At 43.0% G+C, this 144,179-nt stretch overlaps 7 protein-coding genes across 7 annotated transcripts in view; 5 read left to right on the top strand and 2 right to left on the bottom strand.

Moving 5' to 3' along the window:
• lmx1a (LIM homeobox transcription factor 1, alpha) overlaps nt 1-5,502 on the top strand; it is a gene marked incomplete at both ends in the record, with an annotated part of 10,178 nt that extends 4,676 nt beyond the window's left edge. The window contains 6 exons of the mRNA XM_079221216.1: nt 1,153-1,373; nt 2,213-2,391; nt 3,094-3,171; nt 3,610-3,694; nt 4,053-4,232; nt 5,360-5,502. Of these exons, the coding sequence (XP_079077342.1) occupies nt 1,153-1,373; nt 2,213-2,391; nt 3,094-3,171; nt 3,610-3,694; nt 4,053-4,232; nt 5,360-5,502 (886 nt within the window). The remainder of the gene's footprint in view (nt 1-1,152; nt 1,374-2,212; nt 2,392-3,093; nt 3,172-3,609; nt 3,695-4,052; nt 4,233-5,359) is intronic.
• Nucleotides 5,503-7,812: 2,310 nt separating this feature from the next.
• On the bottom strand, nt 7,813-23,031 carry selp (selectin P). Its single transcript, XM_079220791.1, has 24 exons — nt 22,936-23,031; nt 22,424-22,825; nt 22,212-22,316; nt 21,914-22,105; nt 21,578-21,769; nt 20,462-20,650; nt 20,200-20,356; nt 19,839-19,927; nt 19,510-19,692; nt 13,682-14,068; nt 13,478-13,585; nt 12,475-12,660; nt 12,194-12,385; nt 11,493-11,678; nt 11,219-11,404; nt 10,900-11,082; nt 10,592-10,777; nt 10,272-10,463; nt 9,971-10,156; nt 9,624-9,809; nt 9,190-9,378; nt 8,912-9,100; nt 8,099-8,212; nt 7,813-7,997 (listed from the first exon to the last, which is right to left on the bottom strand). Coding segments are annotated over exons 1-24 (4,251 nt in total). The 5' UTR covers nt 22,937-23,031; the 3' UTR covers nt 7,813-7,926.
• A 2,299-nt stretch (nt 23,032-25,330) lies between these two features.
• LOC306739014 (14 kDa phosphohistidine phosphatase) lies at nt 25,331-26,360 on the top strand. The gene is made up of 3 exons (XM_079220954.1): nt 25,331-25,531; nt 25,820-25,944; nt 26,060-26,360. Exons 1-3 carry the CDS (start codon nt 25,390-25,392, stop codon nt 26,150-26,152), a joined length of 360 nt encoding a protein of 119 aa, XP_079077080.1. The 5' UTR covers nt 25,331-25,389; the 3' UTR covers nt 26,153-26,360.
• A 3,861-nt stretch (nt 26,361-30,221) lies between these two features.
• On the top strand, nt 30,222-41,085 carry firrm (fignl1 interacting regulator of recombination and mitosis; the record flags this gene model as incomplete). The annotated part of the gene is made up of 24 exons (XM_079221436.1): nt 30,222-30,317; nt 30,706-30,745; nt 30,841-30,929; nt 31,175-31,279; nt 31,453-31,593; nt 32,187-32,349; nt 32,470-32,558; nt 32,667-32,801; nt 33,134-33,223; nt 33,367-33,431; nt 33,527-33,675; nt 34,274-34,412; nt 35,042-35,228; nt 36,257-36,339; nt 36,577-36,628; nt 37,146-37,235; nt 37,659-37,844; nt 38,739-38,858; nt 38,989-39,084; nt 39,236-39,349; nt 39,442-39,546; nt 39,623-39,703; nt 39,784-39,930; nt 40,841-41,085. The coding sequence occupies 24 exons, from the start codon at nt 30,222-30,224 to the stop codon at nt 41,048-41,050; spliced, it is 2,772 nt and encodes a 923-aa protein (XP_079077562.1). The 3' UTR covers nt 41,051-41,085.
• A 712-nt stretch (nt 41,086-41,797) lies between these two features.
• On the bottom strand, nt 41,798-48,215 carry scyl3 (SCY1-like, kinase-like 3; the record flags this gene model as incomplete). The annotated part of the gene is made up of 13 exons (XM_079221437.1): nt 41,798-41,937; nt 42,414-43,192; nt 43,290-43,460; nt 44,923-45,094; nt 45,345-45,538; nt 45,711-45,850; nt 46,273-46,350; nt 46,440-46,551; nt 46,640-46,742; nt 46,829-46,885; nt 47,022-47,135; nt 47,533-47,718; nt 48,051-48,215. 13 exons carry the CDS (start codon nt 48,213-48,215, stop codon nt 41,872-41,874), a joined length of 2,337 nt encoding a protein of 778 aa, XP_079077563.1. The 3' UTR covers nt 41,798-41,871.
• lpxn (leupaxin) lies at nt 48,214-56,285 on the top strand (the record flags this gene model as incomplete). Its single annotated transcript, XM_079220790.1, has 10 exons — nt 48,214-48,235; nt 50,002-50,073; nt 51,010-51,095; nt 51,244-51,311; nt 51,892-51,988; nt 52,289-52,543; nt 52,685-52,858; nt 53,302-53,383; nt 53,502-53,650; nt 55,767-56,285. The coding sequence occupies 10 exons, from the start codon at nt 48,214-48,216 to the stop codon at nt 56,031-56,033; spliced, it is 1,272 nt and encodes a 423-aa protein (XP_079076916.1). The 3' UTR covers nt 56,034-56,285.
• Nucleotides 56,286-73,263: 16,978 nt separating this feature from the next.
• On the top strand, nt 73,264-134,858 carry trabd2b (TraB domain containing 2B; the record flags this gene model as incomplete). Its single annotated transcript, XM_079220450.1, has 7 exons — nt 73,264-73,377; nt 75,922-76,491; nt 108,407-108,553; nt 113,695-113,869; nt 131,413-131,509; nt 133,696-133,974; nt 134,067-134,858. 7 exons carry the CDS (start codon nt 73,264-73,266, stop codon nt 134,284-134,286), a joined length of 1,602 nt encoding a protein of 533 aa, XP_079076576.1. The 3' UTR covers nt 134,287-134,858.
• Nucleotides 134,859-144,179: the final 9,321 nt, after the last annotated feature.

The following is a 144,179-nucleotide window of genomic DNA, read 5'->3' as shown; positions in this document are numbered from 1 at the left end:
AGCAGAAATATTAATAATAGGTGATTTAATTACATTTTCTGCCTGGTACAATTGCTTTGAAAGTGCGGGTGACGCAGTATAATTTCATTAAAAATCATAATCAGATCTGTCTGAAATAAAACACACAAATGAACAATTACATATTTTTTTAATATATATTTAATATTTCATTTAATAGAATAAAAAGTGAATCATCATTTTTGTATAATGAAACAGATATGATGCCTGTGGTTGTTCACAGGAGGCCGATAAATTAAATAAATATTAAGAGAAAAATATTTCAAATGTAAGTAAAAAGTAAAACAAAAAAAGTATTTCACTCTTCATTGGTAGCAAAGGAAAATATAAAATCTCATCTTGAATCAGTGACATAGAGGATCTCCTTTTGGGCCGCTTGAAGTATTTCCATGTGAAAACACAAACGTGGAAAAAAAAAAGCTGTCACTTTCTCATGCATCTGAGCTGCCTGGTCTGGTGACCCAGTCAGGTCTGCAGACAAACGGCAGCTCCAGAATGATGACGCATCATCCTGCGTGACAGACCCAAAATGCCGCGGTGCCAGCCAGCGGACAATGGTCCCGCTGCTTGGGGGCCGGCTCTGCCTTTGTCCCGCTCTGGTAAAGCAGACTTAGGGATAATTCCGCGGATAATTCATGGGACCGGCGGCTCAGCCTCTCCCACCGGGAGATCTGATTCCCCCCCTCCGCCTGGAGCCATGGCCTGCCGAGAGCTTTTCTCCGGCCTCCCCAGGAGCACGGCCTCGGACAAGGCAGCCGGAGCCACGGCAACAGTCTCTGAGGCTAAGCCCACCAGTCCTGGTTGCCGGGCGCTAAGATGCACACCCGCCACGCCGAGGGTATGTGTCTGAGTGGTCGGGGCGGGAGGAGGAGGAGGAGGAGAGGGGAGAAGTCAGGTTGGCAGTTGTTTTGAGTGACAGCTCGACTCAGCAACATTCCCAGAATCAACCAAGCATTTTCTTTTTTTTCACGGAGTCCCTTCTTACGGAGGTGTGAGGGGTCCTCGAGTGGCTCAGCTTATACTCCAGCTCTCGGCCTCCAAACAAAAGCATCGCTCTGTGTTATTTACTGAGCTCTCACAGTTTCATCTCTATTTTCCTCCCTCGCTACACCCCCTCCCACCCCCTTTCTCCAGTCTGTTTGCAGTGTGTTGCGGGGGCTGCGCGGAGGCCATCTCTCCCGCAGACCTGGTGATGCGTGCGGGGGCCGCTGTGTTCCACCTGCGCTGCTTCACCTGCAGCGTTTGTTCCTGCCGCCTGCAGACCGGAGACCGCTGCGTCCTCAAGGAGGGACAGCTCCTGTGTGCCAGAGAGGACTATCACCGGTGTGTGGCCAGCCCCACCTCCTCCGACACAGGTACAGGTTGGATTTGTGTGTGTGTGTGTGTGTGTGTGTGTGTGTGTGTGTGTGTGTGTGTGTGTGTGTGTGTGTTTGTACATGTATGCACCAATCACACAGTACAGCAATACTGGGTTCGAAAAGACAAATCCGTGGGTTGTTTTGACACAGTGATATGTTGGATTTTTTTAAATATGACATGGTTGCAAACTGTTGTGATCTACTCTTGTCACTTGTTACTGGTTGTTTGTCATTTGTGAGTCCTTTGCCATTTGGACTGTGATTCATTTTGTAGAACTAACAATACATGTGTGTGCAAACTTGAGGTTATTGTCTCGGCCATCCATTCATCCATTATCTTTTAAACCACTTATCCGTCTCCGGGTCGCGGGGGGTGTAACATCAGAAAATAACACCAACACGCGGTCAAAACAACCCACTGGTTTGGAGTTCAGTTTCCTGTAACTTAGCTATTAAAAAGATAATATGATTAAGTGTCAAATATTGATCAAATTTTCTTTTTTAGAAACGTTTATGACTAAAACTACCACTGGCTACCAGTTTTCCATCTATTCATTGAGAAATTCAAGGAGTCGAGGACCACTCCAGGTTTGCTAAAAAGCATTCTGGGAAATACAGGCAACGACAAACTGAAGCAGAGATCAGACAAGTTGAGGGAAAGTGGTTCGACTAAAACTTGTAATCAGAAAATAGCAGAATGCAAATATTGCGTTGAATGCCTCAGATTGATGGCATAGGTTTTCTCTTTGTTTTATCCGGCTCTTAACATGTGTCTTCCATATGTGAACACTTGGTTGTGAATAAACATGTGCTTTTCAATCACGTCTGCCCCCTAGGTAGAAGTGAGGATGAAGAAGAGGAGGAGGAGGAGGAATCTGGAAGGGATACAGGCCGACGAGTCAGATCAGACGACCTGGAGAGCAAACGTCCCAAAAGGCCGCGCACTATTCTGACGACTCAACAAAGACGGACCTTTAAAGCCTCCTTTGAGGTTTCATCTAAGCCCTGCCGAAAGGTAAAGAGTGTTCATTCTCTGTTAAGTAGTCTGGAGGTTCTGTAGTTCCTGCCCTGCGCCATAGCTTCAGTTCCAGATATAACAAAGGCTTTGTTGCACATGTGTTTTTGCATAGAGGGTGTCTTAAACTTGTCGTTTCTCTCAACATTCTTACTGTTATTCCTACAAAAAAACTGAGAATTGTAATTCATTTTAATGAGGATTTAACAGACTATGGTAGAAATGAGCAAGCAGCAGAATCATAATTCTACAGGGGATGTCGTTTTCAATCAACCAAATAATACTTTTTTAATTTATTTATTTAGTGTGTTGTATTTATTTATTTTATCAAATGTGGACATAAAACAATTAAATCATGTGTTGCTCTCATGGTGTTCAGAAAAGAAGAAATACAAATTTTTTTCAATACAGAAAAAATACATTGAATTATGCCAGACGTGTTCAGCTATCTGTACCTAGTGTGATCTGTTATAGCCATAGCTAGATTCCAAAGCAGACATCAAAATCCCAAAAGAGCAGATATTACGAAAGACGTAATTTTTAACTGCTTTATCCTTTCCTCCTTGTTTGATTGGTGAAGTAATATATATTTTTTAAAGTTTCAACCTTCAAGTGACCTCTTCTCTCTTTTTCCTATTTTCCAAATATGACCCTCCCATTCTAACTTTCTCCCCCTTTCCTCCCCCTGAATCTTAATCCAAGGTAAGGGAGACCTTGGCCGCAGAGACTGGTCTAAGCGTCCGGGTTGTGCAGGTCTGGTTCCAGAACCAAAGAGCCAAAGTAATACAAAGTGCACACACACACACACACACACACACACACACACACACACACACACACACACACACACACACACACACACACACACACACACACACACACACACACACACTCATATGCGCTACTAATAAAAGGACTCTTTCCGCACCATGTTTGTGTGCCAGTAGAAATCAGCCTGGTTATCTCTTCATACAGGAAACTGATGACATCTCATTGCGAGATCGCTGCAGATTAATCCTCATATTTCCTCACAAAGTGGGCTCATGTGTGGTTTCCCTCCTCCACTGAAAGATGTCCTTTACCTCACTGTTAATACTTTGCAATTGAGTGAACACAGTCGTACGCCTGGGTGGCAGAGGGACTGTGGAGTGATACAAATGTTGTACACTAAGGCCTGTATGTGAGGTTTACGCCTGCTGCGGGTGCTTGTCTTTTTAGATGAAGAAGCTGGCCAGGAGACAGCAGCAGCAGCAGGAGCAGCATCAAACTCAGGAGCAGCGAGAACATCCAACACATCACACAGGTAAATGGATAACGTCTTTATAAGAGCTTTACTCCCATGCCATATGATATACCAAAGATAAAAGTAAGATATATATATATACAATATATATATATATATTTAAATATCCTTTCAATAAAAAACTAATATACGAAGAAAAAAAATACTTCTATATTTTACAAAATATTTTGCCATGTAGCAGTGATTTTTTTCAGGTATCTTTTTGCAGACAAAACAAAAACATTACGAAGTTAGTTAAAGCTGAATTCCAGATTTAGGAGTTTTTAAAATCACCAAAGTCAGTTATAATGGAGCTCTAAAGATGCACTGTAACAGACAGGGGTAAACACAACTCATGTGTGTCTGCTGTGTCCCACAGCGCCCTCCTGTGGCGGTTTGACATCTGAGCTGGAGCACCTGGGGTCCTCCTTTCCCCACATTCAGCAGCAGCAGCAGCAGATGGGACTCACCACGCTGGAGCCACAGGACTATGACATGGACCCCTTCAGGCAGGGCCTGACCCCTCCTCAGATGCCAGGGGATCACATGCACCCCTACGGTAAAAACCTCAGAGCTATCAAACCATGATGAAGAATAACAGTTTATGTTTAAAGTAATGCTCGACAAAGAAAGAAAAAAAAAAGAAAACATATATATTTCATATGATTTGTTGGCATTATGTTGGCAGTGTGAGTTTGTTAATTTAGAATGCACAATAGTTTGTTTATTTTCTCAAATTTGGACCTCAGTTTCCTGCTCAGTGTCCTTGTGCTGTAGAAAAACTCTCATTTCCATTTTAGCATCAAAAGGTTTAAATTAAAAAAAAACATGACCGTCTCTTGGTGACTTTACATGCGATTCAATTTGTGGAGAAGCTCCACTTAAACACATTAAACGCTCGTGCAACTTTCTGTCAAGATGTCCAACATAATTTCACAATCTATGGATGGACAAAATAGTGGAAAATAATAATATAATGTAATTTAACACTGACCTGAATAAAAATCTCCCCAGCACAAAAACATTAACATTATATATTTGTTAAGGGATTTTGTATTAGATTTCATTATATTTCAGTTGCTCCAGTTATTTTATCCATCCCTTGTACTGTGCAGACCAGTGTGTTTAATTTATATTGGCAGAAATGGAAAATATTATTTGTAACTATGTTTTCATTCGTGTACAGTCACCTGAAACTAAGAATCGGTGTGTTGTCATTATATCTTAAAAAGAGCCCTTGATATCTTTAAAATGGAGCGGATCCCCTTTATCCACCTTGATGCACTGCTATATTCCTACGGTAGCCCAGAATAGACAAACCAAATGCCCTTTTGTACTTGAAAAGGTCCTTTTGTACTTGAAGGCCACTGTAGTTCACACAATGTAAAACCGTGGTAGTGCCAGCCGCTGTCTGACTTCTGTTCCTCCTAAAATAGTATAATCTTGGTAAGGATGGCCTCTGAGACGCGTTACCACAGTTTTGCACTTGGCTGTTCACGTTACCGCAGTCTTTCAACTCTTCCAAAATGTATTTTGTACTTCCATAAAGTTGGGTCAAAGATGGTCAACATTGATAACGCAGAGGCTGAGCAGAAGACAGACATTAAAGAACTGTTTTTACAGGCTGAATAATACTCCTTCATGTGTAAAATAGTTGAAGTGATCAATGACTTTTGTCTTCCTTAGGTTTTAAGGGTCTGTATGGCGACATGGACAGAGACCCTCTGTGTCACGTGGCCGACAGCGACTGCCTGTCCCTGGGTGACTCCTCTCTGCTCACCCCTATTGACCGCCTCTACTCCATGCAGGACTCTTACTTCACCTCCTGAGGTCGAAGGTCGGACTCAGTGAGCAGCGGCATGTCTCCCTCGCTCTGCATCGCTCTCCAGTCGCATCAGTTATCTGTCTGTACCGTGCACAAGGTAGTTGAAGAAGTGGCAAATCACCGCAGAGGGGACCTAGGTACTCGGTGATATTGTGCAATACACCACATGCACGTGCATATAAACATGTGACACTACTGCCTCTTATGCTTTACAATCCCACCGTTACGACACAGGCTCCTGTGAATGTACGATACTGTCGGACCTCTCTCACTATGTTTGAATGTTAGATTATGATATTATAACTGCATCTACTAATGTAAATAACTGTTTGGGTGTGTATTTGTATTTATTCTCACAATGTGTGTATGCTGTTCGTCTTGAATGAATCAACGAGGATCAATAAATAATGGTTATGAAACAGCGAATATTTAGTATAACATGTGTGGCATAGTGAGCACGGAGCTCCCGACTGATTTATGATGAGGGTGGGGTATTCATGCTGAGGGTTAGAGCCGGGTCAGTCCATCCTCGGTGCTTATCAGTCCAATCTAGGTGGCAGGTCAGCGAGACATCTTCGCTTGGCTGTCGGGTGGATCATCAGATTGTGAAATGCTGGGCTATGACAGCTGTATGGGTCAGTGGCGGGTAAGCATCACATCCACGCCGCCATCATCAACGCTCACATTGTGCTCCTCTCGGTCAAAGGCCCTCGCTGCATTTTTCTGCCTTTTCCTTCCTCCAGTCATGGAGGGCGGGAGGCGAGGGGAGGGGGGACCACCCAGGTGCTGTGCCCAGCTGGAATGCACCAATCCTGGGGAGGAAGGCTGAGAAAACCCAGAGTGGGGGCCCCAGACAACGGAGGGGCTGAAAGCTGTTTCAGGGGAGAATGCCCAGGGTGACACAGAGATATGAAGCCTCACTGTATGGAGTGCCTCCTTGCCCCAGCCATGAACCCTCTCCTGGACCCATCTCATATTTCCCACTATGAAATCAGACCTTGTAGAGCAGAGAGCGCAAGTCAATGGTCAGGAACAATCTAACTGTCTGTCACCATGGTATGCTCCTGCCAACCAGAGCTAAAGAAGTGTGCAGCAGAGTATACTAAGTGTGTGTTTCTTTGAGTCTGCCTTTGTATCTGTGTCTGTATCTGCTCTAAGTGTTTGGCATGTGTGTGTGTCTATGTGCTCATGTGTTAGGTGGAACAACACTCTTTGCTGTAGGGACTAAAGTATCATAATGTGGCTCCTTGTATCTTTAGAGGTAGATGAAGGGAGAGAAGCCAGACTTAAATATCAGGGAAGGAAGCCAAGGTGGTCACCTGCAGGGCTTTTTCCCCTTCTCGTGCGCGAGTCTGTGCACAGTTGGCACGCATATATGGTTGCCAGCAGCAGTGGGTGGGATGAGAAAAATAATCAAACCGTGATCATACGGTCACAGCAGGTAGCAATAACCTCATTATTATTCTGATGGTAGCCAAACAGTTTCCTGTCGACAGTGTGGTTATTTATTGCACCCTTCATGCCAACCACAGGCCACAAACCCTCTGTCTTTTAACCGCTATAATTGGCTTCACGCTGTTGCAGCGCCAAGACAGATGCACACGCTTTGCTGAAGATACTCCATTGGCCACTGCCAGCACAAGTCTGGGGGTCTACTATTGGCACAAACACACAGGGAAGATTCTATACATTAGATACAGCTATAGAATAGAAACTCCACGCTTAAACAGACAATGTACCTAAATTAGTAAGTATAAAACGTCTCAGCCCTAATGTGAATCATGTTTTTATCACCCTGTGAGTCACAGTTCAGGCAATTCAATTCAAAATACTGTAGTTAATGTGGATTTCCGCTAAATGTGGGATCAGTGCCCAGTGTGCCACATTGCACTGAGACGGATAATAGATCACCTCCTTGCCACTCAGTGACGGGAGCTTTCTGGTCACTAAATGTGCTAAACTGACACTTTGTGGCACTTCGGTAATCTCAGAGGTTTTCTGCAACTTCCCCAATTGACCCCAAAGTATTGGTTCTTATTGAGGAGGTCAAATGTGGGTATTGTGAGCTGCAAGGGAGGGCACCAGCAACACAGGGTCAACAAATTACACTGGACACGGACAACAAAGAATGCCAACCCTGATCACACGCCTAATGAACGGCTAACAAAATAAAATAGGTCTAATTCAGGACTTTTTTTTATTTATTTTTATTGAAAATCAAGCAATATAACAAGCAAACTTTACTTTCTGTCTTTAAAAATTAAAATGGGAAGATTTTCATGCAAAAATGTGAAATTGAAATCACAGTTACGCTGAAGCTCTAATCCTACTGTAATATTTTGGTACCGGTATCATACAATAACTACCAGGATTCATATTGTAACAGTCATAGGCTGCAGTATTTAAAAATTATTTGCTGGGAAAAATATCAAGTCTCAAAATCAAATGCTGGATTCTCTCTGTCTCCCCATGCAGGTGCATCAGACATGTTTGCGTTTCCTGCAAAGATCAGAAGTAAGGATCAGGGATACGCTCTGAGTGCTACAGCATGATGTGTGTGTATGCATGAAATTGCACAGCAGCAGCACTACTCTTCTCACCTTTCTTCTTCAATCGCATTATAATCAACAAAGCCAGTCCTATCAGGACAAGTGACACGGCAACGGATGCTCCTACACCTACAGACAGCAGCATGCTAGTCCCCACTGGCATGCCTTCCAAAGAACACATAAATATCACAGTCAATACAAGGTTTTCACAACTTTTTAAAATGATATCTTCACTGCATGTTTCTTGATCCACAGATTATTCATCACAATTCTACCACGTTGGTCCCGTCTGCAATATCTAAACAAGTATTAGATGGATTACCTTGAAAGTTTGCACAGACATTCATGGTTACCAGAGGATGGATTTTATTGATCTTGGTGACTCTAACGCCACCAGCAGGTCAAAGTTTTCATCATCTACCTGATGACTTCGGTGACCCCCTGGACTTCTCCTCTAGCGCCACACATTCATGTCAAATGTCCAATGCTTGGGTTTATAATCAAACTCATGCTAAACTAAAGACATTCCCATCAGCCTCAGCTGTATTTTTAATTTGATATCATTTTTGATTTAAAAACATAGCTTAATATCAGCATGTTACTGTTGTCATGTGTTCATGTGATCATGCAGACACATTTAATTTAATTATCCTAAATAAATGTCACCATTTGATGCACTGTACCAGATTATAGCTTCAGCTAATTTGCATCTGTAGTCCCTTGACAGGTCATAACAAACATAACACAATAGCAAACAGTACAGGATGAAAGACACACTACAACATTATATGTGGTGAGAAGAACACACAAGACACACAATACAAAGCTACAGAGCAGCACACTCAAAGTAAGACATCAATGTACCTGCGCAGTTAGGCCGGCTGTCGTTCCAAAACCCAGAGGAGGAGCACAACAGCAGCTCTGTGCCGTTCAGGGAGAATCCCTCTTCACAGGAGAAACGACACTGGGAGCTGAAGCTGAAGTTCCCCAGAGGATGGGAGCAGTTCATAGACAGGGATAAAGACAAGGCCCGAATGGCTTCACACTGTACAGCTGAGATGTGGAAAGGACGGAAATTATAGTGACTGACATTGGATCAGCCGTGCATGAAACAGGAAGTTTAAGGTATTGTGAGAACTCACGTGGGCATGTGGGTAGATCTTGACTCCAGTAACCTGAGTTGTTGCACGTCATAGTTGGTGTTCCTCTCCGCCGGAAACCCTCATTACATTCAAAGTCACAGTGGGAGTCATAGCTGAAAGGGGCGTATGGATGACTGCAATCCATCCTCCCATGTTGGGGAGCCTTGGCCAGTAGGGGGCATGGCTGAGCTGTAGATACCGAACAAATATGACAGCTTCAGATCAAATAATCCTCATCTTCTGGGTATTTCCTTCAAGATCTAATTATGCATTCAGGACGAGACAAGTTAATGACACAGCTGGTGCGGTGTGATATAAAGAATGTATGGACAGATGTAAACCCACATTCCAAATCACAAGTGTACAGTAATGTGCACACAGCAGGAGGGAATATATGCCAAGTGCATCCCCAATATTACATAATGATTTATTACCCAGACAGTGGGGTATTTCTCCGCTCCACATGCCCAAGGAGGTGCACTTTGTGTCAGCTGTGCCTTTCAGGACAAAGCCTTCCTCACAGGTTGATGTGCACCGAGAACCAAAGCTGAACTCTCCATGAGGACCAGAGCAGACTAAGGAGCCATGAGAGGGAGAGCTCACAGCAGGACAACTTTTAGCTGCATGGGGAACAAGGAGAAGGAGAACCACATAGTTTTAAACGCTTCACATGTTAAAGACGTACAGTCAAGCCATCTAAATTAAAATTAAATGAGGAGCTCGTCTGTTGTTTGTGAAAAACAGATAATTTTTTGCTGTCTTTTTGTTGTTATTTTTTTACCCAAGCAATGAGGGATGTGTGCGCTCCATGTGCCCAGAGAGGTGCACTCTGTGCCGGCCGTCCCATTGAGGAGAAAACCCTCCTCACAAGCCGACGTGCACCGTGAACCAAAGCTGAACTCTCCATGAGGATCAGAGCAGACTAAGGAGCCGTGAGATGAAGAGCTCAGGGTCGGACATCTTTTAGCTGCAGGGGAACAGAGAGAGAGAACAAGCTTTACTTGGTACAGAATTACAGTCAAAACATCGAACCCATTCAATTCAAAGCTCTTCTATGATCAATACATAGTTTTAAACTTTACCCAAGCAATGTGGGATGTTGGCGCTCCACTCGCCCAGAGAGGTGCACTCTGTTTCAGCTGTCCCATTCAGGAGAAAACCCTCCATACATGTTGACGTGCACCGAGAACCAAAACTGAACTCTTCATGGGGATCAGAGCAGACTAAGGAGCCATGAGCGGGAGTGGGAGAGCTCACAGCGGGACATCTTTTAGCTGCAAGGGAACAAGGAGAAGGAGAACCAAATATATTGAAGAACTTTGCATGGTAAAGACGTTCCTCTGTTTGTGAAAAACAGATCATTATAGAGGTTGATGCTGTCTTTCTGTTGTTATTTTTTTACCTAAGCAACGAGGGATGTCTGCGCTCCATGTGCCCAGAGAGGTGCACTCTGTGTCGGCCGTCCCATTGGGGAGAAAACCCTCCTCACAAGCTGACGTGCACCGTGAACCAAAGCTGAACTCTCCATTTGGATCAGAGCAGACTAAGGAGCCATGAGAGGGAGAGCTGACAGCGGGACATTTCCTAGCTGGAGAGGGAACAGAGAGAAGGGGAGGCAAAAACAAACAATATACATTTTCTGGTGTAAAGTGATGCCAGAATTAAAGATCATGAGACTGACGTTCTATTTAATTGTTTAATGTGTTTTACCCAGGCAATGTGGTAAGTCTGCGCTCCACATGCCCAGGGAGGTGCACTCAGTGCTGGATGTCCCATTCGGTAGAAAGCCCTCGTCACAGGCTGTCGTGCACACGGAGCCATAGCTGAAGGAACCATTCGGGTCAGAACAGGTAGGGGAGCCATGAGGAGGATCTATTGGGTTACATCTCTTAGCTGGAAGAAATCCAGAGACAGGGGAGAGAGGGGAGAGACTATTACACACACACACAGAAAGTAAAAAAAAAAAAAAATGAATACACAGATTACAAAAAGGAGCAATGATAAGAGACTTAATCATCTGTGGTCATACCCTGGCAAACAGGAAGTGCGTGACTCCAGTTGCCCTGTGAAGAACATTTCGTCACGTTTGTGCCAATCAGATCAAATCCTTGTTCACATTGCAAAGCGCATATTGAGCCATAGCTGTACTCTCCTAAAGGGTCCTGGCATTGCATGGAGGCATGGGGTGGAGCCTTTAAACTGCTGCACTGCATCACTGGAAAAGAAGAAGAAACACCATCACTCATCAGAGCAGGAAGCTTGTGTTGCTTTCAGGGAGCCCTGACATTATTCCTGTGACCCACCTGCGCATGTAGGTGAAGGGTTGCTCCATTGTCCCGAGGCCAGACACGCGAATGTGTCCTCTCTGGTCAGGTAGTGGCCTTCCTGGCAGGTGAAGTTACACCGCGAGCCAAAGGAGAAAGGCTCCAGGGCGTCCACACATGTCACGTTGCCCGTGGCAGGGAAGAAAATGGGGGAGCACTTTTTAACTGTGGTGGGATAGAGATATAAATCACACTTAGTCCACTCAATTGGAGTCAATGTTCCTATGAAATACGTCCGTTGCCATAAGCATGAGGTGGGGGATTTGAATAACCATGCTGACATAATTTACAGCCAAGGGAAACTGTATCTGGCTACTCACATTACATCACAATGTTTGTTTCAGAATGCAGACAAATGAGTGTGAAGTAAAGTGACGACAGGTGTGACCTGAACATAATCTGCTGTGCAGTCTGGACAGGAAGTGACTTCACATTGAGGCCATGTAAAGAATCAGAAAAAAAACTGTTCATTTATTAACCGGGGTCAAGTTGAACAAAAAAGGAAGTTACATGAAAAGTGTCAGTTGGAGAGAAATTCACCAAAAATATGATTAAAAGTAATACATTGCTGAGTCTAGAAGTCAACATTTCCCTCAGGGGACAATAAAGTATATTGTATCCTATCGCATCATAAAACATGATTGGGTTTAATTTGACATTCAAAGATAATGACACTTTACTTGTACATGCGTGGACACTGGCCGTCCACTGGCCGATGCGGTCACAACGTATCCGGTTGGGCCCGCTGTGCTCGTAGCCCTCATCACACCTGACCTCACAGGTGGAGTTGTAGCTGTAAGGGCCGATGGGGTGGCTGCAGTTCATACTACCTGCACTGATGCTGGTGTGGTTCAGAACTGGACACCGTTCGACTAAGATAGGCAGAGAGAAACATATTCCTTGCAACTTGACCAGGTGAAATAACAAATGTGTTGGCATTGTTGAGCTGCAGTTGACATACCTTGGCACAGAGGGACAGGGTGGCTCCACCGTCCGCTGGCTTGGCATTGCAGTTGTGGCACGCCGACCAACTGAAAGCCAAGTTCACAGTGGAAACGGCAGGAAGAGTTGAAACGATTAGTCCCATGGGGATGGAAACAGTAGTGAGAACTTCGTTCTGGATCCAGCAAGGGTGTGCATGCGATTGCTGAAGAACAAAAAAAGGAAACATAAATATATGTATTATTGCAGAAAGAGGTCATGGTTGGCTTGAGGGGAGACACCCCAGGTGAATAGGGCACATTTATACTAGTACATTCTTACTATATCACCATGAAACTTCCCCAGTTGATATCTTACATTAGGACAATTATTGTTTGTATTACAAGTTTTTTGAATATGCAAATGAGGCTTTATCTTAGCAAATGTGTGCCAATCTGCATACATTTCTAGAATATAAATCTGAACATTGGACGGAGCTTTGTAAAAATGTTGTCATAGTTTTAGGAATAAAAAGTGAAATAAATCAGACTATGAATAATACGTGAACAAAATCCTCTGTAAAAAAAATACAGAATATGAATGGGAATGAAACTGGGATGTTTGGTGAATGTATATGTGCTACTTCAGTGGAGATTTCCAGAAACAAAACTCACTTTGAGGAAACTGCCTTTAAATATATGTATTGTAAACCTTCATACATTTAGCAAGACATTACAGGATAATATAGTAAACATTGTTTAATAGATATCACCATAAAACTTCTCCAGTTGATTACTTTAATTACAACAATTATTTTTTTAATTATTATGATGCATTATCTAACGCTAACTTTTGGTGAATTTTGGAGAAATCTACAGACGCAAATAGACAAAGTGTAGTAAGATGAACCCCTTAATTTGTATTTTGGATGTTTTCATTCCACTAATATGAAAGAAGAAACATTCTGGAAGAAAAATTGTCCAAAATCTCAAAATTGACCAAAGCATGATAAAACAATACATTATGAAAAAAGGTTTGCTCACCGTCTTCGCACCGTGACCCCAGGAAACCAGGATGGCACCGGCAGGTATAGTTTCCTATGGTCTCCACACAGTCTGCATTGGCACTGCAAGAGTCCTTTGTACATGAGGCTAGAATACACACACACAGAGGGTGATCTCATGTACTATAATAAGTCTACAGGAGTCAGTAAATGTGTCCATCAAGTGTAATACGGGGTGTTTTACCAGAGTAGCAGATGGTTCCCTTCTTCTTTTGACAGCTCTCATTGTTCCACTTGGCCGTGTCTTTCCCCCTCTTAATGTAAATCTCCACACAGTCCTGAGCTGCTATGTTATCTGGCTCCTCTGACGCCCAATTCTGAGCATCTTTGGGCACCTTCTCATTGGTTTCTTTCCAGACCCACTCTTCGCCCTTTTTGCCGACACCTATCCAGTAATACCCTCGGTTAAACGGCAGCATATTGTTCAGGAAGTCGTTCTCCGCCTGGTTCCGGATGGGCACCATGTCTGTGAAGCGCTGGAGGCACCACTTGCGGGCCTCAAGCCATCCACGGTTTGGAGAGGTGCTGTAGTTGTAGGTCCATGCCTGTGCTCCTCCTCCGCTGCTCAGGTCTAATATTAGGTGTACACACGATAAGACAAAATTGATCCGCTAGAAAAAGAGGAGCCTGAAAGAGTTTGATTCCTTTAAGATTATGCAGACCTACCTTGGACTAATACAATGCATGTAACTATCAGCAACATGTGACGCAGGCTTTGTCTAGTATCAACTGGTTCTTGAACCATCTGAAATTTAAAGAGATTTATTTTTTTCATAATCGCATAAAAGTGGGAAACTTAAGTCACTCAATCTTGTAGTTGCATGTACTCACTTTGCTGGCAATCAATGGCAAAGTGATATTAATTGTCCTGCAGGGAATTAGTCAATGACCAATTTTGTAATATCCCGTTTTACTGTAACTTCCTTTTTGGAAGGACACCACCCATAAGTCAAACACACATCCACCACACACATACAGACACTCACACATGTTGTAAGATATATTTTATTTTATTGGACAAAGATACAACAGGAATTCCCCTCTAATGTTGTTAAAAACATTTACATCATGCATGATCTGATAATGAATAACATACACATGCTTTACATCCATGCAGTATATCTAAATAAAGCTTTATTTGACAATTTATTAGACAAAACGCTTAGCTAACATACAGCCTGTGCAGCCGGTGGCTGTTTAGGTTTATTTAATATCCATGTACTAAAATGAATAAGAGTAACTGCATTTGGGTCATTATAGATATATTTGGATAAAACATAAGCGAGTTGTCCGTCAGCCCTCCGTGGATGCACTTGTTGCTTCTTCAGCCTGCCTGTAAGAGACGAGCAGATCGACATTAAAGGAACAATTACGGAATAATTTACTGAGCTGGGTCGCAAGACAAATTTCAGCACCAGCTGACGAATAAAGTTCATATCATATCATAACTAAATCACAGTTTACGTTAAATATTTTAACATTTTTTTGGGGAACAGAAGCAGTAAACTGTAACATTTGAGTGTCTCAACTTTTCAAATATTGAACGTGTGTAAATGGGTGGAGCGGCTTTGGACAAGTACATTTCAACACTGACCTTACTTGGGCAACTTTCTTTCCTGTGAGAAATGAACAGACAAACAGATCACTATTGAGGCCTGTTGCAACAACATTCATCTGCATTTCTCTGGAGTGTGATTGAGAGACACTAACGTTTTCTGTGCCTCATCCAGCAAAAGCAGATGCAGAAGAAGGATGAGAAGGCTGCACACCCAACCACAGCCAACAGAGCCTGTTCATAGTCTGAGAAGATGAGAAAGCACCTTTTTATCCTGAATCATAGGAAACCTGACAATGTGATTTTGATTTTTTTTTTCAACTACTACTGCTTCTACCGCCCAGAATAATAATAATAACTCAACACAAGCAGAGAAACAGCAAAAGCAGTACAATGGTGGAAATGACTTCAAACAATTACTTGCACAATGAGGTCTCGGGCCGCTCCAGACCCCGGTGACCCCACAGGTAACATCCTGCGACCCTATCATCAGGAAGCCTGGGTAGCATTTAAATCGACAGGTTGAGTTGAATGTCAGCTTTTCCCCCGAGCAGTTAAGGTGTCCATCATCAGGCTGAGACAGAAGGGGGCATTCCACCGCTGGGGGCACAAACAGGTTAAAGTTTACTGGGGATGCAGTTTTGTAGCCTTCTACTGTCAAAACAATACACAGCACATACATGCTGATGCAAGTATTTTGATCAGTACTTTTAGTGTGAGCCTCAGGAAACAGAGGATACAGATGCTCGGCTTATGATGACATATTTTGTGCGAAAAGACATTTCACTTTCTGAAGAAGCACAGTCTGGGTCAGTGAACTATATAGTAGGTATTTTAAGAAAGCAGATAGTGAAGTCCATAACATCCGAATGTGAATTATTACTGCGATAAGACATATACAACAACTAAACATGTTGACAGAGGTAGTTTTCAGGTTGATAATTGTCATCACTTCTTAGCGTACATCAGCACATTGGATTTTGAATTATTGGAGAAAATAAGCTCTGCGGCAAACAAACATTTATGATACCCACACGTTTTGTTCAGCAAGATGATCTTCACAAATGAACATCAACTTGTATGATTTTTTTAAGCACAAATGCAATATACTGTATATATATATATATATATATATATATATATATATATTGTACATATAATAATGCATGAATGAACTACACCACGGTGGAATGACTTCACCACCATGAAGCTTAATGTGGACTCGTGTTCGACGTAATGTCTGAAGCTTGTGTCAACCAAACCTTATTTCAGGCATCTTAAAACCCTTAAAAAAAACAATGACTTTGAAATGAACCGGAGAAAAAGGCAACTCATTTCCCTTTTTTGGGACTCAATCCTGCAACGCTCTATTACGGTTGCATGTTATGTGCAGTTAGCTGGCACTGCTGAAAAAAGAAGAATTCATTGTCTTAAATTCACCTCTTTTATGCAGTTTACAGCATATGGACATTTACAACTACAGCGACTAAACACTTTCAGTGTAAAAATCGGCATGTAAGATATATTTTAAGATTAACTTTAAAAAAAAAGTGAACCTTTTCTTTAATTACACATCCAGAGAGCTAACTCCTCACCTGTTTGGCACCTGTTTCCCTTGAAGCCAGGTTCACAGAGGCAGGTTACGTTATCTATGATCTCCTGGCATCTTCCTCTGTCACATGATGTTGCCGTGCATTGGGCTGTTAAGGAAAAAAGTGCAACACTAAAACAACCACTTTTGAAACTGTAACAACCAACAAAATCAATCAGCTTTACATACCTTCATAACAAACAGCGAATTTTCGAGCGGCGCACTTCTCATCATTCCACTTCCCTCTGTTTTCTCCTGTTTTCACGTAGATTTCCACGCAAAACTCTTTGCTGTGGTTGTTGGGCTCGTTTGCTGCCCATGACTGTTCACCAATCCACGTGCTGTTATTCCCAATCCAGGTCCAAGTCTCATTCTTCTGTTTTTTAGTGATTCCAATCCAATAATATGGAGTCTTGTTTCTGGTTGGCAGAAAGGAGACCAGATAGTCGTTCTCTATCTGGCTTTGGATGACCACCATGTCTGTGTAATTGCTCTGGCACCACTGTCGGGCCTGGGTCCAGTTCATAGGTGTTCTTGAGTAATGATATGTCCAGCCCATGCTAGTCTCGGCCAAGATACCTAATGTGCATTTTGAAAAAAATGAAGTTAAGAACAACTCCAGAGTGATAATTCATCATTCAATTTTGCCTTAATGCTCAAACTAATACTCACCAAGGAGGACGATTAACATCCACTTCATTTTCATTTGGTGACCTACAAACACCAAAGAAACAATGATCAGAAAATAAATATTGATGAATTCCATCATAAAAATAGAACGGAATAAGCATACTTACCCAGCTAGTATTAGAATATAAACAATTTTTTTCTCTCTAAATTATAGAAATACGCTTGCTACTTAAGTTAAAATGCTTTCCTAATCGAATCGAATATAAAACCTCATCCCAAAGACTTTCAGTAAGTGAATGTTAGTTTCGTGCAAGCAGGGATCAATGTCGGGCTTTTATATTGCTCTTAGGTTATTCAGCCCAACATTATCATATAATGCCTGGATGTTTACTTTACAGAGTGAATGCATGTGATGAATGAATGACTGACATAATGACCTCTTTTACCTGGAAAGACCTTTTGGGAAATACCCCTTGTTTCCGGTTAACGTGGGGCAGATTCTTTTCAATAAAAGAGAACACATTAAAATTAAAGTAAAGCACAGTGAGGGTCACCATTGAATGTTGTAACCAACACATGTAAATAATTAAGATAATTTGAAAATGGGATAATTTAACCAGTTTTCTGCAATGAATGGCATAATCTTAGTTTTGTTTAGGCAATACATTCTTTTATTATCTTTACTTAGAGAATACATTTACTTTTTGAAATGATCTTCTCTTTTTATGTATTGACTAAAATCTGTTTCATGCTGTACATACTGGCACCATGGAATAAAGCTTTTCCCTTGTAAGTAGAATAAGCTTTGCTATAGCTGACCGTTTTTACTGATACTGCATTACTGCATCGACATGTTGTGAATTGAAGTTCATAACAGCAACAAATTACAGAGTGCCCATGCTGTCTTCAGCCTTCAATTGAAGACATCGGATCTATTTCTGGTTCTGCTGAAGCGCTGACATAAAAGAATCTGGTGAAACAAACAATGTAAAACAGATTACCTCAGCAATATGGCTCTTCCTGCAGCCTCTTACTGTTATTCATCTCTGTCCTGACCATTACGGAGGGGACAGAAACAGACAAGAGGTCTGTTTTGTATTTGGAAAAAGGTTCTTCCTGGACTTTTGATAAAACACATGAGGTCCTGCAACGTCAGGATAAATGTTCCTACTCTAAGTGTGGGAATATGTAGGTGTCGTGTGTGGAGTTGATGGCTGAACCGTTCTACAGTACCGGTGTATCAGCGGAGTGACACGACTGGTAATATTTCTATTTTCTAAACTGACAGTACAAATATACGTCATGATACTGGAAGATGCAGAGACCATACGCAAATTCAAGTTTTCACATTTTATTATGAAAACAAATCAGCAAGAATACAGAAATGTGAATGAGTATTTCAAATGAAATAACCATCGGTTACATAAATAGTACATAAATACAACACAATTTCACAGTTCTGCACGACATGGCATTCGTGGCGTTATATAATAGTTGCAATAACATGAATAGAGCCACCTTTCCAACATACTCGTAAAGCTTTAGAACAATGTGTTCAATATATAACTCCCCTTGGGAGGAAATACAGTACATGTCTGGACAAAATCACTGAGCAAATCATGAAATTCAACAAAACATAATACATCAATCAAATGCATTAGTCTAGAAAAACATAAGATAGCACTCACACGTTGAGTTTTCCTGTTAACAAGTTTCACACTAATGTAATGTATTCATATTGTTCACGTGACTATGACTGGTGACTTATATACAGTTATTAATAGAGATGAATTCAGTTGTTCTTAGTTATCTCTGAAGAATATGACGGTGCTCTATATGAGGCTGTCAATGCTGTTTTTGTAGACTTGTGGAGGGGCCTCTATGTCAGAGTTGCTGTAAGAAAAGACAAAAGAAAAAGATGAGCACTGTGATGGTTCTTTAAAAAAGAAAGACAGTATTATTTAAGCGAATTGAATGCTTCTCTAACCTGCTAAGCTCAAACTTGTTTGCCCTCTGTTTCAGTCGTTTCAGGATCCACACAGCCAGAGACAGACCAGACAGCAGAGCGCCCCCTGTTGCCACACCAGAAGCAATGGCAGTGACCGGAGACGGGGGAGCTGTCAAAACATGATCAAATGTTAGTTTTTTTACCTTTTTTTACTATCTATAAACATGTATTTTATTCAGGTTTTGTGTTCAAAAAAATATTTTAACATGTGTTCCTTTTCGGCTTTACCTTGGCAGGTGGGTTTCTGTCCAGTAGTCCAATTGCCGTGACGACCACAGGTCAGCAGGTCATGTCCATCTAATAAGTGATCTTGATCGCATGTGAAGGAGCACTGTGAGTTGAACACTGGCTCACTGTTGGAGCAGTTGATGTGACCGTTTATAGGAGCCTGCAGCAACGGGCATCTCACTGCTGTGGGAGAAGAGGGCAAGGATTTAGATGCTAACCATCACATGTTGATGAAGGGGATCTCCTTTTAGTGACACGACCCCTAACCCATGCATGCAAATAACATCGGTATTACTAATAATGAAGGTAAAGTGGCGGCATGTGTTTACCTGTGCAGTTTGGTGGTGCGGAGGTCCACTGGCCTGGATTTGCACACTCCGTGCTGAGAGCACCCTGCACCTCGTGGCCTTCATCACAGCTGAAAATGCAAACCGTACCAAGTGGATAGGGGGTCACAGTAGACGCAGGTGAAGACAGAGAAGGGCTGCAACTGATTTGGGCACTTGTTGGGATCTCAGGAGCAGGACATCCTATTGCTAAAGAATAAAGAAAATAAAGATGATGAGATGTCATGACGTAGCACAGAATCAGAGTAAGACTGTGAATGCAGTGAGCAAATAGAGTTGTAAGCACAGATTGATGTGAACATATGCTACTATACCTTTGCAGGTAGGTATGGCTTTACTCCACTGTCCGTCTTCAGAACACTGAGTGCTACGCGCTCCCTGCAGTTCAAAGCCTGCTTCACAGCCGAAGCTGCAGGTGGAGTTTGGCCGCAGTTTCGTCAAAGGTCGGCTGCACTGGGTGATGAGGTGAGCTCCAACTTCTGGATTCTGGCAAGTGATGGCTAGCAAATAAAAACAATTGTAAGTTTTCCACAAAGGCACAAAACAAGAGAGCTCTTCTTAATTGTATAGTGGGTGGCTGGATTCAACTTGAAGCGCACCCTCACCTTCACAGCGAGGCTTCCTGTCACTCCACACAGCTGCTGACGTGCATGTCACCTTGCTCGGCCCCACCAGGTGATGGCCGGGGGCACAGCTGAAGCTGCAGGTGTTTCCGTAGCTGAACATCACTTCTGCATCGTCCCCACAGCTGACAGAGCCATTGTCCAGCTGCTGGAGAGAGGGACACTGGATAGCTGCAAAATAGAAAAGGGGAGCAGAACAGGTCAGCAGTATTCTTAATTTTTTTTTTTTTAAACACGATGATCAGTGACTTAACATTCCTATTGTGATAACTTTCTGTTTTCATCTCTTTTGTTAACGGGTCAGTTTTGACCCATGTCTTCATCAGTTGTAAAATACACTAAAAACAATTATCTATCATCCAATTTGTTTCTCATCTCTTGGTTGCATTGTTAGGCTTCCTTATCCATGAAAATATTGTTGTTTTAATATTTTTGGTGTGGGCCTCTGGGCCTTTTCTTTGTCAGTATACCCCTCGATTTTAATTTAAAAAATGGTGAAATGAACCTCAAGAGAATCATTATTAATGAGGGGTATTATAATACATCTCTTGAATGCATGTGTTTTATTTATTTTTTCTTTTTAATATTATTAACTAAAGTAACATCTATGGTGTTACGGGTCAATTTCGACCCATGTATATTTACTACAAGAAAAAGGCTAAAAAGGCTTTTTTCCAGCAATAGAACTTTAATAGAAACACTAAATGAAAAGCAGAACAAGTCATAACGCAAAATATAGATTTGCAAGGTCAAACAAACAAGCAAATCTTGTTTTTATAACTGGGTCAAAACCGACCCTAACAACACAAAGGTCATAATTTCAAACAGAGCATTTACATTTTTTTTAAATAATACTATTGTTATTGTTAGGATAACCTCTATTTGTTATTGTTAGGAACCTCGATTTGTTGAAATAGAGGTTCCTAACAAAGTCAAAAAGCCTTAATGCAATAAACACATTTATGTGGTTCTTTTATGCATTTAAAAACTTAAAACGGGTCGGTGCCGACCCTAACACAAGAGGAAGGTTATAGATATAAAATAGCGTTGATATAACGGATGCAATAAAATCCTACGAGATAAAAATTGGCGGTGTACCGAGACAAAGTGGCTGGGAAGCGTTCCAAATCCCTGAGGCTCCACACTGCAGAGTGTTAGACGGGGAACCAGCGAGGACGTATCCTTCATCACAGGTAAACACACAGGTGGACTGGTAGCTGGAGCGGCCCAGAGGATCGGAGCACTTCATGGATCCTCCTACTGGACTTGACAGCACCTGACACTGGACCACTGGGGACGACAGAACCATCAAAAACACATTACAGCGGGCTCCATCATTGTAATATTACAATTCTGTTGCTCTGAATATGATGACTTCTAATCACTATTACTATACTTTAATTTTTTTTAGCTTTGCAATACACCTCAACTCACATTCACATGCAGGAGGCTGCTCGGACCACTGTTGGGAGGCAGTGCACTTCAGGGGTCTAGCCATACTCAGCTGGTATCCTTCCTCGCATGAATACTGGCACAAGGAGTCGTAAGAGAAGTTTCCATACTTATGAATACAATCTACACTTCCTTTATTCGGAACGGTCACCTCCTCTATGTTACACTGGACAACTGTCAACAAAGGAAACAAGACACAATTAGATATCAGGTCCTGGCTGTAAGTGGCTTAAAGTAATGCAAACTTTAAAACAAAGACATCATGATTGTATTTTCTTACCTTGCTCACACTTCTCTCCGTAAAAGCCGTCAAAGCAAGCGCACTTGTGGCTGTTGATGGTTTCTACACAGTCTCCATAGTGGCACGAGTCGTTCTTACAGGCCGCTGGAGAAAGAAGCAGTACATTCATAAGACTTGCATAACACCATCAAAAAGTAATTATAAACAAACAGCTTAAATTAGCAGCTCCTGAATCCCGGATTTTTGCTCACCTGTGTAGCAAAGAGCGGTCTTCAACTTTCTGCACGCCTCATCGTTCCATTTTCCTTCCTGCATATCCCTTTTGACGTACATCTCCACACAATCCTCGTTCACCCTCTTATTTTTCCCTCTGCCATTGTTTGGCTCGCCCCTTGCCCAGTTGGTTGCTTCTGCTGTCAGAGTCTTGTTGGTTCCTACCCAGGTCCAGACATTGTTGACTTTGCGTATGCCAATCCAGTAGTATTTGGTTTGTTTGGGCAGCCAGCTGTTGAGATGCCCGATCTCCTCCTGGTTCTGGATGGCCACCATGTCTGTGTAGTGCGTCTGGCACCAGGCTCGGGATTGCACCCAAGTCATGGTGGTGTTAGAGTAGTAGTAGGACCAGGACTCGACACTAGTCCATGTACACAGCACTGAGGATGGAGGACAGAGTTACAATTTAGATGTTAGAGTAATAATGATACAACATTTTAAAAAAGTTACAAAGAAGTTGAAAGATTCTGTTCACGTTAGAGTTGCATACTTGAGCAAAGAAAGATTAAGCTGATCCATGAGCTCTTAGGTCTGCGGGTCTGAAGTAATCCAAAGCAGAACTCCTGTAAGAATAAGTAAAAAAGATCAATGAAGACAATTTGAAACCATAAATGTATCACTGGCCACAAACAGCAATAAAAGGAATTAGCACTAAAGAAAACTGTATTCAAATGGATTGGTACACTTACCATTTTAAGTGGTATGTGTGAAATTTTAAAGAAGACTCTTAGTATTTCTGTAGTCTCTTCACGTCTGAGGATGAGGTGATTCTGACTTTTATGTGCGGAGGTGCCTGCTTTTATGCTCTTCATCGGCCTGGTCCACTTTTCCTGGAAGCGCTAATCAAAAGTGGGCTATTCAGTGGAAATTCCCACCTCCCACCACTACTGCCCCGTCCCACCAGGGTCCTTGGAAACTTCCTCTCTCTCGTATTCACTCTTACACAAAGACAATGCTTTGTTTTCATATTTGTACTTTTATTATTAGTATATCAATGGAAAGTATTTCCTCAAGTACTGCATTTAAGTACAAAGTTGTACTTGAGTATTTCCATTTTATGGTACCTTAATTCTACCCCACTGGAATTCAAAGGGACAAATTATACTTTTTACACTACATACGTTACATATGACTTCTACAGTTACTTGTTATTTTTAAGATTTGCTTTTCATCCAAAGCATATGCTAAACTTGTGTTTAAACAAAATGTGATGTAATATTTTAAATTAAACTACTCAGTTAGATAGAGCTCCAGCTCAACCAGCTCCATCATTACATTTCTGTTCACAATATTGTATCACTAATAATACTTCAACAATGTATATTTTACAACAATCGTGCACATTTTGTATACTTTTTGATATGTATTCAAGAGTACTTTAAATAGCTTTATTAGTGCTTTACTTACTTTAAATAAAGGATCTAAATGCATACCTAAAATTGTGCTGTATTGATAATATACTAACGTGCCAAGAAACTTGGCAAATTAGCGCACATGTAACAAAGACAAAATAAATAGCATGAAGAAAGCGATAAGTTTCCTGGCGGAAGCACAATAGCACTCAGCACACAGACTGAAGTGAGGGGTGGCTGAGAGGGAAATTCTTTTGGAAGCTGTGAAATCCTGTGAGCTGATAAGACAGAGTGTCTGAGAGAGATTTAGAGTATCAAGGATACGACCTCGCTATTTCTTATTTAAGTTTATACCTTATACATATTGGCCACCGAAAGAAAGTAAAGAAAGGTGCAAGCTTCCTGCATGTTGATTCATTCCTATGCTTATTACTAGCAGCACAAAATGTCCCAGACAACGATCCATAGACTTTTTCACAATTTCAAAGGATGTGCTCATCAAAAAAGGAAAGGGAAAAAACTAAACTAAACAATGAAATGGCAGTAAACACTTTACTACTTTTTTTTTTTAATGAGTGTTTAGAGACGGGAAGCGTGTGGTGCAGAAGCAGAGGCGTCTGCTGACTGCCTGTGTTTCCAGAAGTGACAGTTCATATCCTTCCTCTGACCCGAGGCCCTGGATAGTAGCCACTGTTGCTTGACACCTCTTAACCTCCACCCTTTCCCCTGAAAAATAATATAAACTACCGAATTGACTCAGTTTCCGCTTTGATTAGAGCATCTTAAACAGATGCTCAAATACATCATGGTGAGCTAATTAGGGGTCTTGCTACACATTTATTCTTTGAAATAATCATGCATTACAGAAGTGGGCGAGGGCAAATCGCTTTATGTGAGTATGACCACATTGCTATTACTGTTATAGACTACTTGAATGATAAAAAAAAGTACTGCCAGTAAATGTGCTAGTCACCATGAATCACAGAATTAAAAACATCTATTTATCGCCACTCTCATATTTGGCGTGATAAAACCAGAAAAGAGAGGTTGTGTGTAAAGGCCGCATGATGGATTACTGGTGTCAGAGACCATCTTGGCAGCCAGAGGTTCAAGTACCTGTGGCCGAAACATCCATCCTGCTGTCGGCTGAAGTGATCGTGAACCAAAATCGACATCCCTACGAGCTTTGACTCTGACCTCTGACCTTCCTGACAGACACTAGTGGAAAATCTCCTCTGGCTACAGGAAATAAGAAATCAAACAGAAAGATAAAAGAAAAGGGGAAAAAGTAGGCGTGCCAACATAAGACATATTGTGGATATTTTCCCTTTGCTATAAACGGGGTTGCATAACAATCTACAGTATATTGACGACATGATTTCTGGGTTTCGAGGGCTGTAAAACAGTTCCATCTTGTTGCCACATGGGGTCGCTCGCGGACATTGCCCTTAACGGTATTGGCGACAGGTTGCAAATTGATCTGTCCCTTTAAGACAGGAAATAGACGTCCCAAATAAAGGCACGCGCGAGGAGAGACCGCACCGTGTTGTCTGTCGTCGGTAAACCTCATAGTAACTAAAGCCACAGTCACTATGGCAGACGCTCTGGCGAAACTCCCCGTTGTTGAGATAGATCCAGAGGGAACCTTTAAGTACATTCTGCTTCGAGTGAAAGTGAAAGATGGCGATGTGCACAAAGACATAGTCCGGGGCACAAAAAGTGCAGAGTACCACAGTAAGTTGATAACTGTAGTTTTGCTGCAGAGGAGCGTCAAGTGGGTCAGGTTGTGCTCGAGACAACATGCGAACCAAGTCTGCTGTATGCTGCTGCAGATTAAAATGGGCTGCGACCTGAACCATGTTCCTTTTGGGTTGACGTGCAGTGTGCATGCTGCACCTTACGTGTTGCATATATTGGAGGCAGCAGCTTTGAAAGATCAAGTGTTACTTATTTGACTGTCCTATTTTGTAACTTAACCAGTTTGCATGTTTTGATTAATGGATTTATTTGAATTATTTACAGATCACATATTTGAGAAGGTCAATCCAGCTATGGAGGCCTTGGGGATGGAGTGTACATGCCTCGGAGGAGGGAAGATAGAGCACAACAGCCAAGAGAAAAAACTGAGGGTGTTTGGAGAATCAACTGTAAGTTACTTTGATTGGAAATGCGTTAAAAGCTGACATAAATACTATTAATACACTCAATAAATACTCAGTAAAGTTTAATTCTGATCATTTAAATGTTTTCATTCATTTTCAGGCGTTTGGTAAAGCAGACCATTCTGTGTCTGCAGAGAAGTTGAAGAGTGCCTTCAGCGACTATGAGATCACCTGGTCTGATGACAAAAAATGAACCTACATCTCATTTGAAATATCTGCTTTCATGCATTAGTTCCAAAACAACCGTTATTTGCAACCATTAATCTAATTGAAGTACGTCTGTTTGCTTCTGATTCTGTGAAGGCACAAAAACAGTTCATTTTTATTCACCAACAATATGAAGGATTTTGTATAAACTCTGCAAACATCATTTTTCTTATGAATAGAATGATTTATCTTTACTTTTGCTTGGTGTCTGATTGAATTCATCAGAATTGAAGGCCGTGTGCCAAGCGTAAAGTCCACAGGAAGGGGTGAGCCAGTTGTAATCACAAGCACATCCTGTGGCTCTGAGGGAAAGTTTGTTATTTAAAAAAAGGCAGAAACAGATAAGAGGGGCTTTCACTTGAATCATGGTTATACACTTTCATGTGCTTTACAGTAATATAAGATCGAACGATCTGAGACAAGAATAACAAAAACATGTTTACAAAAAGATACATTGGCTGAGCTGAATCATATCAATTTAAAAACAAAAAAGGCCAGTTCCTATTTTCTCTGACCTCCCAGCTCACATTGAGCAGCTTAAATCCCTCCAGTTATATTTATTCAACTTTTTTGAGATGCATTAGTCACAACGAAAAAAAGATCTAGTGTTTTCCGTATACCAATTCTAGGCAGGTTTTTAGTAAATTGTGTGATGCACACTATACAAATTACAAAATAAAGTATATTCAAAGCAAACATGCATACTAGATTGATACATGTTTTAGTGTGTCGTTCATGCACGCCCACAATGCAATGCACCAAGAAAATGGAGGTGCTATATTCACAGTTGGCAATAATTCAAATTAATCGTGAGTGGTGGTGGGGAAAACGGCTGGAAAAACCTCAAAATATAAGTATGTAGTATTAGAAAATATATATTTTGTATTTATATTTATTACTTTTTTCCTAAATCACAGTTTGATTGCCAACCAATGTTACACATTGTACAATTTCCTGTTTGTATTAATTTGTTAAGTAGGTTGATATTTGTAGAGCAACTGCTAAAAGAGTATGTTATAACACTATGTAGTATGGATTTGTCACACAGCTTAAGAGTATACAGCCACAACAAGTAGAATGATTACCATGTTCACCATTTGAGTTACCATTAAACACAAAGTACAGCTGAGGCCAATGTGATGACATTAGTTGTACAGGTATTTTAATCATAAACTAATGTATAAACAAATTGACCGGATGATGGCGCTAGAAAAAAGGTTACATTTTGCTGAATCAAATTTCATATCCATCCAACTGTTGTTGAGGCATTTAAGTGAAAACCACAAAAGAACTTTGTGGTGTTGCTCGAGTAAAATAATGGGTCATTTTTCATTTGGGAGGTGGTTGTAGAGATATTTTACAGGATACTTGAAACATTGAGGAAAGGTCAGGGGGTCACCAAAGGATAATCCTCTGCGGATCATGAATGTCAAACAAAATATAGCATCAAATAGTTGCTAAAGTATTTCAGTCTGTGGTGGACTGATTGAACCATTTGTGAAATGCAAATGTAACGCCAAAAAAGGAGAAAGAAATCACATTGGCTATTCCGAAAATATTTAATATTTTAGTATCTGTGAGGTTTTCTAAGGATGAACAGTACAAAGCCAAAGTTATCATATGTGTTGACAGCATGTGATGATACCTGGGCTGTTCAGGTGGCTTTAAATAGGAGACAGATTTGCTGTTGTTTCAAATATATGACATGTATTAGCCAAACAATGTTACTTTTATTCCCAGGAACATCGACTATCCACATTACAAGGGTCTACATCCTTTTCCTGTGGGGTTTTCCCACATAACTGGGTCTTTTAAGGTACATGCTATATTCGAGCAGCTAGGCACATTCTTGCCATTACTTTCTTTTTTTGCTTGTGACTCACCAGGTATCTGGTGAGCTATAAAGAAAACACTAAGAGGAAGACTGGCGCGTAACTCTGCTGACTATATCATTAGCCTCTGCCGACACAAGAGAGCTCCATTCACCTTTACCCTCATCAGCAGACTTAACCCAGACACCAACGCTGACTGCATTGTGACTGAGACTTCAAAAAAAGGGGGGGAAAAGGCATCTTCCTTCCGTTCTCCATTTCAAAGCCGGAGCAAGTTTCCTATTAAATAACCTTTTCATTATCTACAGGGAGGTCAGCACTGCAGGGAGAAGTTTTATTCTGTGTTAGACTCCACCCTCTTCTTGTAAACTGTTGGGATTAATGAGATTTCATATAAAACATTAGACTTGTCTATGACCCAACAGTCTGTTTAGTCATGGAATAGTTCAAAGGGTAAATTATGTAATCTAGTTGGAGGCCGTCATCTTAACCTTTACAATCTCACAGAATATAACCCACAGAATAACTTTTTATTCAATTTGTCCCAAGTTATCTTGTTTATGTAGTATGTTGAGTATTGCTTTTGAAGTACTTATATAATGTATACACTGTATACAATGGAAAATGGAAATGCTGAGACACTCACTGTAGATGCTGCATTTTGACCTCTTTAGGGACAAGTGAATATCATTTTCATTGGAGAGCAATAAAAACACGTTTTCTATTATCTTACAATAGCAAAATTACCGTACTCTACAGGAATGTTACTAATACTGTTGTTAATAATACTAAACATACGTTTAGTACGTAGTACGTACGTTGGGACTAAAGTAAGTCATGAACTTGTGAATCAGGTTGATCAAGTGGAGGAAAAAATACCATGTATTCTGATAATTTATTCCAAGTGTAAGTAGACGATACACAGCAAGCAGTATTGCAAATAACTGTATTTGAAAGAGATAAGAATCAATGTGTGGTCCTGTTTCCGAAACAAGAAATGAGTCCCTTCCTGCAGCAGCAGCCACTAACACCTCTGTCGGGAAACAAAGGTGCAGCAAAAGCTTGATGGTTTACTTCAATGCTCTAGATCTAGACACTGATTTTATGGAGTCAATAAGGTCCAAGAGAAATTCCAGACTCCTAAAGGATGAATATCATACTTCCCTTAACTGATTTAAATGCAATCAAAAAATTCATAAACATCTACGTCATTCATTTTCAGCCCAACCTGCATGTGTTTGTTAATTAGAAATATACAAATACACTTGCCACTTTACTTTACACTTGTCACCTTCACATACCACTTACATCCAACCTTAAAGTACTGTGCACTTTATTTTAACTTTCATTTTATATTCTACTGTAGATTTAATTGTAAATACTCATGCGCCCCGTTATTGCACTCTGTTTACTGTTAAATGTTTATTGTCAAAATGTTAAATGTATGCACCTTCTGCCAGGACAAATTCCTTATATGTGAAAGCATATACATGGCAATAAATGGTTCTGATTCTGATTTAAATGAATAAGTTAATTTCACGAGAGAAAATGTACATTACATATTTCTGAAAGATATTTAAGAATGTGTATTATTGTCAGATGTACAATAGTATTTGGCTACGCACGTAGAATGTATTTATATTGCACAGATTCATGATGATGTTGTTATTTTCAACGCTGTGCATTCACCGCGTCCTTCAATTGGTCGAATGTTTGGATTGTTAACATTTCAACCAATCAGAGTGAGGGCAGATGAGCAGCGTTGCACCCTACGTCACTTCCGATTCAAACAACGGCGCGCGGTATGTTTGTCCAAAGCGACGCAAAGAATGTAACGTCTACAGTCGCCTATCTTCTTTACTTTTCTACGTTTTAGCGAATAACCCCCCAAAAATAGTGACGCTGAGAGAAACAAACGCGTAGATGTGACTTTATGCTCCTGAACAGAAGATACAGTCAAATAATTTATGGTAAGAAGCTATACGTTACGTGTTGTCGAAACTATCATGAACTACTACGCTAACTTTAAACGTTACCGCTAGCAAAACATATCGTGGCAAGCTAACGTCAGTCTCGTATCTCTATTGCTTTAAACATTCTTAACAACCCTTTCGCCAGGAATGCTAATAATACGTTGGTACTAAATTGAGTCACTTTGACATCAAGTGTCCTGAAACGTTGTGTCGTTACAGTTGTCCTGACCCGCCGGTGCCTGCTGTCATCATGTCCCAGACCAACACTTCTCTCCTGGACGAGGTGGTGCAGTGGAGTCAGGAAACCTGCCGCCAGAAGCTCAAGTCCGTCCTGCCCAAACTCACCATATCCTCTCAGACATAACAGTTAACTGGGGTTCATTATTCAGGTTCATAACGTCATACACTGGTTTATTTAAGGGGTGATATGCAAGTATTGTAAAGGTTTGAAATGCACAAAAGATTGGGGGGTGGGGGAAGTATATAGTTTAAGTTTTTATATAGAATTTTTTTTTTTTTTTAATGAGGTGGTGGCAAAATGCCAGTTCTTGTAAACACCAAATACTTAAAACCTTCTCAAGATGACAGATGGTCTTGTTTGGTACATATTTGGTATTTTCTGGACGAAGCTCAGCACAAATTTGTGTTTTGCTGATGCTAACTTATCATCTATCAGGTTTATACAAAGGACATTAATTTGTTGTAATGTTGTGGTTTTCCTTGACTGTTTGCACTCTTTGCATAATAACTCAGAGAATTGGGATGATCATACACGTAAGTTCCTTCATTGCACAATTTGTAATTACAAACTGCTTAATTTTGTGTGTGATCTAAGTATAAACTGTCTTATAAATACAACATCCCTCCAGGTATACTGAAGGTCATTACGGACATGTTCCTCCCTCATATGGGTTTGTCTGAGCTGGAGGATGAGTGCTTCTCCAAGATCTTACCTAAGGTAAAAAAACATGATGAATGCATATTTTCATTAGAACAGATTATGTGAATATCTTTACGAGCATTTGTTAAATAACACAGCGTGAATGTAGGTCATAGGAAAAGCCCAAAGGATTTGTAGATATCATTATAGTTGTCTTGTGAATTACTATTCTACACTTACTCCACCTTCCCTTTTTAAACGTGTATTATAGTACTGCGGAATTGATTTGTCTTCGTGACTGTTTCTGTCACAAATGTTTGCAGGCGGTGACCATGTTTGAAAGCATGATCAAAGAACTCGTGGACCAAGTTGGAGGGCTGTCAAGTCAAAACACTGAACTGTGCGCCTTACTAAGAAACATTCTGCAGGTAAGATCATTGTTGCTGTCTTAGTTGTTACAAAGCAAAGCTGTGTATTTAAAAATGGGACAATTAGTACCATACAACTTAAGGGTATTTATGTATGATATTTATTTTTGAGAAACATTATTCTCACTTCTTTCATTACCAATATTTTGACAACATCCTGCTTTCTATTTCAGGCAATGGTGCAGATAATTGATGCCCTATCCACTTGTGTGCGTCACATTGGCACCTTTGAGGAAGTCCCTGACTTAGATGCCATCCGCTCGTTACTGACTTGTATCCTGAAAGTTCTGAAGGAAACCTTTCAGCACTGCAAGGTTGGCCTGTTTGGTTAATCAGAGGCTGTAATGAGTACATTTTAACTCATTACCAATCTGCTATAATTATGGCTGAATGCTTCTTATTTTTTATATTATTATTAATAAAAAAACATGCTATTATTCATCAGAATGAGTTATAAAGATGAATATCTTTATGTACACTGCAGATATGATACACTGCAAATTTCAGATCGAAGCTTAAGTGGTACAAAATTTAGTCATTTCAGTTTTTAATTTCAAACTAAAATTTAAGATTGTAACCTTGGTTATTTTGAGCTGCAAATACCATTTGCAGCTCAAAATAACCAGACATAACTCGAGGGACTCATTTGAGCCTGATCCTCAGTTTCCTCTTTCTTGTTATTGGAAATATTTTATTACTGGAAATATTATTTGAGCTCAAGATGACCTCATTAACTGGAAACTATGGTGATGAGCATGACACACAATCACTAAGGGATGCGAGGGAACTTAAAATCCATTCACAAATTCATTTAAATCCATCTTCTGAAAAATCTTTTTTTTTGTGTATGTGAAATCTATTAAAATGAAAATGATGAGTTTAAGCATACTCTGCGTGTTGTCCACAGGAGAGTGAGGTGGTTTACTGTGGCCGTCTGTCCCTGGTGGCTGACCTGCTGCAAGGACTCTTCAAGGAGGCTTACTCCCTCCAGAAGGGTCTGCTGGATCTGCTGGACAGGATTTCCCTGGACAGCAGTGCCGCTGAGGAAGAGGTCTCTGACATTGTAACAGGTATGCGTGTGTATTTGTGTATGCATCTGTTGGTTTTCCACAGCCACACCCTTTGTTATTAAGCCCTTCCCTTGTTGTACCTGTAGACCATCAATGCAATTTGTGTTTAATCTTCCTCAGTGATTCACAACATGCTGGACATCTGCTCTATTATCTCCAACCTGGACATAGCACTGCATGCAAACGCATGGAAATTCCTCATCAAGTCAGTACAGCAGACACTCATGTTAACAATTGGTGTTTTTGTTGATTTCATATTTACTGTCACTGGGCCAATCACTTTGTTTTGAGTTGGATGACCACTTCTGTTCAGACAGAGTCTGAAGTACCAGTCATTGGTGGAGGAACATCTACGTCACGGTGACATCAGCAACAGCCTGTGTGACAACCTGTTGGTCTCCTTCAACAACTGTGTGGAGCTGGCTGAACAGATTAAACATGCTGGTCTGCAGGTAGGAAAGCTCTGATTGGTAGTAAACAAATGTAATTGATAGGGGTGGGAATCACCAAAGGTACCACGATACGATTAAGTATGAACTTGTGTTTTTTAGCAGTTATTTTTGCTCACTAGAGAATTAGTGTAAGCTCAATATAAAACATTTAAACGAGCCCAAGTACAGAACAGTCCTGATACCAACTAGAGTCACCACAATGGTGGATATTTGTATATGGATGTTTCTTATATTTAAAAAAAATCTACTCTCTGTTTTATCAGAGTACATTTGATTTTTGTCACCTTTTTGTAATAATGCTCTTTTGTCTTTTTTTTTTTTTTTTTTTAAAGGAGGCAACACAAAGCCCAGAATACAAACTGTTCCAGAAAACTGCGAAGATGTGTCGATTCTTTGCCAACACTTTGGTTCATTACATAAAGGTACAAAGAGTTAGATCTGCTTGACTTCCTCTTGACTCTATAATAACATTATAACATCCATATGTCTGTTACATTTTTTATTCTCTACTTCACTATACAAAGCAGCTGAACTTGCATCGCATTATTCTTTATTTTTTGAACAGGAATTCAAGTTTTTTCTGACAAAGTATTGTAGCTGCTATCACCAACTCTACCTCCAGATAATTAGGTATGTGTGGTTTTAAGCAGCAGATACAGACTACACTTGTCTTTTGAGTTAACAATTCTTGACTAAAGCAAAGCGTATATGCTGATGTCTTTCAGTAAGTTCCCTCCCAGCTTGTGTGCTCCAACATTGCCCTCAGCTCTGTCCGAAGAGCTGAAGGCAGCAGCTCTGGTTCCCATGGATGCCCTCTTGCTCCAGCTGTTACCTTTAAGGCCCTTCGTCGAATTTGTCCTCCAGAATGATCTCCGTGAGTTTAATGCTTGTTGTCAGCTTGGTTTTTTCCAAGACACTATCGCACTGTTGATGGACACTTTTCTGTTTCCCTTTGCAGTGGACACATTGTTTTTTACACTTTTCAGTGATGAGCTGAGACATTCCTCATTCTAATGCCATAAAGTATACAATTTGTACTAGCAATGTGCACTATTTTTCTAATGTTAAAATAAATGATGTATCACATGCTGTAACTGAAACAGAAAAAATAGAGGTCTTCTGATGGTGGACATAAAACAAATTGTGGCTTTAGAACAGTACTGTTAATTTGAAAAACATCTTGAATTCACTTATGTAATGTATAGTATGCAGTTCGACGCGGGAATCTCATGCATTGACACACCCAATTCTGAAGGCTGCTGACTCACCAACATTTTACTTCCAAAACTTCATATACACTCTGAGGACTGACTGCTCCGGCAATTCGTTGATTTATTTCACTACGTCCTTGAAAAAAATGTCGACCGTATGTTCTTACTCAGAAGAAAGTGGCCATCGTGTTTCTGGCTGCCGCTGGACACAAAACATGCAACATGCTATCCTGGAATGACCTTTGACGTATTTATCTTCAGGGTTACCTCCCGACCACGAGCTTCCTCAGTGTCTGATGCTGGTGAGCGTCCTGGGTCAGCTCTCCTATCTCTCCTCGCAACCAGAGGAGGTGCTGCAGCTTTGGCACAGTGGCAGCCAGTTCTCAGAGGAAACACTCAGGTAATGAAGGAATAGTGCTTTTGTTGTTGTCATCAGCTGAATTGTTTTTAACATTTGGTGCTTTAATGCAGGGACAAGCAGTTCCTTTTTAGAACTGGTTTTCAGGCAACCAACTACAACCCTTTGGTTTACTTTTGGTTATTGATGTTAATGCATATTTTATTTTGTAAAAAAGAGTATCTATCGTGCTAATTTTAGTTTTATTATTTTACCGTAAATTCAGAGTAAATCATTTCAGCATCCAACATAATGGATGAATTCAGATTTTTAATCGAATTGCATTCCAAATTATATAACACAAGGACCAGCTGTGTATTGATGAATTGATACCAACAAATACATCAATATTTTACACTGTTCACTAATGTATATGATTAAGTATGCTAGTATTTGTGTATGTGAGTGTGTAATGATTGATTGTTGATACTGATATCCTATTCAGTATTAATAGAACCCACGGTCACTAGTAATTTAGGACTTTAATGGCTTTCAGATTGAAATATTGAATAAGACTTTAAAGATGATATAAACATGTATGCATCTTTCAGCAGTGTTGAAAGAGATTTTACTCTTCAATTATGTATTTAAACTAATGTTTGTAAAGTGTTTCCCATCCCCTCTGTCTCCAGGCTTCCTCTCTACCAGGCGTTGTTCACTAGTTTCAGGCGATGCTGTACTGAGCGTCGGGTACCTGTGCTGTTGCCAGGGGTGATGATGAAGGGACAGGCCCAGGACCTGGTCACGCTACACAACCACGTCTGTGTGCACATCTGTGCCAGTGTGGCGGCGCTTCCTCCTGTGTACTTTCCTGTGCTGGTGAGGTCTACACTCTTAACCACATGCATTGTATCATAAGCAGCATCAGGAGACGTGAACACTGTTTTGCTTATAATGTCCAGACGATGTTCCATCATGTACGTTTTGAGTCGAGCTTCATCCCACTTCTCCCCCCCACTGGACACACAAATCAAGCATTTGCCCTTTTTTTAATGGGAATTTTGTTTGACAAACTGAAAAGGAGTTAAGGAGTGATAGAGAAAGCGAAAGTTAACTAAACCTGAAACCAGATTTTTTTTTTTTTATCTTACGGCACTGTATGTCCTGCCATTGTGTTTTATCCTCAAACGTCTGAAGAAATTTTGATTGGCAAAGCGCCTTGCAAATAATCAAGACTGTTTGATACAAGCAGGATTTGTTTAATTTCGGGTGTGGTGCTTGATAACAGTCGGGGCCGAGCTTCTCACGGCAGGCTTACAATGGAACTTGCCAAGACGTGTCTTGAATCAACCTTTTCCTCTTGGACCTGTCCTCAAACCCATCTGTGAACGCCATGAGTTTGTCTTTATCACGTTGAGGTCCTTTACCAATGATAACTGAGGTTTCCTTTGTCATGGGTGTTTTTAAGTAGAGCCTTACCGATATGTTGGAAGGTATTATTGGCCTTTATTTGATTATTATAGACACTGTATATCCATACAGGCATACAGCTTTTTATCATTATTTGATCAAATTCAACTTTAATGTATTTTTGATGTATGGTTGTATTTACTATTACAGCCAACTTAAAACATAAATAGTAATTTATTTGAGTACATTTTGTGGATAGTTTTTGGGTGTTTTATTTATTTTGGAATTTGTTCATACTGTATTCTGGCCATAAGTTTTGTTTTGGTGCATGATTTCCCATCATTCATTACAAATTATTCTTTCACTTTCGTTTTTCTTGTTTCTGTTGAGTTTTGTGATGTCTTGTTTTTCCAGACTCATTTTTTTCAGTTTACTCCCACCGCCCCGCCTGTCCCCTCAGAACCTCTGACATTCCTTCTCCTCTATCTCTCTTCCAGGAGCGTTGCTTGGTCTCTACGGTACTGCAGACTGATACTCAGACAGCTCTCCTGGCAACAGATGTGTGGTGCTTTACAGCACGGTTAGTGTGTGTGTTCACATATATCATTTGTATTAAAAAAAGTGTATGCTGTGCAGCTATATTTTGATCAAGGCATACTTTAATGTCATGCTACATTATTTATAAAAAAAACAAACATTTCAGGTACATTTAGACTTATTTTTGTTACTCTTTCACCAAAGTCTTGTCAGCATTTTGTACACATACATGTCTGTACTTTATTGAATCCACTGCTGATTTGATCTTCTCTGCTCACAGGTATGGAACAGCAGAACTTTGTCTCCATCATGTCGTCCTCGTTGCTCAGCTGGTGGGTAGAGACCAGCACACTAAACAGTTGAGAGAGTCCATTTTGTGGTCTTGTTTTATTTGGATCAGGAAGAAAGGGAGTTCACAGCAAATTTCACTTTCCAACCCATTTTCAGACATGAATTACAAAGATGCCGAGTAGACCTTGATATTGCAGGATTTCTGAAATCTAGGCTCTTTGCCAACAAGGTCATGGATGATTCTCTGTGTCTGTGAACTCCTCCTGAGGACTTTCTAAAATAACTCTAAATCCCATTAATCCCCTCTCTGCAGGGTTAGAACAGGGTCCTCCGTATTTTCTGTGGCACCCCAACAGAGGTGACACTTGGTGTTGCTAGACCTCGGGGACACCTTTTTTAATTACCTGTGACATCATTACATCAACATATTAAGCTGGATCCCTTTCCATCAGTTTGTCACCTTTCTTCTGCCTTGATGCCCCTTGATTTGACCCCTGAGCCACACCTGAACTCACACTGATTCTCACCTCTTCTCTACTTCTCTCTCTTCTCCCCCAGGTGAAATCTTGCACCACTGAGTGTTACCAGTCGGCCCACCTGGGCCTGCTGCTCAAACGCATGGTGTTCCTCATGACGCCGGACCACCAAGTAAGAAACGCTGGAAACTGAAATTAAATTCTTTATGAAATCATAAATTACTGTCAACTTAATCTAATTTTCACAGTTTTTGTATTGAAGTACACACAGTTACTAGCATCACATGTGAAACTTTTACTGGATTGATGAACACCATTGTGCCACAAGATATTCCCTCATTTCATGTTTTGATGCAGGAGAGCTCTTTCTAAGACGGGAGTCCAAAGTCTTCCATATGTGTTTATTTGGGTTGAGATCTGCTGACTGGAAGGCAATAGCATATGATTCACATAATGTTTATGTATACAATGAGTTACATGTGTTGATGTTTGTTTATTGTGTCTATATATTAAAATTAAAATACATTAAACTGTGCAAGATCATGACCTTGCTATAAGGTGTTTTTTAATTTTCTGAATGATTTTGTTTGTCCAGATGGAGCTGGTAACGCGCTTCCCACCATCTGAGGTGGAAAACCTTCCAGTATGGCGACGTGTCCTTCTCCGAGCGCTTTCACAGGATGCTCGTCACAGTGTAGAGGCCGACGTCGTGGGCCTTACTCAAAAAGCTCTGACCGACTGGCAAAATGGAGGGTACAAACTAGGACAAGTGGACAAAGTGGTGAGGACAGCCTCAGATTCGTGTTGCAACAGGGTTGTGATCTTGTGAACCAGTCGGTGCTCTTTGTTAATGTCTCGATAGTGGATAGTTGTTTTTACCTTCTCCTACCATGAATGAGTAGTGTGTTAACGTCTGCTTTGTGCTCAAATGAAGACGCCATAACTGTGCAAAGACACTCGTGTATACGCTGCATTATTTCAAATTGTGAGATACGGGTAAATGGTGTATATTTGTGCCTCTAAAGACAAGGAAAATGTAGTGACTGATATGTAATTACATGGCGAGAAAAGGGGCGGTACAAACATCAAAGGCAAGGCTGCGGCCTTATTTCTGTCCTTGTGCACTCCAGAGAGTGGATAGATGAGAAATGACCACAAAGTTATTCAGGGTAAGATAAGCTTGCGCCTATTGTTGAGAATAGCATAATATAACACTTATTGCATTCAATCATATTTTTTTCACTGAATTCCCCCCCAAAAATAATCTCAATCTTATTTTGTATTTCTCCTCACCTTTTATGATACGTCACTGCATGGAGAGGGTTTGACAGAAGAATATAATTCATGCCATCAGATGTAGAGTAGTGAGAATTTAGCCTTCAGTGGTTAGACCATAACATATATTCATGTACACGTGGAAAAAGTGAGAATTTATTTTAGAATATGACGTTAACAAGGATGGACTCATGCATGACCTGTCCTTTCAGCCACCTTCAATAATCTTCTTCAGGGTGTAGCTCTATTTCAGAGTCGTAATGTCCAGCTGCTATCAGTTAAATTCTTGCCAAAATTATTAAATCCAACCAAGAAAACAATGCAAGGAAGCAGGGCGGGGAAATGTGAAACTGTAAACCTGTACGAGTGATGGATTCTATAAAGTTCCTTCTGTCTCCAGAACGTGGCGCTGTTATCCCTCCTAGAGGTGGTTCGGGTGCAATCATCTCCTGAAGAGCAGTGTGTGTTGTCTGCAATGAGGATAATCACACAGCTCTGGTTACGAATGAGTCCCGACCAGGTGAGATCCAAATACACACGCACACACAGACATGCACACACATACACACAGACATACACACACACACAGACATGCACACAGGCGCAGTGCGAATGCCTGACTGTTGTCCCTGGAACCCGTCATTCCCCAGGTGCAGACACACCCTGTGCTCCAGTGGACTCTGCAGCTGCTTCTGTCAATATCGGCCATTTTAGTGAAAAACATCGAACCACAAGTCATTTGTCGGGTATGCTCTTAGTTTTCCACAGTTCACATTAAGTAGATGAAGAATGCAGGAAACCTCTGTTGACGTGTGTGTGTGTGTGTGTGTGTGTGTGTGTGTGTGTGTGTGTGTGTGTGTGTGTGTGTGTGTGTGTGTGTGTGTGTGTGTGTGCCAGGCTCTGTTGTGTGTGGGTAATGTGGTGTCTCAGAAGTGTGCAGATCAGCTGCTACTGGCTGCTCTGGAGTTCCTCTCCTCCCTGGGGAAGATTTTTGTTCCTCTCGACAGCCAGGTAATCAGATCAGACTATTTCATGGGGCTCTTACCTTTTTAGTTTATTTATTGTCATTTTTTCTCTTTCACACCAACTTTTTTGTCCCGCAGAATCAAATTCTGCCGAGGCTGAGCAGCCTGTTTGGTGTCCTGCTGGCTGACGGCGCCTGGCTGCTTCAACAGCACGCCCTGGAGGCCTTTTCTCAGTTTGCAGAGGTAGGGCAGGAACTCAATAAGTGTAATCTTTTACATGGTTTGTGCGTAAACTTAATGTGTCCTTTTGTGATTCAAGATTACAAACCATGAGGAGGTTATTTCTCAAAGTTTGAGTGTAGAAGATACCAAGACGAAGGTGGTAAACTATCTTAGCAAGGTAAGGAGACGCTAACATATCGCAATGGAGATCGAATTTAGATAAAACGAATGAATGTAAATAAGCATGTCTTGTTGTAGACTGTTAATGGACAAGAAGATGGGGAGTCGAGGCTACAGAGGCTCAAGCTGGAGACGGCAGTTATTGAACAACACAATGAGAGGCTGGAAATGAACAACAAAAATGCTTCTAACAAACTGTCTGCTGAAGCTGTTGCAGATTCAGAGGTTAGTGACCATAAAGTTCAATCAAAACTTAATTCACAGGCTTCTGGAAATGCATAACTTTAACACAATTATACTGTCCAAGTCACTGAGTGGCAGCTGGCCCGTACGACACTACCTCCTAGTGTACAAAAGGAGGTAGTGAGTATAGTTCATATTATCTCACTACAAAAACTGACTTATTGAAAATTATGAAAGTAATTGTGTAGTATGAGTATTTAATGAAGTCACTAGAAATGATATTGAACAGTATGCCAATTTTCCCCCTAGTAAATGTTTTTGTATGGTTAAAAACTAAAACATTTCAGTATTGTAAGTCATACAATATCAGATGAAAATATCATCAAAAGTTTAAATATTAATGTTTATAGTATAGTCAAACTAGTCATAGTATAATTAAGTCGACAAATGTCATGAAAAACTGCAATCTATAGTAAGTCATACTATTATTTTTGAAGGGTTTTTTAATGTCATAAAAGTCATGTCCCCAAAAGTGTTGTAGTATAGGTGCTATACAAATAATTATAAATGTCATTGTATTGGATGTCATACATCATTATACATGTCAGTGCATAACGTATGTAATACAAGTCATACACTTTTTTTAAGCACGTCATCAAAAAGTCACATTAGAGTTGGTCATAGTATTGTAAGTGATTAAAAAGCCATTTAAAATTAGATTGATTCCAAACTTCCCTGAACAATAACAAGAGCACTGGAAATAGTAAATTTATTCAGCAAAATATTTCTCCGTAAAGTTTTACATAATGTCCTGCTCAGCAATTCAAAATGTCATATGTACAAGCAATGTTTCTATCATCATCATCTGATGTGAAACTAAATTGTGTTGTGCGAGTGAGAATACAACCATGAAAAGTAGTATAACGTCCCTGTAATTATCCCTCCCGCTCAGCCCTGCCCAAAGAGAGCTCGGCAGGAGACCAGTGCAGAGGAGGAGTACAGCCGCTACGTCCAGACAGCCGAGAGTGCTCTGAAAGCCCTTCAGGCTCTCGCCGAAGGCAAAGCCAACATCACAGCACCGCCTCCACCATGGCTGGAACCCAAACTACAGGAGCTCCAGACCCTCATAACCCACATCGGTACAGCCAGACACGCACCCTAGCGGTTTACCAGCCTCCTCCATTTCTAGACGAGGCCTGTGAAGGCTGTACACCCCGTTGCTGCTGCTGAGAAGTCACTGTTCACTTTTTAAACCTTTACATGGTCTTCTTTGATTGATATTGTTTATTAAATGTGTTTGAATACAAGCCATTGTTCATTTGTTTGTACTTAGCACTAAAGTCAAACAGGAGTCTTCACTGACTTTATCAAAATTGTGCCGTACAAAGTTCCTGTATTGAGACCCATATTGGCTCGAGGCTTGTTTTTTATAAAAGTCCAAGTACAGTACTTAAACAATTTCAATTACTTCGTAAGATCTAACAAATGTCTCTTCAAGTCATTTTATACAATAAAATCTTTACTTCACCACCAACCAAAAGCTAATAAATTACGTAATTTCACATTCATTAAAGTGCAAGCCTTCTGTAATTCTGACACAATTTTGGCAAGTTATGTCTTGCTTAAAAGTATATCTTGATTTTCATGCCAGTAGAGAAGTTGGCACATTAATATATATAGAAAGAAAAAGCAGATGATAACCTCATGAGTCGCCTCAGAGGAGATCCTATTATCACGAGGACCAGTTGGCAACCAGTTAAAAATGTCTTCATTTGTCCAAGTCCAGCAACACCCAGCAAGTTCTTAACGAAAAGACAAAACATGTCGAGGAACCACCAGGCTCATAAAAAAAATTCTGAGCCCACCATTATCGTTCTCACAGGCATCATGCTATTTTAAATGAATACTGGAGCAACTTAATGATTAATGTCTCTGTGGTGCATCTTGAGGATTTGAGTCCATGTGAAGCAGACGGATCAAACGTCACCAGGCGTTCTCATCCTCCTCCCAGTTCAGGTCGTCTCCATCACCCCAGCCATCTGTTTCAGTCTGAGAGAAAAGAAAAAAAAGGGATTTAAATAGAACAATCATCACTGAGGTAAGTTTGTAAATTGAGAGAAATTTTCCTTTGAAATCATTAACAAGTGACTTATTTTAACAGATTATAAAGTGGACTACAAACTTGTATCTCATGATAAGAATCAGCTTTTTTCAGCTAGTGGGCCACTAGACATTGTTTTTATTTTGTTTGCCCATCGGAGGAAAAAGTCCTCCCACAACTCAAACACACTCTTTGATAAGAGGCTGCAAGCAGACATTGCTTCACAAGAGAAAAAGGTTTCTGCTCTGCTTTGTGTCAAAAAGATTACAGTTGAAAGATTTTTTTGTTGTTGCTTTGGGTGAAGTCCTTGACTATTTAAAAAAAAAAAAAAAAAAAAATACCGCTTGAAAAAGTGAAAGTCTTTGAATTGCATATTTAAATGTCTATATGAAAATGTAAGGAAACCACCACCAGGCACACCCACCTCAGTCAGGTTGTCCACTGCGAACCTGGCGGTGAGCGTTACGGTATCGACGGACGAGTCAGCCTGCAGAGATTTAGAGTTTTCTGATAGTCCAGCATCACTCGCACTCTCGTCCAGCGGCAGCGGCGAGGACAGTTTGATGTCCGGCACCATGTCTGCAAACAAATCCAGCTCTGGGTCTGGCGCTTCCTTTCGCTTCACCTTAATGGTGAACTCCTCCCCCAGACCTCCTCTGCCACTAATCCGTCGTGACACTGTAGGTTTGGGCTTGGGGTTTAGGGAATTCTCAGAGTCTCTATCTTGAGCCCAGCCGTCGTCGCCCAATGAGCAAGCGGTGTCGCTCTGTGCAGATTGTCGCGGTGCTAAGGTCAATTTGAGGGGTTTGGAGGAACCAAATTTCAGTGCTTCAGGAGCATGATTAACAGGTCTGTTGGCGCCCCCTCTGGGTGGTGTGAGTATAACTGGGTCTGATAAAGGAGCCGTAGGGGAAAGATCTGAGGTGGGTTCGGTGTCCTCAAAGTCGTCCCACGGCTCCTCTTCAATGCTCGGGTGCGGTAGAGGCAGTCTGCCGCCGACTGGATCTTCCCTCTCCGAGGCCTGAATGTGGATCTGGACCGACTGTCCGTCTCTTTTCTCGTTCTCTTCAGGGTCGCTCCAGTCGGGCCAGTCTTCCACCGGACCGGCTCGTCTGTCGGTCTGCTCTGGGCTGTAAGACAGCGGCTCCGTCTCGCTGTCCTGACGAAAGCCATTTAACGGTAGAGACATCTGTCTACTAACATCTGAAACATGTACAAAAAAAATATAAAGAGATTCAGACAAACGAACATGAAACTGAATAAAAATGTTAAAATGATAGTATGGGAGGAGTGTTCATACCTGATTTTATTGGCAGCGGGTAACTTCGTGGAGTCTCCTTACTACATGCTAAGCTGCCCATGTGACCCAGCACCAGGCCTTCGGTCGCTGGCGGTCTGGGGAACAAATTCAAGACTTTTGAAGGTTGGGCCACGTGAGGGTGGGAGCCTCCAACTATATGGACAGGTGAAGCTAAAGAATAAAAGAAAGGTAAGATTAGTTGACCAAATGCACATTACAATATTCAATTATTAAAATCCAGATTTTCTAGTTTGAACTGGTCCACTCGCTACAAGACAAACAGGTTGACAGAATGCATTCCTTGTACTACTTAAAGCGTTCATCTTATCCAAACACTGCAAGTGTCAATCATTTGAGCTTGACCTTCCCTAAATCGTAAAACAGACATATTTCAAATTTCAGCCCGAGCTCAATATGAACACAACTCTTCAGCCTTTACAAACTCAAAAAGTAATAAAAAAGTCATAGTATGGCAAGTCATTAAAAAGTCTTATGCCGTGTTCACACCGGACGCGGCGCGACCAGATTACATGTAAAGTCAATCCACAGAATTGGCGATTTATTCGCGGGGCGGCGAGATAGACGCGTTTGAGGCGGCGCGAACAGAACATTTGACCTGGGGCGAACAGAGCGAAGGACGCGGCGCGAATTCGCGCGAGTGGAATTCTCCCAACTCCGGCGGAGAAATCGCGTGACCCAAAGTTGCGGCAGCCAATCAGCGTTGAGAATCAGCGTTGAGAATCACCGCCGTCGCTGAATCAAACTGTTGCTGCTCCGCCAGAACCAGCGCTGACAGCGGCTTCATTGAGACGCTGTTGTGGGACTACGGATAATATTATGAACCCAGACACCATGGAGTTTGAAGTTCCGACATATGTGGAATTTACACAAAAAGTATAAAGCAGAACTGGTGGTTATTTCCATGGTGGATGGCATAATCGGTATCGTTTTACGGAGATACGCGAGACGCAGTTCCTGGAGGAGTCGGTGAAATTCACCGAGCTGTGTGCGGCTACGGATGATGTTATGAACCCAAACACGAGGGTGTTTCATGTTCCGACATGTTTGGGACTTCCAAACATAAAGCAGAACTAGTGGTTATTTATTCCATGGTCGATAGCGGAAATGAAAGCTGCGTCGCTTGTCTCTCAGAGACAAGCGACGCAGCTAAGCCACGCCCCCTTTGCGACACGATTTTTCGCGTCTGGTGTGAACACCCTCGCTTCACTCACGCGAGTAAACTGCCGCGGTGGTGTGAACGCGGCATTAGTATGGTATAACCTGAAAATTGTCATATAAAGTCATTAAAAAAGTGATAGTATTGTTTGTCAGACTATACTATGACTATTTAATAAACATTTTGTCACAAAAAAGGTTATAGTATAGTTGTCGTCAAAAATAATGTAAAAGTCTCAAGATAGTATGTACTAAAAAAAAAGCTGTATTCTAGCATTTCATAAAATAGTCATAGTATAGTTTGTCATGAAAAGTAATTTAAAAAGTATGCCATAAATGCTATTTACTACTGACAACTGTTATTAATATCTTGAATGTCTAATTGCACATATAAACATAATTGATATACTTCAGCATCTTTCCTTGTTCTTGTCATGATTACGTCAGTGTTTCTTACTTTCAGGGGTGACCTCTGTCGACCTTGTGAAGTTGGGCGTAGTGCGTTTGAAGACCTTGGACCTATCGCCGCCGACCACTACTTGAGCCCCGAGTAAGGGCACCAACACCGACAGACTCTGCAGCGTCATGGCAACCAGCTGATCACTGGTGTCCCGCATTCCTAACAAAACCTGCAGCCAGGAACCACAACAAAAAAAAAAGTTAAATAAGACAAAACTGCATAAACTGGCAATACAGATATATACAGTCAAATACTGTATGTTAATTTACATCATGCTCAGACATGAGGAGTTATGCTCTTATTTGACTCAACATTCAAAAATGTGCTTTCCCAGAAAGCCAAATTATTTTTGTTTATTTAGCTCAGTGATCTTTGTTGATCTCAACGTGTAAAAGTCGGGTAACTTGTCGGCACTCCACCTGAGGTAGGATCTGGTTTTTGAGTTCATCGTGGGTGAAGAACTCCGCGTAGATGTGCATGTGAGCCAGCAAAACGACCCGGATGTGTGCCTCCTTGACTTTGAAGAGCTTGACAATCTGAGGAATCACATGCTTACGGTACAGGGACACAGACAGCAGGCATTCTTCATCGTTACTGCCACCACCACTGGAATCTGTACACATGGACAACAAATAATAATAAAAGAGACAATGAGCGACAACCCGATGCAGTTTCACACAACAATAAAGCACGACAGCTACAGAATGCTTCTTTGTCTTTAGACGGGAATTAATACAATCTGAGTTATTATCATTCACAGAGAGTTTAATAAAATGTCATTCTACCCTTCTTTGGCCTTAGAAGATGAGGCAGGAAGCTTTTCACAGCCATAGGCTCTGCAAAAACAAGAGAGTGGAGGAGTTTGGGCACAAGGCGTGAAGCTATCAGCTCTTCGGGGAGACTCTGGACCCGGTCGAGAAGAAACCTACACAACAAACACAGAATGAGCATATGATAAGATGTACTTAAATGATGCAATATTTAATTGAAGGAATGCATAAGAAACCCAATTCTAACTTCTTGATCTATACAATTATACAAAACCAATACAATTCTGAGTGTAATGTTTTTTTTTATATATATATATATATATATATATATATATATATATACATATATATATATATATATACATATATATATATATATATATATATATATATATATATATATATATATATATATATATATATATATATATATATATATATATATAAAAACTAAAGTTTGGACTGCCTTGTAAAACAATATATGACCCATATGATAATATGATACTGTTTTTCATGAACACACTGCACTGATTTCAAGAAAGTTCACTATATTTGTAGAAAAAGGCCATATTCTCACTTAAAGAATTCATTCTTTTCTTCTTCCATCTTCAAGGTCAGGCTCTTCAGAAAATCCCTCACTTCCAGAAAGTCATTCCTATTTAAACAGAAATATGTATTGTTTTAGAAAACACATAATGTTCACTAATTACTGATGACAGCAAAAGCAAACATAAACCCACTCACCTGAAAAAGTCATGAGTCAGCAGGGACCTGAGTGGGGGTCGAGACAAGGGGTCAGAGTTCAGCAGGCCCGCCTGCAGGGTCTTTGTCAGACTGTCAGACAGCTCCTGTGACACTGGAACAGAGGAAATAGTGGGATGAAGAAGTGGACGAGAAGCTCCCTGTATGTATTGATACACGGTTGTAGACGTTACTCCACTCACCACAGCTATTCAGGAGAGAGACGAGGGTCTCCACCATCTTTCCAAAAGCGTAACTGTCCCGATAGTGAGCATTTTTATCCGGAAGCATTTTAAAGCCCTCGACCTGTCGACAATATGTTTTATGAGAACTTGTGAACCAAAAAGAGGAAGTTCTTCCATTTTCCCCAACACGACTTTGAAGCTGATTACCTGTTCTTCTGGGGGAATGCAGCTGGCTTCTCTCACATTCTGAATGCTGGCGAGAAACTGAGGAGTTGAAGAAAATCAAAACATAAAACTGATATGCAAAGTCAGTCTTCAAAGATCTGACTCAGGTGCTTTTCATTTTTGGAAGAACCACAATTTTTTTTATTATACATTCAACCCATTATCGGTCTCTTACCTCAGGCGTAGCTTCAGAGAACTTGCAGACAGTATCCATCCCTCCCAGTTTCCAATGTCCATCTTCACTGACAAATACAGATGAAATGCAGACGTTGTTGTGGCTTGATTTGCCCTGGTGGTTAAGGAATACAATTCAGGAACTTAGCCATGCCTTATTTTAATGTATTCTCAGCGACACTGAACATTGATTGATCATCATGGTAAGCGATGTTTAGCCAAAAGGCTAATTTTATATTGTTGTCCTTTGGCCTGATGTTAAAATTGGCAATTCAAAATGACTAATAAAAAAAAGTGAACAGAGAAAGCAAGACATGCTGTCAAAAGCTGAACAAGCTTGGAGGAGCAAGACGGCGTCCTGCAAATTAGGACATTTCAAAAGCAGGCAATTAACACAAAAGCATACAAATCAGCAAAAACAGTTCAAACCTGATCACATTACTGTGTAAAGTCTCATTAGGACAATTTCTCAGAGGAGACTTTAATCTCCTCCACGGGTCTTTTTCGCTCACCCTCTCATGCAGGAACACAAGTGCTTGCAGGAGGTCGTAGATGCCGGCGCAGATTTCCTCTGGGGAGAGACTGTCCAGCAGCAGCTCCAGGGGCTGCACGCGCTCCGTCACCAGGTGGATGCCGCCGTCCTGCACCGAGCAGGACAGGAAGCGCAGCAGACATGGGTGCCTCAAAGTCTTCAGGTGCTGCAGGAAATGAAAAGAATGCATTTATTTCCTGTATATAAAAAAAAGTTAATGTTATAAGATTATGCAGCCTCAGTGCCAAAAGCCCCCATTTAGCTATTTATTACACAAGGCTGTCAATGGAGAGCATGAAGATATCTTCAGGTGGTATGTATAAGTATGCAAGTATTATGATGGTCGACTGCACAGATTATGCTGCAGTCCAATTGTCCAACATTTGCCTCTCAAAACTACGTCACTTGCATGTACAAAAACACTAAACAAGAACTCCTGAGCTAACGTAACACCTGCTAATGCAGCCAAGGTGTATCAACCGGCTTCGGCGTGACTACCTGAGCAGCTTTGTTGACTTTGTCCTCGTTGCCCCGCTGGTGAACAAACACGGATGCCGGCTTTCCATCCTGGAGCATCGCCGAGTGCATGGTGAGTCCGGAGGGCAGGGTCAGGAGCGGCTCCTCCAGGGTGCAGCTCCGCACCGCGCTGCTCTCCGCACCCATGGCCGCGCTTATTCCTGTTGGTGCGTGTAGAGAGGGGGGACAGAGGGAGAAAAGTCAGAAGTGAAATGTGGCAATGCTGTCGGTCGGTTGAGCACGCAGCCATGAACGCAGAGGACACACTCTTGACGTTACCTGCTTCACTGTGATGGATGTACCGCTGCTGTGTTGTTAGCTAGCTAACCTCGGCGCTACATTAGCCAGCTTGTCATTGCTCCGCGCGTCAGTAGCAATTCCGCCTTCATGCAATCATGCCAATCGCGGGGCGGTTAATCCCGTGCTTTAAAAAAAAATATATGCTCAAACTGCTAGTTAAAAACACGTAAGATAAATTCCTGTTCACTTCTTGGCGAATCAACGACGCTAACGTGGAGCGAAAGCTGCCCAGTAAACACGGACTCTTCCGGTATCAGACGGAACCACAGAGCAGGGGACACGGTAGTTTAGAAAATGTACGAAATGAATCTCCGGGGTTTGTTTGCTTATGTTTCGGGGGAAATTACTTTCATCGCGTATTCAATTCATATCACGTATGCATTATATTTAACAATACTTGGTTGTATTCAACATTTTTAAATCCTAAAAAAATGCCTCTACCCCTGCTTTAAAAGATAATGGTTGCAACCAAAGTGGTGTGAGAATACGCAAATATGTGCGCGTAGGGGGGACTAGCATATGGTGACTAAAAAGAAAGTAGGAATTGTCAGAATCTGTTTTAAATTATGCCCTTGGTCTTCGTAGATGAGATTATGTGGTCCAAGATATGTCTTTGTTGGGGTCCCCAGTATGACAAAGTTAGGAAGCTATTTAGGAACCCTGAAATAAAAGCTAAACCAGCTACAGATGACAATTACACCACAGGGTCATGAACTCCATGTGGCAGTTATTACAATTCTGCTTTAATAATCTTGCTGGTTGCAGTTATCCCAAACCAAAATAGTAAACACTATTGCAACATTACATTACATAAGTGAAGGGACAGCATTTGAAGCATTGTCCTGATTTTTTTCTGGCTTCACAAAATTAATAATGTCAACACCATGGAATGTATCTTCTTTATGTAAATGTTGTTGTTACTTTTAAACGTTATCACTATACTTAAGATCATATAATTGAGTAACTGTACTCATGTTGTACATTTACAAACTACCTGGAAATGATAGATCTCATTGCATTGCTCCATTATATATTTTACCTGTGCTTTATGTGTGTATTGATGAAGTTATCAATAAAGTGTTATTGTTATAGTTTTATTCTTAATTACGGATACTTTGATAATCAGTTGTGTGTAAAACAGTAGTGAAAAGACAGAACACTGAAATTGTATTGCATGTCTACGTTTGGTCTATTTTTTATGTAAATTGTGTTCATTTTTTGCTTCATTTTGCTTTTCAATGCATTTATTTGGCTTATTGCATTATTAATTGCCACTGTGTTTGAAAATATACCAATAAAAACCTTGACATTTAAACATTGACAAGGAGATCATGTTTCCAATACTGTGGCTTTATTAACATACAGTCATACATAAATATACATATTATTACATACATAAAAGCACAATCAGTTAATAATACATTAATACATCAGACTTAAACACATTTCACAACTATAAGCACAAAAGTCAGCTGTTATCTCAGTTTCAGAAATTGCTCTTGGTTTCCTCTTTACAAGGATATGGCAACATGACACACCAACTATAGGAAAGTTTTGCTTCAGTAACTAACGAAAACAAGCCTTTGTCAGAGGAAGTGATGATTTTGACCAAATGTGAATTTGGACCAGTTAGTCTCAGTAACCGGCAGCACACAAAAAAAGAAAACACACTCAGTGAAAGCAGGAGACAACATGGACGAGCTCGGTAAGACATGTTTTATGCTGCAGATCCTCCTCAAATTAATCAGCGGACAGCTTGTTAGATACAATCATTAGGAATTATAAAATATTTAGTTCAAGATGATTTACAGTTGATGTAGAAAAGAATGAAGAAACTAATTGATCGTAGAATAAGATGGCAGTGCTTTACAGTATATTCTGTTCCCCACACCAAGTACAGGGCACATGTATGCTTTACTTTCAATAGTTCAGGCTGTAATCATTTAAATAATTTCTTTTTACACTGTTTTGTTATTGTGTCTTGGTTTTGTACAGTAATTTCAATCATGCTGTTGGTTTGTTGTAAACTATTCTGCCTTTTTTTAGCCAGAACTCTCAAAAGTAGAATCATTGTGGAAAAAAAAGTTACAAAAAAGACAGAGATCATCAAACTCATGTCTTGGAATACAAATGCAACAACATTGATTTATTTGATTGATAACATTTTTCTGAAACGTGAAGACATAAAGTGATAACATGTCAAAGACAATATCGGTAAAACATTAATTATTTTTTTTCAAACAGCCGTGTTGTTTACTTCCCCGACAAAGACTTTATTCATACAAATATCACCCAATTTTCTTAGATTTGTGGGTTTATATTGTGTGAAGGAGAGTTGACTTTTTCACAGGTCTTGCATCATTATCACAAGTTTCACTTCTGCAACATGCAGCACCATCACTTCCTGAGGAAATGCATGCGGCAACCTCAAAGTAATCCACTTTTATCTACACACCGAGGTGCACGCATCTCACTGCACAGGAAATATTTCAAACTGAGCGAACTTTGCACGTCCTCCATTGAAACAGTGCACACCCAGAACGCACAATCGATGGATTGTGTGAACACTGCATGCTTGCATATGTATTTCTGTCTACGTGTGTGTGTGGTTAGAAGATTTATGGCCTGTATCCTGCCTCAGATTTGCTGTTGGAGGAGTTGGCCCTGAATTCAGCGCGTTCAGAAAGTGTCAATGAGAACCGGAGCAATGATCCAGCCGCTAAAGAGGTGAAGACAAAGCCACGGAAAATTAAATAAAAGTTACACTGTACCCCAACTTTCTTCATCATCACCTTTTTCTGTTAGTAGTCACACTACTAGACATTTATTCTCAACCAACTCTACTCGCTAAAATAATGTGTAATCGTGTCCACAGGTGTCAGGTGCAGTTCATGGGGGATTTACCAAAAAAGGAAAAGCCCCAGTCAGCTCCAATGTGTACAGGTGAAGCACAAGATCGTCGCTCTCGTTGACCCCTGATTCACATTATCATTGTGTAAACTGTGAATATAGGAAACAGGAGATTGCTTGAAATGAATTGCACACATGTTGTAATTCTAAGAATTTTAAGAAATAAGTCCTCCACTTTTAAAGCAATGGAATGAGCTGATGGTTGATCAGCTCATTCCATGAGTTTTTTTTATAGAGTTGAATCCAATTATATATGGAACTGAATCCAATTCCATATAGAACTGAATCCAATTATATATTGAGTGAAATGTAGTTCTATACGGAGTGAAATTATACTCGAAATGGAGTGAAATATATCTCTGAATTGTGACACGGCAGTAGAGTTGTTTTCATGTTATGCTACATATAAATTATCATCACAAGAGTTAAATATAAACACTGAATAGAGTACAAAATACTCTTAATTATTAACTCTGAGGCAAGAGTAGATTTTACTCTATTTAGACTGGGACCAAATGATACATTTTTTTCGAGTACATTTCTTTCAATTTGAGTAAAATTTACTCTGACAAATTTACTGTGAGGTTTTCTAACTTTCCCCTTTGGGCTTTAGTGCTCTGCCGGCTCCTGTGGCAGCTTCCCTGGCTCCTGACTCTCCCACTAAAGAGCTGGACGATATCTTGCAGGATATGCTGGGTCTGGGACAAGAGGTCAGTAAAGGGTCTGCAAGTGCATGTCTCATAATTATTCAAATGTACATATATTTTGGTTTGTTAAAGAATAATTCCAGTCCATATGAGGTGGTGATGAATATGGTAAGAGACAATGGTGGATGTGCAGTGAAGAAACTTTCCAAACATGAGTGAAGATAACCAGGTTTAACAACAGAGGGCAGCATTGTACTGATTCCAACACTGCACCGCCTCAAGTAGCAGTCAGTATTAAAACGTTGATATATTAATCAAATATACAGACAACAGATATTTGTATGCATTTGTTTCATCCTTTAGGACCCAGTGTCTTCAACAACCCCACCGCCTCTTACCCAAAAAAAGTCTGTGAAAAGGAATACAGAAGGTGGGCAACAGGATGCCAAGGAGAGCAGCAGCACGGCAGCGCCAGATGCAAACGCCTCGACCACGAGCAAGAAAGCGGATTCAATAGATGACCTGCTAGGAGGCTTGAGCTCTGACTTGGAGAAGATCGGTGTACACACCACGGCCAAGGGCCATTGTGCTTCTTGCAAGAAATGCATTGTGGGAAAGGTATAAAAAGCCACAATCTATGTACTGTCGCAGAGATGCAGATTCAGCCTTATACATATGAACACACAGGAAAATGTGGAAATTGAAACAAGTTGAATCACAAAAACTATTGCTTCTTGCACTACATTTCCTCTTCTGTAGATGATCACGGCGCTGGGGGAGGTGTGGCACCCTGAGCACTTTGTGTGTTTTGAGTGTAAGGGTGAGCTGAGCACCACAGGCTTCTTTGAGAGAGAGGGCCGGCCGTACTGTGACAAAGACTACCATCAGCTCTTCTCTCCTCGCTGTGCCTACTGCAAAGGCCCCATTGTGCAGGTGAGGAACCTAAAACTAGTGTGTGTTGACGATGTAACAACAGATCTTTTTAATTTTTTTAAACAAAATGAATTCTATCATATACTTAAATGCCACATTTGCCTTTTGTTTCTGATTCTAATTTGTTCCGTTATATACTACATACATTTATTTAAACAATAATCTTTCAAAGATTAGATGATGACATACGGTATGTAGTTCATTTTTCGAGACATATCCAACATGTCATCTTACTAAATAAAACGATTTTGCATTCTGGGCTCATGCTGCAGACCAATGTCTTTAATCAGCCACTTCTGCTACGATATAATTTACGTGGTTCAAAAATCCACATGTTTGTGTTCCCTCACATCTGAACATAGGAAATGAGACAAACTTTCATCCTAATCCATAAAGGAAGTAAAAGCATGAAGTAATGTTTCTATATCTGGCTGGTTTACCAGAACATCCTGACAGCTCTGGACCAGAACTGGCACCCGGACCACTTCTTCTGTACACACTGCGGAGGCCTGTTTGGACCTGACGGTGAGAGGCTCCTGCATTCATTTTTCTTCCCCGGAAACCACAACTACGGCAAAGAGTTGAAAACAATCTCATGTATTGTCACTCGGAATTAATCACATGTGTCTTCTACATGTCGCAGGTTTCCTAGAAAAGGATGGGAAGCCCTACTGTTGCAAGGACTTCTACCACCTCTTTGCTCCCAAGTGCTCTGGCTGTGGGGAGCCAGTGAGGGAGAACTACCTGACTGCAGCCAACGGCACCTGGCATCCAGAGTGCTTCGTCTGCGCAGTGAGCTTCTTTACCTCGGACCACACACGCGGTTCTGGCTCTCACACAAGCCTGGGAATAAATGAGAAAGATACCCACACATTTGCTTTATTTGCAACATTTCGACCGCAAGGCTGATGAAAACCTTATGCTTGATGAATAGGTTGCGGTTGAAATGATGCAAATAAATCAAGGAAACCATATTCCTCAGTGTGTGTATCTTTTACATTCTCTTGTGTTCTCCACTTCTGTAGCATCTGGACAAAAATGGTTCGGTGTGCAGCTTTACTTCTGCTTCACTCGGTTATGAGCAATTGTTAGACATAAAATGCTCTCAGAGGAGATGCTGACATGAGGTAGCAACTTTTCATATTTTATGGCCCAGAAAGAAAACCATTCTTTCTTAACTGTGCATAAACCTGCATATGAAATACATTGCACTTAAAATCTACTCTTAATAAAAATAACTTAAATACAAATCAGATTAACAACATCACATACAAATGGAATACATCCAACTATGACTGCCTAACTCAATCACTGCTGCAGTTTTATCATCACCATCACAACCCGCATCGCGCCATGAGCACAGAGCCTAAACATTGTTTTACATGGAGCACTTATTATTATTGTTTTTATTAAAAGAGCGAGGTCAGGATTTGACCTGGCCCGTAGTGACCTACATACAACTCCAGAGGTCAGGAGGTCAAACACTCCATTAAGAGGATGAAGTGGACACTCAAAAAGTAGCCGAGCCTTTTTAATCAACCTCCAGCTGAAAATAAATGAGGCAGTTCATAACATGTTGCACCTTTGATCTTTCTGGCCACTCAGACTATGCTGTGCTGCAGCCTGGTCTTGTCAACAGTAGAGAGATTTTCCTACCGTGAAATGTTTCGCCAAAACATACAACTACCAACTACAAAATGTTGTAAAATCATCATCTATAGTTTTAGCTGCAGAAATGTTTAAGAAACAGTTGTCTGCAACACTACCCGTTCTCACAGTGGACATTGTGGCTTGTTAAAAATAGGTGTCACCAAAGTCATTAATGGATTGTTCCATTCAGCCTTTTCATGTGCCAGGGCCCTGAAGTTGTGCTGTTATGACTTACTGGCTCATATAAATGAAACAGAGCCATTGCTAATGTTAAGAGTCACACCTGGGCTTTTACTGCTATGACAAGTCCAAATGCCCGCCAAGAGAAACCATACGCAGCATTCCTTCTGTCCAGACGCATTTAGTTTATGTTGAACGTGATACAACCGGACAAGTTGACTCTTCCATGATTGTAATGGTTGACAGAAAGTCTGCAAGCCAGCAGCTTTGAGCCATGTAACAGGCAAACTCATGGTATTCCCAGATGTACAACCTCAGGTGTACTGTGAGTGCTAAGTGCTACGTGCTAATGAGAAGCTAAACATAGTGACCATGGTACACATTATACCTGATGAACATCAACCTGCTAGCGTTATCATTGTTAGCATGTGAGCCATATATCACATTATATTGCACCATTGATCATTTTGCATACTATTATTATAAATACCTTCCAGGTACCCTTTGGCTTTTATTTTTTCAACAAATTATCAAATTACAGAAATGATCATGTGACATTATAATTGCATGGTAATACAATTGTGGACAGGGTCTAATTACTATGTATACATTCAAAGTTTCCCTTATTAATCAACCAAGAAAACTGGCATCGGGCACCAGCTACTGAATGCACAATGCTGTCAAACTCATCGTGATGACACGTTCTGCACGTCTTATGTGTTTGATTTAGCAGCAAGATAGCTTACGTTCAAATATCTCATCACGGCATGTCTTTAAACACACCCTGAGGGGGTCACGTTTTCGAAACAGGTCCTGCTTGCATCTAAGATGTCCATATTCTAATAATATAACCTGCTCCAAAAAGTGAAGCTGTGGGGTACTTTGGATAAGGATCAGCAGGGATATTATTATACTTGAGGATCAATCATGGTCCTTTAAAAGCAAACATTATCATCCAGATTTTACACCATTATCCTTCTTCCTCCATCTCTAATCTATTTTTATGTCCCTCTTTATCCTCTACTCCAACCTTTCCCATATCACTTTGCCCATATGTTTCTTGTGTTCTCTTCCCCAGGACTGTCTGAAGCCCTTCACTGATGGCTGTTTCATGGAGTTGGATGGTCGACCTTTCTGCTCACAGCACTTCCACTCTCGGCAGGGCACTCTGTGCGGCGGCTGCTGTGAGCCCATCACGGGCCGCTGCATCTCTGCTCTTGATCGCAAGTTTCACCCCGAGCACTTTGTGTGCGCCTTCTGTCTGCGGCAGCTCAGCCAAGGCATCTTCAAAGAGGGGAAAGGGAAGCCATACTGCTCGCCTTGCTTTGAGAAAGTCTTTGTGTGAGACACACGGTACATAAAGTACAAACAATGCATCCGAAACCAATCAGCATCGGTGTCATCGATGAGACTATAATTTACCATAGTATGAGGGATCCATTAATGAGGCGGCTGTTCTATTCTTACATTACAAGAGTGTATTTGCATTAGCAAATAAAAGTTTCTTTAATTTCAGCACTTCTTGGCCCACCGAGATACTTGACATTTAATGAATTGCAATCGAAAGTGTGCAACATGAAATGTGACATTAATGAAAAAGAATACCAAGGAAAAAATGCTCACGTTGTAACATAATAAACGAAGTGGTTGTAAATCCCGTGGTACATATTTATTTCTCGTGATAAAAAACACTGAAGCAACATTTCACATATGTGAACTTTGGATGGTTCTAAAAGGTGTGTTGCTGACACTAGGGCTAAATTATATAGGATTTCATATATCATGATCACATAAAATTCATAAATGGAGAAAGAAAAACACAGAAGTGCAGTTTTAATCCATGGTTTCCATGAAGCTATCCTCCGTTTGCCATAAGACTTGGCAGTGTGGAGATACTGCGGCAGTATGGAGGGCTTGTCCATGTGTCCTGATAGCTTGTGTTGGCAGCGACTGGCACGGAATCGGCGTGCCAACCTGAGTTTCCTCTTACTCTGACGTACCATTTGGCCCCTGGCATGCACTGGATTCAAACAACCTCTTCATTCTCCACACAGGCTCCTTTATAGACGCCTATAGAAGATTAATGACGGTGGTGATGTGAACAAAGGTGGTTTCAGGAGGAGCTCCTTCACATCGCTGCATCTGTTTAGCAAATCACTCACTGTTGAGGGATGAATCAGCCCCGAAGTGCTTCAGAGGACATTTATTTTTCGGGGATGCACCTTGCATGTCTGGCCCATTTCTTTTGTTCACTCCCACTGATAACTAATAGTTTTCATGATGTATTGATACATTTGCAGCACAGGTGGGATGTAGCAGAAATATACCACGACAACTATTAGTTATCAACTAATAGTTTTCATGATATATTGAGAAATGTGCTGCTCAGGTGGGATGAGCAGAACATGTTACATTTATTTAAATGGAAGAATGTGTTCAGTTCTGCAGAATCTCATCATAAAAAATCAATGTTTTCAATAATACAAACAGTAATTTCGAAATTCACTAATTACAATAAGGTCTTGATTTTGAGTCATCTGCTAAAGTAAATATTGAACTGTCGCAGAGGTTTATGAAAACAAATAACATTAAAGGGCACATAGTATGCTAATATTTATGTTCATACTTTTATTTTAGTTTTTTTTAAACTGATGTTCATATGCTAATGAGTCTGCATATGACATAGAAGGAGGAGCCAAATCTGAATGGCTTGTTGAATCACTAAACTGACAAAGTCTTATTTCAGTGTGTGGGTTGGTAGGGACTCTAGATACCTGCAAGTATGTGGACCAGCACTGGAACAGTGACTTTTCTTCATATATCCCCTTTAACCTCTTCATGATGTACACACTCACCTTTTGTGTGTGATTTTACGTGAACGTTAACGCTTTTTCTGTTGCCAGCTTTCAAACATCTACATGACCTTGACCACACAATCAAGGACGATGTGACACTTTTCAGTTGATTAACTATTTCAAGAAGTTGAAAAGCTATGCTACAGACGTTCATACACAGTGCTGAAACAAACAAACAATGGAGGCTAGGAAATCAACAATTAAAGCTATAGGAAATCAAAGGAACAGTGTGCAGGATTTAAGGGGATTTCTAGGCAGAAATGAAATATAATATTCATAACATGTTTCCATTCATCTACAATCACCTGAAAATACAAATTGTAGTGTTTTCATTACCTTAGAATGAGCCATGAATTACGACATAGGGCCTTTTGCTTTTTATGTTACTTAAAGGGAAAGGTAATAGAGCGGTGATCAGTTGGATGCAATCTGCAATCTCACCACTAAATGCTACTAAATCCTAAACACTTCTCTTCTGAGTAAAAAGTTAACTCAGCTGATAGAGGGATAGCGGGGACATTAGAAGAGTAAATTAAACCACTTTGTTCGTAAAGTTTTTCTAATCTTTGAAATAATACGGTAGCCAAACCTCTGTCACTGAATACTAAGTTCAGACTTCTTGCCAACGTCAAACTGCAGCTCAGCAAACGGTGTCTCATCCTCAGATGAACACTGGCTACATTCTGCCGGCCTTGCGGGAAGTTCTCTTCAGCTTTTCTTCAAGCCACTTTGACTTGCTGTGTGACGCTAGTGTGCGAGTGGGAACGGAGGCGGGCATTAATCATGCTGTCATCACTGTCAGACCAGGCCTCTCATGGCCTCTACACAGTACGGCCCTTGCATCATGGAAGAAGTATCATGTTCAGTCAGACTCAAAGATCGTAAGTGTTTCATGATCTAACAGCCTTGTTCTCGAATACCTAGTGAACTCAAACACATACTGTAATGTAAAACATTTAATATGTTTAAACCTGCCTGATAGATTTGCATTTTGCGTTGAAATATACCCGAGGAGGTACATTTTTTCTAGCATGAACCACACGTAGAACAACATCAACTTGGGTCTGATCTGAGACCTTGGCGTGTGACGTGGTTGTAAAATCCCCCGTCGTCACATGACTCGACGGGCGATTATGTTCATCCGACTAATAAAATGTTTTCTTTCTGCACCATTCACTGTCACAACTGCACGCTGTTATGAGCGGACTTGCCAACACTGTCTTATAAGTGGCAAGACATGTTTATAGCTCGCTTTCCGACATAAAAAAAGCTGTAAACTAGCAGTTAGCTTAAATTTAGATTAGCGGACAACCTCAGACGCAGATGTGAACACTCGCCCCATAGCTTTCGAGTGTATTTACTTAAATACAGTCAACACATAGTCTGGAGTAGAAATGTAGAAAACAAAAATATGATGCGGGGAAAGAAGTTCTGGCATTCACGGTAAAAAATATGAATGTTATCGTATGGCTGAGTGAGTAGGGAGGAAAAGGGTCCTCTGGCATGTAGTAAAAATGAGAAAACATGAAATGTGAGTGGGGGTCTTTTTTTTAAAAGGGTGGCAAATAAAGGGCCGTCTGTGGAAAGCAGAGAGAGTGTAACTCAGGTGACATTTACTGCAGTGAAACAGAGTACGAACGTCTGGGAGCGCACTGGGCCATGAGATGGCAGCTCGCGCTCAATGGGGGAGGAAAGGGGAGTGAGGCACATATTGGGACATAATGGATACTGGTGATGAGGGAGGCAGGGTGAGGAGGGCAGGGGTTGAAGAGTGTAGTTGCAACAGTTACCCCTGCGTGACACTGAAACCCAACACGTACCTCCTGTCCTGTAAAATGTCGGCGTCCCCTCGGCCACCCCCGGTGGGGACGGAGGAGCTGCCTGTCCAGACCTGGGTCACGCCCGGCTGCTGGCGCTGCCCGACCCTGTAAACCCAGCAGCTCACATCAGCTTTGAACCCATAACTGTCACACACATGTCTCAGGTACAGGCTCACTCATGAATCAAGACATTTGCGCGTAGATACACATCTGTGGAAACGCCAGCTGGAGACAACTCCAGTTGCAAATCAGTGCCGACAATGTGAAATCACAGCTCCGGTAGTAAAACAGGGATGGATCAGATTACTGCAACGTCAATACTAGACATCTCCATGTATGTGCCGATGAACTAAACAGGTCACTGCATCTATAAGGACTTTAAGTAAATAAAGATGTATTACTCTGAAATGCACACGGCGCTCTAAAAGGATAGGAATGGCATCTGATTTGAAATATAAATATTGAATGTATTGAGTTAATTTGTCACGATTGAAAAAACTAATTAATACATACTCATAATTTCTTTACTTTGTGCACTTGGGAAAATAATATTTGATAGCCATTATCTTCAAATAATCTTATTTGCTGCAAGTACAACAATATTCCATAAGTGCACAACGTGTACAAGTGTAGTTATTGTGTTTCGTAATCTAAACCAAAAGATGCATCAAGGTTTCTTGACCCAAACAAAGATGGCAGCCGGAGGAGTAATGCCGTTCATGCATTGTCAACAACACAGGAAAAGGAGTGTCCGTGTACTTTCCCAAGACGGTTAACCGCACTGCTCGCCGATACTGCCAGCAATGGTGGCTTTGAGACTTCTCTAGTTTCTTCCCCAAGGGGGAAATATTGTTGCTGTCAGTAATTAATATCTCCAAGTCTGACGTAGACACTTTTTCCAACTCGGTTGCCCGTAATAGAAGCATAAACATTATGGCATGAACCCGGCACTAGCGCCGGTCATTTCCGGTGTTCGTCATTGTTTGTGCTGCAAACCACTTTACGAACAAAGTAGTTTAATTTACTCTTCTAAAGCACCGTGAGTGCAATGTCGTGACTGCATTTAACAGCTGTTCGTGCTCCAATAAAGACTGGAAAATATGTTGAACATGGTACATTTTTATTTGTTTTAGCCACTTCTGTCGTACTCTCTCATCACGGAGCTGAACAGCGGTCAGCGACTCGACCGGCCAGAAAATCAAAAACATTATGCATAGAAAACGTTGTCTGAACTGGAAAGCATTGGCATGTCCATCGTTATTGGCCAAACAAGCACATGCAAATTCAGAGCTCCACTAAAGTGAGCTGCTGAGCCGACAGAGCCCGTGAAGAGGGCAGTGAAATAGAGTGTGTCTGTGTGAGAGTTTAAATGAATGTGTTTTTAACAGCAAAGGAAAAGTGACAACTTCAACACCTTAGTAATTACTTCCACACAGAGAGAAGTTGAGCTGCAGTGCAGCTCCACTTTTGGGTGTGTTTGTTTTGGCGCTCTGCTGATGCCGGCTGCAGGTATATCACACCTGATTCATGACTAGCTCCTCTGTCCAAGGGGGACTTCTTGTTGTCCTTGGCCCAACACCGAGCGCTCCTTGCTATCTCACACACTCTCTCACACAGCAGTAGGCATATGAATACACACACCGACACACCCACACACACGCACAAACCCAACAAACTCGTAAATACTATTTGTGGATTTTCTTTTCATGCTCTCTTGGGTTCAGTCAACACAATCGCAAGGACAGACATGCACATACACAAAAACTTTGCGCAAATAGCTTCAGCTTACCCACCCATGCAACCAAACGTGTGCATGTGTATGTATACCACGTGCACACAAATCCACTCAAACATATGCATGCTAAGGGTTTAGTATCACACACACACACACACACACACACACACACACACACACACACACACACACACACACACACACACACACACACACAGATGCAAAACACATGCACACAGATAAACATATATATGCTATTTATGAGTTTGGTCTCTGTCTCTTTCCATCTTTCTCTCTCTCTCTCTCTCTCACACACACACACACACACACACAAACACATGCAAAGCCAAGAAAACGATGGTCTTCTTGGGTTTAGTTGACACAAAGCATATTTGTGCGAGCATCACTGCCTTCTCTATGTGCTTGCTGATCCTTAACCAAGTGAACTTGAGGTCTCCGCTTTTATGGGTTAAATGGAGTCAGCTCCCGAGGGGGACGCTATGGGAGGTTCTCAAGACAACTTCAAAACACTTCATCTCCTATTCCTCCGCTGCACGCCTTTGTCTCATCTCCCTTACATCTATTGCCAGCTCTCTCAGCTGGACCTCCATGCTCAACATGGAAAAATAGGGAGACAGAGAGCAGGGTGCCTTTTTTATCTGGATCCCGATAACGGCGCAGAACAAACTGGCCGGGGTTATGAGAAAGATTTATAAGACAGTGAGCTCCTTCTGTATGCTAGCCTTCAGTGTCAAGAAGATAGATGGTTTCATTATGCTGCTTCATTGTGTCCATGTGTGGGCACAGTGTGCCAAAGAGGTACAGTCCGTGGTATGTTCAGGGGAAAGCATTCTTGCGAATGATGGAGCTCTTTGAGAAAATGAAATCCTTCTTGTGATTGTTAGCTACATTGGTTTGGAACCGCTGAGGTTCAGACCGAGTTTTTCACAGTGGTTAAAACTGGGTTATGGATGGGAATTCGACACTAGGCTGGAGGTTGCTGAGAGTCAGACTGGGATCTCGGTTGCTGCCCGGCATTGTTTGTACGGCAGTGGGTCTTGGCTCGGTCTAGACCCGCTGCTGTACCAGGGGTCAGACAGTGAGCAGAATGGCTCTGGGTCTGGGCCAATTGGGAACATGGCTCTGATCCAAATCCCCCGCATCTGTAGCAGCCACAGCATGGATCATTATGAGATTTGTTTTAAAGAGTGATGGTTAACCGCATTATGGCCCTGTTGCCTGAGAGCTGAATGGCCTCCTGAGTTTATACAAGCTCGTGGAGGTTTGTTGAGGTCTGGGAAGCCCTGCGAGGAGCAGATCAGGACGCGCTGGTTGATTAATCAAAGGGGCTGCTGGGGGAGCCCTCAAGGCCGGGCCTTTTAGTCAAACTGGGGAACTTTGTATAGAACCACACACGCACAAACAGTAACGTACACGCACATATCGGGTTTTATAGTATTGTAATGAGTTTAATGGTGAAACACACAAACACACACACACACACACACACACACACACACACACACACACACACACACACACACACACACAGATGTCACCCCTGCAGCTCCAATTGGGTGTTACAGTCATTTCATTAGCAGGTGTCCACTTTCCAGCACCTCAGCTCTGACAGAACATCCATTTAAATCGGACTGAGAGGTTTCAGGTTCAAACGCTGAAGGATACATTAGCAGCTCGCTCCAAACTTTCGACTCTGAGGAGACATTTTTCTAATCATTAATTCCCCAGTACTTTCTGTGACACCCTGTTCCCACTAAACCCATTAAGATGCAATCATGAGCCCTTGTCTGAGCCCAGGGCTTGTCCACCGCTGTGTGATGATGGAGCTGGAGTTACTTCTTTGCATGAAAATGATTTAGTGTACAGTAATTCAAAACCACTGCATTGCTTTCATCATAAAGATGACTTCTTCATCTTTATAATCTTGCATCGCTCGTCTTTCCAGTTCCATTTATATGTAAAGGCAGCAGAGTCTTTTGCACAAAGTTCTCTCTGGAGATAAACTGCAATTAGATGAAGTTCATGAATCAATAGCATTTGATCCAAACACGACATTACTTTAAATGAGGTTTTATTATTTGAAACAAAATAGAGATATTTCTCTTTGTTCATTTTAAACAAATGCGGTGATACAGTTAACTCATAAACACTTTCATTATTTTCTGTATAGTTTCAATGTCATTATTAGCACACAAAAAAACATTATTCTTCAGGTGAAGAAATACATTTTTGCAAAAACAATTTTTGGGTGGAATTAAAAATATGTGCTTAAATAGTTTTGGTTACCCTTATTGTTCACACACACTGTAGCACATATTGCGCTGCATTTTAAATAATAAACTATATTTGAACTATTCCTGACAGGATCTTTCTATCTTCGATCAGTGTTTCCTTCTTTAGTACTTTGAAGGTGCTTCACAAACCAAAACTCATGTTCTCAAAGACAGAACGCTTGGGATTTTTCTTTTCACCAATTTTCTTTCCCCTTCTCACCAGAAACTCGCTCTCTCCATCTACCTCTCCATCTGTCTCTCTCTTTTATTCTCCCTCTCACACACACCATTGTCACATAGCAACTGACAAAGCCAAGACAAACGGGAACTCGAGGATTATTCAGTCATTTTAATCAACATCTTCTTCACTTTCCTTCCCCGAATGATGTCTGGCTTCGGAAATGTTTCCACTGAACAGCTGAGTCTCCGTCAGGGGTTTACGGCGGGATTAGAGCTCAAATTACTGACTGTGTGGCTCATTTACTCTCTGAATTCACAGACCTTGAAACAAAAGTTGCATGTGGACATGTCCAGTGATATGATAATATGATGAAATGAGAAACACATTTCAAGAGCGAGTCTCTTTCCAGTGAGGCTTTTATGTCCACCGTTTGATGTTGCAACACATAGAGGATGTGAAAGGCACGGCCGGACACACAAGTAAAGATGTTCTGTACATTCGACTGAACGATCAGTCAGAGGAAAAGAAGCAGTGGCAACGGTATGAAATACAGAAGGAAGAAACAATTTCTCTGAGAAACCTGGGAAGAATATCTGCTGGTAGTAGTAACACTGTGAGAATTACAGTGAGCCAGCTGGTTGTCAGAAGTAACACCACTAGCATGTGTATGACCAAACTGAGAACAAAATAATAAAACAAATGTCAAATGAATATACATCTGGATTGCGATTAATGATAGTGATAATAAAATGTTGTATTATGAGGGACCACTTATTGTTAATCCAAATTAATTTCCCCTGTGTCAACTGTCTTTACCTGAGAATATTTTTTTCTTTGATCCAGTTCTAATTTGGGATTTTTTTCAGTAATAAATAAGAAAATAAAAACACAAAGCTTTGGAACTGAATTGAACAATATTATCACAAAATGCTCAGTGTGATTTTACTGAAGATAAAATATATGTTCTACATAGTCATGAGGCTCTAACCACCAGCTGCACAATAGGAGGCATCATCATCATCATCCTATCATCTATTGCTATCTCCCTCTTCTGTCGACAAAACCATGTGGTTAACAACACGCCATGCAAGCCACCACCTTCTGAGATATGATGAGGTATGCTGCCAGATAGCTGGGGCTGACTCCAGCTGTGACGTGCTCCCACAACATCCACACACAATATTCATAAGCTCCCTGAGGAAATGAGGGCGGGCATCAAGATATGTAATGCTCATCAGCAGCAGTGTGATCCAGGACTTTCACATCGGCAGCGGAATAGCATTGCATTCATGTGGCCCTTTGTGCCTATATCCAATAATTACAAATAAAAGAAATATAAAGTCAACGGGTCTCATCCTCTGGTGGTGACTATGAATGTCTATACAAACACTCATGGCAATCCATCCTGTAGTTTTTGGGGAAATTTCCATCTGTTCTGACTGACCAACTGACAGACCAACCACCAGTTTGCCATTGATATTGAAGGGTTATACAAAAAGTATGAAATTCAAATATATTCAGAATATCTAGGCGCATGAATACAAGAGGAACTAATGAGGGACAAAAAATTGAACGCCACCAAACACTGGACTCTGTATCCCGTGTGCTCATATTACTTTGTAAGTGCTACTCTGTCAACTTCCTGTAAGACCCTACCGTATCAGAACAGTACACGGTTATCTCTGGGCATGTGCCGCGTGGTGAGTGAGTGGCCGGTGCATTGGTTAGGATGTGACTTTCCATCATGATGGCGTGCCTTGACCCAGTAGACTTCGTTAGGTTCAGCTCCGGCTCATAAATCAACCGACTGTCTCACTGAGTTGGCTGCAGAGTTCGGGACTCCCCAGAGTGCAATGTGTGATTTAACCCTCTGCAGTCAGACTGGGCTGTTCTCATCAGGCCTCTGTGGAGCGACAACGGTCAGCAGGGTCCCTGCTTCTCCCTCTGGATCTCATCTGCATCTCATGTCTGTGCTGTACGGCTGCTGTTTGTCAGACGTTTAACATGCTGTATACTCTGCATTCATGACCTTGTTTCCACAAATGATGTTATGAAAAACTTTTGTCATTATGTTTTGCAAGAGATAAAAAGTAGAGGTAGTCCCCATCATCAGTACTGAATTTCAACCAATCGGCAATACCAACAAAATACCAGCAGCTGTACTTTGTGTTTTGCACTAATTAGTCAATGTTAGCATCTTAATACTCGAAACTAAGATTGTGAAACATACTTGGCCTCCTTGCTCGTCATTGTGAGCATGTTACCATGCTGATGTTAGCATTTAGCTCAAAACAGCACTGTGGCTACGTACAGAATAGCTGGCAACTTTTAGTCTTGTGGGAAATACAGAATATTAAATTCCACCAGCTTTTATTTATGCGGGGTGGCCTCCATGTTTGGAGAGAAAAACCTGCAAAAGTGCCGTCTTGGATGCCCCGATGGTAGATACAACTGGATGCAATGACCACTAGGGTGTCCTATTGGGAGAAAACATGACACAGTGCCCTCTAGGGAGACCTATAAATGGAGAAAACATGATGAAGTGATCTCTAATGCCCGTCAAGTAGAGAACATTTGATGAAATGCACTCAAGGATGTTTTTCCAGCAAATAAAACATGATAAATCGCCTTTTGGGTGTCCTTTCAGTAGAGACAATGTGATGCAGTGCCCTCTCGGGAGCCATTCAATGGAGAAAACATTATAAAGTGCCCATATGGTGGCCTTGAATGGAGAAACATGACAAATTGCATATATATATATGTATATATATATGAAATATATATATATATATATATATATATATATATATATATATATATATATATATATATATATATATATATATATACTGATACAGTTTGTATATGCATCTGTATTGCTGGCCTGCCTGGTGGGGCATAAGGCTCCCAGTATGCCCTCCACTGTGAGCATCAGAGCTCATTCAGATTCCGCCTGTAATTCATCTTCTATGAGGCCAGGTGGAGACTGGAGGCTGTCATCGTGATGTTATTGATGGGCTCCACTTGAGCCACAAGGAACTGAGCTGTACTCTGAGCTTGGTTTGCTCAAAGAGATTACTCTGGGGAAAATCTTGACTCTTATAAGATGATAATATTTTGGGATCCAATCTAAGACTATGTTTAATGATGCAGTGAAGTAGTTAATACCACGGAAAGTCATCGTAAGTGGGTAATGATATGATCATCGTAACGTGCACACACATGGCAGAACAACACATCTGTCCTTCGGCAGCCCAAACAGAGCTCAGGCTCGACCATAAATACATCTAGAAATGAAAGAGATGAAAAGTTATTTTCTTTTCTCGGCCTCTAACAGTAGATTACAGTATAAACCTTGACACATGTTCCGGATCAGCTGAAGTAGCAGAAAATTACCTCTTGAGACCTTTCATGGGGGCACTGTTTGTGTATTTGTCTCTGCGTGTGCGTTTGTGTATTCAATCATAAGGGTCATGCTGTTTGATGTGTTTCTGTTCTTTGTGAGTGTGTGTGTGTGTGTGCGTGCGGGTGTGTTACAGTTCAGTTGCACAAGCCATGCTGTTTAATGTGTGTCGCTTGACCTATTATGCATGTGTGTTTGTGTGTACTTTGTCATAGAAGCCATGCCGTTTGACATGTTTTGACTGAATGTATGGATCTGTGTTTATATCAGCGTGTGTGTGTGTGTGTGTGTGTGTGTGTGTGTGTGTGTGTGAGTGTGTGTGTGTGTAGCATGGTAGCGCAGCCTGCTTCTTGACAGGCTCTGGGCCTGTTGACAGCTCCTCTGCTCCCTGTCAAGCACCAGAACAGCTCTATGTGTGAGTGAAGAGTAGCTAGGAACGATGCCCAGAGAGCAGAAAGAGGTCTGGATTGTGTGTGTGTGTGTGTGTGTGTGTGTGTGTGTGTGTGTGTGTGTGTGTGTGTGTGTGTGTGTGTGTGTGTGTGTACCTGCAGGCCTATGTGTGTCTGGGTGTTTATCCGACTCCACAACCAGGTTGTTTTTATGGAGACGGACCTTGAAAGCTCCTACTGTCTCCTCTTTCTACAAACCATTAACTTTAGACACTTGAAATCTGCCCGTCAAATATTATCTCTGCCTTGTATCAATATAGAGTCATCAATCAAACCTAATCATCTCCCTCTCTGGCATCCCTGCGTCTCTTCACATCAATTGCTTTCCATCACCACCTTTCTTCCTATTGAGATTCTACTCTTGTAATTTCGCTCTTCTCCCTGCTCCCAATCTCTCTTTCCTCTCTTCGCGTCTCATATTCAGAAGACTGTATATCCACGCTGACACATCAACTTAAGTCTTTGCGTTTGACGGAGCAGAACAGCCAAGTGTCACTGATGTTGAAAATAAACAGAGCTAAAAAAAGCAAAAGGATATGTGGGGGAGAAAGAGCCGAAAAAGAGACTCAGAAAAGAGCAGATGATGGAGAGGATGCATGAAATGTCATATTGTGTTCCCAAAATAACATTACATGCATAGCGGTGGGGGAGTGGGGGGGAGGGGGCTTTCACATTATTCAGGCCTCTCTCCCACGGCCTTACACTGCCTCTGACCTCACCGCCGGAGTCCAGAGATCGAAGGCCTCCATATGGTTCTCTTTCACAGGGCAGCTGAGTCAAGATGTGTGCCCTTGCGTGCCAACACTTCTGTGAGTTTTAACACAGGAGACCACATCGACCCAAAAGATGCCAACATACAAGGCAGACATTTGAAGAGTTTTTAATACTTCAACACACATTTTCAAGCCACATGTTGCTCCTTAAGAGCCTTTGATTCAAATTGTGAGACAGTGGCCATTTTTTTTCTGCGTTAACACTATGTGGTATTTTGGACACCTGGCTTCACAGATGTGGGTAAACAAAGCTGTGACTAAGACTTCCCCCTCAAACACAATTACGTTCAACAGAGGCCACAGCAGCCGGCTTATGTGTATGTGCTCCACATACACCAAAAGAAAACTGGATAAATGCAGGAAAAACACGGGTAGAGTTTCACTGCCACCAGACTGAACTCTTTGCATCCGAGCAGATGGAGCCTGCACTGACTCAGAGCCAGGCTTTCTTTTCTCTAGTCAGCCCTGTAAACTCACGTTACAGAAGCAAGGAAGAGCAGCATGTATGAAAACAATGTGGGCAGACGGTGGCTACATCTCTGTTGATCTTTGTACCGACACAAGCTTTGATGCCGTGCATTTACGATACAGTACATGTAGCATAAAAGCTCTTTGGGCAATAAGATAATCTTCAAAGAAGCAAAGTAGCGCAAATGGTCATCTTCAAAAGAAGGTCATGTCCAAATCTCGACTTAAGGAAGAGCTCATCTGATCCTTCAGGCCGGAATTCATGTGCGGTTCCTTCACACCAGTGCAGACCAGAGGCTTTGCTTTAATGGTATCATAACACATGCTGCTTATACTGTGTTCCCCATCACAGCCAAGTGCATTATTTGGCACCGGCCGCCTCTGTTGACCCCCTGCTTGGATAAACCACAAACAGGACATTGACAATGAACACCAACAGTAATATACGGACCAACATCAGTGATATATATACCGTATTTCCATAATATTATGATATGAATACATCTATTGTCCAGCGCTGAGATTTGCTGCAGCATCTCAATGGCTGTTGAAACGACAAGAGGGGAAACATCATTATTTCTCCATATCTTTCGAGCAGCCGAAAGGTAGATCTGCTGAGCGGCAGGAGGGGTCTTTTCACTCCTCCACCTCTCTTGCTTTGGCTCTCAGGGCTAAATGGGGCAAAGTGAGAGAGAAGATAACAGGGGGTTCCCGTTATGGATAATACAGTTATTCATAATGCCCATAATCAGTGGGAGAGAACACAGTGCATCATGGGGTGACTTCGCCAGCCAAGCCTTTGATGTGAGAGCATTATAAGCTCTAGAAAATAAAGATATGGCTCTCAGTAGGAATGTGTGTGTTGGTGCAAAAAGAGAAAGCAAATAAATACTATGATCGAAAGTGTATGTTTGACTAAAAGCTCAGGACAAACAACACCTGTAGTAGGCTTGAGACTAACAAGGCAGGACTTCTCTGTCTTTAAATGGAGATTCATGGAGATTCAATGAGAGTGTTATCCTCCTATCTAACGCTCTGGAATCACTTCATGATCATCACTACAACTAAAATGTTAATATATCAAACTAAAAAGTGCTTTGGATCAAAACTGAACTACTTTCATCACTCGCTGTGAATAGTAATCAGCGTAACTCTGGTTCATGTTCAGCTTTCCTTACATCACCCCAAAACAATGACAGAAAAAGAAAGAAGAAGAAAACTAAAAAAGAACAGCCCTGACCGTGACCCCTGTCACTTTATCTCCTCCTCTCATCTTTCCCCTCCTGCTTTTGCTCATTCTGGATGATGAAGATAGACAGACGGCCCTCTTCTGCATGTTTTGACACGCCACATGGGACGTCGCCGCAATATCACAACTCAACGCAGACCTGTTGCCACCAAACACCGTCAGAATCAGTGTGTACTGCTTTCACAAACACTCGGTGAAAGCCTCAGACGCAAACCGATCATCGGCTCGGAGATTCAGACTCTACCTGTCTAGTGTGGCTGTGCTTAAACAGACTCCTCTTGGACATCCTTCTGACATTCTTTGACATATTCCAACCCCTAACATTACCCTTCTCCCTCTCAACCGCCTCCTATCCCGCCTGTTTCCCCGGGACGTCCGGAAAGGGAAACCACAATAACATTTCACCAGAGACTCAGTCAATATTATTCCTAGACATCTTCAAAGCGTGACAGAGGATATTGGACCCCGAGCAAGAGACGGGTGGAGATAGTGAGGGAGTGTGTGTCTGTAGTCCGTCTGAGAGCAGAGACAACAGACGGAGACAGAGCGGTCAGTGTGGACAGTCGTTCTCTGAGGTATGACCGCCTAGAGCTATGAGCCACTCCTTCATATCCATCAAACCCACATTTTCTTTGAAGCACTATCTTTCTGCCCTCAGGTTCACCATCACTCATGTGTCCATACCATTGTGCATAATGTCCATTCTCCCTCACACCACTAGGGGTCCCTGTGTACATAATAAACAAAACAGTTTGCTCACACCTCTGGCCTCAGTTACCACTATCTCTGTAGTCGTTTCACATGTCCTCTTCATGTGGTGTAGTAGCAGTGGTAGTAATAGAAGCAGCACCTCTGTCATTACATACCAATAGGCAAGTAATGATGCTGAGGCAGGGAGTTGATGTCTTGGTTTTGTGGCAGGACTTCTGCACAACATCAGACAGACAGACAGGCGCGGAGCCACAAGGACAAGTAGACACAGGCCACAAACATTAACAAGGTCTCTTCACTCTCTCTTTTCAAACTCCCTCTACCTCCCATCTGGGGCACAATCTGTGTGTAACGGACACACTCAGGAAGAAATACGCAGAGTCAATAAAAGTGTTGGAAAGCACAAGTATCGGCAAGGTTCAGTTGCAGATATACTTTCACATTTTGAAAATACCTTTAGATCGGAATGGGCTCTCTTTCTCCCTATAACGCCTCCCCAGATGTGATTCTGCGGTGCGCTAACTGAACATTAACTTTAAAGTCTTCTTTCGTCCCCAGCTATATGTGCACTATGCTGTAAGCGCTGGCCCCCGTCCAGGAATCTCCTGCAGCCAGCCGCTCATAAGCCCTCTCCTAACCGGCCAAGAATGTGGAAAAGCTCCTTCAAAGAGAAGCAAGGTGTGGTTAACGCAAAGTACCTGAGTCCACAGGTGGCCCATGCTAGAGCAGACAAAACCGCTAACTAAAATCGCACACCTGTCTCAGGACAAGGAGAAGAGACAGAGTAGCGAGGATGAAGAGCTCTGATTAGATCGGCGTGGCCGTGTTGTGCTATTCCCTGTTATATGCTGCTTTCACGCATCTAAAAACATCTGAGGCTGCATTCAAGTAGTCCATTGTGCAGATGTGTAAAACAGAGAAATATTGACTCTTCAGCCTTTCAGAATCGCAGAGCTCGATGAATGGCGCCCAATAAAAGAAGTCAAAGGGTCAAAGGGCAGAAAGTGTCAGATTTTTACAACGTGAAACTGTGTTAAAAAAAAAAGACGAGCTGATCAAAGACACTGAGCAGAAACGCCCGATCTGTCTCATCTGAATAGAAAATACAATGAGCGTACGGGGGGGACGGGCCGCCGCTAACAAAGCTGCCCAGTAACAGGAGTGAGCCCGGAGTGGTGAGAAGAGGAGTGGAGAACACGGCCGAGGACAAAGAGCTGCTTGTCCAAGGTCTGTCTGCCATCGGCCTGCGGGGAGGGGCCCGGTGCCACTTGTTTGAGGGGTCTCCATGATAAATCTCCCTCTACTTGACTCTGTCACACTGTCTGCCACTTGGACAATAACTGAGGTCATAGCCAAGTAGTGGAGCGTTGACATCGCAGGGTGCATGGGGGGGAGGGTCAACTTGCACTTTCTCTCAACGCAACCGTTTATTTTTAAATCCGCACCACATCATGACTGATACTTCTTAAGAAGAGCGCTGGACTGAATGTAAATACTTCTCACAGTTGTCTTTACTTGGACCTGTTTATTTGTAACCATTAATCATGAATATAAGGTCTGAATTTCTCTGCTGCAGTATGGGACCCTCATACGAATGTTGCAGGGTTGTCAAACAGAGAGGGACAGAGATAGATGTAATCCTCCTGGAGAGGAAGCACATGAAGACATGTGGAATATTCCTTATTTACAGCTTTGGAATGACTGTGTTGAAAACCGAATAAAACAAAACGGTGGACCTCCTGGCTCTGCGTTATTGGTGACACGTTTCTTTAAAAAACTGCAGAAATCCAATTCAACTTTTGATGAGATGAGGCTAAAAAAGCCTGAAGAAGGATTTTTTTTTGGTAATTAGAAATATCATTTTAAACATATTGAAGCTGCAAGAGTTCCACAAATAGCACCACAGGAAACTTTGCAGTAATATAATATAAAATGCATTCCAGAAAGCTAAACAAGTTCAGTAACAATTGATTTCTTAATTTGTTTAATTAAATTAAATTTATTGAATGAATAAAAAAACATATAAACTCCCTATTGAGTATTAGCCTATATGAAATACATGATACCATAAGACAAGAAAACGACCACGGTGAATGAGGAAAATGTCCAAACTCACACACAGGACGTTAGAAGAACATTCATCCACCATCTGCACTCTTTTCGGTCTGTCTTGTGGAGTTGTACACACTCAAACATCCCTCTATGAACCTGCTCCCTCTTAAAAGAATCATGGGTGTGTGTGTGTGTGTGAGCGTGTGTGTGTGTGTTGGGATGGGTGGTGGGGGGGTACTCAAGTCGTCCCACCTCCCTCTCTTCCAGCCAAGACGCTCCTAACTTGCGGAGCGCACTGCGGAAACTCTCCAAAGAGTTTTCAGCAGCTCGTGCTTCAGCTCTGCACCGGGTTTAAAAAAAAAAAAAAAAAGAGCAGTGAGAAAAAGTTTCAGACACGAACAACTAAACTCAGCGCGCAGAGCGTCGGGAATGGTCCTCCAGCGGCGCGGCACATGTGAGCCGAGAGGCCACCGGTAACGGGTTTTTAATACTTCCAGAGGACAGACGGGGAAAGAGCAGTGAGGAGAGAGCGAACAGGAGACATCTGAGGTGACTTGACAGAAAGCGGCTAACCACCTCGACACGATGGTCTGTCTGCCGGGATTCAGCTTGGTCTTCCTGAGCGCGCTGCTGCACTCTGCGGCACCCTGGGGCGCACACCGACCAGAGAGTCCGAGGCAGTGCGACGCACCACAGACGGTGAGTCTTCATTTGTATCATTCTACCTCTCTGTTACCCAGAAGGTTAAGGCAGTCACACTTGTTGTCGATATGCTGTTTCTTGAAAACGTGGAGAAATAATAGTGAAACTCACTTTCAGCATGAGTTTATTTTGGAGGGGAACTTTACGACATGGCACAAGCACACCTCATATCACATAATTGTGCTCTAAAATTAAGTCAAAGGTTGTTTTTTTACACATTTACCTTTTATTATAAATGATTATAATAAATTATAACTTTTAATGTATGGTTTATGATTCATTTAAATGGTTGTATATAATGTATATCCTATAATAATATTAACAATACAATAACAATGGCTTTTCTGTAATAATATTAATTTGAAGTGCATGTGATCAAACACTGCCTCCAGACATGTGAAGAAGTTCAGGTATTTATGAACTGGCTCATAAAATCACTTCCAAGAAGAGATGCGGGCCTCAGAATTGAAAGCAGTTGCCAAGAGAAATTGTTAAAGCTCGCCAACTTTATGGCTGTTTATGTGACAAACGCAAAGAGGGGAACACCCACGGCTGACTTGACTTCATTTGGAAAAGTTGCACTGACCTTACAGGCGTGATCGTGTTTCAAGCGCAAACCACGCGGCCTCATTAAAACACTTATCGGCGCATATTGGTGAAATTATGGATGTGGCTTGAACTCTTACCGTGAGGAAGTGCAGCGGCGCGGAGCAGGCGGCCATCCTCCAGCTCACTTAACGTGTCCGCCTGCCTCCCACCGTGCACGCATCCTCTCCAGGAAGAGGGGGGAAGTTTATTAAAAGTATAACTGCAGATATCACAGCCAACACGTTTGCCTTCTAGGGTAAAACAAACGTGACCTCAGCTACAGGCACGTATTTATTTATTTTTTTAAATATGGCACTTGTGCGCACGGATTCAAGACCGCAGGCTGTTGTTTCATTAGTGCATTTATCCTTTACGCCGATAATGGATCTGTTGTCAGACATCACTGAGGAGTTGGTGCTCCTTCGCCTTACGTGATTTGCAAAGCGTCAGTGCAATGGTCTCTGTTTTCTGTTAAGAGTAATTACCCATAAAAAAAGGAGCCCGGCGCGTAAAGGCTCTCCAGAAAAGTCCACGCAGCTTTCGCAGAGTGTGGATCTCGCCTCTCCTCAGGACACAACCACACTTTCCAGTGTCGAGAGGTCTTCATTTCTGGGACTGCACAGGCCTCTGCGCACACGTGCAAGTTAACAGATGATAAAATGCTGCACATGCACACACCAAAAAAAAAAGAAATCTCTAAGTTTCCGTGTCTCAGAAATACGACGGAGAACGCACGGACGCGTCCAATGCCATCCAAAGCGTCCCCGTCAGTCTGCAGCGTGGACCTGCTCCCTGCCTGCCAATGTGGAAATTAAGTTAGAAAAAAACTGTTCAAACATTTCAATGTATCTGCAAAGAAGAAACGCGGCCCTGCAATTAAATATAGCACTTTCGATTTGTTTTATAGAGAGAGAGATTGCGCCAGAAAGGTCTGTTTCATTGTAGTCAATTACGAAGATAGCAGAACATCCCACATGATGACTCCACTGGCTCTTGGCAGCTATTTGAAACGTTTGTATTTGACACAGGCAACGTTGGCAGCGTGCAGCACAACCCATGTTGAAAGAAATCTTGATTGAATTTGAGAAGTGAACATTTTCTAAGAATAACTTTATTTTACAGTAATGGGTTTCATCCCTCAAATGCCTGATTACACTGTGTCTCAGAAGCCAGAAGTTTGATATTGTTTATAGAAGTTAATCCTTTTTCCCCCTCATATTTGAATAATGCCAACATCAAAGTCATAACACATGCACCGCACATTTGCAGAGCACTTAACAAGAAACATATTTCTAAGCGCAATGCGGCTCTCGTGCTCATTTTTGCACGGCTGTGAATATTTCATTTCCATTGTGACATTGTTCTGTATAAAGATAACCGCACCAGACAAACACTTCCTGTAATATAAACCGTACAGAAGACAAAACCAGTGCCGTACTTAAGGCTGTCAGCGCCACATCTCCCTGCCTGGTGTAAAACATTTCACAAACAAAAGTAACACACTGGGGTCAGAACGGAGAGCAGGTTTCTTTCAGCTTTTGGATTTTTTTACGAGCTTCGGTGCAGTGTATTTGCACTGTAGCCTTAAAAATGCTTCCCAGCCCAAAAGAGGCTTTGGCAATGGAGGTATGCACCTCAACAATACACAGGGGTCTGTTTACAGTCCAGAAGGCCCCTCTATAAACCCTCTACCCGCACCACAGCACCAAACCCCGAGCTGGATCCACTTCATACCTCCCCTGGCCGTCATCTTAAAACTGTATTTCAATCTTTAACGTGTGGACCCGGGCCTATGAGCCAGTGAACCACAACAGAGGAAAAATATGTCAGCTTTAGTTGAATTTCTTTAAAATGATGGTTCTGGTATTTTTCTGTTTCCTTTTGCTGTTAAAATCGTTACCTCCTTTTATTTTTTTATTTCTCTCTTCCCTCCTTCCTCTGCCTCGTCCACAGCAAAGTGACATGAACTCCTTCCTGTGGAGAGTGAACCGTGCGCCTCCTCACCCTCCTTCCTACTTATTCGGTACCATCCACGTGCCCTACACGCGAGTCTGGGACTTCATCCCCGACCGGTCCAAGCAGGCTTTCCACAACAGCCGCAACGTGTTCTTCGAGCTGGACCTGACCGACCCTCTGACCATCTCCAAGCTGACCAGCTGCCAGCTGCTGCCCCACGGGGAGAACCTGCAGACGCTGCTACCTCGAGACTTGTACCGCCGCCTCAAACGCCACCTGGACTACGTCAAGCACATGATGCCTTACTGGATGACCGCTGACCAGCGCGGCCGCGGCCTGTACGCCGACTACCTGTTCAACGCCATTGCCGGGAACTGGGAGAGGAAGAGGCCGGTTTGGGTGATGCTGATGGTGAACTCGTTGACGGAGTGGGACGTGCGGTCCAGGGGGACGCCTGTGCTGGATCTGTTCTTGGCTCAAGAGGCTGAGAGGATGAGAAAGACGACGGGGGCGGTGGAGCGGGTGGAGGAGCAGTGTCACCCACTCAACGGGCTCAACTTCTCTCAGGTAAGAGGAGGAAGGAACGCTTGTTTATATCCTCCTTTTTGTGGAATGACGGCAGAAATGTCAAGAACAACCCCAGGGCATGAGTAGATGTGAGAGTTTCATTCTGCTCGTATAGTGAAGCAGGCTGAGTTTGAGAATGTGAGAACGGGGGAGAAAACAATATAAGGAGAAAGAAAAGTGATCGAACCCTTTTCTGCTGGAGACAGCTTTACGGTTATGGATGTCCATCCACCTCACTAAACAAACACTCAACAGCTGAATGTGCAGAGAGGGTGTCAGGCTGAGCAATGCACATGCAGAATGGATTAGAAAAGGTGAGAAGAGCAGAGAGCTCTCTCTTTCATTAATGCAGACTGTCTGTCTGGCTTTCTGCGGCACTGTGGGGCTCATACTGTAATCAGACACTCGAAGATGAACAAAATAACCGTATTACTTGATGAGCAAAACATCCAACTTCAGTATGTTGTCTGATGATAAATACATGAGGGGAACATGCGTCTATTTCAATAATTAGTCAGTTGGAGGTCACCTAAGCTGAAGAACATTTTTCCAACTGTGGGAGGTCCCACAAACAATCTGTGATGAGCACCCAAAGGATGCTGCGTCCTAATCCATGTTCTGATGCAACATTTGATCGAAATTAAAGAAGAACTAAATCTGCCAGTATATGTGAATTCATGCAGACCTCCCAATCACACACATGTGCTGTGCATGCACGGCACGCCGCACACGAAGACGCACTGTGCGCATGCAAAGCTCCATACATGCACATTGGCAGTGGATCGCTTCCATGTGACAGGTCTGAGGGCTCCGGGGCTAATTTGAGAGGCAGTGGGCTCCCAGCCTCTCCTCTTTCATCAGCACCTCCTAACTACGCTGTCAAGAGTCCCGCTTGCACATGCCTGGGAGCTTTACTGCCCCTAGAAATAAGCTCAGCCAGGCACACCGTGCCTCATAAAAAGGAGACGTGCTTAACGCCGTTAGGAGGGCTTTGCAATTTGTAGTCTGTTATATCCTGTAGACATGTTGTTTTCCTGTTATCTTAGAGGGATTCATGCCTCCTGTCTTTTTCCTCTGAAGAGAAGTCTCAGTCTAACTGTCCCTGACACTGATCTGTATTTAGTGTTGCACGGCACCTAAAAACAACGCTGTTTTAAATAACATCCTCACAGGGCTGAGTCGCTGAAGAGGGTCCAACTTTAGAAAGCTGTATTTATGTTTCCTGAGAACGTCTATTGGACTATAAGAGGCATGATCTATTGATCCTCAGGGAAAAGAAACAGGCACAGCCTTTACAAGGGATGGTAACAGTTTTACAAAACAGGTGTACAAATTCAGATCAGAGTTTTACTGCCATGGAAATCCAGTCAAAATTGGTTCTTGGATAACTTGAATTTCAACAGAATTTCATCAGAGCATAAGGGCCGTTGGATTTCCGAGCTCCCCCCGCCCCCCTCCCTGTTTCCAGATACGTATGAGAACAATTCAGAGCTGAACTGAAGCTGGCATGGCAACCATTATTCTCAATTATAATAATTTGTGATTTAATCTGAAAACTATGGCTGATTGATTCCCTCTACGCTTGACTGTAACAAGGGATGAGGTCAGAAGGATGGATAGAGGGAAGGTCAAAAAGAAAATGCGTGGGATGAGACAGAAGAAAGTGAAGTGAGACACAGAGAGAGAGAGAGAGAGAGAGAGAGAGACTGACTGAGGGAAAGAGAGAAAGTGAAAAGGCAGCGGAGACGGATGTGCATCGTCTCACCGCTAACACAAATCTGAAACACGAGCGTTGCTTAAAAGGAGATCTGAGTTAGGAAACGTTCCAAACCCTGACAGCCCACTTATTATTTGTTCCCAATAAAAGTAGTTGCTTACAATATCCTGTAACTTTGACTTCAACGAGGGGCTCTTAGTAACATAAGCACTGGTGATTCATCAACTGACACATTGGAGGTTTCTCATAGGCACCTGGTCCCAACGGTGCCAGCGCAGTGAGATCAGCGCCACTGGGAGACGGGTGGTCTTGGGGCACTGGTCCAGGTCTACAGGTTAGCTGTATCCTGGGGGACCTGTGCAGATTTAATGCAGCGATCTCCAGTCAGCAGTGATGCTCTTGATGCTATAGCGTGGGAGGGACGGAGAGACGTTAAATGTGCCGAGCCCTCTTCTGACCATTGTGGTCTAACGAGAGCTCTGCCTTCAGATCACAGAAAGGTGCGGGTGTCTCTGTGCAAGGCCGTTCAGAGTTAGTGGAAACAAAGGCGGGTTCGTGGTGCATGGTTCTTCTCCAGTTCTTTGCAGGCCGACGCAGGTTGACAGCTGGGCGGGCCGGACGGCACCGATGTCTTTGTGAATGCTTTGAGCAGCGAGGGGGAACAGCTGGAAGTTGACTCAGACGGTGCGAGCTGCACAATCCCAGCTTTAGGAGGGGACTCCTTTACTGGCCAGATCAATGAATTACCATCATGGCTTATTAGGTATCTGTATAAATGCTAAAAATCAATCAGAAGATGCAGAGTGCATTTATATGCCTTCTAATATTGAGTACATCAACAGTCTCCGCATCACAATGGTACCAAACCACAAAGTCTTATTTGTATGTTATTGGAGTTGAGGTGTGGAACAGAAACTGCTCTCGGGCAAAGCTGCTTTTGGGAAACTCGAGGGCGGCTCCAGCCTGTGGGCCTGTCTCACTCCCACCAAATAAACACCCGTATTTATTTTCCCTGGGTCGCATTGCAGCCGAGGCCACTGGCCCATGTCGTGGAGAAATGACATCATATCAGTGGCGCCTGTCTTCTGGACAAGGGGTCGAGGGTCACGGCGGGAGGTGGTGGTGGAGCCGCGGAGCAGCACAGCGGTAAGGAGACTGGCAGTCTGCTGGGGGTCAGTCTGGGCACTGCTGAGTCTAATAGAATACCTGGCCCAACCTCTGACCAGGAGGACTTTCCACCAGCTCAGGCTATTTTGTGCCTCGACTTGTGTGTGTGTGTGTGTGTGTGTGTGTGTGAGTAAAAGAGAGCGATGGCTGACAACGGAACACCCGAGTGTTGTCAGCTCACGGCTGAAGAGGGGACCGGGTTAGAGGTTTTCAGGGATAGGAGGGTGGAAGGTGACAGAATCCAGTTTCCTCTCAGCAGGAGGGCTCCTCTGTTTACAGCTTCAGTGACAACCTGACATGTCTATTTCCATCAGTTAGCCTCCGCTGTCAAGCTGAGGCGTTCTGTTGTGCTGACGCTGCAGCCTCACCACACATGCTGTGGTCACAGAGGGACACTCTCAGGCCTGGAGATGTGGCTAAAACATCACAACAGTGTATTTCTTTGTCGTAAAAATAATGTCAAATGTGATCACATTTAGTTTTTCCAAGATATGTCTGATGGAAAGTGCATGGTGTGAGGATAGAAACCACTGAATTGACACACAATGGTCATGAAGTCTGTCTGGGCCAGAAACATTCCCTTTAACTGTGTTCAGACCCACACGGTTTGCGTTTCCCATAAATCGCTATTACTTTATATGATATTAAATCTGATATATATATTGGTGTTTGGTTTTCCAATTCAGATTGGACCTCCCAAAGTATATGGCCCGAGGATACAAATCATATTTGGAGAATGATTTTAAAACAGTAAAAGTAAAATATACAGCACATGTCCAGGAGAAATGTCTTTCTCCATTCAGATCCAGAGGTTTCTGGCTGTACATGCCACTTATTTGATGAGCATGTATGGTAAGCAGTGAGTATAATATCGTGAGTCCGGAATAGGAAATGTCTCCTGGCCGGGCGAGGGGTTGCTAAGAGTAACAGCAGTCAAAATATGATTCTCATGCGTCGTATCAAATCATGCAGAATACTTTGCGTTGTGTTCTTTGGACCGTGTTCACATAAACAGGACATCTTTAAAGGGAGGATTTAAGTAACATCTAACCGGATCCATATCCAAATATTTACATTCCGTGACGGGTGTGCAAGTTTGGGTTTGAAGCGATGCGTTGGCCACGGAGGCTGACGGATGGAAAAAGCAATTCTTTGTCTGCTCTTCTTTTCTCTTCTCTTCTCTGACCTTCCCACTCCTTCTCGCTCCCTATCTTTCTCTCCGACATGTCCCGAGGCTCTGGTTGTCCCATTGCTCATCCGCACACACGCCAAGTGGAAAAAGAGGTGGAGGAGGAGGAGGAGAAGGGGAGGAGGAGATTACCTTTAAAGTGTGCTGGGCGACATGTATCCTCTCTTTAAGCATGACATCTGAGGGTGTTTCACATCTAAGCTATAATTACCTGTGCAAATATGTGGAAAACTGCGAGGCAACACGTATCAGGCCGATCATCTGGTCCTGTCGGCAGGCAGACGGCAGTCCCCCTGTTGCACTAATGACTTAATAGGCCCCTTAATGACCAAATAGCCCGCTGCCATCCAGAAGCACTTAGACAATTATGTGCTGGCCAGAACACTGCAGGCTGATGGCGAGATGGAGGGAGGTGGAGAGGCTGGATGTTATGGACGCTGAGAAAACAGGGGCACTGTGCACTTGACAACTGAACAAATCACAATTTCTTTTACTGGTTTCATATTTTGTGAGAAAAAACAAGACAGAAAGAAACAAAATTGTTGGAGCTATCATTGAGTTTGAGGGCAGGCGGCAGACAAGAGCTGACAGGAACCCGGTGCAGGGCGGCTAAAAGAAATGTTCCACTTAAACAAAGTGCCACAATTTTAGCATTTCCTTAACTGGAAAACTGGATTCAAAACGGCTATCACGATAACGCTCTCCACTCACTCATTTAAATAAAGTTGAAAGTGGCAAGCGGCTGAAGAAGAAGTGAAGCGTGCAGGGAAAGTGGGAACATAAAAAAAAAAATGGTTTCTTTATTCTGAAGAATTCCTTTGTGAGCTATTAACTTTTCTGTGATCTCCGTGGTCCTCTATAAACCCGCTGCTGCGTCTCCATTCAGTGAATCCAGCAGAGGTCACATCCTTCGTCACACGGAGTACTGCACCTGAGAGACCTGAAGTAATGACTCCACCACATTGTCACTGAGCCTCTGAGGGGGAGAGGCAGTGGGCGTGGCAGGTCGGAGTGCTCTTCCATACTTTAGTGTTCAATGTGCCAAATCCTTCCCTCCTTACTTCGCCCACATTCTCCCTTTGTTGGAGAGAATGAGCGCTCCTCTCTGCTCAAACGGCCTCACGTCACTGTGGATCCATCTTCACTCCGCGGTCCTCGTCCCTTCAAGTGAGAACCAAAGCGCACGCCTACACCAAACACACTTAAACTCTACTCTGTTTCTGTGTAATTATTTTGTCATCCTCGCAGTGGAAATTGCAGTAAAGTGAAAAGTGTTTGAGCGTGTTTTCCTGCAGGCAGGTAGTCTCAAAGACACACACACACACACACACAAATCATATTTCTACAATACATATTTGCTCATCACAACAAGGGAAACTGCAGTAAACTGTATGGAGCTGGAGGTTATTTTCTATGGGAAGGGCAGGTAGTTTCCAAGCAGGCGGAGGTTAATCTCAGGTTGTCTGGGCCAGAGGCTGATTGATCACAGACAGGAATGTGACTGACTGATTTCCTCAGAGACCCACTTGGCCCCTCTGGAATGTTGTTGTCTTTTGGGACGTCGTTGTTTTATAACCTTTGTTTAACCAGGTTAGCCCCCTAAAACCTAGGGGTCATTGTATGTATCTGCGATGGAAGTTTGTGCTTCTCTTTGGATGCTATAACTCATAATTACATTCCACCTTTGAGATGTTTTATCTAATTTTGACTTTGAGATGAGGCTTACATGAAACAGTAATCTGCTTGTGAATACATGGAAACAGTTCTTTTCAGCATATTGGTTTTAAGTTTATCATTTTTCGACAATACTTGAGGTCGATGCCCAATAAAAGGGCACAGAACAACTGTGTCTCTGACCGGAGAGCAGCGACTGAGTCCAACACACCGTCCAAAACATTAAGAGTGAGCAAACTGTTTCCCCCACTGTGTCTCTGCCCAAAAGCGATGGACTCAGCTGTGTGATCGCTTGTGGCCCCAACCGTCTGGGGGACGGTTAAGGGCAGCGAGTGAGGAGTCAGGTTTTACTCGATGGCGCATTGCAACAGGCAAAACAAGGTGTTTTGAGAATGTGTCAGTCAGCGCAACCACCAGAGGACATAAATGAGCACCCAAAATATTATGCAAGATTAGCTGTGGACAGACACAAGCACACACCCATAACATTGCTATTACAGCTCATGGTTGGAGTTAAAATAACTACTTGGTTAAGGTTAAGGAACAATAGTGGGTCAAAGAAAAATCAATGTTGACTGTTTGTTGGGAACAGGAAGTCAACTTTGACTCCTGAGTCAAAGTCCAATATTGTTGTTGACCCATCCAACTACCCCGACCTACTGCCTCCTGTAGATGTTGCTCTATAGATTGTTGTGCTATTTCCTCCTCTGCTCCTGACAGACAGCAGTAATAATTCCTGCTTTGTCACTTAAATTCAAACCGAAGTCGCTTTTGGTCATTTTTCTTTGAGGCACAGTGAATAATCTGCTTCCAGACATGTACTCCTTAGTTCCTCTTCCTCAGGAGTGCAGTAGCAATCATTTTACACATGAACAGACTCAGACAATTGGGGCTGAATGGGACAGAGTAATGTGAATATACCGTGCACAGATTTCTCTCCACACCATCTATTTTTAAAATCACTGAGGAACCAATTCTAAGTACAAAATAGCCCCAAAAAATAAAGCATATTACTGCAAAGAAACATAAAGACAGCAGCAGACAAGTACCGAACAACGAGGTGTATCAGTATCTCCCAGTGCTGGCGAACATGGAAAAAAGATTGCCAGTACGCCATGGCATGCAACTTTCCATGTCGGACGTTTGGTGGTCTGAGATGAACCCAGCGTCCCAGCCTGCCTGTGACATCAGCCACACATACTACCACACTCCTCACACACACACACGCGCGCGCACACACACACACACACACACACACACACACACACACACACACACACACATACACCATAAATAGGAGCCAGTAGAGAACAACTGTGTGTATGTGTGTGTGTGTTGTGGGAGCGAGGCTTGTCGGGGATTAGGTAGCATTAGCAGAGTCCTCTCACTGAACCCGGTTTTAATGTGACCCATGCGTCTTCTCTGCCCCCTCTGCTTTGTCCCCATTATACACAACCCAGTGGAGCACTTCAGCTCTCCCTTCTATAACCCCCCCAACCCCCCTCCCAAAAAAAAAAAACCTTCACGATCTTACTTACTCGCATGATCCTGCAAGTAAAATGATAATGTTTCAACTCGATTTTCTTGTTTATTTATCCAGTTAAGCTTGTGGGGAACATGTACGTCATTTGTTTGGGCTAATTCTGAATGTCACACACTCACTGTGCATAGTCACACTTGGATCAGTGCTGTATAAACAATCTGTAAAAACACTCTGATTCCACATGTTCTCATACAAGAAGTGTGGATTTGGGAATTTTTCATGATTAAACAATCTGGCGCTGCTTATCGTGTCAAGATTGTTTCAATATAACTGTCAGATAAGAGAGCTGAGAAGAACAACAATAAGCATACTGTAGATGTTGTTTAAGTCTTGGTCTGCAAAACAGTATTCCCATAATTAGTATTCCAAGCAATAATAAATACTTCAACCACTGACATAACTGGCCCAATGTCAAATGTTATAAACCTCTCTGAAAGGCTCATGTGTGAAACAGGTGAGCCGTAAAGACGTTACCCTTTGTCTCAAGAAGCAGTCGATACTCCTGCTGGACCCTGTACACTGTTGATGTCATAGCCAGTGGTCGAAGAAGTACCGATATCTTTTACTAAAGTAAAAATGCCTCAGTGTAGAATTATTAAGTCATTTAAAAAAAAATGTTTGAAACTGCTGGGTAGCTTGTGAATTATCATTATGTTATTGTTGATTATATTTCATTTAATTTATCTGAATCTGCAATATAGCTCAAGCTATCAAACAAATAAAGAGAAAGATTTCCCTCATAATTGTAAAGGAGTAGAAGTGTGTAGCAGCAAAAAAATAGAAATAGTAAAGAAAAGTACAAGTAACTCAAAATTGTTCTTAAGTACAGTACTTTTTTAAGAATATAGCCACCTTAAATTAACTTAAATCCATTCCATGGGTTCTTTTTTGCTGCCACAACACGTGTCCATCAAGCTGGTCCTCAACTCCCGACTAATGGGAAAACTTGACCCAAGTCTCCACTTTAACTTTTAAATTAGTTAGTGAGCACATAAATCCCCCCCACCTCCACACACCCCCATGCAACTGGAGTGACGCACATTACACATCTCTCCATCTACGAATACCTCTCAGTTGAAAGAGGCAGACAGACAAAACAGCAGGCGAAGGCAAGACGAGACCGCAGGTAGAGAGACGGGGCGGCAGGAGACAGGCTCCAGAGCCATTAACAAGTCTTCAGACACAGATGTTCTCATACAACCACAAACAGTTTTGCAGGGATAGATTACTGCGCAGATAAGTGAAAGCACAAACACAGAACCTCACAGGTCAAACAAAGCACGAAAGATGTTACCGTCTGTGGACACTTTCATTCTCCAGTTGCAGAAACATTCTCGGTCGCGGCTCTTTGTAGTTCCTCCCTGTAACACATAACAGTACGAGTCTACGTATGAGTCCGTCTTCACCACTTCTAAATGTGGGGCCACATGCCTTTGATGGATTTCAATGCCTTTGGCAACTTTTCAAACGCCACACCAGGATAGTGTAGATTAAAAACAGCAACGTGTATTTTTTTTTTAAAACAGATCCCACAGCAGCAGCTGACCACCTGGACGGGCAGCAGGCCTCATGTTACTGCGGCCTTCATCAAAAACCCTTCAGTCCCTGGTCAACACATTTGTTTTACCCCAGCGTGCCCTTCAGTAGCTCAGAGGATTTCAAGCGTTTGTGCATTCAGACCTCTGTTTCACCTTTCAAATTAGGGCTCCCAGAACTTTCTCTGAGCCGGATTGACAGAGGGAGCCGATTGCCCTCGTCCTCGCCCTCTGGACGACCCCATCGCTTTGGCTGAAGCCCCAGAAGCCCCCCTCCCCCCGCTCACCAACCACCCTCGGCACTGCTGTTGAACATGACTTCCTCAGTTCCTTGAAACGACACCGGCCCGAGTCAATTAGTTTTGGAAAATCTTGCCTTAACAAGATAAGCGGTTTAGCGAATACGGATGAATGGAGTGAGATTATTTGTCGATTTTTTCTTTTTTTTGCACTGTAAGATGCGTTCATTCTATCTGGACAGTAATGAAATGTACACTAATGTCATGTCCACTTTACTGAGCTCTTTGGCACTCCTTCTGTAGTTCTATGTGAATCCATCTGCCACGTAAAAAGAAAGAAATGATCAAATTGGCTGCCCTGCTTTTGACATGTGACCAGGTCAATCCCTACCACGGGAGAAAGGACCAAAAGAAGAAAAAAAGAAGTGGAGGAACAGCAGCAGGGAGCGAGAAGAAGCAGAGTAACCCCCACGCCACTCAGGCAAAGCGGAAAGAGAGGAGAGGACAATGAAATAGTTCAATTTGGTGGTACTGGGAGAGAGCAATAGCAACAATAACACAGGAAACATTTCACTTTCTCCACTCAGCAGTTTCCTCTGAGCCAAAATAAAAAAGACAACAAGGAAAAAAATAAAGGATGCTGCTGTGAAGTTTCTCTCTCTTCTCTTCTCGTGGCTTTGAGTCTTTTTTTCTCCCTCACATCACGGTCAATTTCACCTGTCATTCACCGGCGTAGTTTTTCCAACACAGTTCTTTTACCTTTCCCAAGGCTTAAGCTCTCTTGGCATCTACTGGAACAGTTTAAATATAATATTCAACATATGGCAGAGTTTACACGACGTAAATGAGATGAGAAATCAAATTTACTTGGAGAGTTGTGGCGGGACCGTGGTCTCTGAGGGGCGCCGTTGTTTAGGGAGAGCCTACATGATGGGCGGCTGTAATTACACTCACAATCTGAGTGGGAGATCTGGAGATGGAGGCGATGGGATAAGTAAGAGAACCAGGAGGAGGAGAAACGATGGGTGAGATGGCTCTCAGCAGACGGCTCTTTTCTCCTTTTTCCACTTGGTTCTCCCTCGTCGGTGTGTGCATCATGTGACGATGTGTAATTGGCCTGTGGTCACACCAGAGTTGTGCAAACAGATTAGCAGGGAAATATGTCAGCCTGAAGGGCTGCAGAGGTGAATGTGTGTGTTGTGTGGATCACAGATGTGGGACTGTGTGGGAAATGGCTTGATGGAGTAAACCCTTTATTAATGATGAACAGGCGGGGCGGTTGACTTTGTCACAGACAAATTTGTTGTCGTGGCCACGCGAGGAATGTCTGGCGCTCAAGTCTTTATGCGCAGTTAAACATACATATTGAATACACACCCATTTTCCAACGCTTCATTTGCATTCACTCAATTAAATTATGTTTCCACTATATATTCCAGAGGTTCATTGTGATCCTGGTATTCCTAAAACCTCTCACAGCATGGTTGTAGCTCACACACTGTAGCCCAGCTCACACCTTTTTTTATATCATAAGGGGTATTGGTAGTTTTAAAGCAGGAGGTTGACAGTTGGGGAAATGCACTCGTTCAGTTTTAAGTTTATAGCATAATGATTTGAAATGTGGGAAACAGCTTTCCTGGCTCTGTTCAAAGGTTACAAAAAAATCTGTCTACCAGCACCTCTAGACATCACTAATCAACACGTTATATCTATAAAACAGAGTGTGAAATAACAATTTGCAGTTTTACGAGCGGTGATGTGCCGACCCATTTTCTTGGCTGGAAGTCTTGCCATCGCTGCAAGGTCGCCAGGCAACTAGTGGGGCGGGTGGAGAATAAACTAGATATAATGTGTTAATCATCGGGCCTCAGAGATGCAGGTCCTGAGGGTCTTAGGATTTCCATGAGGATTTCTCGAGTTATTCAGAGAACAGAAGTGAAAGAAACTGTTCAAGTTGACTCTAGGAACAGAAAGATATGTGAGTTTAACTTTGCTGAAGAAAGTCGGTGTGTAAGCAGACACAGTTATTGGTTTCTGATGCCCCTTCAGCTCTGTGCCAGACCACCTGCCTTGGGGTAGTAACAACATCCCATAATATACCACCCAATGTGGATGGCAACTCTGAAATACTAAAACCCCTTTGTGTCTGTCGTTCACTGTTAAAAAGAGTCTGGGCCACTTTTGTGTTACTTTCTAGTACAGGATATAAATATTTACACTTTAAAAAGTATTTTTGTTATTTTTCTGAAACTGATCCTTTTCTTATCCTCCAACTAACTAACTAACGTATATTTTTAGATTCAGCGTGGCATTTTCAGAGGATATCATTATAGACGATGTACATTGAAATATGGATAGAAATCAGAACTTGCCAGAGAATAATCTAATTTTTTAATTTTCTTCAGAATCAAAGTGATTCAGTGATGGGTGTGTGTACATCTGTAGCTGCATTGGGCTTCAAGTGCTTAAATAAAGGATCTAGTTGTAGCTGACTCCATGGTAACAGTATACAGTACGGAGGAAGGTCAGACTTTGAGAACTCCTGGTCTCCAGTGTCTCTATTAAAGAGATGATCAAAATGATGAACTGTATTATTTGTATTATTGAAATCAAACATGTGTGGCCAGAATTTAGTAGAGACTTTTTAAGAAGGCCCTTTTCCACTGGATTGGGTTTTGCCGTGCATGGCATCCGTCCCTGTTGTTTCAGGCTTAATCATGATGAGCGTCCGCCAGTGGTGAGGAGCGCCACAAAGATATTTCCTTGCCATGTCTCTCTTACGGATGTGGCCCTCTGCGCCTTATGTCACTCTGCAACTTTACTGCATCTGATAATATGAAAAATATGGACCGGGCTTTTTGTAAGCCAAGCAATGTTCTGGCTCGGCAAGAACAAATCTCATGTTTTTGATAGGTTCTTCTGCTGTTGATTCTCTCAGGTAGTCGGGTCAAAGCCTCGGGCGGCCGACAGAAGCCTGACGGACAGATGGTGAAGGCGTGCGTGCCATTGTTGACAGCCAAATGCTAGCTCTTTGTGAAAAGCTCACAGAGAGCGCGTGAGCATTGGAATGGAAACACAAGTCTATTTTATCAGCTTGCCAAAATGCGAAGGGGAGAGTGCATGAGAGAGGCAGGGAAGGAGAGACGGAGAGAATGGCCAGGCCTCCTCAAAGCCTCTGTAGTCAGCTCTGGTGACGGCCAACCCAAGCACATGAGAGCAGTGTGAATGGCTTTTTAATGCCCGCTAACAGCCGGGGTATTTAGTGGGATGGGGGGATGGATGAGGGGATACGGTGAAGGATGGGAGAAAGGATGAGAGTGACGACAATGTTTGGACAACGAGGCCCCAGCTGGACGACACTGCAGCGCCGCCGCCCCTCGCTATCTGCTCCACGGCTGCAGGACCAAGTGCAGTCTGGGTTCTATGACGTTATTGATCAGTTTATAAAGCTGTGGTCTTTTCTCTGACTCCAACCTCATTTATCTTGGTCGTATCTCAGAATTTTTCTTGAGGTCTTGTTATTTTGCCTGAGACTGACACAAATTAAGTCTCAATTACATGGAAATCCCGGGAGTAATTGCCTTTATGGCTCTGCTGTCTATAGATGAATGTCCAGCTGGCTACTGATGATACACTCACTTAAATTGGATGTATATGCTGTTGAGAAACCCTGTCCAATACAAGTATAAGACAAAGCCCAATATACAATCCTAACATGTTTGCACCCTATTGGGGCACTGGTCAGAAGGAAGGCACTGGCTTGGACTTTTGTTTGGTCTTGGCTTTACATTTTCCTACAGCTTCCACGAAACAAAAGGCGTCCAGCACAATAGCTCTGCCTGAAACCTAACACGCCTGGAAATGGGTCTGTTTTGTTAAAGGAAGGCCAAGGAGTGTTCTGATCACAAAATTACCTACATTATTTACTTGTTTAAACACTGTCTGGAGATTTCAGTACATATGATACAACTATATACTGTGTGTGTTTGTCGGTTAGGCTTTTTGTGCTTGTAAGTATACAGATGTTGAATCTCCCTGCAAGAAAAAAAATTGCATTGACCTTTACGTCTATGTTTTTATAATAAAAGAATGGCAGGCTAGCTCGACAAAACAGTTCCGTATGTAATTTGTGTGTTGGGTCATACGCTGCATGTAATGGATTAGCTTTGCGCTTCATTGCCAAGGAAGCAAGTTGAGCCAAATAAAGGGAGTCAATCGCTGCTGTTGGAGAAAGCAAACTTGCACGTTGAAAAGGTTTCAATAAATAAGTACTTATGCTTTGACTGAACTAAAAAGAATTGTGTAAATCACTTCATTGGCCTCGATGTCATAAAAGTCATAGCACATGTAATGAATAGTTATGTCCTGTATCAGTCCAAATATAAATAAGAAAACTACAGAGAGCTAGAATGCATTTTTATCATGTTTATCAGAGGAGGAATACTGATGCAAGACACTGCTCAGGTCGTATAAACCCCATGGACTTCACTATCTTACCTCAACCCGGCTGCTGTTTACACAAACGGCCCCCTGACTCAAACAAAAGCTGGAAGGCTCCACGGAAACTATGTGAAGAGAAGATGAGAATGATGAGGACAGGAAAGAAAGAAATTATAGGAGGTGCTGAAGGAAGAGAAAGAAAACAAACTGAGAAATTAAAAAGTGCTTTTTCATTTTGAGAGTTCATATTTTTCAGAAAAAGACGTCTTTTCACTGCCTGACTTCTAGATCCAGATGTCTGGTAGACTGTTAACTATTCCCTTTCTTGAGTCTTTCTTTGTGTGTGTAATTATACTTTTAGAATCTTTCAAAGACTATTCTGTTAATTGCTTTTGAAGTATTTACTTTATCTGTTACTTGTGTATGAACCAACCCCAAAGCTTGGCAAGAGAAGGATCACTAATGTATCATGTATAGGTTTGAAGCCAACACATAGCATTCCTTGGCTTCAAACCTGTAGTAGTCGGCTTAAACAGAGAGACCAAACCCTAAATCGCTGAAGCCCCACAAGGCCACCAAACCATTGAACCTGTGGCATCAAATGTTGAAATTGAGCTGCTCCTCCTCCTCACACCTCACCTCCACCCACAACCCAAACAGACAGATTGTTTCTCAAAACCATCATCGGGATCTCGGAATTAAAAAAGGAATTCAGAAAGTGTTAAGTCTGGTTTAAGTCTGCGAGATGTTCCAGGAATTCCATCCGTCTTCACTCTGGCTAACCTGGCATGGTGTGGACGCTGGAGACGGGAGTTTTTGGGTTGGGAGTGCGCCAAGTTTTGGAGAGATTTTCAGGCAAGTCTGTAGGAATGGTGGAAGTTCCCCCACACTTCAAGCAATTTTCTTGCTTTTCTTGGATTGGTTGCAGTCGTCAGTGCACCAGTGATGTGGATGAAATCATTTTGAAGGATGTCTGGTTTGGGTTCAGCTTTTCTGGGGCAGCACTGCCCACCCAGGAGGACCTGCTGATCTGGCTCTTGTAAAAAAAAAAAAAAAAAGGAACTCTATTTCACTTTTTCTCCTGGAGAAACACAAATAAATTCCTTTTAATCAGCTGTGGGTTCTTCGGGGGCTCATTTAGAAGGAATGTAATTGAAACTTGAGGTGAAGTTGTTCGTAAGGTAAAGGTGCTTTGGTAAGCCATATTTCTCTGTGGCACGAAGACACGATTATTAAAGGCGCCGCAGAGTCGAGCTTTGGAAGCTCTACGCTTTCGGTGAAGTGTAAAACGTAGGCAGCACGCGAGGTATTTCGACATATGATTAAATACAAACTCTCCGATATCCTGAGTGGTCCTTGGCGCTCACTTCCTGTCTGTCTTCTTCCCTTCTTGTCCGCTGCTCTCTGGAATGCTGAAGGGGGGAAAGGTCCTGAGTTCAGCTCCTCTGAAAGGGGATCCAAACCGCGTGCTAACGAGAATGCCAAGCCTAACAGGGACTGACAGCTCCACGCACTGAGAACTGCTGTGTGTAAATGTGTCTGTGAGGGGTTTTTCTTTCTTTTTTTATTTTGGGGGGGTCGGAGCGTGCCAAATATCTGTGTGCATTTATTATGAGAAGGCAAATATCCCTGGTGAAGCTTAATAACCCACTCTTTTTTCCCCCTCACACACATGCATGCAGTGGACCCGCGTAAACACACATGACGCCGCGTGTTGATTTGCACACAACCGCAACACACTGTTCACATGCATCAATCAGTCAGCAACAATAACCTAAAAGGATGTGTACCCCGACCATCCCCGGCTAACTCCATCCTGGCCATAACCAAGAGTTTTCTGCGCCTCTTTCTCCGGCTCAGATGAAAAGCAGATGGGTCAGAAGGGTAGCGAAAGAGAGACAGAGAGAAAGACATGAAGAGGAATAAAATGTGCGTAAAAGTCAGATGAAGGCAAAGGGGTCAGAGTCAGGAGAGAAAGTGCTAAAGAGAAATTGCCCAGGGAGTAAGAGAGGGAGGGAGCAAGTGAGAGGCGAGAGGGAGATAAAGGCTGCTGAGGGGTCAGGCTGGGAGCGAGGGAACAGTCGGCCATTTTTACATGAAAGGAATCCCACCAATCCCCTCAATGATAAACATGTGTCTGTGTCACCCATCCCAGGACTTTGCTCTATTTATGAGTGCGTCTGCATTGTTCACCGTTCCACTTTCACTCACGACAGTGGCAGTGCCGATGACGATACACACTCCCAAATACACACCGACACCTCGTCCACCATTGTGCCAACAGCAGGGGGAACGTACAGCCGCGAGTGTTAACTGACACAAGCCATCACACCCTCGACACAACACTCGAGCCAGACAGCAAAGCTCTGCATCTCCTCCAGTCTCTACTCCACTTTTATCCTGCAGTCCTGTCCTCACCTGCCGTCTAACTTGCTGCTCACTTACACCCTCGGAGAGTAGATGAAATAACTTGAACACCTCGTGAAATGGGAACCAGAAATGACTGACTCAAAATTGCAAACAGAAATCGGCAGGTAAGGAGGTTTGGTGACATAGTGACAGCTTACAGGGCGCTGCGTGTATGTTAACATCCTTCCATTTTGGACAGAAAAGATGTTTTGCAGGTGGTCAATGGTGAAAATGTGCATGGCATCATAGTGGCCTTCTGGTTTACACGCAAAGCCATCATCCCTGGTTGGAATCTGGCTTTGGGCCTTTGCTGCATGCGACTCCCTTTCTGTTCTATTTCCTTACCATCTCTTAACGCTCTATTTAAAAGCACGATGCGAATCTACTCATCTGCAAGTCAATCCTCTGACCACAGTGATTCCAAATGTATTTCAGTCCAAAATTTCAAAACAATGACTGAACCTAGTAGATATATAATTATTTATATATATATACATATTTATATACTTGTTTTGTTTGGCATATTAAGTCATACATTTTGTTCTTTTGACTTAAATCAATTTGCACGTGCATAAATAACCTTAGTATTTGGCTCACAGCTCTTAAAAGGTCAGCCAACATGAGCAATTTCCATGCGTCGTTGAAAGCACAACTGCTACTGGCACTCAGACTAATATGACTCACATTTGAAGAAACGTTTGCTATTGAGATGAAAAAAACATCGGAGTTAATTGACTTCTCTCTTCGATGTTGACAGTATTTTCTCTTCTGGACCCTCCTTCCCATTTCCCCTCCTCAGCAGTCCCCTTCATCTCCTCTCATACAGTCATTCTGGGATCTTTGCAGTGAAAGTTGAGGTCTCCTCTCTGCCAGAGACGGAGGTTGGGAGAAGGGCCTCTGCGGCTCTCTGTTGACTAAACCACCTTCTTGGGAGTGTTGCCATAGCCACTGCCAGCCTGGCCCGAAATGAACCAGGTGGGGGTGCGGACACAGAGAGCAGGGGGTCAGTGAGGGAGAGGAAATGAGGTGGAGAGAAAGGGATGGTGGCCTGAGGAAATGGGGAGAAAGAAAAGAAACTGGGAGAGGGAGCATTTTGTTTTGGCGGGGTAAACATTCTTCAGCTTGTTCCTGTTGTTCAAAAGATAACGCCCCAGGTCTGCAAATGTCAGTTTGCGTCTGAGGGATTTAGTTTGATCTTTTAGGTCCGTCACATGTTTGTGTGTGTATGTATGTTTAGACCAGTCTGAGTTTATTTGTGTGTTACTTCCTTTATGGTATTTTCACAACAATGGCTGTGGTACACGGAATTTATTTGTGGGAGCTACAAAGTACAATCGCTCTTTTTCATTCTTCTGTTGTAACCCTGAACTGTGTAAGTCATCTGTCAGCAAGCTCTGACTGTGTGTGTGTGTGTGTGTGTGTGTGTGTGTGTAGCCATTGAAACCACGGCTACTCACCCGTAACCACACACTGCCGATTGGGTCACTGGCACACACTCATGCATGCAGGCGAACACATAAACATAAACAAACACACACACACACACACACACACACACACACACACACACACACACACACACACACACACACACACACACACACACACACACACAGACTGTGGCACTGCTTGATGTGGCTCCATTTCTACTCAATTGCCTTTGACAGATATTGTTTTTAGTGACCCTCAAGTCGATAACATTGTGTGTGTGTGTGTGTGTGTGTGTGTGTGTGTGTGTGTGTGTGTGTGTGTGCCTGTGTGTGTGTGTGTGTGTGTGTGACATTCTCATTTTAACACACTGGAGCCTCAGCCTCGACTTCAGCACCTAATTACTGTCACAGTCGATGTGAAGCTGGTACTAAACCAACAGTGATCTAGTAAAATCCTGGTGTTAATTAAGATAGGCTTTGGCCCAGCGGGAGTGTGGTGAGATGGAAGGTGAGAGCTTAGTGTGAAAGAAAAGGCCTTCGTATATTTAGACAATACCACCAGTGACACACATGTAAATAGACAAGGGCATAATGAAGCGATTATTGTTTTCAGTACACGATAAAGCAGATTAGGTTCAGTTTTGATGAATTACAGATCTATTTTATAGCTCCGAACGAAGAGAGCATCTCCTACAATTAACAAAATAAATAAACAGCTCTGGAGACTCTTTGATAGGAAAGTGTTTCCTCTGTGGTGAGACCATTAAGCTGAGGTGCGTGTGTGGATGTGAGTGTGCGAAAATTAGTTTTTGTGTTTGTGGCTCCGGAGCCAGTTCAGTTCAGACAGTTGGCCCGAGGTCTCAGGGAGCGATCGAGAGAGAGATAGCATGAAGGTTCGGCCAGGGTCACAAAGAAGTAGAGTGTGCACATACGGGCACTGTGCTCACGAGACGTGTGGCGTAGCCGCACATGTTCGGTCATCTCTGTTCCGTGTCTCCGCGCCATTAAATTGGTTTGGAAAAGGAACTGCGCCTTCGATTTTAATCAGCTTTTTCAAAGCTGCAGTTTTTCAGAGTCAAATTTGGAACTTTGCCTGCTCGCACCAACATTTAATATGGGAAACATTTTGTGGCAAATCCAATCAATTGTAGTGGAATTGAGGCGGTGAGGGGATTAGTTTACGGGTCAAAGTAAAGCTACGGTAATTGTTTGCATCGAGTTTAGTAGGTATATTTTGACATAAAAATTCACGCCGTTAACCAATAGCAAGCCGTCCTGACAGTGCTGAGGGGATGGAGAGGCAGAGAGGAAATAATGGAGGAAGTCACCATAGTTTACTTCCTGTGCTGTCTTTGCTTTAACCTCGTCTGACAGTATGAACTGTTCCACAAAGAAGAAACTGTTTGTAGACAGTTATTAGGCAAACGTTGATGGTGCTAACACATCTTTGATTAGCATTCAAGCTATTTTACCAAGCTAATGGGTTTGCTAACTCAAAGCTATATTTTCCCAACATGTTATTGAACAAAATGCCAGAGGGAGTAAACCAGTGAAGATAAAATAGAGACAAACTCCTGCATTGTGACGGACTCGCGTTAGCCCAGCCGGCTAGAGCGTTAGCAGTTAGCTTGATAGAGCAGTTTACCAACTATATCGCTGTTCCACTTTCAAGCATTAAGATTGAGGTAACTTAACCCTTGTGTTGTCTTGGGGTCAAAATGCCCTGTGCACGAGTGTATTATATGTATGTGTGTTGATGAGTTAAAGAACCTAAAAAACTTTATTTCCAAAAATTTGAAACACTTTAAAAGAGATCGTTTGAATAAAAAGTCTCTGAAACTATATTCGTTAACAGCCTAAAATGTTTGAAGGAAGGTAAGAAAAGCATATATAAATTGAAGAAAGCTTCTCTTGCATGTCACAAATTGATAATAATAATAGACCTTAAACAAGATGGTGCTTAAAATATGTTGATCTTTCCTTTACAGCAGTCTATAGACATATTACATTGTATAACACTTAGCATTGTGCTGATCTCTGCTACTAGCTGAGCTGTTTTTCCAAAAGGTTTTATATTCTTTGCCTCCCAGTGAAGGCAGACGTTGTAATCTTATTCATGCAGCACTCCTCCCGTCTGCTCCAGCATCCCCTCAATCCGTGTGGCCTGTTTGATGATTTGCATCCCATTTAAAACCACAACCCTGTGATCTGTTGACCACAAACCCTCAGCAAAACTGACCAAGCCTGCCCTTGAGCAGTCTGGGTTGCACACACACACACACACACACACACACACACACACACACACACACACACACACACACACACACACACACACACACACACACACACACACACACACTGACAGACACAGGAAAAGCACAGAAAAACAAGCATACATAGACTGATGTTTGTGTCCACATATGTACACCTCACATTTACTGTACACACACACACACACACACACACACACACACACACACACACACACACACACACACACACACACACACACACACACACACACACTGAATTATGGGTCTCTCTCATAGGCTCATCTCCTCTGTCAGAAGCCCGGGCTGAGCTGCGGTCCAAACCCAATGTTTTTCTTAATAGAGGGTATGGGTGCTAAAACTATTAGAGGCAGCAATCATAGTCTTAATCATATTGGATTTCTTCATACCAAGCACTTTCCCTAGGAGGCTACAGGGCTGAGAGGTCTGGGTGGTTGGAGGTTGGATGAATATGGAAGTGTGTGTGTCGCAAGAAAGAAAGAAAGAAAGAAAGAAAGAAAGAAAGAAAGGAAGAAAGAGAGAAACAAAGACAGTATAGTTCTACTTTCTATCTGTTTATGTAAATGAATGCTTCTGAGAATGATAGTTGGTGGCGGTTAGCAAACTATGGTTTAGGTGTGTGGTTCCAGACAGAGAGGCTTCAGGTGAGACTTAAAACATGCAGTAACATCACCAGAGTCCTGATAACAAAGACAATACAGAGATAAAAGGAGAGCCAAGAATGTGACAAAGAAAAAACTAAACTGGTCGAAATATAAGTCTCCGATTCATGAAGGAATATATTCATGTTTTGACCAGAAATGTAATTCCCTGCTTGCGCCGTCACATCAGCTCCTGTTGGTAGGTGCATGCAGACACACACAACATTCACGCAGCCGCCACAACAACAACAAGCAAACAAAGAATACGCTCCTCCCCCTCCGTCCAGCCCCAGAAGTCAAATACCAACGTTTTGTCAGAGCCATCTGCGTCTGATACCAACGCACAAGGCACCCTTCAGCGTCTTTATGAGATGCACCTGGCTGTCGAGTATCTCCAATGTAAACCCATTTGTAGCAATCGTAGCCTCTCAGAGCAACTGCTCCGGGAGTCAGACGACGTAGTAAAAAGAGCGACACAATTGGCAGATTGAAGAGGAAGGCTGGATGGTTGGGACCTTAAAAACACAGGGCTACAGCTGTTTGTGTCTCAAGTGAATCCAAAGGTCAACGTTAACTCACTTAAAGTTAAGTAAAGTATTTCAATTTTGTTACTTTCACCTCTTGAAGAGTGACGACCAAGCATCCCGACGTGTTGGGGAATGAGAACAGATTGCTCTCGAACACACATGCACACACACACACACACACACACACACACACACAAATATGAATCAGGGCTGTAAATAAATTAAAGAGATTGTAAAAACATTCTTTCAGCCTTGGCGGAGGCTCAGATCAACAGAGCTGAGAGCCTACACTGCATATTTATGAAATAATGAGAGGCTTATGAAGGCAGTTAAAGGCCCCGTCTCTGATGTGACAGCCAGCACCGCCCATAGTCAAGGCCAGCGAGAGGAAGCGCTAATAATCTATGGCCAGCATAACTGGAACTCCTCCACCACAGGACATCCAAACGCTGCCTTCCACCTCCAAACCACTGGCAATATAGTGGAGTTATTTCCCATGTCCTATCACTGGGCTCTCTCTCTCCGCCTTCCCCGCCTCCCACTCGGTGCTTCTGAGAGGTTTTCTGTCTGTTTGTTGGTCTGTTTTGCTCTGTCTCCATGTTGGCTTGGCTGCCTCTTATTCGGGCCTCCATCTTCCTCAAACACAGACACAAATACCGTCTATATTTCCTCTCTCTCTCTCACACACTCACAAACACAAGCAAACACTCTCATGCTCTGATACAAATCCCTGTTTTCTCCAACTCATCCTCATCCAAAATTGTATTGCTCTGATGATGCAGGCGGAATCATTTACGGGCTTCTCGTAAAACTGATTAGTTCCTTCTCAGTTAATTTTTTAGCAGAGGCCTGATGTCTGCTTTAGTTGTCAATATGAAGGGGTTCACTTCGTTAATTGCAGCAGAGCGAGGACACAACTTCTGAGCCACATTATTATTATTAAGAGAAACACATTGGAAGCCTGGCTGATGTCCTAACTTCATGAATCTCATACCCATCACCTTTTCAGTTCATACATGTGATGTTTTTTCTTTGTTCTAGTCTTTTTATGGAGTAGGGCTGGCAATCATTTAAACAACTATGCCGGTACCATTACCAGTGCCATACAAATAGTAGGCCAAGTGAGCAGAGATGAGCATTGACAGGTTAGGAGCGGCGCCCCAAAGCCGCTTAAGGCCGTTTAAACTGCACGTTCCAAAAAAAGAGATAAACTGTGTTGCATTTTAATTTCGCCTGTCGGCTACCAAATATCTTTTTTCACATCCGAAGCTTCCATTGAAGTTATCGGATGAAGCTTCAAATGTCCTTGAACAAACTTCTCAATTTGAAGAAAGTGTTAAATGAGCCTTTCTTTAATGATTATAAGTGTTTTATTTGATTGCTGCTACACAGCCCTGTTACTACAGGTGCGTCCTTTGTGTGCGGCGAGTGGGAGAGCAAAAGGGTTTTGATCGCAAGGAAAATGTTGTTTTTCAAGGCCAAATGCCAACAAATATGTATTGAAGCAGAATTCAGCTTTTGAGTGGATTGAGCTGAAAATAAAAATCCACTCTGCGCTCCATACAAAGTCCTTTGTAGTGTTCAGGAGTATCAAGATTCCTTTACTCAGTCCAGCACAGTAACCTTGTAGACGGCCTAGTCTGCTATTCATCTGCTTTTCATTCACACGGAAAGAGAGTGAGAGTCAGGTTTTCAAGAATCTCCTTGCTATTGACAGATCGCTACCAAGGTGTCTGTTCATATTAGAACTTTAACCCTTTCACAGTGTATTTTCAGTTCATGAGAGTTAAAAAAAAAAGTCTTATTCAGCATTCGGCTGTACTTGACACCTCCCTCTCATGTCAACTATGGTTGTAAAAAAAAAGAAAACAAAATGGCAACGGCAAAAATGCTAAACTCAGGGCTTTAAAACTCTGGTCCACAAAGCAATGGGTGACAACCACAGCCCACTCTCCATCTCTGAACAAAACCCAGCCTGTTCCTGAGCGTGAGCTTACCAGTAGCAGCGCAGAATGCAGCGCGGCAGGGGGTTAATCTCCCACTCATTACTGTAAGAAAGGATGCAGCTATTAAAACTTTTTCCAACACTAAAAATACTTTTTATATCTGTTGAGAACATCAGAAGTCTCTCCGGTGGTCCCGGAGTTAAATGCTGGCAAACCGTGCTCGGCAATAGTTGGGAAGGTTGTATACATTTGTGTGTGTTCTTTTCCATACTTCATCTGAGGCAGCTTGTTCTCATCAGGGAGACAATTTGGACTCTGCTTCCTCACGGATGTGCTGACAGAAGGTTTTGAAATGACAGAGCAGCGTGACCCTCACTCAAAGTGTGATCCCCCCCCCACCCGAAAACTCTTACAAACCCACTCCCACATGTATACTACTTGTTCACGGTCAGTATCTCAAGGTACACATTACAATTTTGCTCTCTGTTTTTCTGCAGGCTCAATGCGCTTGCGTGAAATTGAACATTTCGCCCTCTGATTTGCCGTGAAATGGTGTACTTGTGTGGGATTACGCCGCTTTAGCTTCAGCATGGAGTCTTTGAGAGGAGAAGAGAGGAGAGGAGAGAGGAGAGAAGAGGAAGTTTGGTCCACTTACTCCTCCTTCTGCAGCTCCATAGACAGAGCACTGTGCAATTTGGACAAACTCTGTAGTGAAGACAGACACGTATGTAAAAACAAACACAGTGTCCACATGCATGTGTACAGGCAGTGAGTTACACATTTGTGTGTCTGTGAGTGTGTACCAAGTGGAGCACAAGAAGGAGGCAGGACATGAAAGCTAAATAAACAGAGATCAGTGACAGTGGTGGAAGGAGAGCCGCCACCAAATGAAAGAAAAGAGAACGAGGGATGGGTGGGAGAGAGATGAAGGGGCTCGCTGCTGTGTACTCTAGAGATTTGTCCTTGAGAGCGCCCGAACCTGGGTGGGGAAAGGGAGGAAGGCTGGTGATTGAGGGTTTGAGAATTGATGGAAGATGAAGAGACATGAGTTGTTTTTGGAGGGATGGGGACAGGGCTGAGGATGGCGGGGCTTTGGGAGGATGAAGAGGGGATGGGAGGTGGTGGAGGGTAAAACTGTCCAGCTGTGTTCCAGACCTGCTAGACAGAGGAAGAGGAGGAGGCCAATAGGTCTGCTCCCTCCTCCGCTTCGTTCTACCTCTACTGGTTAACTGTAAACATCTGTCCTTTTTTGTCTTTTGGACTGTTATACTTTTACAGTAATCCCCGACCCCAACTGTGACCCGACCCCAACTGTGTCTCTTACATTTTCTCCTCTTTCTTCCTCTTTTATTCTCATGCTGTCTCTCATTCTATTCCACCTCTCTCACTTAATATTTACATTATTCTCCTCTACGGAAAGACACATGCACAACATGCAGATGTTCACTCATACATAAAACCTCTCAATCATATCCCTTTGATATGAATATGCTTCTTTTTACAGCTAAGGTCTGCAGCGTTACACTCCATGCTACTTAAGTGTCCACTACTCTGCAGGGAAAATCCAGTCTGCACATCAAATAGTGCAAACAAGAACAAATTCAGTCTTGAATGGTTTCTGAGGTGCACACACAAACTCACGGAGGGAAAAAAAATCAGCTTGATAAGACATTACATCATTTGAACATTGTGAGGATGATGTGTGATGATTGAAGGCTGCAGTGCTTGACACGCACACGCAGAAACCTCTGCAAGGATTCCTCTCTTAAAAATTAAATGAATTCAGTCACCTGGACCAGTTTGGACAATTGCTGTTTCTCAATCTGGACCCAGTTTTTTTACTCCATTACACAATTTATGTCCATGCAGGAGATTATGTGCTGCTCTCATGTTTCAGCCGGACCTCAAATGTGGCCTTTGCAAAAGAAGAAATCATTCTTTGGGAATTATTCTGTCTAAAGCCATTAGACCAACCAAAGCAGACTGCGGGAGATAAGAGAGAGTGGTGGGACCCTAGTTAGAGGGGAGGAACGCTTTAAACATACACGGCTGTTTCTGCTTGCTCCTTTCTCATGCTGCGGAGAAGACCCGGCTCATCTGGTTTGGATAGCATCACACATCATAATGGAAGCCGGATAAATCCGATGGAATTCAATGAGAGTTTTTCCCCTACAAAAAAATAAGAGCAGACTTTGAAATGTGTTAGGATTAGAGGAGGCAATGATGTGGACTACGAGCTTTGAGGGAGGTACGGTTAGAGTGACCTGATCTAGTGTAGATCTTAGCAAGTTCTTTAATCTTATTTGCCTTAAAACAGCTGAAGAAATCGGATGGATCTGATAGCGGGTGAGATCATTTCATTTGTTTCAAGTGCAGTTTATTTACATCCGTGCTCCTATAGACAAAAAAACCCAACAGATTCTTGAAATAAAGCAGATATACCATTAAGAATGATGAAATGATACTTGACATGACATAAGGAGTTTTTCTTTAATTCTCAGTGATTGTAAGGGGATTCTTTACCCAAACAGCTAAGGGACTGCGTACTATTAACTGCCACATTCTATTATATTCAAACCAAACATAGGTCGTTTTGGAGTAGTAAAATTAGTAAAAATAAAAAAGGCCCAACCATTTTGTTCAAGAGCAAACCATGACTCTTAAGCCTTGGCCCTCTGACCCCACTTCAGTCGTCGGGAGGAAAAAAGCAAACTACCAGCCCAACTTACTGTGTCCTCTCCTATCGTAGGAAAAGTTACTTCTGAAAGTTGATGCTAACTAAGCCCAGCCAATGCAACAAGCAAACAGCACGGAAAAACAACTAAATCCTAAAGCAAAATGCAAATACTCCATACACATAAATTGCATCATCACACAAGCTGTGTGTGCACTTCAGCAGAATGTGGCTGCATCCCAGACACCTCGTCTAACACACAGCACCAACTCGTGTAATGAGCCCACACACACACACACACACACACACACACACACACGCACACACACACACACACACACACACACACACACACACACACACACACACACACACAGCAGTGCAGCAGCGACAGAATATTATCAACAGTTCCATACAAAATAAAAACTGCCATTATAACCTGCACTTTCACACATTATACAAGTTACAATAGTTAGAAAATGATATCAAATTCTATGTATTTTTATAGATTTGTTTTGGTCACTTATAGGCTGTGCACCAGCCTGTAAACTGACACATTTTTTTACGATATATAAATGAATAATGAACGCTTGCTAATATCTATTTTTATTAAGCATTGTACATGTATTGACTTTAGGTGGAATCTTTACCTCCATCACTCCTGTAACGTTCATCTGTGTTGTTCTCATGTATTTACACACAGACTTATTACTGTTCAATACTGATGGGTCCTTGATGTTGTAAGAAAACAAAATGAAGCACAACTTCCTTCGATAGTGTTCCACCACTCTGTTCCACCACTCTGTTCCACCTTCTGCTTGTGGGCATTCACGGTGAGGGAGCAGCTGTGTGCTTTGTCTGTCCGGATCAAGTGATACTTTATTATTTTCTCTGTTTTCTGGGGAGGCAGGAAAGCTGGGATGACTGGCGCAGCGGCAGCACTGCCAAGTCAAACAGCGGGGTTTATATGTGGACAAGTGTAGGGGCGACCCCCCCCTCCCCATTCACTGGAGACTCTTATGAAGAGGAGAGACAGGAGGCTCTGGGGGACTGGAGGGGCAGATACAGTATGTTGGGTGTCTGGGTGCCTATAAGTCTGGTTTTATGGGAGGGAAGAAGATAAACACTCAGAGAAGAGCAAGAAAGGGGGATGATAACGGATAGTAGCAGACTTTATTTAGAAGAACGAAGGATAAGGAAAAGACGAGGAGGGGATGGATGTTGAGAGGATTTTTACCATTCCAAGCTAAAAGTGTGACACCTCCCATCATTAGACGCTCACCCCCTCTGACAGGAAATAAGACAGGACGGAAGGAAGAAGGAGGAGGGGGGATAGAGGGCTTTCTGTGGAAGCTGGGAGCAGCAGGCCTCTGCCACTCCGATTGTCCCTCTAGTAATCCCTGGATTTCCGAGGCTGAGACAGGGGGTGGACCAGGCACGGTGAGAGAGTTAGTGAGACAGAGAAAGAGGGGGAACGAGAGAAGACAGAAAGGAAGCGGGAAGAGAAAGAAAGGCGCAGATAAAGGAGAAACAATATTCACAATATCGGCGCTGTCTGGGTGAAAAAGGTTGTGGAGGGTGCAATGATTGGCGTGTGTGCTTATGGCTGGTTGTATATGTGAGTGTGCATTGTGGGTATTAACAGGGATACAATTGAAAAAAGCAAGTCTCTGTCTTGCCGTATAGCTTTTGACCGTGCGTGATGAGTTGAAAGTGACGCTACCTTCAAAAATGCAAACGATACACGCAGAAAGGCGCCGAAAGGGCTGTGAAACTATTTTGGCAACGCTCCGACGATGGAGGTCGCATCAGTCTGAGGCATTTGAGACGGATTACCACGATTCCCCTGGAGAGACATGAGAAAGAGCAAGTTGTTGATGAAACTGTAGGAGACAACAGTGAAGCTATCATGCGAGACTGTCCAGACAACTTTGATGTGGTCTTGTGTGACAACGTCTTTTCTTGCCTAATGCATTCAAGGTGCTTTTCAGAGCTAAAAGGTCAGACAGCGTCAGCCTTCTAAAATATTGCTGCCACTGCTACATGCACATTTAAGCACAATACAAAGTCATACTGGGATACGAAAATGGCCACATGGGTGCTTTTTGTGAAACCTCTTATGATTCTTCTTCTGTGGCTGTGAAGAGGGAATAGACACTCACACAAATTGGTATCCAGCCTTTTTTGGGGCTGCTCTGTAGGGAGCGGGGATGAGCTATCGCACTTCTCCTATTCTTGGGTTGCCCTGGATGTTATTTCAACTCCCTTTCTCCCTCCCTTCAGCCACCCCAGGGTGCTGTGAACCCAATCCCCTCTTACCGTCTGTAGCCGAGGGGGAAGCTGACTTGGCCCAGAGGAACCCAGCAGTGCGTGTCCCGGGTCAGAGGTCTAGATCTTCTCTTTTTCAGGCGATGAAACACAAGCGGCTCTCAGGGAGACGAGAGCGCTGGAGGGGAACACACCAACCTCAAACTGTTTGTACTGTTTTCTTCATCAGGGGCTGATTGGATGACCAGAGACAAAGACAGAGAAAGGATGGAATTCCCTTTCTGTTGCAGTGGATGTAATTCAAAGACGCCACAATATTTTTAAATGTTCCATATTCTGGATTCGGAGCATTCATATAACAGCTACTTGTAAAGCTATTGTGGAGTGCTGTCGACCTGAGCAGAGAATTAAGTCTCTCTCGCTCTCTGTGTGTGTGTGTGTGTGTGTGTGTGTGTGTGTGTGTGTGTGTGTGTGTGTGTGTGTGTGTGTGTGTGTGTGTGTGTGTGTGTGTTGTTATCTGAGCTTCTCTGTGCTTTGTTGACATAGGCAGGCTGCGTTTCAGTGCATGTGAGTTTCTCTGTTGTGCTTCGATGGCTAGGTGATGGCCCCCCGCTCTGCACTGCACTCATACAGCGGGTACCAGTCTTCAGAATGAGCTTATATGCATGCTGAAATTAACATCTGGCACCAAACATTGCGTGCACCAGTTTAAAAAGGTGATAAATAAGAGACTCGGAGCATTTGTATTGAATCTCAACAGCTCTCAACATGGCAATAGCGCGCCGGCGGACGTTTAAAGGGGGAAAATAACCTTTTAGTGGAACTGCTCACAACCACGAGAGCCTCAAATAGTCACTGCTTCATTGGATTCAAAAGGTCACAGACAGCCATTGTGACGATTACAGAAGCAGTGGCTGTTTCCTGTCTTATATGTTACACATTAAAACCTGAGAGGACACAAGTTGAGTGAGCAAAGCAAGGAGATGAATAGATCTCCTGAGAGAAGTAGCTTGTGTAAAGCTGGGGGAAAGAGGGAGAACAAACCTTCTCAGATCTCCTGCCTGACGCTGGCACGCACCGTGGTGCTTTCAAGCACCTGACTGCCTGGTAATACCCAGCGCCCATGCCAGGCTAATACCCCGAACTCTCCACTGTGCGAATGTAGAGGAATCACCTCCATCTGTACAGCACATGCTCCTCTCATAGAGAACAAGGCTTTGTTTGTCTTAGCACTCTTTCACACTCTCAACTCTATCCCACTTTTGTTCTCTGCGCCTGCTCTCCTCCCCTCCTTCATTTCTCCATCGGTTTTTGCAGCATTGCGTTATAGTCTGTCATTGTTTTGCCACAGTGGATAGAGAAAGTAAAAAGGGAAAGTGGACATGAGGGAGGGAAAAAAAGATGGAAGCGGAAAGGATTGTTGTTAATGATGGGTTCTCCTCATTTGCTTTACAGACTCGTCCAGCTGTAATGGAAAATATAATCCTTCTGTTGTATCGCAGCTCGAAGCCCTTTAGCACTATCCATCAGTCACATTCTCCGATTCAGATGAAGGAGGTATAAGAGGGGAGTGATGTAGTCGACAAGAGGCGAACTCTCTCAGTTCCAGTTCCTTGTCATCGGCACCTACTCATGCTTCAGACCCGTTAAACCTTCAAACAAGCTGACACTTTTGCAAGCAAACAGCCAGGATTTAACGCACTTCAAGGTCAATTGCTGCAATGCACACACATGTTGATACATTACATTTTCTGAAACATGAAAGATCTCTCTGATTTCTTCTCTTTTTTTCCCTATATTACTCCTGCCCCACCCCCTTTTTTATGTTTTCTTTCCAATGCACGCTAATGAACTTTTGGAGCGCTGCGCTCAGATCGCAGGTTCCAAAACCATCCGTGTGCTCTGCTGCTTCCAGCTTTGTTCTTATAAAGCTTTCATTTAATTACAATGGGAGTTTCTCACGCATGTATTAGAAAAGAGAGGAGAGAGAAACCTGCAGTAGTAAACTGTGTGGTGAGAGAAGTCAATGTTAGTTACTTTGAAAAGGCCTGGCTGTAAAAGAGCCAGTCTGTCAGGGCGAGTGCGACCACTTCACCATGAGAACACCCACTCCGTCAGCCAACACGTGTGCGAACACACACACACACACACACACACACACACACACACACACACACACACACACACACACACACACATTCGCGTGTATGCGTATAAATGCGAGTACGCACACACACACGGGGGATGTTTGCATTTTTCCCTCTCTCCCCCTCAGCCTCTCCCGCAGTGATTGACATGCTCTTTCATGCAGCCCAGCACAAACCCAGGCGCCATGGTTACAGCTCCAGAGATGTTCTTACCCCGGGAGACGGACAATATTGAAATAACAACTCCCCTAACAACACAACCCTCCGCTCTCACCATGCATCCTCTACTGCACCCTCTTGTCTGTCATGTCTGGTGCTGTTCGCCGTGTTAAGGGAAACTCCCGGAGCTGTGAGTCGTACAAACAGCCTGGCAGGTGTGTGCGCCGTGCCAGCTCCAGCCCCATGACTCTACCCAGGGCCCGCTCTGGTGTTTGCATTGGAAAAACCCTTGAGACGTGGCAAAGAGCCCTGTGGGTCAAGGTCTTGGGGCAGTGGCAACTTGTTGGACCAGAATCAGCATCTGCAGAAGCAGGAATTAGCTACCGTAGCTAGGTAGCCGCCAGGCAGAACTAAGAGTAATGGGTTCGCTGGGCCTGGCATCATTTTAGAGCTTTAAAAGAATCTCACGCGGGATGGAAATAGAAAATGAAATTTGGAATAGTGTCATAACTCACACAGCAAGGGGGGCTTCTGGGTTTGGGAAATGTGTCACAGATTTAATCGAGACCCACTCCTGGATTATGCATCTCTGGCGGAGCGGCGGCACGGTGCTGCGCATAGCAGGAAACACGTCAAAAAGAATAAATATATCAGACTCAGTTTGTGGTGGAGCAGTGGGAGGAAGGAGCTGGCAGAGGGATGAGAAGAGGAATGGACACTCTTCTGAAGAGAAAGTGGAGAAAGAGAAAAGTCAAGGCAAGAAGAGAGGATCATGAGAGTGAAAGATATACAGTATGTGTGTGCCGTTAGCTCATCAGTTGTCTCTTTGTATTATGGGGAATAAAACGCGCACTAAAGCAAAAGACTGGTTAGCGAACACAATGATCTCAGAGAGACGGAGAGAGGGAGTCACAAGGTTGAGCTTAGAGCTTGGTTGTGATTATCCCAGCGTAAGGGTTACCTGGAGTTGAAAAAGTCAATATGCACGATTGGCATTTATGATTAAGAAAGCATAACATAATTGTGTGAATTACGACCCAGACTTTTGACTTTGGGCTCAATCAGTTGTGCAGCTGTATCGGCCTTAAGCTGCTCCACAAATCATGGAGGGCCTGGATGCTGACGTCCTCCCTGGAGTATTTTCCGAAGCGCTAGTCAGGTTTCTTGGTAATTAGGATCATAGACATGGATCAGTCGGGCGTTGTTTGAAGATGTGATGAGCTGAGTCCCTTGTTCTAATCAAGTCAACTCAAACTGTCTCACTAGGTGCCATGTAGAACTGTGTGAAATCCGTAAGAGAGCTTAACGGTGACTGACAACTCGGTCCTGCTCGCCAGGCCAGTCAGAGGTGGCGTGGGATAGTGGAGGGCGGGAGCAGCTCGGTTAACCCCTGGTGTCAGGACAGCTGCGGAGTTGTCGGGCTGGCTGGCGGCTGCACGCTATAAATTCTCTCTAAAGAGGGTTTACTTTTGATTTTAATGGCTGCTGTAAATTTACAGCACCCTGGCCTGGTGAAAGAGAAAGAAGGGTTGTTTTTAAAGGCTCCCTCTCCCTCTCTCTCTCTCTCTCTTCAGCCCTCCCTTTTCTTCCCGTTTTCTCCCTTCTACAGAAGAAAGTCCGTGGAGTTTTGCCATGTCTCTTGTGGTCTGCATTTACCTGTAGTCAGCCTGTATGGAAAGTGTATGAAAATATCCTGAAAGAAATGAAAACGCTGCAAGATATTATATTATAAAATATTTCGCCGACACTCTGGAATAACGGCTTCATTGTGTATTAAGGTCACGTTGTATTTTAAAAGAGGAACACTGGCCATGCTTACACAGTTTCTCCCGCTCCATGGCAAATTCAGAGCAGAAAAAACTGAGTTTGTGGATGCAGAAAGTAACAGTCCTGCCTCTCTCTCTCTCTCCCTGCAGGTGCTGTTTGCGTTGAACCAGACACTGCTGCAGCACGAGGGCGTGCGAGCAGGCAGCCTGCAGGGCTCCTACACCACTGAGGACCTCATTACCCACTACAACTGTGGAGACCTCAGCTCCATCATCTTCAACCATGACACCTCACAGGTTGGTCTCCTCCTTTAGATGTCGGATGACAATGCAGAAAGTGTTTCCTCAAAAAGGTTCATCCCAAAAAAATAGAATCACTCCTTATTCGTGACGCTTCTGCAGCGTCACGAAAAGAGTCAGTTATAAGAGCCCATTTCAAAAAGGGAAACATGAAGACAGTAAAATTAGTAAACCGCTTGCCAAACATAATACAAATTATCTAATGCCATAATTGCACTTTGCCAAAAAAAATCCCACATTTTTCATATTACCTCCCATATTTGCAATATCATATTTTTACAAAGTTTGATGTGGTCCAACAACAATCTGCTGTAAATGTCTTGGCGCCTTCATGCTCCAACGACCCGTTCCCAAAAGACGGCAATCATACACAAGCATCCATTTTTTCCGGTGTTGAGTAACAACAATCTGCACAAATTGAAAGAAAAAAAAAAAGGTACCCGGCCTTCGCCCAATGCCGACTGGGATTCTCTCAATCTGACGACGACCAACTAAAACAATCTTAGCAACTTTGGTGTCAAATGAAACTCTACTTTTACTTACCTTTTACATTCACTTTACAGGGACAACCAAGAGCAGCGCTTTACTCTGCCTTCGCTGGAGTGCAGTGAAAGGAAACTTGGTCAATTTTGGGTTTTTGTTTTGTTGGACAAAACGGATGGTGAGGTTTCTGGTATTATGAAATAATAGCTGCTTGCAGCTTTAGTCCAAAAACCATAATGGTATTCAAAAACCCAAATCTGTCAGCCCCCTGATTTGGGTTGGCAGCCCTCTCGTACCCACTTCTCTGCCATTACGCTATCGTCGCCTCAAACTTTCAGGCTTGCACATCGATTCCGCAAAACTGCACATTGCCATCTTAATCCCTCTCAGCCTCAAGTTACTTGATAGTCTGGCGCTTTAAAAGCTTTGGACTCAGCAGTAAATTCGCCATCTGACCTCCTCTAACTCCGTGTTTCCTAACATAGCCTCCGCTCCTGCAGAGATGTCCTCCTCATCGGTCTTCTGCTAGCTGTCAAAAGGCCACTCAGTACACAGCACACACTGACACACATTGGCACCGTGTGCCGTGGCTCTCATTCCGTCTCCACCCTCGAATACAGATTTACTCAAAAGCCCTCCTCATGAGTCACTTATGCCGTGTCAACCTCCCTCACTGATCCTCAAGTGTCATTAGGCCTAACACGCCATGTAACCTCAGCTCACCGCTCAACTGTAGAGATGCAGCATCATTAACACGAGAGACACATCTCACCACGTTTGTCTCCCTCGCTGTCTGAGTCTTTCCACCGCTTTCTCTCTGGGGGCCGTGAAGAGCTCGACAGCCACGGTTTCGCCTGCAGTCGCAGCTACGTTTGTCTCCTGCATGCGCGCTTTACATCGTAAATCATACCAGTTCGCCTCCTGGTCCTCATGTCACGATAACATGTATTAACATTCCCCAGCACATGCTCGAGCAATCAGACGCCCGGCTGTGGTGCCTGCTTCTGTAGCTCGGTGATCTATAGCAGGTTTGTGTGTGCTTCTGCATGTGTGTGTGTGTGTGTGTGCGTTTGTGTTAACTTCCAGCAGCAGGAGAAAGCAGGTGTTTTTTGATAGATAGGACCTTATCCACCACCCCTGATGCTCCCCCAGTTCATCATCCTAAAGAGGTTGATGATGGGCCCCAGAGCAGAGCAGAGCAGGACAGGGTCATGCTTTTCATCACAGAAACAAAGTCAAAGGGAGACAGAGAGAAAGAAGAGAGAAGAAGAGAAAAGAAAGGTGAAAAGTACAAGGTTTATATATATATATATATATATATATATATATATATATATATATATATATAAACATAAAAACAAGCAACTTCAAAGAATTGCAAAATGTTGCAATTGAATAGTTCTTTTGAAAATTGCTGCAGTTGTAGCACCGAGATGAAATGTGATAGTAGAAAAAGGAAATAACAAGGGAAATGAAAGGTAAGGAAGGGACAGGGAAAGAAATGGAAAAGAAAGGAAACAGACAACAGAAGGACTTCAAAAGAGCCAAACCATAAAGGAAGAATGGAAGAGAGTAAATTGCTGGCACAGCAGACAAACTGCAAGTCAGTGCAGAGGGATACCAGTGTTGAGGAAGGAAGAAATAGTTCCCTGTCACTCCACATTTCCTGTGCAGGTCGGGATACAGAGCAGCTAATGGCCCTTCCTGTGATAAGTTATCTGCATTCGCCGCTGCACTCCCACCTTGACCCGTCTCCGACCGAACACTTTTTGTACCTCGTCATGAAACACTCACGCTATCCTCACTCGTTTAAAGCAACGATGACGCTTTGTCTCTCTCTCTTTCTCCTTAACTCTGCTTCATTTTACTTCTCCATCATCATACCCCTGTCAATCTGAATGAACCTGGGCCATGCACCCTGAAAAAACACAGGCAGACATTACAAGGCTTCAGGCTACAGATATCCGTGAGAATTTCTTTCTTTCTGGCTTTCTTTCCTCCCTAAGTAAGTATATGGAGAGATAAGTGAGTAATGCGGCTCATGTCCTACAAACCATTTGGATTTGCAGGTCTTCTAAATTTGCCAGATGAGAGTGAAACTGTGGGAGAAAACATTGTGGTCAAAGAAACATTGTGGTTTTATCTTTGTAACGTGCAGAAGCTCATCCTCAAAGTAAAACATTTCACATAACTTTTCTGTGGCAGCTTGACAAAGTAGACAACACAGTTGCCTGACAAAATGTCACCGTCCTACGCACTGGTATTTACAGACAGAGTCCTCCACTCGGGTTGGGCCAGTGAAAACATGTTTTTAAATAATTTTCTACTGACATCGCATTGCAAAATCGATGGAGCAGAACCAGAGAATACATATCTTTTTATTCCACAGCGCATTTGTCTTCTACGGCAAAACATGCTACCTACATTACCAGTGTTGGGGGTAACGAGTTACAAAGTAACGGATTACAGTAACGATATTACTATTATAGGTAACGAAGTAAAGTAACGCATTACACTCAAAATATTGGTAACTACACTACTTTTCTAGACCTCAGTAACGCGTTTTCCTGCATTACCCAAGCCATTTTTACCAGTCCGAAAAGTTCTCTTTTAGTGGCGCGCGAGTCACATGACACTTCCTGCATGAACAGTAGCAACAAGCTGCTAGCTAGCGCTGCTGATGCTACTGCCCGCGACCCCTCTGCCCAAGTCGGGTGTCGAGCCTGGTCCCGCTATCTTCGGTGGTTTTTGGGGAGCTGGCGGAAGTTAGTGGGGAAATGACGGAGCGCTAGCATGAGCCCCAGTCGGCTACAGCGGGGAGCTAACGGGGACCCTGACCGAAGGTAGTAGCGGCTCGTAACCCAACGCTTACGGTAGATTATTCATGCAGGAATTGTCGTGTGACTCGCGCGATTATTATTATTGGAAATTATATTAATTAATAATAATAAATTATTATTGAAAATGTATCTTTGCAATTTTTTTTTTTTTGAGTAACTACCCCAACACTGTTGATGGCCGAAGAGAGATCTGAACTTAACTTTTTTGAGAATACAAAAAAATACTTTCTTGCAGGATGCTATTTGTTAATGATACCCAATACAAAATACAAAAAAATACAAAAAGTAATAAAAAAGAAAAATAAACAAGTGAAGATAGGAGGTGTCAAATTGTTATCTGTTCTCCTTTCAAGCACATCCCACACGAAATAAATAAATATGCGACGCAGGTTTGAGTTAGAACCTTTCAACCATCATGTGAAACAGACTGTAGGAAGGGCAAAGTGTGTCAGGTACAGATTATGAATGGATGCACCTTGTTCACATGTGGTACAATAAATCCCCCCATGCATTCAGTAATCTGACACAACACACACACACACACACACACACACACACACACACACACACACACACACACACACACACACACACACACACACACACACACACACACACACACTGATTTATGCATCATTTGCAGCTGTTTTACTGTTGTATCAATTTTAGACAGTGCCCGTATGTGTGTGTTCTTGTCACACTCCAATACATTTCCAGATGAAATACATCTGCATATGTGCACTCAAACACACACATTGACACAGAAAGACCCAAATCCTTCTTTCGCCAATCACTCCATCTTTTGATTCTTTCCACGAGAAGGGAGGCGACAAGACGTCAGGACAGAAAGAGAGATCCCACAGAAACATTCACAGGGGGAGGAGGCAGTTAATACTGCAGTCCAAAATAGGAATGACAACACATGGAAAAGAATTGCGGCACCACAATAGTAAAAACAGTCACGAGAAGACGCTTCAAGCCGAATGAAGCCTACTCTGGCGGATTGGGATTTCACCTATCTCTAATTTTTCATATTTTATTGCATATATATATCAAGAGAAGGAGCCAGAAAAGTCACATACCGGCACAATGATACCCTGACAGGAAGCGAATTCAAGTGAAGACAGACTGTATGTGTCTAGGCGTGTCTGTGAGTTGGACAGCCACGACCCCCGGTGCCAAAACCCCGGCTACCCCGTCGCCGACCCGCGCTCATCCTCACAGATTAACAGCCTGTTGAATCCACCGATGCAGCCAAGCGTGGCGCGGAGCCAGCGTGGGCCGTCTCTGCCTGCCCGGCTCTTAATAAATCACACAGCAATTAAACACACGTTCACACGCTCACACTGGTGGATGCACTACACTGCACGTGCCTTCGTTCAGTGCCCCCCACTCAGACACACACACACGTAAACAAATTAGCGAACGCAGTCACATACAGAAATGTGCTCAGACGGCCAGCCCTCCTCCCTTCCTCTCCTTCATTTACTGATGCGTTCTCATTTTAAGACCAGTAGAGCGCTGCATTGGTCATTTTCTGTCGAGCTGTCACGTCACAAACACTCCCGGTTGCCAGGTCTCACACTCACACAAGCCCGCACGTTCTGCCAGATTGTCACCAACACTGTCCTCTTCTTTCTTTCCATCTCATTTTTTTATTTTTTTATAACCCTCTCAATTTCTTTAACACCAGTTATTTCTTCTTGCGTTTGATGTATGCCTTCGATGATTCGTGTGCGTTTTATTCTCCCGTGGATTTTCATCATGAATGTTTTTAAATTAAACATTTTCTCTCCACCTTTCTCACTCTCTCAGCTGCCTCACTTCATCAACAGCTCTCTGCCAGCTCATGACCGCATGATGGCCCTGCAGATTGACAGCTACTTCCGCCAGGAGCTCATCTACAAACGCAACGAGCGAATGGCTCGCCGTGTGTCCGCCCTGCTGCAGAGGAATCCCAACCAGACATACTTCTTTGCTTTTGGTGCAGGTAAGGGAGCCTCAGATACTGCATGGGGGTGGGGGGGATGCTCAGGATGAAGTAAGGGTTTAGTTTCCCTTCCTGAGCCGCTTCAAAAAGGCTACGGTGTCTGACCTTTGTCCCGCTGGTTATGTGACGTCTCTTTAAACTGCAGGCCAAACAATAGGAGAATCCATCATGGATCTCTATTTTGCATTAAATGAGGTCTTTCCAAATACATTCTGAGAGTGTATGTTTGCATGCAATTGTTTAGCGTAAGAGAGATCAGGTTTGCTTTGGTCTGGAACACTGATTCTGTCAGCACTAATGTGTGTTTATGGCAAACAATTTGCTCTATTTTGTCTTTGAAAGCAAAGCTGGAGAAAAAGCAGGACAATACTAGTGTTCAATGGTTCCCAGATCTCTGGCACGCACAACTGGGTGTCTTTGCAAGTACGCACACACACACACACACACACACACACACACACACACACACACACACACACACACACACACACACACACACACACACACACACACACACACACACACACACACACACACAGAAGTCTCCATTACAGCCAGCTCCCACCTCAGAAATGAAGAAACCATGAGCTGTTTGTTTCAATTAGCATTCCTGGCTAATGCTGCTAATGTTTCCTGAATGGTGTAGTGGGGCCTGAGGGAAGTGTGTGTGTGTGTGTGTGTGTGTGTGTGTGTGTGTGTGTGTGTGTGTGTGTGTGTGTGTGCGTGCAAGTGTATTTACCCAGAAAAACAGGTGGTGGGTGGGTGTCTGTTTACTGTATGACCGTGTGTGTCTGTGCTTGTGCATCTGAAAATGGGTGGTACCGCCTCAAGGGTGTGAGTGTGTGTGCCACAGTGTGTGATTAATGCTGCCTTGGTCCCTCCTTGAGCAGTTCTTGCTCCCACTGCTCTTGGTATTGTTTGGACAAGGCTGCTGTTGCACCATCCAACCATTACGTGTGTGTGTGTGTGTGTGTGTGTGTGTGTGTGTGTGTGTGTGTGTGTGTGTGTGTGTGTGTGTGTGTGTGTGTGCGTGTGTGTGTGTGTGTGTGTGTAAGGACTCAACACTGTAAGCTAACATATGAACTATGACAGCGGTGGTGGAGTGAAATTGTGCAATAATACTTCAATAAGTGTTCCTCTGAAATGTGCGTCGATGAAGAAATGAGGACTGATGATACGTCCCTCTTATGTCCAAACTGTGTTATGTCCTGCGGCAAAAAAAAAAGCAGTTAGAGTGTAGAATAACAAGAAAGTAAAAAAACAAACATGTTCTTAATAGCCACCTATGAGCAATGATTAATACATACACAACAACATGATAAGATATGACAATATTTTTCTATGGCAACAAGTTGGGAATTATTTCTTTGGCTTTTGTCAAAAGCAAACTGAAAATACAGAGTATCACTTTTAAGATTAAGAAAGTGTTACTATTGTTATTGCTATAATGTTATTATTGTTTTATGCTTTATTATTTGCAGGATAGCATCCATATGATTTATATACTAATAAGGCAAAGTTAAAGCTTTGAAGCAGCACTGTACCGTCTTGTGCAATAACGTGGAACCGCGAATGGCTCGATCAAGAGCCAGAGTTTAGAAACATGGCGGTATGTGGATATAACCGGCTCATTATAAGGTCACGAAAACTATTCTCATTTTCAGGTGATTATACACTATAAAAAAAAAATATTTCTGCCAATATCTCTCCCGTAATCCTACACTCTGTTTCTTTAACTAAAAATCAACTTCCATGGCCTCTGGCATTTCTGAAAACATCAATGTGAACTCTGGATTTTGTCTCAGGATGTGTTTTCATCTAATTTCCCTTTCAAATTAGTAAAAAAAAAAAAAGAAAAAATCCTCTGTGGATAAATATGTGACTACGTGCCTGAGCATCAGACATTGTCAGCTTACATTAAGAAGACTATTAACAGTTCCTTGCAAAGCATTTTCACTTGGGATAGGTAGTGAAGTGGTTGTGTTCAACAGTATTCATAATCCAAGCACATAACACTGACATTATGATTTTACATGTAGGTCCCCTTTTTTGCCTCATAAAACAGGCGGATTAAAATCTGTTCTAATGCAGCCTCATGTTTTCCAGATTTCCCGTCAGTACGGCAGCTATGTGTTAGCAACCGCAGGTGAACATGTGTGTGGGGTCACCGGCAGGCTGCAGCGCTGTGGGGAGGAGAACAGACAGCTAGTGTGAAGTGATGGGAACCACTACAGTTATAGCGTGCACACGCACACACACGCACACACACGCACACACACACACACACTTGGATTCTTACATACAGTACTCGTACATACATACTTAGAACGTGAACAAATCTCTCTCTCACACACACACACACACACACACGCACACACACGCACACACGCACACACACACACACACACACACACACACACACACACACGCACACACACACGCACACACACGCGCACACACACAGAGAGTTAACACAGAAGTCTCAGTAAAATGAGGGCCAGATTCACGTACATTAAAGAGCAGAGAAAATAATTTGTGCTGCACATTCTCTCAATCTGCATGTAATTAGTGTCTGAATTATTACGACGAGGCTAATTACACAACTAGTTACTGGGGCTGCCCTCAAGGTTCATTCAAGGAGAACTTTGAAACTATAGAAAGAAATCAAAAACTAGTTAGACATCAAATTACTTTACTAAAATTATTATTTGAATGAATGAATATATACTTTATTAATCCGCAAGGGGAAATTTGGTATCTAAAAAAATATCAAAAAATATTTGGTATCTAAAAAAATTATTGAAAACCAACAACTGAAAAAAGAGAACACCGTGAGCCGCTCACTAAAGACTGTTGTCTTGAACGCTTTCGCCAATGCCCAGTTAAGTTCAAATTTTATGACTATACGCAAAATCATTGCAGATCTAGAATACAGGTTATTAAAACTCAAGCTTTTCCACCACACCGTTTCCTTAATAAGCCAGCACAAAAGTCCTCCTACTCTCCTACAGTGAATCCAGCTGAACATCTGTCTACCACACTCATCATGTCTCCTTCTGCACCCGTAATTTCAATATTTTTGTAACTGCACGGATTAAGTTAGCTGATTAGACATAAATTAAGTGTCAGGTGACAAACCGGGCCTCCAAGGTGTTTTGTCAGCTGACACACACGTGTCTAGATGCAGATGTACAGAAAACAAGATGAAAAAAGTGTCTCCATGAATGAGCCACAAAAAGCCTCTCCCACACTTTAATCACAAAGCTTCCTTTCTCTCATCTCTCATTTCTGTCTTTAGGACGCTGACTCATGTCTTTACAGACCTGTAACTGCGTCCCTGCTGGTCCCAGTTTCCTATTGGCTGTAACCAGCCATGAAATGTTATCATCCAATGATGCCGAGACGTATTAAGCGGCGGCCCGGCCTCCCAAAAATGTGACTGCACTTTTCAAGATTTCAAGAAGAAGTTTCAGTCAGGCTCGCTTAGTGAAAGGAGTTCTGCTTACAGTCCGATAACAATCAGAGATGCTCGTAGATGTGAGGGTTAAGATTGACCAGACATATTTTTTTCATAAATACAGCCTGGGGAGACGTATAACTGCCATTTCCAGGCCAAATGTGGGCGTACATTAATGTGATCACATAAAATCCAATCTTTATGGTCAGATCTCAAAAGAATCACATTAACATGACGTGTGTAACTGCAGGCAGCGGGCTCATATATAGTACACGGCTGATTCTTGGGGAGTATAAAATAGAATAGTCATAACTTCTGATCCCTCCGTTACTACAATTGTGTCTATTTATGTCCGTGTCAAGTTTTGTGTTTATCAGGTTACATTTCTGCTATATGACAGATAAATATTAATGGCCCCTCTAGCCGCCTTTCCCTGGGACCCCTCACTTCCAGCCTGAACCGTGTCCAGAGCGCAGAAGAAAAACAGGGCTGTCGGGAAAGGGCCGGGGCAGCGCTCAGGTCAAGGCCCTCTAGAGTTACCGATGTCGAAGTCCGTCCAGGAGTTTTTTCACAGGGTAATTAAACGTTACGACGTGTGTATAAAGTGGTTCAGGCAGGAAATCCATCTCTGCTCAGCTCAGCACCTCACTTCCCAGCCTCCCCCTTTCCTCTCGTGGTACACCTACACCTTCCTGCAGCATAAGTACTTTTATGTCCAAAATGTATGCTTTTGTACTTGCGAAAGCACTTTCTTTCTCCTTTTCCTCCATCTTGCACACATATGTTGCAACAGACATTCTTTATTTTCTTCACTTTCACCAACAGGTTTTTAATGCAAATTACAGACGGCATTTTCCAGCAGGCATAATTTAATTTCCCCAGCCAGTATAGAGGAGACTGACTGAGCAGTATTACTGTTGGGCCAACATTTTATGATATCAAAGATTGACAGAAACAACTCAGTCAACTTGAGTCTCGCGGTCTCACGTGTTGCAGTCATATTTCATACACTAATGCAGAATATAGTTGGAATAGTTGAATTCTTATGCAGTGAGAGCACATTACCACGAGCCTAAGATACATCAGGAAAACTCCACTAGTCAGTTTTTTATATTGCCATTGTATCAAATGACTACATGTTAAAGATGTTGCTTGCGGTCATGAACTTTGTCATCTAATCCTGCAGCTCTAGGCAGCTATTTAGCCTCGTCAAATCGGTTTATAGTGTTAAGTAACAATAAATTGTTCAGGTAAAACCACTGTGCTCTATTAGCCGAGCAACAAACCAGAGGGACACTGAATCAAGCTACTGAGGAAATTTTGCAGGAGTTAGTAATTATTATGCAGACCTTTCTCAATCATTTTTTCCTACTTGGCATGACCACTGCCTCTTTTTTTGTTATGGGAGTAGTGGGATTAGTCAAGTTTAGGTTAGGAATATCCGGGTAAGAAGACCAGAAGACCAAAAGCATACTCGGGCAAGTCATGCTTTCATCATGGTAGGAAAAAAAACATGTGACCGGAAAGGTCTGGTGACTTAATTTTGCATAACACTTAGCTACAATATGTTTCTGTTTGTTGAACTGAATTTTTTTTTTTTTTGGAAGCAATGGACCTTTGAAACAATGGGACTTTGTTTTCGGGACAACTGACTGCCAGATAAATTAGCTTTAGGAGCTTTTGGTACAAAGGGAATATTTTCCGGACAATTGGGGTTTTAATATAATGTGCCATCAGAACAATGGCATGACATCACTCAGAGCTACCAACTCTCACGGTTTCGCCGTGTGACACACGCTTTTGCAAACCAATTTCTCACGGCAAAAAAAATTTCTGATTTTGGGCCGAGGCGCGTTCGTTCCTTTTCAAACTCTCCGACGATAGATGGCGTTAAGGAGCGCATCTGTAAACCTATTCGCTGCATAGACATCCTATTTACCCCAAAGAGTCCCGAAGTTAGCAACGGAAGAAGATTTTCAAACAGACACAACCACGGGAGAAACTCAGGAGGAGCAGAGACTAAGGCAGACCTGGGCATCTTACGGCCCGCGGCTCTCCCAGTCTGGCCTGCGTGAGGTCAATCAAAAATGAAAAATAAATAAATAAGGTGCACGCCATGAATGCAATACAAACGGCACTGCTTTTACTTTGAAGGCGATTTATTTGTGTGTGCGCTTATGCAGCCTCACGACGGGCAGTGTTGCCGACTTGGAGACTGAAGTGAAAGCGTATTGTTCTGCAGTTTCTGTCGCGAAACCCCCGCCTCCCAAGGAGCCTCGCGCTGCAGTCTCCGCCTCCAGATTGAAAATTAATCGCGCAAAGCCGCCGCGGATCTGACCTGCGGTCTGATCCACTATGGCTCTTCACTCTTCTTTCAAAGAGGAGAACGTTCCTCACATGAGGAAAGATGCTCAGAAGATGTTGGTTCTCTTTACATGAGAACAAACATTCTAGTGATGAAGTTCAACAGATCGGATCCTCTCTCTCTGATACCTGTCAGCTGTCCTTCACCTCCACCTCATTCAACCAGACTTCATGCTCTTGTTCAAGCAACACAGACTGGACTTTTCTCACCGAGTATGAACAACTGAACTGGAAAACATCAAAAGCACTTATTGCTTTTGTTTAAAGTTAATAAATTGCTGGTCTTTAACATATATATTTAAGGTACGGTTTACATTTTTGTTAACTTATTTTCATAGCCTTATTGTAACATGTATTCTTACCAGTAGCAGCTCAAAACAATATAATTTACAGTTTTTTAATAAAGTAATAACATTCATATTGAGTTAATTGAATTAAGTTCAGACTATTGGTTCGGCCCTCCACAACGGTCCAAATTTCTCATGCGGCCCCTTGGGCAAATGAATTGCCCACCCCTGGACTAAGGTATGTTAATGACATGTGGTTCCCAAGCGCTCTTTGGTGACGTGGTTGATTACGTTACTGTCATCTGTCCATCATCGTATAAAGCCCGCCCTGACAATTTGATTGGTCCGAACAATTTTCGATTTTGGATAATTTCTCCCCAACGGAGCAGTGCCAGACCGAACTTCCAGACCTCAAATGTTGTGGGCGGGGCTAAGTTTGGCTGGTACCAGGCTACATCTTTAGCATACCACCCAAAAATCCACTAGAATGCATGAAGTAACATCTACTTAAACCAAAATGTCCTTTGGGTGGACCATCAGCTATGTCTTTGCTTCACAGAATGTAACCAATGTTGTCCATCTCCAGTAGGCCGGTAAGCTAGTAAGCTAGGATCCAGTAAGTTGGCAGCCAGTAAACTAGGATCCAGTATACTAGGATCAAGTAAACTGGCAGCCAGTAAACTAGGATCCAGTAAGCTAGGATCCAGTATACTAGGATCAAGTAAACTGGCAGCCAGTAAGATAGGATCCAGTAAGCTGGCAGCCAGTAAACTAGGATCCAGTATACTAGGATCCAGTAAACTGGCAGCCAGTAAACTAGGATCCAGTAAAAACTAGCTTAGCGTAAAGACTGGAAATGGGTGGAAAAGGGAAAGATGTCTGTCTCCTCACAGCCTCTCATCCTTTCCCTTAACACCACTCTGGTCCCTATCAGAATTATGTAATGTGGACCAATCAAATTCACCCACCATGGCATGACGTTAGTGTTCTTGGTGAGGCCAAGTGAACGTATCACTGTTTCCCTCTGGACAGAATGACACAGCAGCACCAGATAATAGCGGTGAGGGGAAATCATGCCTCCAGACACACTGTACACACATTACACACACATTTTGTTGCTATTGTAAACAGATACAAGCCTCAATGTGATTATTTTTTCCATCACTCCCTCAGTAAAATATGCATTCTCAATCATGGGCAAACAACAAACATACACTGTCATTTTCATACACGAACACAGAACACACAGCGATATCGTTACTGAAAAGTGGAGGATTTCTGCGAGGGTCGGCTGTGTGTTGTTAGAGCTCTGTGGTGTGCTTCAGCAGGTTTTCATTTGCCAGTTCCTTGGCTGCCGCTGCCCGGCTTATTGAAAACATCCCATGGAATTTCCTGACGCTGCCGCAGCTTAGACACCACTTCACACACACACTCACACGTGTGTCTGTGTCTGTGTCATGTTTATGACACAAAGTCATATGATCTTCCAACGATTTCTATCACCAAAAAGAGTAGTTACTGTCAAAAAATACACATGTAGCTTTGCTTGTTTTGAAGTCTGAGCCGCTCTGGTTCTGAAAGTTGTTGTACGGGTCTATAATAGCCCATTGTGCAGGCAGAGTGGGCCCATGTGTTTCGCAGTCGCTTGTGGTGCTGTGGTGTTGAAGTGATGACTGAAGGAGAGAGCCTGCTTGGCGTGCATGTCACTTTGTCTCTGTGACTCTTCCCCCATTTGTGCATATCTGCGTTTCTCAACCTTTTTTTTTTTTGTTCCTCGACTGTCTGCTGCCGGCTCTGGTTCCATCTTTCCACCTGCCTCTCTGCCAGTTTATTTGTCTTAAGCTGCTATCTTTCTCTTCCTTTTCCTCTGCCGCTGTCTCGTCTTTAGGAAACTGACGCCACACCTCGCTGCTGTCTCGCCTGCTTCACTCCGTCCTGTCCTCTGCATGGCGCAGACACATTTTATGAAGTGACGGAGATGCCATATATGTGCGTCATGTGTTGTGCGGAGAAGACAGATAGACAGGCAGAGATGCAAAGATATTATTAGTGCTTTCCTTCTGACAGTTTGGACGGAGCACACATTTTAATTTATTTTTAAATGGAATGTGATTTGGCCTAAAGGCCAGGGTTATTAGCAGCAGGGTGATGGTGTATGTGTGTCACTGCAGAGTGTGTAGTGCTTTGGTCCAATAAAGGGCTACTTCTGTCCACTACAGTGAAAATGTCCCTCCCAGCTTCCCGCTTTCTAACTAAAGTTATACAAACTGTTTTGTAAGTACCATTTATCTCTAAGAACTCACATTTTATTGTATTAATTTATGGATGGTCCGTTTCATACACAAACGAGAATGCTAAATTCCATCCAAGTCACCAAAATGAAAACATACAAATATGCTCTGTGCTTTCTTCTTTTCTGGCTTCTGCGGTATGGCTAGATTACAACAGTGTACTGTACCTCGTCGAATTTTGCACATACTTTACTGTTTTTATAATTGTTTTAATCATTTTAGCTGGCCCTCTAGTGTTTTTTAAACTCAATTGGGAAAAAAGCAACATTTAACATGATTAGTTTCATTAAATGTTGTACAAAGAAACATAACACAAATATTTGGAAAATATTCAAAGCCGATGAAAGCACACCTGCCGTATAACTATTGTAGCCGTAGAGTTGGCTCTAACGTGGTTCACATGTACGGTTATCATCTTGTAAACGTTCAGGAATCTAACTGAGGTGAGTTGAAAACATCTTCTGGTTCTGGTAACTTTTAGTTCAGCTGCCTCTAATTCTGGCCTCTCATGAAATCCTCACAGCTCATTAGCTTGTTCAAAGATTACACACTTCGTTAGCAACTGAACGAACATCTCGTATCCTTTTTTTAAAGCCAACAAGCTTCATGCTACATTTCATAAACACATGGATGCTTCAGTCTGTCTTGCTTTGATCTTTTTGAGCATTAACAGAAAACAGTGAAAACTGTGGTGACCGAAGAATACAACAACACAAAGGTTCACTTCTCGGGACCTATAGCACTGCTGGTGTACCAATTAGGTAGTTAATTGCATTCACCTGGTGTCCCAGGTGTAAATCAGACCCTGATTAAATGGTAAGAATGAAAACCAGCCGGCCTGTGGTTCTGAGAAACAACTGATGTGGAACATTGTTTCTGCTAGCGCAGACACGGACACACACACACACACACACACACACACGGTAATGCACACACACACACACACAGCTACGTACACAGTTGCATGCCTACGTGCACTTACTTTTATCTCTGAGCTCATGCCTGCTGGGCAGCATCTCCGGTTAATGTATGCCAGAAACACACACACACACACACACACACACACACACACACACACACACACATGCACACATAAACAGGATGACGTGCATGGAAGCATTTGTATTCTGTAAAGAAAGTGAGTATGTGATTCTTTTCTACACGCTCACATGAAAGCTCAATGCGTCTCCTTCTCATCTGTAACTTTAACTGAAGGGTGGAGGAGAGGAAATGAACCGACGGTACAAGAATGAGATGAGAAAGATAAAGGCTGCCATGAGACAGAGCTCTGTTAGGGTGTGTGTGTGTGTGTGTGTGTGTGTGTGTGTGTGTGTGTGTGTGTGTGTGCACTATTGACCAGCTGCTCCCTATACTCCTCTTGTTTAAGCAGGGAAACAAGCAGATGACAGGAACAAAAACAAACAATAGAGCAATTTTCACAAAAATGTGTTCGCTCAGCTGCTTCCTTCCTCTATTTTATTTCTCCTTTTATATTCCTCCTCCACTTTCCCCCTTTTGCGGCCTTCTGTTTCTCCCTCGCTTCCCCCCCTTTTGTCTCTGCCGACCATAAGCGCTCTGCAAAACTGCAACGGCAAACTCACACAGTCTAAATATTTTCCACGTGGGGAATCACCTTAAAGCCTCAAACACTGAACCGCTGAGCGCCTCTCTGACATGGACCGGAGTCAGGCCCGCCGCATGCAGCCGTCGGGCCTCTGGATCTGATCCCCCTCCAGCTCTCTTGATCTCCGTAGTTGACCAGAACCAGAACTTGGGCGGGTACAGCCCCGTCAACAGCCGTCGCTCGTGACACCTCAGTGGGGTGCAGGGAGACAGACAGATGTCGTGCCGCATGCATGGGAAGTGAAGTCATTATGGAGATGAGGAATGAGTGAGAGATGTGGGAGCACGAGGGGGGGGGGGGGGGAGAGAATCCAGATAGTCATTATTCCCCTGCTACAAGCCTACGAGGCGGGAGATGGGATTTAACATCCTAAATCGTTAGATTTACACATCAAGCGAAAGCAGAGCTTCATTTTCAAGGCAATGGTTCAAGTATTTCTGCCGTGCCGTGGGTAGTTGTTTCTCCGGCTCCGCACTGCTAATCCAAAGGCTGCTGTGTGATTTATAGAGGGATCTTGGTACTGTAAATCTGGGGATGCTGGGCCTATTAAAATCGTTGTTGCATTAGTCATATGTTGTTCAAGGAAAGAGTGGCAGTGCTACACAGGATAAGACGGAGAGAGTCTTACCACACCCAGTAGCATCCAATGCTTCAGGTCGACAACAACAACGGTGGGCAGATTAACAGGTTATAAAATAAAATGAAACCTGAATTGTAACAAATGTGGACACTTCCATAACAGGCACGAGGAGCCATGGAAATATGAACGCATGAAAATGACCTCACCACCGGATCTCAACCCAAATGACCCTCAGCAAAGCTTAGCTCTTTGTTCTTTCATGGCACATACTACGATTACAACTGTGGCCAATTTACCACTCGAAGATTGACAGTGCTTCTTTGATTTCACACAGGAAAAAAAGTAACAACCCAACAAACAGCCATGGATTTTGTTGGCTGAACGGTCCATGGCACATTTCATCGTCAGGTAATGTGCTAACTTCAGAGCTGGTTGAGAATTCCATCTCCGGCTGATCGGGCCGATTTGTTTTAAAACGAGAACCAACGCACAACGGTTCTCTCAGGAAAAAGTGTGACCCCACCTCTTGGTGGTGATGGCAAAGAATAGCAAGAGTGCCGATATCTTGATTAAAGTGAATTAGTGATTAATCACCCACATGGATAGCCTCATTTTACACATGATCCGCAATGATGATGAAGACGGAGGAAAAATAGCAAACTGTCAATATTCTAGAGAAATATATATATATATGTATGTAGTTCCGATGCTGTAGCGATACGCGGTTACCGATGATTGGACAGTCTCTGTTTGGGCCGAGCAAGTAGGCGGATTTCTCCACCATCACAACACCAAATGGGAGGATAATCTATGAAAGAATGGTGATCCTCGAGAGACTCACGGTGGTCCAACACCTTAAGTTCTTCCTTTAATTTGTCACCCACACACACACACACACACACACACACACACACACACACACACACACACACACACACACACACACACACACACACAAACACACAGCCAGGGAGATGCCGGTGCACACACTAACACTGAAACACATTTCCTAACAAATCTCAAGAGGAACACACCCGTTGTCCACTATAAAGTGGAGTGCATTTTTCCGCTGTTTACTGGGGCTCTCTCTTCACTGTGTTCATCCCTCTTTCGTCTGGAGTTTAAATGGCTGGAAGGCAACAGCTTGTGTTTGTTTGGACCATAATGTGGCAACAGCACCCAGCATGCACTCTGGCTGGTAGAGCATGTACGTCAATGCAATGCCTCTACATTTATCCTCCCTCTCCACCTCCACTCACTTCCTCAAGCTATTCTCCATATCTATCTATCTTTTCGGCGTCCTTCCTCTTGTTTTACACTCAATCCATCAGTAAACTCTCCGCCCTCGTGTTTTCTGACTGTTTATGCTGTGATTGCAATTTTCATACGAGGTGGTCTGTTTGCAAGCCATGTGGGATGTTTTTAAACCACAAGCGTGCATCAGTTGATCCATTGTTTACACGGTGTAATTGCAAACACATTTGTTTGCGCAGAACTGAAAAAAACTAAAACATAATTCTCTTCCTGTGTATTTTTTTTTTTGGGACCAATCTCCAATGCTTAACATGCTCCCTGTTTCCATTACACTTGTCTTTGGAACGAAGATGAATAGACATACAAGGAGGCATGGTGAGACTACGTCTGTGATGGAGAGAGGGAACAAACAAGGAGGCTGGAGAGATAGAAGGAGTGCCGGCCCAGGCTGGTGTTAGAGTTGAGCCCAGCTGGCAACCAGATAGACATGCTTCAACACCTCCTTTTTTGCAACAAACACTCCTGCATTCATACACAAACTGACAGGGAGAGAGGAAAAACTGACTGATAAACAAAGTGGCTGGAAGACGGAGCCGCAGTGACAGGCGGACGTGCACGAATGATTTAAAAAGACATGATTGAGTCTGGAAAGCCAGACGGATGACCTGAGACGAGAGGCGGCGACAGTAAACACAGGCAGGCGGAGAAGTGGAGGACCAAGTATTCAGGCGCTACTGTAGGTGGAAATCAGGATGAGAGGTTATTAAACAGAGGAGTAACTGGGTCATTAACTCTGCTCTCAGGAGGGGGAAACACCCTGGAAGGTAAGAACACACACTGCAAGAAGTCACCGTTGCTCCTGAATCTTCTTATTTTTAGCAGCGGAAATATTTAAGGCACATCTTCTTTATTGATAGTGACGACAGCAGAGCGGTGAGAAAGGCCGGAGGGTCGGGTGATATGGGGAAAGTGGTTGTAAGTGGTTTAAAGCCACTTTACCACAAGTTACATCGCTACATGTCTTGAATTAAACCACGCGGTACTCTGCCAATAAAACACTGTGAAGCAGATGATGATAAAGACTGAAGCCTGGTCCCAATTGCAAAGAATACATATTAAAGTGGCAATCTCAAAGATTTTCATTTAAATAATTTGCAGAAGTAAGTAGTGCAATGGTGATGGAGCCTATGGCCCACTGATGAAGGTATTGCAATATTTACAAACTGGACGCCCGTGGCAAAATCTCCCTAAAGAAATACTGTATTAAGTTGTTTACTCCATTGAATACACACATAACATGGAACGATGCACACAGTTCTGAAGAGCATGTTTGAATGGAATTTCAGACACTGCCCAAGACTCAAACTTAACTAAACAAGTTCCATTGTTTTCTAAATTAAATTATGAATCAACCGGACTGAAATCTTAAAGATCCCGAGTTGTAGAAAGTCTTTCTTTATTGTTATAAAGCAGTGATGTATAAATACTACGAAAGTATCAAAACACTCAATCACGGAGAAAGACACACAGCCTTTATTGAGAAACGGTGCCTTTTAAACAAGCCGTCAGCGTTACCGTGCGGATGTGATGTCGACTGTGATGCAACGCAATTCCATTAAAAGGTGCAAAAACGGGGTGTTTCAGAAAAAATAGGACGTTTTTTTTAACATTAAATCATGTAAACATGTTCTAAAATATAAAATACAAAAATAAACCTGGAAATAAGCACAGTATATGTCTCCTTTTAAGTAACTTTTGAGTATATCGTTCACACTGGAAATGAATAGTTAATAATAACGAATTCATAAAACTACCGTATGTACTTTAAAGTCGAGATAAAATGATAAATGTATAATACCTTTAGATCACATCCCTGGTCCTATAGTGCACCTATTTAACATGATTATATGTTGAAGTTGTTCAGCGGGGAATGCTCCCAGTACAGAAGCTAAAGGCCGTCTGCTGTTTCACTGGGCTGCATGATGTTTAAGTGGGCTGCTGACGTCCCAACATACACATTGTAATCAGAGCATTCCACGTCCAGCATGTGGTGAGGTTTAGTAACAAACTCTCTTTGATTAAGCTTTCGGGGGAAGATTGTGGTTCCGATTAAACGTTAGGAAGTGAGGTAAACACGTCCTGTCTCGTGCTTCAAGTCACTCTTGACTTTGTCAATATTTAACCAAGACCGCGATCTCTCAAACCTAACCTTCACAACAAAACCATAAAAATCTTAATCATGGAAATAGAGGGACTTCTGCAAAACATCAAAACAATGTGCTCATGGTGGTGACACAACATGAGGGAAAAATAAGTAGTATGTCTTTGGAATAATATTTTGCCTTCTCATTGTTAGAGAAGTTACAGAAGCCTTTACGTCATGTGGCCAATGTTCTATTAAAGTCTGTGAGCAAAAAATAGAAAATGCTGACTCATTGTTCCTCTTTTAAGAAAACCTATTGCTGGTGGGACAATTCACCGCAAAATCACAAAGTACTGTTGTGCTATTTATCAGAAATCATGATCCGGTGACTCGAGATAATTCACAGACCTTGTTGTGAACTATAAATAGTTCCTCCACACGGAAGACTTTGAAATTTTTAAACTGGAAAATAGCAAATCAAGAGACAGTTATTTGTGTACAAAATGTAATACATTAGTACTTTAACTTCCATACACACATCAGATGCATGTTTTGTAGTATAATATACAGTGCAACATGTAGCAGGGGAGCAATTAGGAGTCAGCTGTTTGTTGGGTTGGCTCTCTGCTTCAGAAGCACCGCAGTTTACTGTCTGGATATCACACACACACACACACACACAAACACACACACACACACACACACACACACAGATGAACCACAAAAACACACAGCAACTAACAAACACATGCCACTGTTGTCAGATGAAAAGCTTGTGAATAAACCTTTTGCCCCAAAAGTCAAAATTATCAGAAAATCATATGAACATTTATGTTAGTTTGACAAATTGTGCCAACTCATGGGGAACCGAGCTATCCCTCAATTTAGGTTCAAACATCAAGTTACCGAAATTTGACACGTTGAGGTTTTCAACTGGATTAGGACATTTTTTGTGTGTGCGTGTGTTTGTGTGTGTGTGTGTGTGGGCGTGTGTGCACAGGTGTATGTTTGTAGCTGTGGTTTATTCGTGTCTTGCAGACATATGTGTTTGCATTGCTGCCGTGTTTGTTTGGATGCAGCATGTTGTTGTTTAAGAAGTGGTTGCATGTTTACAGCATCCTGGAAACAAAGAATGGGGTTTACTGACAGGGATACTCGGGAGATCGAGCACTGAAAGAATGTCAGATTTACAGCAGGTGTGTCTCAGAAATGAAAAGCATGTGGTCGGCTGGCTGTAAAGGAGAAAAAAAACCCTACAATTTCATCATACAAATAAACAAACACCAACACACTGCTCTGTCTGCGTGACAGCAGAGGAAATCAAGTCCGCACATCAAACAGCCCGCTTGACCTCACACCCGGCTGAACACACAGGAGGTGTTCTTCTCTGCCCCCGGCCTGCAGAAATTAATGAAAATAGCTGCTTGACACAGATATGAGGGTGGTTGAATCTGTCAGCATGCGGTCACTGACTCTTTTTAGGAGAAAGGGATGAAAGGAAAGAAAGAAGAATGCAAGAGAGGAGAGGAGAAGAATTGGTGGTAATTGAGGTATTTTGTGTCGTCGGCTTTTTTCCAGATATCATTACAATTTAACTGCAATATTATAGGCTACTACTTACTGTATATGTTATGGTATGACATAAGTCAACCGTAGAGTACATCGTTTGCAAAAAAAAGTAACAAAAAGCAATCTGTGTCCTCATGGTGACATTAGAAAAATACATAGTCAGTGTATTGCAGTCAGTACGGCCACCGCTTTGGGAAAGTACGAGCAGTAGCAAAACATATTTTAGCTGATAAGAAAAGGCCCACCTAAATAAATCTCTATCTAATAAACATAAATAAAGTGTACGCTGCACTGACAGTATCTTCACCACTTTACCTCACAGTCAGACTTCCCTTTCAGACGGTGAGCTGAAGCACTTAGATCCATCGACATTGTGTTCAAAGCTCTATATACTTTTTTTACGGACCCTCTGGTCCACCGCTGCCTCAAACGGTTGGTTCTCCGTGTAATTGTGCAACTTTGGTGAATCCGAAATATCCCCTGAAAAACACCAACATGAATGGAGGCCTTAGCTCCCTGTCGGAAAGGGCTGTCTGGTGGCAAAGTATACAGCAGTAAAAATATTCTAAATATAGTGTCAATTTGTGCTCCAATACCTTTACTGCGGCCCCCCGTCCACAGCCGTGCATTGCTTTGCTCTTGTTGGTCCTCCCGCCTGCTTCTCTGAACCGAGGGCGTGCCGACTGCATCTAGTGAAGCTAGTATACTCTAACTATAATTACCTCATCCACACTTCAAAAAGAACAAACTATCTCTCTAAGGGATCGCCAAAGCTATTACAATTCATCCCGAGGCAGACATGAATGCGTGTACCAGATTATGCTGAACGACAACACGTCTTCATGTTGTGGTTATGAAAGGGATGTAATTTGAACTCTATTTTCTGAAGGTGTATTTTATTGCCTCGACAAGATCACTTTCAACCGCCTTGAAACCGTTGAGAAATGCATCCTCGATCTGCAACTGCGAAGATATTTTGTCTGCATATGTATAGCCAAACAAGAACACACGCACAAATAAAAAAAGACATGCTCCCACCTTTTACCCAGACAAAAAACTCACACTCTCCCTCTGTGTAATCCATCTGATCTCGCCGACACTCTGTTGTTAGAAGCCTCCGCTCACTGCGCAGCCTATCGGAGCGCTGCCTTTGAACTCGGCTGCCAAGAAAGTGTAACACCGCGTGCCTCTTTCTCCGACTCTCAGGAATGATCAGGAACATCATAATGATCAAAATTGGCAGCGGGGCGAGCAGCTGAGTGGGAGCAGAAGGCCCTGACAAAAAAGCCAGTGAGCGGCTCGAATATTGTCAACGTGTTGTTAATAAGCTGCGGCAGAAAGAGCGGAGGTGTGCGAGTGTGTGAATTCCTGCGCGTTTGCAACATTTCTGGATGCGAATTCTTCTATTCGGGTGTGTGTGTGTGTGTAGTGGGGTGATGTCAGGCTACATTGTGTGTGTGTGTGTGTGTAGTGGGGTGATGTCCGGCTACATTAGAGCTTATTGCCAGGTTGAGTGACACGCAGGGTTACTGGAGAATTTCTCCTTTAAAAAGAAGCAGCTTTTATCAGTGTGGGGCTGAGGCCCCGCATGTTTGATGTCCGGCCGAAGGAATCATACACAAGGTGAAGGAAAGAGGGGCGGAGACGGGGCAGGAGGTTGAGTGCTGACAAGATGGGGTCATTACCGAGCAACAAGTGGGTCCAGAAGACTTGAACAGTCCCTGTTATCTCACAGATCCTCCACGATCCGGTTTCTTGCTTCTGACGGGACACCATATATAATAAGTATATAAGAATCCCGACACCTCGGATGGATGAACATCTCCTTTAGTGGGGGAGGGTCCAGTGTTTAAAGGCACTGAAGTTGCTGTAAAAAGCATCAAAATGTATTTTCAGGTTATATTTATCCGAAAACCTGCTTCAACTCTGTCTTGCTTGTTTTGGATCTGTCGTGACCTTTTTGCCTCCCGTTAGGTCACTTCCTGGGGAACCACAGTGTGCTGGACATCCTGAGGCAGGAGGGCTACCAGATCGTCCACGTGCCGTCTGATCACCAAGAGCCCGTCCCAGAGTGAGTGTGCAGAGAGGAGTGGAACAGACGACGGAGCGTGTCATTGGATTAAAGTGCTGTGGTTACAAAGACGCAAACAAAAATCTGCTGTTGAAAAAACAAGGGGAAGTGGATGATTGCTTCGGGTTCCTAAATGACAAAATGCAGTGATTGTTTGACATCACTGCCGAAGTTCATAATAGTCTTCGTATTTTATTCTGGAGGCAAAATAATTCAAACACAATCCAATCACCAGCTGATGCCAGTTTTTGCGCCGACAATCAAATCACAGATTACACTTGAGACCCTAAAAAGATGAATGGAAAAAGACAAAGAGGGTGTGACGATGTGCCGGCATCACACACACCGGCGGTTTACGGGAATATGGACTGTGTAAGAAAACATTTGTGCACTCTTAGTTTTTGGCAGGCGAGCAGATACATGTGGACATCCATCAACTCAGCCAGGCAACATCCGTCTCACTCTCCCCAGAGTCGAGCTATTTAACCTCAGTAGATTTATTGAAGTGCAACGCTGATACGCTCCAAATTGTGCTCTGTAACAAATAAAACTAAGCTATGCAGGAATCCTTTGATACTGCACTCCATCAACTCCCTCACCTTCCTCCCCTCTGCCCTCCTTCCCTCCCTCGCCAAAGGCGAGCTGCCAGAGGCGGTTCTGCCTGTTCTCAGCAGCCACTGGTACCACGGTCAACACAAACACACACTTACCCGTGTGTATGCCGGGCGAGTGGAGGGATCCACAGTGCCAAGGAGGGTTGTACACACACTTAAACTCACGGAGCCTTGGCGTCCTGCTGCAGCACTTCACAACAACCTTCCACAACCCCTCCTAATAACTCAGAGAGTGTGTGTGTGTGTGTGTGTGTGTGTGTGTGTGTGTGTGTGTGTACCCCCATTCCTTGGCGCACAGCAGCACTCCACCCACGAAGAGATTGATCTATGGTCCCATGATAAAATCGGAATGAAAGCCACTTGAATTAGGGCGAAATTGGAAACAACATGGGGCATTCCTTTTAAAAACAGTAAATGCATCCATCCAAACATTCCAGCCGAGGCTTTTACTAACTTCTCCGTGCAAACTTCATATCCGTAAACGCAGCCTTCCAATCTCCCTTACGCCCTGTTTGCAGAGTTGTGGGCTTCAGCCAGTGGTTCTGGCGTCAAAGCTGACAAGTGGACTGACTTACTGTGGTCACGACACACTCGCGGATGCTGCGCTCACACACACACATACGCGCGACCACATGACCGCACACTCATACGTGTGCTCAGACACGGTTAGCTCCCTGATAGAAGGTGACAAGACAGGCGAAGGGAAAACACCACAGGATGGCTGAATAAGAGGTGTTTAGGAAAGCTGTTCGCCTCAGAGCTGGAGTGTTACGGGCCGCCTGGCAGAAGGTCTTAAAGAGTGTATTATTATATGACTGACAGACAGAGTGGGCTGGAGGTGGGTTTGGCTCCACAGTAGCTTGATCGCAGGCCTGGAGCTATCATCACCCTGACCGAGGGGGGATGTCTGTAGAAGAGCAGATAATCAAATTCATGATGACCGGAGGGACAAGACCAATATGCGTGAGCTGTAGAAATCATGACTAAGACCCATCCCAGGATTTGTATTATGTTTGATAAATTATTTTGTAATATCAATGTTTGGCACGAGCATAAGAAACCTTATATTTTCTGCTGTTTATGGCTCGTTTCAGTGTAACTCTGAGGCTTTTTTGATGTTCTAGCTTGAAACACAAAGTCACATGTGAGCCATATTGACAGTTAAAGAACAAGAGAGGAGAAAGTATGAGTAATGGGTGGAAGAAAGAGGAGGATGGCAAATGTGGAGTGGTCGGCAATTCTGGGTGGTCTGTTTTGGGCAGATGTCAGTTTTAATGCAACGGTACGGTCACTTCCTCTAATGTTGCCTGCTGGGTATTTCTGCCTCTCAGTACAGCGTTTATAGAGCAACGCCTCCACGTCCTTGATTGAAGTAAAGAGATGTTGAGAGAAACGCAATGGTGGCCAGAAAACACAAACGATAACATTCAAAAAAGCGGAACAGTGTTATAGTTTACTTATTTTCCATCTATGAGTCAAAGGTTTCAGTGATACCTTTTGTATACGGCTAAATATCCCGAGTGGGCTTTCCATGGGGATGAACTGACCGTCTGTTTTTTTGTCCTGCTCCAGGAGCAAACCGGCTAAAGAGCCTTCAGCGCGGTCCGGCGAGGAGGGAACCAACAACAGCACGTCGTCCCCCGACAGCTGGCTGTCCAGTCCGTCCGAGACGGAGCTGGACTACGATGAGGGCATGCCCGGCCTCGGGGACGAGGAGCTGCCTCACATTCTGCTCCCCGACAGCCTGAGCCAGCTGGAGGAGTTCGGACGTCACAAGCGGCCTCGGAAAACCCACCGCGGCCACGGGAGGCCCCGCCTCTTCAGCGACCTGTGGGTCCGCATCGGGGACAGGTGAGATATCTGTTGTGATCGGTTTACTACGGGGACTTTCAGCTTAAGGACACCAGAACCAGCTCTGATTTCTTGTTCCCTCTTCCCTGCAGCACGACTCCACCGCCGAGCGTGAGGATAATCAACGGCTATGTGACGGTGGAGCCTCCGATGACTCACCAGGAGCAGCACAGACGGACGGAGCAACCTCCCAGTCCAGCTTCCTCCACGCCGCCCGACCCCAGCTCGTCCCGGTCGGCCTCAGCCCGCCTCACACTCACGCTGTCTTGTACTCTAGCCTGGCTGTTAACACACACGCTGTTCACCTCCTGACCACCGGACAGCGTCATCTCACAGACAAACACTGCAGACGCTGCCGCCTCCAAACCAGAGCAGTGGACTGTGATCAACAAGGAGTGACCATCAACGCATCGCAGGAAGGAGACGGAGGAGAGGAGGCGCCGCCATCGACGGCGAGGGATCCGCTCCTGCCGGCCGGAGTCTTCACAAGCTTGTCGAGTCTCAAAATGTTTGCGGGATACAAGCAACGAATGGACTGTGTTCTTCAAGCCTCGTGAAAGTATTATGGTAGAATAACAAACACATAGCTCAATGAAGACGACGTAATGAGTTTGAGCGGCGGAACTTTCTCCCGAATAAAAACTGTAATACTGTGTAGAAAAGTAAGACGCTAATAATGAGAGTAGGAGGTACTAATACCAGTTATAACTCTGTGATAAATGAGTTGAATGCATGCAGTCAAACAGTACTGTGTAGGAGACGGAGCACTCTGTTGCCACTGTTTTTTGTAAATTGTGCATTTTGTTCATAAAAAAAACGAGTATTGTATATTTATTATTTCTGGAAGAAAAGAGTATATTTTCTTGCTTTTTGAAGATAAATGAAAAAATAAATAAACTTTGAAAACTTTTTAAGTGTTTCACGATTTCTTTCTTTCCAGTGGACGGAGCCTTTGGGTCAAATGTTGGAGGCATAATAAAGACATATTCCTGTTTGTTTCTAATTATTCTATTCATTTTTTGTATTATTAACCACAGTAAGATCTCCTTGGATGAAGTATGTGGCGTCAATGCATTCATTTATTTTTGCATTTGGCTAAATTCAGAGACGTGTGTACATTTCAAGGTTGTACATTACAAAATGTAATGTGTCATGCTTTGTTTAACATGCGTATGCTTTTATTGACGCTATTAAAACAAATTGAGTGTACATGATGTTAGACTGTGAGTTAAACAACTCGTGTATACAGTAAACCCCCATTAATGATGTACTGAAAACATAACGTCCAAGTTAAAAGCAGATGGAGTTGAAAGTGAGTGCAGAAGGGGAAACGTGTGCAACAAATGGTCTCAACCTGCCCCCTGCTGGATACAACCAGGAAAACACCATTCGCCTTGAGCCGCTGCTCCAAGTAGAACAGTTGCATGAGACAAAGTGCCACTCGGGGTAATGCACCATGCAAGCACAGCCATCAGGCCTCAGGAGGAAAACCAGCAGGTCAAGTCAGAGACAGGGTCGCAGCTCTTTTCCTTCAGAGAAGCAGGAAGTCGAGGGAGCATGACACAAGAAAAAGCTTCTGCTAACTTGGAAGGCGGCGTCAGTCACCAACAAGCGGCCTTGATGTCGTGCCCTTACATGCACAGCTATCTGAACAAGATTGCATCTTCGCTGATGATGTGAACATTGATTATAGTGACACATCGCTCTTTGAAGTTGTTGTTGTGCGCTGAGCATGATGAAAAATTACGATAATGTGTCAAAACCACATTGAACTGAAGGCATACAGAAGTTATTGATGATGTCAGCTGATTGTATTAATGTACGTTCAAATGTCACATGTGTCATGCATGGTCAAATATACGTGACATGGGAGAGGATTTCTTGGCTGTGATCTGGCATGAACAGATTTTCGAAAATTAATCTCATTGCAATTTGATTTATAATAAAAGTTTATACATTCTTCACACGTCTCATGGGAAGCTGAAAGAAAAGAAAAAAGCATTACTTAACTTTGCAGATTCAAGTTATTTTTTATTTTGCACAATTCAAACAATAAAACAAAAAATCATAACAGAAAATGAATATCACAGTGCAGGAAGAGACAAAAAGCCAACTGGGCTTATTTGAAGCCTCCACCTATATAATATTTAAAATTTTACAAAATTACAAACATAAATTGAAATATGCATAAGAAAGACAACAAAAGGAAGAAAGAAGAGAAAGAAAAATAATGTAATCATGTGTGCATGTGTGAGTGTGAAAGTCAGCATGGCTTGTGTTTGTTCAGGGATTTTGGATGAAACCTCTGTGGCAATTTCTAAGCAATGGTAACTAAAAATGTAGATATAACAGCTAAAACAAGAAAGAGAAAAAAATAAAACATAATAAGAAAAAAACACCAATACATAACAAACTCTTACGAAACCGCAATTAGAGTTTCTTTTAGGCACTTTTTGAAATTGAAAAAGTTAGCCTTTATATGTCTGAAGCTTTACATCAACAGGGCAGCACTCTTTATGTAACAGATGATATCTTTACTAGAAAGTGGCGAGGAGGAGACTCCACACTAAGGTGGAGAAGCAGTCTGAACCTTTCGGTATCATCCAGCTGCCCGAGTACAAGAACTCGACCCCAAGGGGCTCCAGTTGAGCCACAAAGTGGTTAAAAGCAGAATGTTGTCCTTGTATTGATTTATTCCATGTGTTTATGACCAAATATAATGGCAACAAAGTGGCCACTCAAACAATTTAAATGAAACAAACTAAATGTGTGGTACTGCTGTAGTTGACACTTTCACCACCAGGTGGCGGTAGCGTCACATAATAACTTGAGCAACAGCACAAGCAGCACAAAGCCTGCCTGAGCATCATCACTGTGTGAAGGCCTCATCACCAGAGCAGGAGCCGTAGATATGCAGAAACAGAGGAAGGCTTTATGGATACCATAACTGCATAGAAAATATTTATATTCAAACCAAAAATCGTACAATAAAATATGGCATGATATTTAATCCACAAAGATAATTTTCCAGTGTACAGTTTAGATAAACCAATGAAAACTGGAGCTACTGTTCTGATTCCAACTTTATATTCCATATAGTTCAGAGCTGGTGTTTGCATTGTATTTTAAAAAAATTCAAAAATATATAGACCTGAATACATTCACAAATATTCTATGATTCCTAAATTTATGTAGGAACAATACATATTAAATTATTCAAGCATCTTTTGCAATGTTTATCACATTATACGGATAACTGTCACAAAATATCAGACACAAAAATAATATTTAGTTTCAGGTTGTATTTTTACAAGACGTTTTAAATTATGTAAGACATGTATAATGTTGGTTGCATTTTACGCCAACTCAGTTCAAATGTCGGAGCACTTTCAAAACAAGAAAGGACATTTATGTCCGATTGCATAATAAATGGAAGAAACATTATGGCTTTGTTTTACATACTTTTATGAGATGGGCTGACGACTTTTAATCATGTAATCATATCTGTGTCATTTAAAAGTATCAGCTGAATTCCTTATTGAGGCTGGCCTTGAATCAGATACAGTTCACTGACTACAACGTGCGGCTGTGAAGCAGACAGTCTCCCAAAACAATACAGAAATTAAAAGATCCATATTAATATTTCGTAAATAAAACATATATCTCACTAACTTGATAATAAAGTAAAATAAATAAAGTGAAATAAGCAAAATATGTAGTTTACCTATAAGTCAGTGAGTATAATTTTGACATAGCTTTAACCTGATGCTACCAAAACCTCTTAAGATGTTTTAATTAAATGCTTTGAATCAATATCTAAAATTTTCTTTCAATATTACCTTCACACGTATCCTTCAAGAGAGCCTTTCCCCTCTTAAATAGTTTCCTATTTAGTGAGGGGAAGTTTTTTAGAACAAACAGCCTTTTCGCCCTTAAGCCAAGACAGGACAATATTTGCATTCGCTAGAATACCATTTTCCCTGGACTTTGGGGTGTTGTTTGAAGGAGTGGGGGCCTTGACAGGGCGCTCTGAGGGCTGACCCTCACTCCGCCGGGGACACGCCGCCCGCCGCATATAAATAAAAGATTACAGTGGAAAATCAATTTCTGAGCAAACTCATTAAAAATGCCCCTCGCCTTAAATGATTCCCATTTCCTTCCATTCAACTTGTTAATGCCTGGCTGTCCCTGAGACCGACCACCACCACCACCACCTCGGCCCGTCCCGCCCCTCCTCCTCCTCCCTCCATCCTTCCTTTACCCTGTTGCTCTCCCCCGGTGGTAATTACTTTGCACAAGTCGTTTTTTGCCCTTTGATTTGCACCGTTTCACAAATGAAGGTTAAGTTTGTTTAACCGTGCTGGATTTGCCAGTCATGTTAAAGCATATAATGTGGCAGGTCCTTGGTTCCTCCACACACCTCCGGCACCCCCTGGCCTGCCTCCTCCCCCCCTATCTCCTTCCCTGTTGGCCTGGGCCTCTTCGGGGGGCGGGGGGAGCTCCAAGGTTAAGGCTTACTGAGCCTGAGGAGGCCTGCAGTGGATCAGGCTTCAGAGCCATTGACTTGACTGAAAGGGAACCAGGAAGTTGTAAAAATCACCTCTGGTAACAGGATTAACAATCAAACCGCTGTGTTTGCCCAGAGGATGTTAAGGTGCTCTGAGTCAGTCACTGACATGATGGAGAGGAAGAAATAGCAGTCTTTCCAAGGTCGTGGACCTAGAAGCTATTGTCTTATACTCCTTTACAACTAAGGAAAAACAAAACAAGAAACGCACAATAGTGAAAGACACACAAGTGCAGGAGTGTTTTTCACATTTCAGCTCCTCGGCCTCCTCGTCTTTGATCAATACCTGACAAGAGATTGAAAGTCACCGGAGCCAAGGTGAACATTGATCTCGGGCAGCTGGAGCCGTTAAGAGCATTTTAAGTGTGCGTTGCTTTGATTGCCGAGCTGCAGCCTCGCACACCGTTCACAGCAATAACACGCGAGAAGAGTTTGCCGTGACGCGGCCAACACAATACAGGACTCGCTCGCATTCATCGCGGCGCATTGTCTCTCAGCTAATCAGGTCTATTGTAGCAAGACACGCATGCACTGAGAGGAGCGTAGGCTCTGTGTGGTTGCTGCCGAGGGATGTTTACCAAATGTCTTCCTATTTTCTTTTCTTTTTTTACATTGAATCTGTAATTATGAGTAACTGCAGGAGCGTCTGTCTGCCCTCACCAAGTCCTGTGCGGTGGATGTTACCCCACATCTCACCGACAGCTTTGATTCTCTGTCTAGCCGAGGGCAGCCATAAAGCTTTGGGAAAACAAAAGTGTGTTTAGCCGCGCAGATAGCACTTCTTCCCTTCAGATAATCCCTGCTGATAGCGAGAGAGGCAAAGCGGAGGTGTTTGGTGAGCTCCACTAACTCGCGGCTCATCCGTGTTTGTGCTGGTTGAGACATTATTCTCTCCCCATTGTCCGGCTCCCCTTGAAGATGTGTGGCTTTGAGCCGTGGGATTGAGCTGTGGCCTTGTGGCGCTTTAACTCCGGTCAGGTGCAAGTCTCCAAGGCGAGAAGGCATCTGGTGAAGGTTTTATCAAAGCTCTGCTCATAATAAATCAGAGTTTTCTTGTTAATTCAAAACGTGGGAAAAAAATGAAACAAGGGACAGAAATTAAAGATGAAAATGCGATTTGATGTATCTTTTTTTCCCAACGATTAATTATTGTACTAAAATGATTGCCTGTATAGCTACAGCCTAATATAGCGTCGTACTCCATACCATTGAACGCTAATGTTAAAAAGCATATTGGTGCACTGGGTGACTTATTCTAGTTACAATGAACATGACCAGTGTTGTTTGTAATGAAGCATTTGCAATCTCTGGAGGACGTCACTGAGCATGCTCCCGGACACCGCTCCATGTTTACACTGCCTTAGTTTAGCAGGTCATTGTCTTTTTACTGAAGGAATATGTCAACCAATGAGACAGTAGGGCTCGTTTATGTGCTTTTAGTAGTTTGTAGATAAGGAGATAGAGGAGTAAGCTATATCAGGCTGTGGATATGTGACTTATTTATTTTACCACGTATGGGTAGTTTTGATCTTTTTCTAATGGGATTCTAATAATAAAGATAATTGTAATCCTATTGTCCCTAAAGATTGTGTATTACATCAAATACAAACTGTGTGCATATTGTGTAGGAAATAAACTTGCAATTAAAGTACCAGAATAGTACATACGGATATGTTGCGCCACTGGTTCTGTATGCAGTGAGGCAAAATAGTTTGTTTTGAGTGCAGAGGTAGAAGGAGCGAGTGTGTACCAAGGAGAGCAAAGTAGGTACAAAGGAGAGAGGAAATACCGCGTGTGCTTGCGTGTCCATGTGTACATGTGCGTGTGTGTCTTTGCGTGCGCATGGAAGGATGGTGGTGAGAGTGTTGTGTTTCACAGTTTTTTGCCATGATGCACTGCTTTATTATTCTGCACAAGGGGCACTTCACATGCGGAATGGGTTCTCTTTGATATCGACAGCAGCTTGAGGGAGAGAGTGCACTCAAAAACAGGCGCAGGCGAATTTATTCTGGGGAAAAAAACAGATAGTTGTGTACTTCCCTGGCAGTGGTTGCCGCACATGCGAAGAGCCAACCGCTTTGATGCTCCAGCGGTGACACTCCACACGCTAATGAAATATGGTAATTACAGCCACATGAAAGCCCTCGCGCAAAGAACTGGAGAAAGGGTATAAAAAACAACAAATATGACTTTATCCAAAGATACCCACTGTGATTAATTCTCCTTTTCGTAAACATATATTTAATGCAGTTCACTTGCGACAAAGCAGTGTGGGCCATCAGTTGACCCAGGAACTGGCGAGGGGGGAAAGGTCCGCTGATTAAGAACCCTATTGTTCCCTTTCAATAGTAGACCCTGTCTGCCGGATAACACAGGATGGAGCAGTGGGAGAAAAAAGGACCTCCAAAGAGAGTGCTCTGTGTGCCGTGCACTGCTGCTCTAATGCAGGCCCATTTCTTTACAGCAGCAGATATTTTATCCCTGTTTTGAAATACCTAAATCTGGACGGCAAAACTGACTCCACAGCCCAAACCTCTGGCTCCATCGGACGCCTCAGAAGTCCCATTTGTGGAAAAACTGGTAACCTGATTGTGGGAGGTAAGAGATTTAAAGGAACGTATTATGTTTAAAGTTTACACAAATGGAAATTGGAGCAATATGCTTGCATTTTCCAGGCAAGCTGCAACAGTCCAAGAAACAAATCAGAGCTCACAAGGGAAAGGACCACAACTTGATATATACCGTCAGTTACTTTTTTTTCTTCTTCTTTTTTGGGGGTGGGGTGAAACGGAAATGGTTGTATGATTGTGCTGGAAGCTGGTGAGTGGGGCAGATTTGGATGGATGGTAAATTTGGCGGTAGTTTTGTTGGAGATGAATGAGGCACAATTTGGGTTTGGAGTCCTCGTGCTCTCGCTGCCGATAAAGACAGAGGCGTCCCGTGAGAGGCACCTGGAGAGGAAGCAGAGATGGCTCGGCGGAAGGATGTGGAAACCGCGGCATGGCTGGGAGCATATCCCCGTCAGTATAAATTATATCTTTCTGTTGTTGTCATAACTACATTTTTTTTTGCAACCGTGAAGAATTAATAATAAAGCTAGAATATTATAAAACATTTTCAGCTGCCAGGTTTTGTCGGACTGTATGAAATCTATTGCTAAAATGGAAAATAATGTATTCTGGGAAGAAGCTATATATGGATTTCACCTACAGCTAGGTGCAATAAAGGACGACTTTATGACGCTGTATCCAAAGTCCACTGAACATATATTACATTAACCATAATTTGCCTTGTAGACTTGACACAAAAACAGGTGGAGTGACACGACGCACTGCTCGTCTCGGAGGAGGAGGACGGAGAGAGAACACAAGAGGGTGGAGGAGGCTGTGTGTTTGACCATCAGTGTTTGCTTTCAGTCAGACGCCAGAGCAGTCTCCCATCCTGTCACACACACACACACTTTCGCCTCGCTGACCCACTCTCCCGGGGGATGCAGACCTCCACCCTCTAGAGGTCAGGGAGAAGGTGGAGGTCAAATGGGCTCTGATAAGTCCTGCTAATAGGACGGTGTACGTGTGTGTGTGTGTCTGAATAGGGTGTTGGGGGTCTGACCAGCTAACTGGGGGCTAAGTGAACAAACACACAGCGATGCAATGCGCTGATCCACACAAGCACAAAACACACACACACACACACACACACACACACACACACACACACCCACGCTGTATGCATGCATCCACACTCTTTAAGGTCAGAGCACAGGGTGAGAATGTTAAATGGCCGAGCCGGGGACATCAAATATTTTCCTACCCATCACTATCAGCAAACCACCTGCCTGAAATCTTCAAGTGTGTGTGTGTGTGTGTGTGTGTGTGTGTGTGTGTGTGTGTGTGTGTGTGTGTGTGTGTGTGTGTGTGTGTGTGTGTGTGTGAGTGTGGAGGAGAGGGTGTCTCAGAAACATATATAGGCTTAGCTGACTATTAGAGCACGCACTGAGTCAGACAGACAGGCGGGCAGACAGACAGATAGGCAGGGTGTGTGTGTGTGTGTGTGTGTGTGTGTGTGTGTGTGTGTGTGTGTGTGGGCGCCAACAGACAGACAGACAGACAGATGGGAGTTTTGGGGGCGGACTGCTGCCGCTCAGATAGGGAGATCATTCCCCACCCTGCGTTTCTCATACCCCCAGCTCCATTTTATCGCTCTCCTCCAGGTGTATCCAGGTAACTCCAAGGCCACGCCGCTCTTAAAACCCACGACAGTCAAGGTAACGGGTAATTGCGGAATGGTACTCGTAAAACCGCCTGTTTGCCTACAGCTGAACTCCGCCCCGCTTGCTTCAGACGCCAAAAATGGAGCGGCAGGAAGCGACGGATCATAGGACGAGGCGACATGGCGCGGTATCGTTCCAGCTTGTTCTCTTTTCCGCGCTCCATCCAATCTACTTCACTTCCTCTTTTTCGCCTCCGTGCCAACCCCTCATCCTCACTCGGCCTCCTCCGTCTGCTTCCCTTGCTCGCCCCCTTTCAGCATTTGATAGCAGTTCCTGTATTTTTATTCTATTTCATTCCCCTCTCTGCTTCCCACCGTCTTTATCTCTCCCTCTCCAGCGCCCATATTTCTCTGACTGTATGAGTAACTCTGGCTCCCTCCCTCTTTTAATGTTTGATTCCAGGCGATAAGAGGAGAGAGGGTCCGACTGCGCCGGTTAATGGGGTCAAAGGGCAGCGGCTGCGCTGGGGAGCATGGGGGGAGGAGGGAGGAGGGGCGCCGTCACTCAGTCCAAGTCCAGACCGGACCGCGCTCGCCTTTTGGACCGCGATCTGTGGATGGTGGACCTTAGCCAAGCCGCCTGCGCACAAGCCAGGGAAACATACATGTTGAAGCAATTGTCCATATCTGCCCGATGAGTCATTATCTGACAATCTATCAAGATATTGATCAAGAGTTTGTATATCTCCACTGTCACATGTACTTACCCTCTGAACGGCGATAAGATTGTTGCTTCTCTTTGCACACAGGCCAATAAACGCAGACGTGCACACACACACACACACTCATGCACGCACGCGCACGTGCATGCATGCCGCAAATATGCCGCGTGTATATTTGTACACATAACTAAAGCCATTGTATACAAGCAAACATGTACAGCACACATGGATGGATGCAACCTCTCACACACAGACACACAAACACACCCACACACACACACGAGTACTGTACAGTTCACTGTCAAACACAGTCACAGTCCATCTCCTCACTTTCAACAATCACTTGTTTGTTTCAGATCACAAACAAACAACTCACTCCCCCACATAGTGGTCATTGACACGGACTCTCCTCTGGCTCCTCCATCTTTTTGCTCTCTTGTCCTCCCTAACCCCTCTCCCTCTTTGTCCCCTCTCTCCGTCTCTCTGATTTCATCCCTCGCCCTGCTCCGGCCATTATAAATTCATTGTATGCTGCCGTGGCTGATTGAAGTGATGGGCTGATTCCTCAGAGCTTCCTGCCTGATGGAGGGTGCTATAGCAAATAGCCCAATGGGTCTGTTTAGATAACACTGACCTCTCGCAAACCACCGCCACGTCCGCCGTGAGTGAGTGAGCTTTCTGGGACTCACTGTCATCCATGAGTG

The sequence above is a fragment of the Taurulus bubalis genome, assembly GCF_910589615.1.
Source record: "Taurulus bubalis genome assembly, chromosome: 7".
NCBI classification, from domain to species: domain Eukaryota; kingdom Metazoa; phylum Chordata; class Actinopteri; order Perciformes; family Cottidae; genus Taurulus; species Taurulus bubalis.
This window is presented reverse-complemented; position numbering and strand designations above follow the sequence as displayed.

Bases quoted from the DNA above. Each gene is read 5' to 3' on its own strand.
- selp (XM_079220791.1), bottom strand. The intron at 12,386-12,474 runs GTATGTCAACTG...TGCCTATCTTAG, and splicing joins CCCTGTCCCTCTGTGCCAAG to TCGAACGGTGTCCAGTTCTG. The intron at 9,379-9,623 runs GTAATAAATCAT...CGGTATCTACAG, and splicing joins AGAAATACCCCACTGTCTGG to CTCAGCCATGCCCCCTACTG.
- LOC306739014 (XM_079220954.1), top strand. From the start codon at position 25,390: ATGGCAGACGCTCTGGCGAAACTCCCCGTTGTTGAGATAGATCCAGAG. The intron at 25,532-25,819 runs GTAAGTTGATAA...AATTATTTACAG, and splicing joins AAAAAGTGCAGAGTACCACA to ATCACATATTTGAGAAGGTC. The intron at 25,945-26,059 runs GTAAGTTACTTT...ATTCATTTTCAG, and splicing joins GGGTGTTTGGAGAATCAACT to GCGTTTGGTAAAGCAGACCA.